A 137,449-nucleotide genomic window follows, 5' to 3' on the forward strand; every position below is an offset into this window, starting at 1 on the left:
GCTCAAGCCATCTCTAGTGACCATACGCCCAGATAAGCTGCAGGGAACTAGAGAGGAGACCATAAAAACACAGACACTAACAGGACAGAAATATCCCCCTACTTGGTAAGTATTAATCGCTAACTATTCATTTCAAACAAATTAGGTAAATGTGTAATTTTTCTATCACAGGTGGCTAGTCAGAGTAGTGCAGAAGGTGTCACATGCTGAGGCAGTGAAGAAAGGAGAGGAGGATGGGCCAGGATGGGATGAGTTCAGAAGACTTCAGAAGAGTTACAGGGTGTGTTGAGTGATGGTGTCCCATCCTCCCAGTTCTTTGGTTTTGGTTTTATTTTTCCCTTTCGACATTTGGTATCACAAAGTATAATATATTTATATTATTCTCTAGTTCGTTGCGGTAATGCAACATATTTTTATGCCAACTGCCGTTAAACTTCAAAGAAGAAGAAGAATGATGTAGCTGCAGTAAGTAAACAGCATAGTGGGTAAATTTCTGCAACCACTAAGATCGTTGAAGCGCAAGGCTCAGCTTCTCTGCTGTTTTGGTGCCCTGGCTATGAACTATGGCTGTGAACAGCATGAAGCGGACCTGTGTGTTACTATAACCATGTTTCCATCCAACCATTTCATGCGGATGAATTACATGAAAAAAGTCAGGATCGGGCTGATGTAAACAATAAATGCCGACAGAACATTTGTTCATTTGATATGGTGGGATCTTTTTGTGTCTGTAAAATGTATAATGCAAGAAATGGTGATATGTTGTAGGGTCACTATGACTTTGGAAAGCATGCCTTTATTAAAGGAAAACTCAACCCAAAACTATAATTTGGTATTTATTTCATTAGTCCATTGTTGACATAGTCCCAAAATGTTTTGCTTGCCAGCAATCAAGTTTTCAAGATGCGTAACTTTGAACATACAGAAATCATCCCTGTATGATGCATTTTGCATCAGATAATACTGCAAGACTATGTCAACAATGGTCTAATTAAATAAATACCAAAATATAGTTTTTGTGTGAAGTTTTCCTTTAAGCTACAGATTAAACCAATTATGATGACCTCCATAGGGAGATAAATGTGCAAGGTGATGAGTTTGATGCTCCTTTCCAATAAATATTGAGGGTCTTATTCTGGTGACATGATGATCGATGCTTGGCTGCAGTTTGACAAATACAAATAATATCGCTCTTATCCTTAATAATCTCATAATGTAGGTAGCCTACCTGCACTGTACATGCGAGCTGTTGTTTAAAGCGCATGTGCCAAGACCAGAGTGGGCACATTTGCTATATAACGCAACCGTTTTTGTGACAAAACCATCAGTAGATTTGAAAATGTGATGGAAATCCATTTAACTTGTATTTTTCATTCGGTACATGGGAATGTAATGCACTACGTCATCACGCACAGCGTTTTATCTGTTAACCGCAAAAAGTCAGTTGGATGGAAAAACATCTCTGGTGGAAAATGGGCATGTTGTTTTATGCCGATTTTTGAATATTCACATATTCTGTTTCAAATTGGATGGAGACCTAGCTAATGAGAGCGAAGTCTTGCATCTTGCTCATCTCAATATCTGCGGTGCTGCTCGTGGCAACGTAATTCTGCTAAATCTACCTTTAATGACAAGTTGTATTGAATGATAGTGTCCTAGGATCAGAAGGGCCAAAGTAGTGGAATAGTGGTGAGGTTTTAATGGATGTAGGGTTAGTTGGTAGGGATAAAAAAAATATTAATTTTTCCCTACCCTTTTTGTGTCACAAAGTGTAATGAACTAATTCCACACTCCAGAACGGTAGGCGGACACACAGCCCACACAGGTTGGTGACATGCACCTCTAACGTATGCCTGGGGACTGCCATAATATCATAGAACAAGAAGAAGAATTAGGAGCGTTAATGGGAGGCATTCATGTTATGAATAATCGAGAGACAGGGTGTAGTAGTGCAATTCTGACCATAGCGGTGAGTGTAGAGGTGGATCAAATGAAAAGGAATATTCCTAGTGTTTGTGACACCTGCCGTTTGGTGAGATGTAGACCCGGTGGCAATAGCGCAACTGAGAATACCGTCTCTCTTGTTGAGCTTTGACAGAGAGTTTTTACCCGATAAAGTCAGGTTAGGCTATATTTTCTATTCTGTCAGGTCCTATGTTCCGAACTGGCTACGGTGCATTAGGTTCCCACGATGTGAGAAATGTGCAGGAGGGCATAGTTAGAGGAACGTTACAGTTGGAATGAGAAAACACGTGTGTCAACTGTTGGCGTGCCCATGAAGCTGTGGATCCAAAGTACCCTGTGAGAGAGAGACCGGTTGAGATTACCAGAGTTTGAGAGGGTACGTTTCCTATGCTGAGGCAGTGAAGAGAGTAGAGGACTGAAATGTGACCGAAATGTGCAATTCGCACTCTGACCTGCGAAAGACAGCAATATGCAACACAGCGTCTTGTCTGCCGGAAAGCCACAAGAAGAATTTCGCCACAGTTATAAACTGTATATCACAAGTCTCAAAGGAGTCTAAAAACTGGACATTATATTGTGGCTGCTGCAGAAACGTTTTTGGGATTTAAGGATTTTACATTTTGAAGACCGGAAAAACTGCACTCCCAGGTTCCCCTTGAGCCTGTGTAGGTATCCGATCTGTTTTTTTATTTTTTTATTAACAGAAGGGGAATCCTGTTTCCATCCCGCATAGTAGATGGCGGGATGCACATGACATTCTGTGATTGCCAATAATATACCATAGAAGAAGAGAAGGAGCGTTCATGTTTACATCCAAACCAGTTTAGATATTTGTGTTATCATCGCATACTGTACGTTTATTACTGATGATCCAGCAGTTGTATTTTTCTGCAAATGCGAAGAAGTAACGACCACGTCAAAAAGAACGAAGCCTACTTGCCATCTAACGGTAGGTAGGTAAATACGAATGGTTTGTTGTTGTTGCCGGCTAGCTAGACAATTTAGCCTGCTAAGTTAGCTAACATTCGCTAGCTAACGATGGCCTCCGTATGTTTCTACAGTACTACAGGTCCTATATTGCAACAAAAAATACATTGCTAGCTATATTGTAAACTAGCTAGCTAGCATCTGTCTAATTTGCATGTAGCTAACAAGCTTGTGAGTCATGGTGAGCAGAGGAAGAAATTGTTGCTCTTGCTAGCTCACGTTAGGTATCGAAAGGTCTTCATTTGAAGATGATGGGGCCTTATGGTTAGAAGGGAATACATGTACCATATGCTGTCAGGAACGTACAGGAAGCAATCGTCGAAGTGGAGAATCAGGTTTTCTATAGATAACCCAGACAGTGTTCTTTATCAGACTGAAGGTACGCCTGAGGGTGGAGACGATCGTGTTCCTAGAGGTGTACTTTGACACTAGGCCAACCTGGGCAGAACGCATCGAGAGACTGGTGAGAAAGTGTACGAAGGTTCTAAATGTGATACGCCGCCTTACAGGGATAGAGCGTTGGGCGTTCCTCACTTAGGACCATGTATTTATTTGTGGGGAAACCAGTTCAAAAGAGCAATTGAATATATGTGAAAATAATGTGTTAAATTGATTTTGTAATGTCACAAAAAAGACAGTGGCTTTGGTTGATGTTGCTCTGAACAAAAGCCACATTTGTGTGTCCCGGGAAACTGTTTTCACCAAACAATTAGGCCTAACCTATGTCATCTTTCTGGTTTCCAGATGTCCATATGGATTTTCACCCCAACAGCAACGTTCAGCGTTACATAACAATATTAATTGATAAGAGATTGCAGGTGATGAGCTCTGTGCACAGCAGATAGGAGGACTGTTGCACAATTTTTCTCATTATCTACTTTGACACAGTTTCAGATTCCTGCCTGACTGAGGAGAATCAGAACGTCCAAAACGCTGAAGAATCCTGTATTAGGATTTCCAGGTACTGTCACTGTGTCACATCTGAAAAACATCTGACATTTTGGTTTTTGGTATTACAGTTTGTGAAAAGTTTTTTTTAAATGTGTTTGTGCGATAATGAGTTTGTGTGTTTGTCAAGCAGTGTCCAGATGGTGTGGGTGTTCCTCATGAACCGCATGGGGTCTCAGGGCAGCACAGTGGCCCAGCGGAGACGCATGGCCCTGGGGGTGGTCATCCTCCTGCTGGTGGACATCATCTGGGTTGTCTCCTCTGAGCTCACCTCAGTAAGACACTAGTACTTCCTGTAGTCCCCTGGTTCCTCAGGCCTACTTATTCTTGTATTTGCATTTTAGCTTGGAACTGATTGTCAGGGGCACTCCAGCAAACCAGCAACACTGCAGAACTGGATGGCCTGCGTTAGGCAACCCTTATTTTGGCTAATATGCTAAAGCTTAAGACTAGTGCTCAATTATAAGACAATGCTTGACCCCTAACCCCTACTCGATAGATTTAAAAGGATTGAATAAGAATATGGTAGTAGCTTCACCTTGCCTTCCAGTGGGGTCATGGTTTCACTATGTTGCTAATAATATCTGTCCAGCCTTTGCAGAACTACACAAGTAGGGACTAGGTGGCAGTTTTGAGTACTTGGATTAGTCACATCTCATTCGTTTCAAAGTGACCTCTCTCTATTTATTAAAAAAAAATCTGCACTGGATCAGTTTTAAGTTCCAGCCATTCATACAGTAAGTCATGAGTATTTTCTCTATTTCCCCCCCAGTACATATTCAAGCGGCAGGAGTATAACAAGCCCTTCTTCAGCACGTTCACCAAGACCTCCATGTTTGTGCTGTACCTGCTGGGGTTCCTGCTGTGGCGGCCATGGAGGCAGCAGTGCACGGGCAGTCTCCGGGGACGACACGCAGCCTTTGTACGTCTAGCACTGATGTCTCAGGGGGGGGCAACGATACATTGTTGTTTCCATCTAAAGATTAATTGTTGCTTAGTGCAGTATCTTAGTAGTGGTCGTTGATACTATGTTGATTTGCTATGATAAAACAGCCCAGTCTAACCTATAGCGCCTCTCTCCATAGTTTGCTGATGCCGAGGCCTACTTTACCCCCTGTATCAATGACACCAGTTTGAATGACCATACGCTAGTGAGTATAATTGATTTGCTTTTTGTATTCTCTCTTACTCTCAATTTGATTTTACTGTTGGCTGGCTGAAAATACTGTAATGAAAATAAATGGGATGATAAGAAATGCTTTTAGTTGAGTGCATTATTTGAACTCTATATTTATTTCTTCAGAGTGAACCCTTGTATGTTCCAGTGAAGTTTCAGGATCTTCCGGTTGAACAGACAAACTGTGCCATTGGAGATTGTGATTCCAGTGAGTACACTTTTTAAAAATAGAGAAATAACATCTTTAGAAGACTAACCAACAGACTGATCTATAAATAATGCAATGTATTGCCTTTTTCTGCTGGTCAATGAAGCTTTCAACTGATACAGTGCATTCGGAAAGCATTCAACCCCTTTTGCTTTTGTTACAAAGCTGGATTAAAATGGATTTAATTGTCATTTTTTTGTCAACGATATACACAAAATGTCAAAGTGGGAAAAAATAAAAGTAACACTCATATAATTTGATTAGTATTCAGCCCCCAGAGTCAATACATGTTAGAAACACATTTGGCAGCAATTATAGGTGTAAGTCTTTTTTGGTAAGTCTCTCTAAGAGCTTTGGACTAGAGGTGACAACTAGACCCGTTCCGTATAGACCTTGTCAGATCCAGACCTGATCCAAGTGCGGGAAGGAGCAGAAAAGTTATTTTTTTAAGCTCCTTTATGAATAGGAGCTGATAAAGCGCGAGAGGAGGGAGAGAGGTGCCACTCAAGCAGGTGGGGGAGGGGCCGAACTGTGAGTGACACAGGGAGGAGGGAGGGAGAGACAAGAGACAGCAACCAACCAACCAAGCCGATTAGCACTATACTAGACTAATAGCTGCCATAGGTTATTTATAATCAAATATAATTATGTAGTACCTGTCTGTGACTGTAGCCTATTGCTGCTTTATGATTAGCCAACGACAACAACAAGCTACACGCGCCACACTTCACTCTCTTGAAAAGCAAGAGCATCTCTGTCTAGTGCAGCAGTCTTGTTCGGATCTGTACGGGCCCTTCTGGACAAGTCAGTTAAAATTCCACATACCCGATACCCGTGACAATCAGATCCGACACAGACCCGTGACGTTGTTTAGAATTCTGGATCCGTCTTTCAATGTTTTGTATTCGGGATAAAAAGTAACTTTTTTTGCCACATTCTTTGCAGTATTACTTTATTGCCTTGTTGCAAACAGGATGTATGTTTTTGGAATATTTTTATTCTGTGTAGGCTTCCTTATTTTCAGTCTGTCTTTTAGGTTAGTATTGTGGAGTAACTACAATGTTCATGATCCACCCGCAGTTTTGTCCTATCATAGCCATTAAGCGATGTAACTGTTTTACAATTACTTTTGGCGCATCATAAAATCCCTGAGCAGTTTCCTTCCTCTCAGGCAACTGAGTTAGGAATGACACCTGTATCTTTAGTGGCTGGGTCTATTGATACACCATCCAAAGCCCAATTAATAACTTCACCATGCTGAAAGGGATATTCACTGTCTGTTACTTTTTTATTATATTTTTTTACCCGTCTACCAATCGGTGCCCTTCTTCGCGAGGCATTGGAAAACCTCCCTGGTCACTACGTGACTGAGGGACCTTAAAGCACATTTTTACTCCTGAACTTATTTAGGATTGCCATAAGAGGGGTTGAATACTTATTGACTCAAGACATTTCATATTTTCATTTGAATTATTTTGTAAAAATTTGTCAAAACAAAAACCCACTTTGTCATAATTAGATATTGTGTGTAAATTAGTGATATACAATCTCAATTTAATCCATTTTAAATTCAAGCTTTAGAAGTCGTCAAGCCAATGTGGAAAAGGTACTGGGGTTAAACACTTTCTGAAGGCACTTACATTTACCAGATAGAAATAATGAGTGTTGTTGAAAGAAACCCTTCAATAATCAATTTTTTTATCATGTTGGAGAATAGGAATCCTGTGAACTGTCTTGGTATTTGATTTATTTCATAACATTTCAAGCCAGCATAAAAAATTATAGGTTTTCCTAGGAAGAAACATTTAAAGACCTTAGCAAATAATGAAGTTGTAGAATGGAAAATACACTTTGCGGTGTTGACCAACAGAGGGGGCTGTTGAGCTGTTCGATGTCGATAAACAATGTGAAAGGAAAGGTTGTCTCATGAGAACTCTGTCTGACCATTGAGTGACACTGGAGCTTAGTTTTCTATGAGACAATGACAGGATTTCATTTTTCTCTGTCTTTGCTGATCGATATTGGCTGATTACAGTATGTCGCTAGAGGGCTGCCCTGACAGAGATCATTGTGGCGCGGTCATAATTTTTCATGCTGCAGGCGGGACCGGGTTGTCAGACTGACAATTTTAGGATTAACATATTTATAGACCTGCAAACTCTCATCATTCGCTGCTTCAAGTTAAGTAGCCTATCTATCGCAACAGTGGTAGGCCTATTTGAATCATCATTCTTTGCACCTTTTCCTTTTCAATAAATAGCCTATTACCATTTATTTGTCTCTGCCTGCAAATCGTCCCGCTCCTAAAGGTAGGCTATTTGCAAAACGTAGCTCAAGAGAAAGTCAGTGTCCGCTCTCATCATTCTTACTGCTTCAAGTTCAATAGCTTACCTACACTCTCCTAGTTGGACATGCGAGATCAGGTGCTCATGTGGTCTCAATTCAATAGAGTAGACCTATCGGCACTAGGCTATGTATGGGTGGTGAATCACGGGACAGTTATCTTTCCATATACTTCATAAACTTGATTAGGCTAAATCATCCCACTCCTAAAAGATAGGCTATATGCAAAACGTAGCTCAAGAGAAAGTGCAAATGTCCGCTCTCCTCCAACTTTGGCTCTCTTTCGAACTATGTTTAGCCTATTGGCTGATATAGCCCATTATGCCTAATACCGATAGCCTAATACAATGGGCTGAGCGATAATCTCTGGTAATTCTTGTGTTTCTTAAGTTATGTTTGCGCATATAAGGCCCAAAATTGCTGGGACCAAAGCTGCCAAGCGAGCTGAGTCAGATACACCTAAAATAACATATGCAGGACTGTGAAACCTGTTTTTGTGGGTGGGAGTCGGACAAAAAGCCATCGGGAGCGGGCGGGTGATGTATGAAAAGCTGCAGGAAAAAGAAATCAGTCCCGCAAAGACCTCTAGGGGTCTCACACATTCAAGTCAATCAATCAATTCACATTTATTTATAAAGACCTTTTTACATCAGCAGTTGTCGCCAAGTGCTTATACATCAACTGAGCCTAAAACCCCCAAAGAGCAAGCAATGAAGATGTACAGTGCCTTGCGAAAGTATTCGGCCCCCTTGAACTTTGCGACCTTTTGCCACATTTCAGGCTTCAAACATAAAGATATAAAACTGTATTTTTTGTGAAGAATAAACAACAAGTGGGACACAATCATGAAGTGGAATGACATTTATTGGATATTTCAAACTTTTTTAACAAATCAAAAACTGAAAAATTGGGCGTGCAAAATTATTCAGCCCCTTTACTTTCAGTGCAGCAAACTCTATCCAGAAGTTCAGTGAGGATCTCTGAATGATCCAATGTTGACCTAAATGACTAATGATGATAAATACAATCCACCTGTGTGTAATCAAGTCTCCGTATAAATGCACCTGCACTGTGATAGTCTCAGAGGTCCGTTAAAAGCGCAGAGAGCATCATGAAGAACAAGGAACACACCAGGCAGGTCCGAGATACTGTTGTGAAGAAGTTTAAAGCCGGATTTGGATACAAAAAGATTTCCCAAGCTTTAAACATCCCAAGGAGCACTGTGCAAGCGATAATATTGAAATGGAAGGAGTATCAGACCACTGCAAATCTACCAAGACCTGGCCGTTCCTCTAAACTTTCAGCTCTTACAAGGAGAAGACTGATCAGAGATGCAGCCAAGAGGCCCATGATCACTCTGGATGAACTGCAGAGATCTACAGCTGAGGTGGGAGACTCTGTCCATAGGACAACAATCAGTCGTATATTGCACAAATCTGCCCTTTATGGAAAAGTGGCAAGAAGAAAGCCATTTCTTAAAGATATCCATAAAAAGTGTCGTTTAAAGTTTGCCACAAGCCACCTGGGAGACACACCAAACATGTGGAAGAAGGTGCTCTGGTCAGATGAAACCAAAATTGAACTTTTTGGCAACAATGCAAAATGTTATGTTTGGCGTAAAAGCAACACAGCTCATCACCCTGAACACAACATCCCCACTGTCAAGCATGGTGGTGGCAGCATCATGGTTTGGGCCTGCTTTTCTTCAGCAGGGACAGGGAAGATGGTTAAAATTGATGGGAAGATAGATGGAGCCAAATACAGGACCATTCTGGAAGAAAACCTGATGGAGTCTGCAAAAGACCTGAGACTGGGACGGAGATTTGTCTTCCAACAAGACAATGATCCAAAGCATAAAGCAAAATCTACAATGGAATGGTTCAAAAATAAACATATCCAGGTGTTAGAATGGCCAAGTCAAAGTCCAGACCTGAATCCAATCGAGAATCTGTGGAAAGAACTGAAAACTGCTGTTCACAAATGCTCTCCATCCAACCTCACTGAGCTCGAGGTGTTTTGCAAGGAGGAATGGGAAAAAATGTCAGTCTCTCGATGTGCAAAACTGATAGAGACATACCCCAAGCGACTTACAGCTGTAATCGCACCAAAAGGTGGCGCTACAAAGTATTAACTTAAGGGGGCTGAATAATTTTGCACGCCCAATTTTTCAGTTTTTGATTTGTTAAAAAAGTTTGAAATATCCAATAAATGTCGTTCCACTTCATGATTGTGTCCCACTTGTTGTTGATTCTTCACAAAAAAATACAGTTTTATATCTTTATGTTTGAAGCCTGAAATGTGGCAAAAGGTCGCAAAGTTCAAGGGGGCCGAATACTTTCGCAAGGCACTGTAGAAGCACAGTGGCTAGGAAAAACTCCCTAGAAAGGCAGGAACCGAGGATGAAACCGAGAGAGGAACCAGGCTCTGAGGGGTGGTCAGTCCTCTTCTGGGTGTGCTGAGGTGGAGATTATAAGAGTACATGGCCATTAAGGCCAGATCGTTCTTCAAGATCTTCAAACGTACATAGATGACCAGCAGAGGAGGGTCGTAACAGCAGGTCCAGGACAAGGTAGCACGACCGGTGAACTGGTCAGGGTTCCATAGCCACAGGCAGAACAGCAGAAACTGGATCAGCAGCACAACCAGGTGGACTGGGGACAGCCAGGAGTCGTCTGGCCAGGTTGTCCTGAGAAATGGTCCTAGGGCTCAGGATCTCCGGGAGAATTACACCAGATATGACAGTATTAAAACATAGGTACTGGGGACTGAGACCGGGGTGGTCGGAGGACACTGGCCCAATCCAAAGTTAACCCCGGACAGGGTAACCCGGCATGATATAACCCCACCACTTGCCAAAGCACAGCCCCCCACACCACCAAAGGGATCAACACACTAACTTACTACCCTGAGACGAGACAATAGCCCACAAAGATCTCCCCCACCGCACAAGCCTGAGGACAGGAAGTATGGGAGAGCACGAGCAAGCCAGTGACTCTTGTAATAGGGTCAGAGAATCCGAGGGGAGCCGGCCAGGCAGAGACAGCAAGGGTGGTTCGTCACTTTAGTGCCTTGCCGTTCACCTTCACACCCCTGGGCCATACTGCACTCAATCATAGGACCTACTACAAATGTTTATGATGGCGCTGGAGGGGATGGCTGCAGTCTTATCGGCTCTTAACCAACCAACCATGCTATTTTGTTAGTTTTTTCGTGTTGTTCGTAACTTGTTTTGTACATAATGTTGCTGCTACCATCTCTTATGACCTAAAAGAGCTTCTGGTCATCAGAACTGTGATTACTTACTTCAGATTAGACAGTTTTTCTTCAATGAGTCAGACGGGAAGGATATACTACAGACACCCGACCAGGCCCAGAACCCCGTCATTCGCTGGAGGAAGAAATTGAGATTTTGCGTATAAAGATCAGGGTGCCTTGTGAGGATCAGCCAGGGAGTGGCTAATCTGCCTTTCGTCCTGCTAGCCAATGTTCAATCGCTGGACAATGAATAGGACGAACCACACTATCTACCTAGAGAGTTTTCATCTGTATTTTTCGTAGCTGTCTACATACCACTACAAATCGATTCTGGCACTAAAACCACACTCAATGAGCTGTATACTGCCATAAGCAAACAGGAAAACGCCCATCCAGAGGCGGAGCTCCTAGTGGCCGTGGTGAAACTTAAATCAGTTTCACCTCATTTCTATCAGCATGTTAAATGTGCAACCAGAGGTAAAAAAATTCTAGACCACCTTTACTCCACACACAGAGACGCGTACAAAGCTCTCCTTTGCCCTCCATTTGGCAAATCTGACCATAATTGTATCCTCCTGATTCCTGCTTACAAGCAACAATTAAAGCAGGAAGCACCAGTGACTCCGTCTTTAAAAAAGTAGTCAGATGAAGCAGATACTAAGCTACAGGACTGTTTTATTAGTACAGATTGTAATATGTTCTGGGATTCTTCCGTTGGCATTGAGGAGTACACCACATCAGTCACTGGCTTTATCAATAAGTGCATTGAGGACTTCGTCTGTTCCGGACGACTGTGTTATCATGCTCTCTGCAGCCGATCTAAGTAAGACCTTTAGGGGCCAGACGGATTACCAGGATGTTTACTCCGAGCATGTGCTGACCAACTGGCAAGTGTCTTCACTGACATTTTCAACCTCTCTCTGTAATACCAAAATGTTTCAAGCAGACCACCGCCTGTGCCTAAGAACACTAAGGTAACCAGCCTAAACGACTACCGTCCCGTAGCACTCACGTCTGTAGCCATGAAACCCTAGACCCACACTAATTTGCATACCGCACCATCAGATCCACAGATGCAATCTATATTGCACTCCACACTGCCCTTCACACCTGGACAAAAGGAACACCTATGTGAGAATGCTATTCATTGACTACAGCTCAGTGTTCAACACCATAGTGCCCTTTAAAGCTCATCATTAAGCTAAGGCCCCTGTGACTAAACACCTCCCTCTGCAACTGGATCCTTCATTTCCTGACTGGCCGCCCCCAGGTGGTAAGGGTGGGTAACAACACATCTGCCACACTGATCCTCAACACGGGGGCACCTCAGGGGTGCGTGCTCAGTCCCCTCCTGTACTCCCTGTTCACACATGACTGCATTGCCAGACACGACTCCATCACCATCATTAAGTTTTCTGATGACGCAACAGTGGTAGGCTTGATCACCGACAACAATGAGACAGCCTATAGGGAGGAGGTCAGAGACCTGACCGTGTTGTGCAAGGACAACAACCCCCTCATCGTGATCAAGACAAAGGAGATGACTGTGGACTACAGTCACGCCCCCTTTCTCATCGACGGGGCTGTAGTGGAGCAGGTTGAGATCTTTAAGTTCCTTGGTGTCCACATCACCAACAGACTAACATGGTTCAAGCACACCAGACAGACAGTCTTGAAGAGGGCACGATAAAACCCATTAACCCTCGGAGGCTGAAAAATTTGGCATGGGTCCTCAGATCCTCAAAAGGTTTTATAGCTGTGTCATCGAGAGCATCCTGACGGGTTGCATCACTGCCTGGTATGGCAACTACTCTGCCTCCGATCGCATGGCACTACAGAGGGTAGTGCTTACGACCCAGTACATCACCAGGGCCAAGCTTACTGCCATCCAAGACCTCCATACCAGGCAGTGGCAGAGGAAGGCCCTAAAAATAGTCAAAGACTCCAGCCACCCTAGTCATAGACTGTTCTCTCTGCTACCGCATGGCAAGCAGTACCGGAGTGCCAAGTCTAGGTCCAAGAGGCTTCGAAACAGCTTCTACCCCCAAGCCAATAGACCTCTGAACAGCTAATCAAAGGGCTACCCAGACTATTTGCATCCCCCCCCCCCCCCCCTCCCTTCTACACTGCTGCTACTCTGTTATTATCTATGCATAGTCACTTAAATAACTCTACCTACATGTACATATTACCTCAATTACCTTGACACAGGTGCCCCGCACATTGACTCTGTACCGGTACCCCCTGTATATAGCCCCACTATTGTTATTTACTGCTGCTCTTTAATAATTTGTTATTCTTATCTCTTACTTTTTTGGGGTGTATTTTATTAAAGCTGCATTGTTGGTTAAGGGCTTGTAAGTAAGCATTTCACTGTAAGGTATACATACACCTGTTGTATTCGGCATGTGACAAATACAATTATATTTTATTTGACTAAAGAGATGAGTCTTCACTAAATACTTAAAGGTTGAAACCGCGTCTGCATTTCTAACATGGATCGGCAGACCATTCCATAAAAATGTATCTCAATAGGAGAAAGTCCTGCCCCCAGCTGTTTGCGTAGAAATTCTAGGAACAATAATGAGGCTTGCGTCTTGTGACCGTAGCGTACTTGTAGGTATGTACGGCAGAAACAAATTGGCGAGATAGGTAGGAGTAAGTCCATGTAGGTTAGCAGTAAAACCTTGAAATCAGCCCTAACCTTAACAGGAACCCAGTGTAGAGAGGCTAGCACTGGAGTAATATGATCAACTTTTTGGTTACTAGTTAACATTCTAGCAGCCATTTTTAGCACTAACAGGTTTATTTAGTGCCTTATCCAGGTAGCCATGAGTAGAGCATTGACGTAGTCTAATCTTGAAGTGACAAAAGCATGGATTAGCTTTTTCCGCAGTGCTACGAAGATGAAAAAAGGAGAGATCAGGGTCAAGAGTAACTCAGAGGTCCTTCAGTTTTATTTAAGACGACTATACAACCATCGAGATTGATTGTCAGATCCAACAGCAAGATCTCTTTGTTTGGACCTACAACTAGCATCTCTGTTTTGGCTGAGTTTACGTGATGGGTCACATTTTGAGGAAAGTGGTAATTGTGGTTTTAATTCGAAAGCTGCCTTATTCAATCCCAGGCTATTGTGCCTAAAGCACAGTATAGGGTATGAGATGCTTTTCAGAGAATGACTGCATCATTTTCTCATGGTTTTGTTCCTAAAACAATGACATAAGCTAACGCATGCTTTATTTCTACTTAAAGTTTTCATTGTCTGGTTCATTCTATTGGTCATGCTGTGACCCATCTACCACTTTACCCCCTGTCCTTTCCCTCCAACCTCTCAGCCTCTAAAAAGCAACGGGTGCGCTTCAGCAACATCATGGAGGTGCGCCAGCTCCCGTCCACACAGGCCCTGGAGGCCAAGCTATCGCGCATGTCCTACCCCGCCGCCAAGGACCACGAGTCCATGCTCCGCACAGTGGGAAAGCTCACCGTCACCGACGTGGCCAAGATCAGCTTCTTCTTCTGCTTTGTGGTAAGTTAATTCAAATAACTTAATTTTTTATCCATTTGAGGGGAACTTTTTTTGTCAGTGTGTGTAGACATATGACTTGTTAGACTCTCAGACATTCTGATTACTAGCTTGGAACTTACTTATTAAGTTGGAGGAGGGACAAATTATATCTAAAATGAGTCTTTGGAGTACCTGCATTTGGGAGCTTTTTGATGATGTCTCTCATTACTGACATTACTGTCAATTTGCTAGGTAAGTTAACCAAAACCTTCCTGTTATTATCATTGAGTTATTGCTGGTGATACTACTCATTTTGCTGCAGAGTGTGTTTGCTGTACGCTCAACAAGTCATGGCTTTGGACTTCTCCCTTCATGAATAGTGTAAATGAGTATAATTTAACACATTATGCATGTAGAATCTTCAACTCGTTTGTCTTACTAACTTTGGGCTTGTAAACAAATCTTTGTATCATAACTAATTTCCCACATGAGCAATGACCCAGAACTGAGGGTAGACTACACACACAATGAGTAATAGTAAGTAAACTACCATCTTTGGTACAAATCAAGAGGTGTCATGCTGACACTTCTCCCTCGCCTACTTCTCTCCCTCACAGTGGTTCCTAGCAAACCTCTCCTACCAAGAGGCCCTGTCGGACACGCAGGTTGCCATAGTGAACATTCTGTCCTCCACTTCAGGTGAGTCCAAATACTAAATGTGATTTTACTCAGCGAAATGTACATGTAGGATCTTGAATAGAAAAACACTGATGATTATTACTTTTTTATAATACAGTCATTATGGGCCTTTTTAATAACATTGTTGCAAATAAATGTTCCAATGTTGGAAAATCACAGCATGTGTATTTAAACATTTCACCTTGAACAGGTTAAACTCTGTACAGGACGTGTTGTGAACAGTCTCGCTGTTATTGTCCTCCTCACCAGGTCTCTTCACCCTCATCTTGGCGGCCATATTTCCCAGTAATAGCAGCGACCGCTTTACTCTGTCCAAGCTCTTAGCTGTGGCTCTGAGGTAAGCCTTGACATCAGCTGAATTATTGTAGTTACTCTGGGTTGCTACTCTGTAGTTACACTGTTTCTCTGGTCTCTTTCCCTGTAGCATGGGAGGAGTGGTTCTTGTCAGTTTCTCCAGCATGGACAGCCCTGACGGAAAAGGCACTATAGGTAACCAGGGAGATAAAAGTGCTGCAGATGATAAACTTCTTTCCTCAAAATATTTTGTTTTTGTTAGGTTTTTTCCCCCACTATATTCCTTATTCCTGCCTCCTGTTCTCCTGTTACCCTCCTATCCCACTTCATATTGGTTGTATTTGTCATGTCTTGTACTGTACTTGATGTACTACTTTAACATGTCCTTGTGTCATATTAATATGCTATATAAAACAATGTATTATTAAATCTATTCTGAAAGTGCAAGCCATGCCACGATGTCACGTTTGCTTGCATTGCTAGCAGAAAAACCCTTTGGAGTGTAAACATGAGAGTTGTAACTCATGATACAGGGATGTATTAGCGTAAGATAACGTGATGATGAGGTCATGTTGTGTTCAGGCTCTCTGTGGTCATTGGCTGGGGCTGCTCTGTACGCAGTCTACATCGTCATGATCAAGAGGAAGGTGGACCGGGAAGACAAGCTGGACATCCCCATGTTCTTTGGTATGTAGATCATAGTTATATCTATGACCTTTCTTACTAGAGTCAACTGTGGCAGCTTGGTCTGCTGCTGATTTTCAGATGCTCATTTATTTCCTGATATAACTCTTATGTAATGATCCTGAATTGATTATAGGTATATACAGTGCCTTCGGAAAGTATTCAGACCCCATGATTTTTTCAAAATGATATGTTACAGCCTTATTCTAAAACGGATTAAATAAATAAAAGTCCTCAGCAATCTACACACAATACCCCATAATGACAATGCAAAAACAAGTTTTGGGAAATTTTACCAAATCTATTAAAAATAGAAAACAGAAATACCTAAGTATTCAGACCCTTTGCTTTGAGACTCGAAATTGAGCTCAGATGCATCCTGTTTCCATTGATCATCCTTGAGATGTTTCTACAACTTGATTGGATTTTCCACCTGTGGTAAATTCTATTAATTGAACAAGATTTGGAAAGGCAAACAACTGCCTATAAAAGGTCCCACAGTTGATAGTGCATGTCACAGCAAAAACCAAGCCATGAGGTCGAAGGAATTGTCCGTAGAGCTCCAACCCCCGATTGTTTTGAGGCACAGATCTGGGGAACCAAAAAGAAAATGTCTGGACTTGAACCCCATCGAACATCTTTGGAGATACCTGAAAATAGCTGTGTAGTGACGCTCCCCATCCAACCTGACAGAGATTGAGAGGATCTGCAGAGAAGAATGGGAGAAACTCTCCAAATAAATATGTGCCAAGCTTGTAGCGTCATACCCAAGAAGACTCAAGGCTGTAGTCACTGCCAAAGGTGCTTCAACAAAGTACTGAGTAAAGGGTCTGAATACTTATGTAAATGTAATATTTCATTTTTTTATTCTTATAAATTGGCAAAAAACTATTTTTGCTTTGTCAGTATGTGGATTTTTTATAAATATATTTTTTATCAATTTTATAATGAGGCTGTAACGTACCAAAAATGTGTAAGAAGTCTGAATACTTATCAAATGTACTGTTTAAACATAGACAAAAAAGTTGGTGATAAGGTGTCTCCTTGTTTTATACCCGAGGGTGTGGGAAACCAATCTGTATGATATTAATTTACATGCACACAAGCAATTGGTACTTTGTAAAGAGACTGGATTGCGTGATACAATTTCCCATCAACCACTACCTTTAACAAACTCTAGGCTAAAATATCCCTATTTACAAAATCAAAAGCTATTGGGAAATCAATTAAGAATGCAAAAGTAGGCTTCTCTTCATGTAATCTATTTCTGATTATTGTACAGACCGAGAAGATATGATCTATACATACTCTGGATTGACGAAAACCATTTTGTTCTTCCACTAGAATGGGGATCGATGAATATAATTTATAGACCGTACTTAATAATCTTATGCCTCAATTGTTCAGTGTCACTTTAGGGTCATTTTTTTTTTAAAGATTTGGGAATGTGATTCACTATTGACTTATACCAAGTGGATGGCAGTATACTGTACTCAAAACAAATTTGGAGCAAATCATATAGGACGTCATTTAATTCAGGGGATTTTAAAACTTCATTAGGCTGTTCATCAATGCCAATTCCCCAGACCTGAATCCAATTGAGCACATCTGGGAGATCATGTCTCGCTCCATCCACCAACGCCACATACTGTCCAGGAGTTGGCGGATGCTTTAGTCCAGGTCTGGGAGGAGATCCCTCAGGAGACCATCCGCCACCTCTTGTCTTGCATTAGCAGGAACCCAGGGCCAACGAACCCAGGGCCAACCGCACCAGCATATGGTCTCACAAGGGGTCTGAGGATCTCATCTCGGTACCTAATGGCAGTCAGGCTACCTCTGGCGAGCACATGGAGGGCTGTGCGGCCCCCCAAAGAAATGCCACACCATGACTGACCCACCGCCAAACCGGTCATGCTGGAGGATGTTGCAGGCAGCAGAACGTTCTCCACGCCGTCTCCAGACTCTGTCACATGTGTGAACCTGCTTTGATCTGTGAAGAGCACAGGGCGCCTGTGGCGAATTTGCCAATCTTGGCGTTCTCTGGCAAATGCTAAACGTCCTGCACGGTGTTGGGCTGTAAAGCACAACCCCCACCTGTGGACGTCGGGCCCTCATACCACCCTCATGGAGTCTGTTTCTGACCGTTTGAGCAGACACATGCACATTTGTGGCCTGCTGGAGGTCATTTTGCAGGGCTCTGGCAGTGCTCCTCCTTGCACAAAGGCGGAGGTAGCGGTCCTGCTGATGGGTTGTTGCCCTCCTACGGCCTCCTCCACGTCTCCTGATGTACTGGCCTGTCTCCTGGTAGCGCCTCCATGCTCTGGACACTACGCTGACAGACACAGCAAACCTTCTTGCCACAGCTCGCATTGATGTGCCATCCTGGTGAGCTGCACTACCTGAGCCACTTGTGTGGGTTGTAAACTCCGTCTCATGCTACCACTAGAGTGAAAGCACCGCCAGCATTCAAAAGTGAATAAAACAGCCAGGAAGCATAGGAACTGAGAAGTGGTCTGTGGTCACCACCTGCAGAACCACTCCTTTATTGGGGGTGTCTTGCTAATTGCCTATAATTTCCACCTGTTGTCTATTCCATTTGCACAACAGCATGTGAAATGTATTGTCAATCAGTGTTGCTTCCTAAGTGGACAGTTTGATTTCACAGAAGTGTGATTGACTTGGAGTTACATTGTGTTGTTTAAGTGTTCCCTTTATAATTTTGTGCAGTGTATATACTCCACCACAGCTTTCCTTTGCCAGATATGGATGTAAAGTTATCGCTTGGGGGCATATCCTTACATTAATGATACACATTTTAGTGTCCTGAAGGAATTCTATTAGGGTTTGCCCATGATGATTAACAATGTCATCCAAAGTAACACGCAATGGAATATTATCAATATAATTTATAGAGTCAGTTATCCTCCCAATTGGAGTGTTAAGATCCCCATATACGTAAATATCTCTGCTTCTATATGTACAGTACCAATCCGAAGTTTGGACACCTACTCATTCAAGGGTTTTTCTTTATTTTTTACTATTTTCTACATTGTAGAATAATAGTGAAGACGTCACAACTATGAAAGAACACACATGGAATATGTAGTAAACAAAAAAGTGTTAAACAAATCTAAATATATTTATATTTGAGATTCTTCAAAGTAGCCACCTTTTGCCTTGACAGCTTTCGCGTTTATCGTCGAAGGAATGAGCGTTACACCGAGGCTTGTACTCTGGAGCGGGATCGATTTGGAGGTGGAGGGTCCGTCATGGTCTGGGGCGGTCTCTCACAGCATCATCGGACTGAGCTTGTTGTCATTGCAGGAAATCTCAACGCTGTGCGTTACGGGGAAGACATCCTTCTCCCTCATGTGGTACCCTTCCTGCAGGCTCATCCTGACAGACAATGCCACTAGCCATTCTGCTCGTTCTGTGCATGATGTCCTGCAAGACATGAATGTCAGTGTTCTGCCATGGCCATTGAGCACGTCTGTGACCTGTTGGATCGGACAGGTGAGGTCTAGGGCCATTCTCCCCCCCAGAAATGTCAGAGAACTTACAGGTGCCTTGGTGGAAGAGTGGGGTAACATCTCACAGCAAGAACTGGCAAAACTGGTGCAGTCCATGAGGAGGAGATGCATTGCAGTACTTAATGCGCCGAGGAACTTCCACCTTCTCCACTGCTGTCCCGCCGATTTTGATAGGGTGGTTTCCTGAAGTCCACGAACAGCTCCTTTGCTTCGTTGAAGATGAGTAAGGTTATTTTCCTGGCACCACACACCCAGGACCCTCACCGCCTCCCTGTAGGCTGTCTCATCATTGTTGGTAATCAGGCCTACCACTGTTGTTGTCTGCGAACTTGATGATTGAGTTGGAGGTATGCGTGGCCACTCAGCCATGGGTGCACAGGGAGTACAGGAGGGGGCTGAGGACGCACCTTGTGGGGCCCCAGTGTTGAGGATCAGCGAAGTGGAGTTGTTGTTTCCTACCTTCACCACCTGGGGGTGGCCCGTCAGGAAGTCCAAAACCCAGTTGCACAGGGCGGGGTTCAGACCCAGGCCTCAAGCTTAATGATGAGCTTGGAGGGTACTGGCATGACTGTCCTGTGAGGATCACAATTAACAATAACCAGACCTTCTCTCACTCACAGAAAATAGGAAGAGGGAACTGGGCCTGTTTGACAGTTCACACTCTGTTGTAAATCACAGGAGGAGGTGGGCTCTTTCTCCCCCTTCAGTATCAACCAAAGGAATATATTTGTTTCACAGACAGTTTTCCCTCTTAAACTCTAACACGGTCAAATGTGAATACTGGAACAATATTTATAACATTGTGGGGAATGGTCAGTGGGGAGCTATGGAAAATTACTGTAATATTGCTTTTTATTTTATGATTAAAAACTGTATGAATGAAATACCTTAACTTGGAAAGTATATCCCCTTTATCTGTGAAGTTTCCAACCAATACGTTGTGCATATAATATGAAAAATTAAAGTATTTTTGTTAAGATAGGAATGCGATTTTAGGAGGTATGAGAGAATATATCTCCTATAAACTGTACATGAAGTTGAAGTCAGAAGTTTGCATACACCTTAGCCAAATACATTTAAACTCAGTTTTTCACAGTTCCTGACATTTATTCCTAGTAAAAATTCCCTGTCTTAGGTCAGTTAGGATCACCATTTTATTTTAAGAATGTGAAATGTAGCAATGAGACAAGATAGTAACTACTAACAATTGGATACCATGAAATTGAGGAGAAAACGGGTTAAAAAAAAAAAAATTAAAGATGAAAGAAAAAAAAAGTGAAATATCAGAATAATAGTAGAGAATTACTTATTTCAGATTTTATTATCACATTCCCAGTGGGTCAGAAGCTTACATACACTCAATTAGTATTTGGTAGCATTGCCTTTAAATTGTTTAACTTGGTTCAAACGTTTTGGCCCATTCCTCCTGACAGCTGGTGTAACTGAGTCAGGTTTGTCGGCCTCCTTGCTCACACACGCTTTTTCAGTTTTGCCCACAAATGTTCTATAGGATTAAGGTCTTGGCTTTGTGATGGCCTCTCCAATACCTTGACTTTGTTGTCCTCAAGCCATTTTGCCACAACTTTGGAAGTATTGGAAGACCCATTTGCGTCCAGCTTTAACTTCCTTACTGATGTCTTGATGTTGCTTCAATATATCCACATAATTTTCCGTCCTCCTGAAGCCATCTATTTTGTGAAGTGCACTAGTCCCTCCTGCAGCAAAGCACCCCCACAACATGATGCTGCCACCCCTGTGCTTCACGGTTGGTATGGTGCTCTTCGGCTTGCAAGCCTCCCCCTTTTTCCTACAAACGTATTGATGGTCAGTATGGCCAAACAGTTATATTTTTGTTTCATCAGACCAGATTACATTTCTCCAAAAAGTACGAGCTTTGTCCCCATGTGCAGTTGCAAACCGTAGTCTGGCTTTTTTTATGCCGGTTTTTGAGCGGCCTTTCAGGTTATGTCAATATAGGACTTGTTTTACTGTGGATATAGATACTTTTGTACCTGTTTCCTCCAGCTTCTTCACAAGGTCCTTTTACTGTTGTTCCTGGATTGATTTGCACTTTTCACACCAAAGTACGTTCATCTCTAGGAGACAGAATGCGTCTCCTTCCTTAGTGGTATGACGGCTGCGTGGTCTCATGGTGTTTATACTTGTGTACTATTGTTTGTACAGATGAATGTGGTACCTTCAGGCATTTGAAAATTGCTCCAAGGACGAACCAGACTTGTAAATGTCCTAACTGACTTGCCAAAACTATAGTTTGTTGACAAGAATTTTGTGGAGTCGTTGAAAAACGAGTTTTAATGACTCCAACATAAGTGTATGTAAACCTCCGACTTCAACTGTAAGTAAGTAGCCATGCCCTGAGTGAGGTCGGAGACCGTGTCAGACGGACGGAGCTGTCCCCATCGGCCAGAGTGCGTAAAAAGCCTGGGTAACGGAATTAACGTTAAACCAGGAAACGTGAGGGGAGAGCTACGTGTTTGAAATGGTTGGAACTTTGAATCTCAACACGAGGTGAAGAAGTAAACTCACCTTCCTTTAGACCATGAAAGACTGGGAGCTGCAGCCCACGTCTAAAGTGGTTTAAATCCTGACTATCAACATGAGGCGGAAGAGGCAAGAAGCTCACCTCAGACAATCGCTGGTACAGCTGATTAGCTGTCCTAAGTCATATCAAGAAAAGTGAATCTAAGTGAAACTATCCTACTATGCTCATCAACAATGGGAACTGTTGACATGGCTGGCTATCTTCCAGAGTGAACAACCGTAGAAGACGGGAAAGGGGAGACCCCTTTCTGGCAATCAGTGCCATACAGCTTGCCGCTGAAATGCCAACAATCTTCATAAAGAGGGCTGGTTCCGATCTAACATAGGCTCTCGCACGTAAATTCAAAAACATTCATGATTTCTTATTCCAAAAGGACGGCGGTCCGTGTGCAAAGTATATTATTAATGTGAGAATGGTTCTAGAATTTATCCACGATAAGTGTGCCTTTTTCTCCCCCGCTCCCCTTCCTCTTTTTGTATCAAGCCATCATATGGACCTTTGTCTCATGTAAAAGGTGTATGTTTATTCTGTGTTATTATTTAGTTAGCTAGATAAATAATAAATAAATAATAAATAATTCAACCAATTTGTGTACTACTGATTCATGAGTAAGGCTGGGGTTTTTGCAGATGAATGAGGTTATGACTGTTCAGAATTATGATAAGAGGTAATGATTAATAAGATGACTGTTTATCGATTGTAATAGGAAAAGTTTAATTTGGGTGGTGGTAACTCTTTAAACAACCTCTTCTGTGGTGCCCCAAATCCCAAATGAGTTAGTTGTTACATGATTCTTTTAAATTGGATAACAATGGGCCGGTAGCCTTGCGAGGGTTAACACACTTAGATGTCTTACTCACATTGGAGGAGAGCCCACAGTCCTTGATAGCAGGCAGTGTCGGGGGCACTGTGTTCTCCTCAAAGTGGGAGAAGGTGTTTAGCTTGTCCGGGAGCAAGATGTCGGTGTCCGTGACGTGGCTGGTTTTCTTTGTAGTTCGTGTCTGAGCCGTTGAACTGCGACTTCACTTTGTCACTATACTGATGTTTTTTTACCTTTCAGAGGGTACGGTTTGATTGCCTTACAGAGGGAATAACTACACTGTTTGTATTCGGCCATATTCCCAGTCACTTTGTCATGGTTAAATGCGGTGATTCGCGCTTTCAGTTTTGCGCGAATGCTGCCATCTATCCATGGTTTCTGGTTAGGTTAGGTTTTAATATTCACAGTGGGTACAGCATCTCCTATACACTTCCTGATAAACTCAGTCAACATGTTAGTGTATTCGTCAATGTTATTCTCGGAGGATACCCAGAACATATATCAGTCCGCGTGATCAAAACAATCTTGAAGCTTGGATTCTGATTTATCTGACCAGTGTTGACTAGTCCTTAGCACTGGTACTTCCTGTTTGAGTTATTGCCTATAGAAGGGAGTAGTAAAATGGAGTTGTGATCAGATTTGCCGCAGGGAGGGCGGGGGAGGGCCTTAGGCATCTCGGAAGTTGGAGTAGCAGTGATCGAGTGTTTTAGCAGCGCGAGTACTACAGTCAATGTGTTGATAGAACTGTGGTAGCATTTCCCCATTTGCTTTGTTAAAATCTCCAGCTACAATAAATGCGTCCTCAGGATATGTGGTTTCCAATTTGCATAAAGTCAGGTGAAGTTATTTTGAGGGACGTTGTGTTATCTGCTTCAGGGGGAATATACTTGGCTGTGAATATAACCAAAAATAATTATCTTGGGAAGTAATACAGCATTTGATTGTGATGTATTCTAGGGTTCCTGTATGTTATCACAATCACACCATGAGAAGTTAATCATGAAACATACACCCCCACCCTTTTTCCCGGAGAGATATTTTTACCTGTGTGTCGCACTGAACTGAGAACCCAACTGGCTGTACGGACTCAGACAGTATACCCCAAGGGAGTCATGTGTTTGTGAAACTTGAGTATTTTACAATCCTTGATGTCTTTCTGGAAGGAAATCCTCGCCCTGAGCTCGTCAACTTTATTATCCAGAGACTCAACATTAGCGATCAATATACTCTGAAGCGGTTGGTGGTGTGCATGCCTCCTGAGTTGGACTAGAAGTCCACTCAAAATACCTCGTCTCCACCGGCAGAGTTTTGGATCAGCCTCTGGAATCAGTTCAATTGCCCTGGGGGGTGGAAACAAAGGATCTGATTCGGGAAAGTCGTATTCCTGGTCGTAATGCTGGTGAGTTATCGCCTCTTTGATATCTGGCTGTATGTAATAACACAAAAACAATTCTGGTCTAATAATGTAAGAAATAACACATTAAAAATCTAAATGCTGCAAAGTTGCCTAGGGGCTAGAAACACGGCTTCCCTATCTATCGGCGCCATTTTCCCTAAACCCTCAACCCTTGCTCTCTCTCCATGAAGCATGCAAGCATCACATTTATGTGATTAATAGGACCTGACCTATAGCCTATCATATCACATCAATAAATTGGTTATAACAAACTCCGAACACAGTAACGTGAAAGCAAAATGGATGCGGAGGACGTAAAAAATAAACTCAATGGGAGAATGTTTACTGGTTGCTCAGGAGGGTAAGGGTAAGTCATCTGTGGAAGATGTCTGACTTAGTTGTGGAAACTACTGGTAGTCAATAAAAAGGAGGGTACAGGAGCAAGCGTTGTTTGAGTATTATGTGTGCCAAACAGTTGCTGTTAGATTACAATATTATTCTGACATTTTGGAACAGTGTAAACAACACTAAATAAATTAGTGTACCGGAGTCGGTTCTAATGATGAAAAAAAAAGCCTTATTACAGCAGACTAAAAACAGTTGCATGCATTCATGAATTGTGGTTTATTTATTGTTTAGGCTAATTATTCAAAGCTCCCTTTTTGTTATTTAATTTTAAAACTAAAATGCTTGATTACATTTCAAATCATGAATCTCATATGTGTGAGTGAGTAAGATGGCGCCGACAGAGATGGTCACCTCGCTTCGAGTCCTTAGGAAACTATGCAGTATTTCGTTTTTTTATGTATTATTTCTCAAGATTTCCTGAGGTAGCAATGTAAGTGTTTTTACATATAGCCGGTAAGAACTATTGGATATAAGACTGATGTCAACTTACCAACATTACGACCATGAATACGACTTTCCCGAAGCGGATCCTCTGTTTGGACCACCACCCAGGACAATGGACCTAATCCCAGAAGTCGACCCCAAAACAACGGTGCCACAGACAGAGAGGCCTCCTGGTCAGGTTCCATAGACGTGCACATTGCTCACCGCTCCTGAGTATACTACTCGCCAATATCCATTCTCTTGACAACAAGGTAGATGATATTTGAAAAAGGGTTGTCTTCCAGGGAGACATCAGAGATTGTAACATCCTCTGTTTCACGGAAACATGGCTCTTTCGGAATATGTTGTCGAAATCGTTTCAGCTACCGGGCTTCTCCATGCATCGTGCCGACAGAGAGAAACTCTTCTCTGGGAATAGGAAGGGCAGGGGTAAATGCCTCATGATTACAACTCACGGTGTAATCATAACAACACAGGAACTGAAGTCCTTCTGCTCACCTGACCTAGAATTTCTTACAATCAAATGCCGACCATATTATTTTCCAAGGGAATTATCGTCATTTACGTTACAGTGGTCTACATTTCCCCTCAAGCAGACACCAAGGAACTTCACTGGACTCTATGTAAACTGGAAACCATATATCCTGAGGTTGCATTTATTGTAGCTGGGGATTTTAACAAAGCAAAATTGAGAACAAAGCTACCTAAATTTGATCAGTTTATTGATTGCACTACGCGCGTGTTTAATACACTCGATCACTGCTACTCTAACTTCCACGATGCATACACAGCCCTCCCCCACCCTCCCTTTGGCAAATCTGACCACGACGCCATCTTGCTCCTACCGTCTTATAGGCAGAAACTCAAACAGGCTGTACCAGTGACTAGAACCATTCAATGCTGGTCTGACCAAGCGGAATCCACGCTTCAAGTTTGTTTTGATCATGCGGACTGGGATATGTTCCGGTCAGCCTCAGATAACAACATTGATCTATACGCTGACTTCGAGTGAGTTTATAAAGAAGTGCATTGGGGATGTTGTACCCACTGGGACTATTTAACCTACCTTAACCAGAAACCGTGGATGGATGGCGGCATTCGCGCAAAACTGAAAGCGCAAACCACCGCATTTAACCATGGAAAGGGGTCTGGAAATATGGCTGAATATAAACAGTGTAGTTATTCCCTACGCAAGGCAATCAGACAAGCGAAATACCGGTGCAGGAACAAAGTGGAGTCATAATTCAGGGTCTGCAGGAAATGGCAGGGTCAACAGGAAATAACGGACTACACAAAGAACCAGCCACGTCACGGACACCAACGTCATGCTTCCAGACAAACTAAACACCTTCTTTGCCCTACTCTGAGGATAATACAGTGCCACCGTTGTGGCTCACAAACAAGGACTGCGCCCACCCTCCGTGGCCGATGTGAGTAAAACATGTAAACATTTTAAACCTCGCAAGGCTTCTGGCCCAGACAGCAGCCCTTGCCCACATCCTCAGAGCATGTGCAGACCAGCTGGCTGGTGTGTTTACGGACATATTCAATCACTCCTTATCCCAGTCTGCTGCCCCCACATGCTTCAAGATGGCCACCCTTGTTCCTGTACCCAGGAAGGCAAAGATAACTGAACTAACTACACCTGTAGCACTCACTTCTGTCATCATGAAGTGCTTTGAGAGACTAGTCAAGAATCATATCACCTCCACCTTACCGGCCTCCCTAGACCCACTTCAGTTTGCGTACCGCCCCAACAGGTCCACAGACGATGCAATCACCATCACACTGCACACTGCCCTATCCCATCTGGACAAGATGAATACCTACGTAAGAATGCTATTCATTGACAACAGCTCAGCATTCAACATCATATAGTACCCTCCAAGCTCATCAATCTGGAGGCCCTTGGTCTCAACCCCTCCCTGTGCAATTGGGTCCTAGACTTTCTGACGAGCCGCCCCAGGTGTTGAAGGTAGGAAACAACATTTCCACTTCGCTGATCCTCAACACTGGGGCCCCACAAGGGTGCGTGCTCAGCTCTCTCCTGTACTCCCTGTTCACCCACGACTGCGTGGCCATGCCCGCCTCCAACTCAGTCATCAAGTTTGCAGACGACACAACAGTAGTGGGCTTGATTACCAACAATGACGAGACAGCCTACAGAGAGGAGGTGAGGGCACTCAGAGTGTGGTGTCAGGAAGTGTGTCAGTCTCTCACTCAACATCAACAAAACAAAGGAGATTATCATGGACTTCAGGAAATAGCAGAGGGAGCACCTACCTATCCACATCGAAGGGACAGCAGTGGAGAAGTTGGAAAGATTTTAAGTTTCTCGGCATGGAGGGCAGGTAGTTTGCCCCCAGTGATGCGTAGTGCAGACCGCACCACCCTCTGGAGAGCTGTTGCGCCTTCTTCACCACACTGTCTGTGTGGGTGGACCATTTCAGTTTGTCCGTAATGGTCCACTGAAATGGTCCACCCACACAGACAGTGTGGTGAAGAAGGCGCAACAGCTCTCCAGAGGGAGGTGCGGTCTGCACAACGCATCACCAGGGGCAAACTACCTGCCCTCCAAGACACCTACACCACCCGATGTTACAGGAAGGCCAAAAAGATCATCAAGGACAACAACCACCCGAGCCACTGCTTGTTCACACCACTACCATCCAGAAGGCGAGGTCAGTACAGGTGCATCAAAGCTGGGACCGAAAGTCTGAAAAACAGCTATCTCAAGGCCATCAGTCTGCTAAACAGTAATCACTAACTCAGAGAGGCTGCTGCCTACATTGAGACCCATTCACTGGCCTCTTTAATAAATGGATCACTAGTCACTTTAAATAATGCCACTTTAATAATGTTTACATATCTTACATTACTCATATCATATGTATATACTGTATTTTATACAGTCTACTGCACCTTGCCTATGCCGCTCGGCCATTGCTCATCCATATATTTATATGTACATACACCCCTTTTAGATTTGTGTGTATTAGGTAGTTGTTGGGAAATTGTTAGATATTACAACACTGTTGGAACTAGATGCACAACATTTCACTACACTCGCATTAACATCTGCTAACCATGTGTATGTGACCAATACGATTTGATGATTTGGTTGATTCAGTAGCCTATGTATTGAAATATATAAATAAGTAAGTTACGGTACTAAGACTGAACAGGACACGCCTACTGCTCGGTGGTGGTTATACAAAGCTACTATACAAAGCCTACTAATGACAACAACATTACTTATTATAATGATGATCATAATAATAACAATAAGATGGAGATCAAGAAAAAGGAGGTATAAAGGAGGGTATAAGAGCGAGAGCTGCGTGCTTTTATTGTGTGACAAACAGGCAATCTAACATCGTCTATTTGGAACAGTGTAGATAACACTAAATAAGTATTACCAGTTTGTTCTAATGAAAGCCTTTATTACAGCATAGCAAAGAGCAAAAACAGCCAAATCTGTGAAATTGCTTTATTATACATTTTACCGTTGCATGAGGCCTGGGGCGCTCGGAATCAGTAGGCTATTAAACAACCACTCAAACAGGCAACAGGTGCAAGATCTGTCTTATTTTTGTAGATGTATATGGATGGTCATTAAGCCAGGCATATTTACCAGTTAGGCTATTGATTATAGACCTAATTAAGTTTGGTTTTCCTACATTTTCTTAGACAGGCTAAGTTGAGCTGTTTCCTCGCCTGTGCTGCTCTTCCTCCTCCTCACTGTTCTCAATCCCAATATACTGGTTAACTTTGCTATTGTGCACATGGCAACGTAAGGAAAGACACCAATGGATTAGCAGCTGGGTCTGGTCTGCTTAGTTCACCTGCTGTAATGTAACCAGACATGTGATGAGTGGAATATCTCTCTTCCGTCTCTGCTGTGTGCGCTCGGTCTCGGCAACTAACAGCTGCTGTATAGCTGTCAGTTTCTCTTGTGATGCTTAAACATTCACTATGCGTGCAGCTTTGAGCAACAATCTTGAACAAAAACGTACAGAAAGTTCATCCATCAGCACATTCCCAGGCATTTCTTTAGATAACAGCAAAACTTTTGAATTCCTCTTGTTTCAACTCTAAATTTCCCACAATGATTTTAATCAGAATATCCATTCCATTTAGCTACATTTTTTGTTGTAGTTCTCATGTCAAATGATTTAAGCCAATTATCCCAGTTCTAGTAGTATCATCTTGCAACTAGTGCATGTTGAAGAACATGGATAAGTAGGCTAGATCTATTAATAGTTGTATGATATTTTACAAGAACTTAGACCTGATCTGTTGTTATTGTCTTAGAATAGAGTTTATTTGGTGTTTTCTTCCCCTATAATCAAAAGACACAGTGTACAAAACATTAGGAACACCTTTCTAATATTGAGTTGCACCCACTTGCCCTCAGAACAACCTCAATTCGTTGGGGCATGGACTACAAGGTGTCGAAAGCATTCCATAGAGATGCTGGCCCATGTTGACTCCAATGCTTCCTACAGTTGTGTCAAGTTGACTGGTTGTTCTTTGGGTTGTGGACCATTCTTGATACACACAGGAAACTGTTGAGCATGAATAACCCAGCAGTGTTGCAGTTCTTGACACACACAAACCGATATTTTGTCATGCCCATTCACCCTCTGAATGGCACACGTACACAATCCATGTCTGAAAGCTTAAAAATCATTCTTTAACCTGTCTCCTCCCCTTCATCTACGCTGATTTTTGTGGATTTAACAGGTGACATCAGTAAGAGATCATAGCTTTCACCTGGATCTCCACACAATACCCCATAATGACAAAGAAAAAACTGTTTAAATTATTTTTTTGCAAATGTATTAAAAATAAAGAACTGATTTCACATTTACAAAAGTATTCAGAATCTTTACTCAGTACTTTGTTGAAGCACCTTTGGCAGCGATTACAGCCTCAAGTCTTGGGTATGACGTTACAAGCGTGTGTTTGGGGAGTTTCTCCCATTCTTCTCTGCAGATTCTCTCATTCTCTGTCAGGTTGGATGGGGAGAGTCGCTGCACAGCTATTTTCAGGTCTCTCCAGAGATGTTGGATCGGTTTCAAGTCTGAGCTCTGGCTGGGCCACTCAAGGACCTTCAGAGACTTGTCCCGAAGCCACTCCTGTGTTGTCTTGGCTGTGTGCTTAGGGTTGTTGTCCTGTTGGAAGGTGAACCTTCGCCCCGGTTTTGAGGTTCTGAGCGCTCTGGAACAGGTTTTCATCAAGTATCTCTCGAGACTTTGCTCCGTTCATCTTACCCGCTATCCTGACTGTCCCTGCCGCTGAAAAACAATCCCACAGCATGGTGCTGCCACTCAAGCTTCACCTTGGGGATGGTGCCAGGTTTCCTCCAGACATGGCATTCAGGCCAAAGAGTTTAATCTTGGTTTCATCAGACCAGAAAATCATGTTTCTCATGGTCTGAGAGTCCTTTAGGTGTGTTTTGGCAAACATCAAGTGGCCTGTCGTGCCTTTTACTGAGGAGTGGCTACCGTCTGGCCATAAAGGCCTGATTGGTGGAGTGCTGTCCTTCTGGAAGGTTCTCCCATCTCAGCAGAGGAACTCTGGAGCTCTGTCCTTCAATTCTGCAGAATTTTTGGTACCCTTCCCCAGTTCTGTGCTTTGACACTATCCTCTCTTGTTCTATGGACAATTCCTTCAACCTCATGGCTTGATTTTTGCTATGACAGGCACTGTCAACTGTGGGACCTTTTATAGACAGTTGTGTGCCTTTCCAAAAATCGTATCCAATCAATTGAATGTACCACAGGTGGACTCCAATCAAGTTGTAGAAACATCAAGGATGATCAATGGAAACAGGATGCACCTGAGCTCAATTTTGAGTCTAATGGCAAATGGTCTAATTTACTTATTTAAATAAGGTATGTTTTAATTTTTTTTAAATTTGCAAACATTTCAAAAAACTGTTTTCGCTTTGTCATTAAGGGGTATTGTGTCATGCTGCTAGGTGACCTAAACTGTGATGCCCTCAATCTCACACAAATTATCAATGAACCTACCAGGTACAACCCCAAAGCCGTAAACACGGGCACCCTCATAGATATAATCCTAACCAACTTGCCCTCTAAATACACCTCTTCTGTTTTCAACCAAGATCTCAGCGATCACTGCCTCATTGCCTGCATCCTTAATGGGTCAGTGGTCAAACGACCTCCACTCATCACTATCAAACGCTCCCTGAAACACTTCAGCGAGAAGGCCTTTCTAATCGACCATGCCCGGGTATCCTGGAAGGATATCGACCTCATCAAGAAATTTAGAACCAGGAACAGATATAGCCCTTGGTTCTCTCCAGACCTGACTGCCCTTAACCAACACAAAACCATCCTGTGGCGTTCTGCATTAGCATCGAACAGTCCCCGTAAAATGCAACTTTTTAGGGAAGTTAGAAACCAATATACACAGGCAGTAAGAGAAGCCAAGGCTAGCTTTTTCAAGCAGAAATTTGCTTCCTGCAACACAAACTCAAAAACGGTCTGGAACATTGTAAAGTCCATGGAGAATAAGAGCACCTCTTCCCAGCTGCCCACTGCACTGAGGATAGGAAACTCTGTCACCACCGATAAATCCACTATAATTGAGAGTTTCGATAAGCATTTTTCTACGGCTGGCCATGCTTTCCACCTGGCCACCCCTACCCCGGTCAACAGCACTGCCCCCCCACAGCAACTCGCCTAAGCCTTCCCCACTTCTCCTTCTCCCAAATCCAGTCAGCTGATGTTCTGAAAGAGCGGCAAAATCTGGACCCCCACAAATCAGCCGGGCTAGACAATCTGGACCCTTTCTTTCTAAAAAATGATCTGCCGAAATTGTTGCAACCCCCAACAGCCCCCGAAATTGTTTCAACCCCTGCTAATTTGTGTGAGATTGAGGGCATCAAGCTTAGCCTGTTCAACCTCTCGTGACGTCTGAGATTCACAAAGATTGGAAAGCAGCTGCGGTCATCCCCCTCTTCAAAGGGGGGGACACTCTTGGCCCAAACTGCTACAGACCTATATCTATCCTACCCTGCCTTTCTAAGGTCTTCGAAAGCCAAGTTAACAAGCAGATCATCGACCATTTCGAATCCCACCATATCTTCTCCGCTATGCAATCTGGTTTCAGAGCTGGTCATGGGTGCACCTCAGCCACACTCAACGTTCTAAACGATACATTAACCGCCATCGATAAGAAACAATACTGTGCAGCCGTATTCATTGACCTGGCCTAGGCTTTCGACTCTGTCAATCACCACATCCTCATCGGCAGACTCAACACCCTTGGTTTCTCAAATGATTGCCTCGCCTTGTTCACCAACTACTTCTCCAACAGAGTTCAGTGTGTCAAATCTGAGGGCCTGTTGTCCGGGGCCTCTGGCAGTCTCTATGGGGGTGCCACAGGGTTCAATTCTTGGGCCGACTCTCTTCTCTGTATATATCAATGATGTCGCTTTTACTGCTGGTGATCTCTGATCCACCTCTACTTAGACGACACCATTCGGTATACTTCTGGCCCTTTTTTGGACACTGTGTTAACAACCCTCCAGACGAGCTTCAGTGCCATACAACTCTCCTTCCGTGGCCTCCAACTGCTGTTAAATACAAGTAAAACTAAATCCATGCTCTTCAACCTGCCTGCACCTGCCCGCCTGTCCAGCATCACTATTCTGGACGGTTCTGACTTAGAATATGTGGACAACTACAAATACCTAGGTGTCTGGTTAAACTGTAAACTCTCCTTCCAGACTCACATAAAACATCTCCAATTCAAAGTTAAATCTAGAATTGCCTTCCTATTTCCCAACAAAGCATCCTTCACTCATGCTGCCAAACTGACCATCTTACCGATCCTCGACTTTGGCGATGTAATTTACAAAATAGCCTCCAACACCCTACTCAACTTATTGGATGCGGTCTATCACAGTGCCATCTGTTTTGTCACCAAAGCTCCATATACTACCCACCACTGCGACCTGTACGCTCTCGTTGGCTGGCCCTCGCTTCATACTCGTCGCCAAACCCGCTGGCTCCAGGTCATCTACAAGACCCTGCTAGGTAAAGTCCCGTCTTATCTCTGCTCGCTGGTCACCATAGCTGCACCCACCCGTAGCACACGTTCCAGCAGGTACATCTCACTTGTCACCCCCAAAGCCAATTCCTCCTTTGGCCGCCTCTCCTTCCAGTTTTCTGCTGCCAATGACTGGAACGAACTACAAAAATCTCTGAAACTGGAAACACTTATCTCCCTCACTAGCTTTAAGCACCAGCTGTCAGAGCAGCTCACAGATCACTGCACCTGTACATAGCCCATCTATAAATAGCCCAAACAACTACCTCTTCCCCTACTGTATTTATTTACTTTGCTCCTTTGCACCTCAGTATTTCTATTTCTACTTTGTACACTCATCTACTGTCAAATCTACCATTCCAGTGTTTTAATTGCTATATTGTATTTACTTCGCCACCATTGCCTATTTATTGCCTTTTACCTCCCTTATCTCACCTCATTTGCTCACATTGTATATAGACTTATTTTTCTACTGTATTATTGACTGTATGTTTGCTTTACTCCATGTGTAACTCTGTGTTGTTATATGTGTCGAACTGCTTTGCTTTATCTTGGCCAGGTCGCAGTTGTAAATGAGAACTTGTTCTCAACTTGCCTACCTGGTTAAATAAAGGTGAAATAAAAAGTAAATAAAACAATTCTAACATTTATTAAATAGTCAAAGTATGGTAAAAGTCAAGGGGTCTGAATACTTTCCGAATGCAGTGTACCTACAACTCAATGGGATGTTTTTTTTATTTTTTTAAACATCTTTAATTAGGGTCAAATTTGAACAATTTAAAAAAAGAAATTGATGGAGTTAATCGCACAGAAAAGCATGTGATTAACTAGATACTTTAAAAAAAAATCCTATGGCAGCCCTAATTATATTATTGAATGTTAGTAATATGTAACTTGTAACATTTTTACCTGCGAATAGTGCTAAATGTTAATAACATATAAGTAGTAATATAGTTGTTATTTTCTGTTATCTGTGTCTCTTAGGGTTTGTGGGTTTGTTCAACCTGCTCCTCCTGTGGCCAGGGTTCCTTGTGCTTCACTACACAGGCTTCGAGGCCTTTGAGCTGCCCAGCAAGCTAGTGTGGATCTACATCCTCATCAACGGCCTCATCGGTACCGTGCTCTCCGAGTTCCTCTGGCTCTGGTGCGTGTCGGTTGATGGATGGATTGAACGGCCACATATTATGTGTACTACACCTTGTCCGCTCTGCTATTCACACTGTGTGGAAACACACACTGTTCAAAAACCTGTTTCTTTAATCCAAACTTGATATTTGTGTGTTTAAATTGGCCTTGCTTGTAAATCATGCATTGATTTCAATGGGAGAGGCAGGGTAGCCTAGTGGTTAGAGCGTTGGACTAGTAACCGGAAGGTTGCAAGTTCAAACCCCCGAGCTGACAAGGTACAAATCTGTCGTTCTGCCCAGGCAGGCAGTTAACCCACTGTTCCTAGGCTGTCATTGAAAATAAGAATTTGTTCTTAACTGACTTGCCTAGTTAAATAAAGGTAAAATAAAAAATATTCACGAAAATTCGAGTTTCCCGGACAGATCTCGAGTTAAGATTCGGCCCCATGCAGGGGTATTCAACCGGGGGTCTGCGGCCCACAAGAGAGCCCTTGGGGCCCCCAATTGGAGCCTATTACATAATATTTCACATGGGCTTTGTTTAACCAGCTAAACATAGCGAAAATGTGTTCCCTTTCTTGCAAATAGGCAAGAAGTTAGAGTTTCGATTATAATGTGGGGACTGGAGGTCAAAATTATCTACCTAGGTTAAGTTAAGAACAAGAAGTTAAGAACAAATTCTTATTTCCAATGACGGCCTAGGAACTGTGGGTTAACTGCCTGTTCAGTGGCAGAACGACAGATTTGTACCTTGTCAGCTCGGGGGTTTGAACTTGCAACCTTCCGGTTACTAGTCCAACGCTCTAACCACTAGGCTACCCTGCTGCCCCTCTGCTCATTTCATCTCATCTCATAAGACAAGATGCGGGAATGTTTTATTTTTGCTAATGTATGTAGTTCGCCGGTGTGCCTGTTAAGGGGTCCCAGGCCAAGAAAAGGTTGAAGACTGCTATAGGATGTTATGCAGAGTTGTGCCCGAGTGATAAACATTTGATTTATTGCTTAAGGCTAGCATTTGATTGAATTGCTTGTGTTCTTTATAATGTTGTCTGTTACTTCTTTCCATAGGGGCTGCTTTCTCACCTCCTCCCTAATAGGCACACTGGCCCTCAGCCTCACTATCCCACTCTCCATCATAGCAGACATATGCATGCAGAAGGTAAGAGGGGGCACTATTATTGCCGGACACACATGTTGCCGTCACACTCTTTAGCATGACTGGTCTACCAAAGGTGTTGTGTAAAAATGGTTCATTGGTCTAATAGTGGGACTGGGTTGTGATGGATGCTATGTCACATGCCACTTAGCGTAATTCTGTTTTGTGACAGGGTATCATCTAGCAATGTGATGAGAGAGCTTTGTCTGTATATGCTAAGTTTTAAATTAGCATATTTTTGTGTGGCAATAGTTTAAAAAGTTGAGATGTCAAGACAATGCACTACTCTTCTATGAATCAGTCCTGAGATGGTTGGGATTGCTATACCTGTAGCTTTTCTTAAAAGCGTAAGTTCATTGCAAGTATTGGATAATGTTTCTGACCCATTGTTAGGCAACTGGCCCTTCCATCTATAAATGTGCTATTTAAGCAGCTATCACTGCTATGTTTCTGTCCCCAGGTGCGTTTCTCCTGGCTGTTTTTCGCTGGAGCGGTTCCCGTATTCCTCTCCTTCTTCATCGCCACTCTGTTATGTCACTACAACAACTGGGACCCTGTTATGGTGGCGCTACGAAGAGTGTTTGCCTTTATATGCCGCTCGAAACACCGGATTCAAAGGTACTAGGGAAACCACTTGCTACTCTATGTATTGTGCTGTTAACTTGGCCGATGCTTTGCAAGGTTTTACTTTCACAATAATTGTAAACACACACATGCATGTACGCACACACACAGAATCACTCTTATATTATCCAAATCTTTGTTATAAAGTCTCTTCCCTGACATTGAATCAAGGACAATGGATAGCGTTGGTTACTTTTAGGCTTGTGGAGATCGTTCAATTTGTTTGCCTTTATGATGTTAATTTATTTGCATTATTGTGATGGCCCTCAATTTTAAACTGAATGCTAGTTGTTCCCATTCAGGAAGTGATTATGATCATGATAATCCTCTTCCGTCAGATTGCCAGAAGACTGCGAACAGTGTGAAAGCCTTATTCCCTTACACACCGTCTCCCATGACAATGAAAGCTTCTGCTTGTGATGCACCAGCCAATCACAAGGTAAGGAGACATCCAACTTCCTGTATTTTTACATCCTGTTACAATCTGAGGTTACCTGTGAAATAATAATGAATGTTTTTTTTTTGGTTTTTTTAGAACTGTTATTTACAAACTAGTGTTTCCAATCAAGTAGTATACAGAGAATGGTCAATTTACAGTATTGATGAATAGCTGCATAAGAGACACAAACATTATCTATTTTTGTCCAATGCTATTTGCCACATCATCAGGAAAACACTGGATTAACTCGCTTCTTATAATCACAACTTGTTTGTCTTTGAGCATCTGTTATGCATTTATCTAGGCCTACTTTATTAAATGTTTATACATAGTGTCGAGTGAGAGAGGTAGGACATGACGTAGAGGATGTTCATAATGTAAATATTTTAGATTAGACCATCGCCCACCCACTCCAAGGAATCTGGATTTTACCATGAAAAAAAGTATATTATTTGTTTTCCCTGTTATTGGTTTTCGATACATTGTAAATGAAGACATGGTGTCTCATAGATGTGCCATTGGTGAATGCTGTATTAGAGCTACCCAAGGATATTGAGTCTATTCTGAGGTTCCAGGCTTATCCAGGATTTGTCTGATAAGTACCCTCCTAGTGTTCTGCTGGATTTATGCTGATAATGATGTAGCTAGGTTTTTATCAAAGAAACCAGCTGAAGGCTGTCAGTGGTTTCCATAGCAAAAATTATGACTTATGATTATGATCAAAATGTAGGAGTACATCCATTTGTACCCTTCTTGGGGCATCAAACAGCCCAACCACCGGCAAGATGAAAAATGTGATCATTTGAGTGAATAGCGGACACACAAAATGGCTGTCTCTCATCTCGCCCATTTTATAACAGAATAAAGTCCATTACAGAAAAATGTGCGGTGCATGGGTGAGTCTGTTTATATTGGGCTCCAATAGAGAAAACTAGGTATACTCCTCAAATGTGTGTCTTTCTCTCACCAGATGGTGAATACAGCGCAGAGCAGCGCGCGGAAGGTGAAGTGACAATCTCAAAACGACCAAACAGAGACCTTACCCCCAGTGCCTCTCATTCAACCTATATATTCTCTGCAGTGTGGAGATGACCGATCCATCTCTACAAGATGAACTCTTTTTCCTTTGTACAACGTTGACGCGACTCGTCGTCGACTGACGACGACGTGTGTGTTTTGTTATGTCGGATTTCGTTGTGTAAAAAGAAGGACTTTATGGTACTGAAAGTGCCAGCCTTTTATCAATGGCTCATACTGTCATGTGGCCTCTTGAAATGGTACAAGTTTAAATAATGAGACAGAGGCTTCAGTCAGACCATAAGGAGAAAAGCAAAGGTATTGTTTTTGTTGTGAGGGGAAAAGTGCTCTGATTGGCTAATGTAGATGTATCCTCTTGTTGGTTGGCTAATGTAGATGTATCCTCTTTTTGGTTGTCTATAGCCTCACTGCTTGTTCACAGGTGTGGGTTTGGAGCAAGCACAATTCAGACCTGTTAATCTAGAAATAGTATGGGTGGAAAAAGTTGGTCATGTACTTCATTATCAGGCTGTTTAGTTGATTTACGAATCCGATTTACAGATCTGTCCATATTCATAAATGGTCTCGGACTAGGAGTATTGATATAGGATTTGTTTAGCCTTTTAGATCATAATGACTATGATTATATGGACACAGAGGACCTGCACTATATCAGCAATGCTATTGTAGGACACTTTTTTTTAATACAGGCCCATTTGTGCAGTGCCTACTCAGAATCACTGTGAACAAGCAGTATCTGAAGTTTGAGATTAGAAGAGAGCTGAGCACAGCTGTTGACTACCGCCTTTGATTTCTCCCCCATACTCTACATCCCTCTATCTCTGGCCCCTGGCAGCCAGGCAATGCTGGATCATGAAGGAAATCTGTGATGAAGACGTTTGTATGCGTTCTAATGTGAACTAAGACTAACCCCTCAACTAAACTAAGCTGCAATACAAAAGTTATAATGCTGCTGCCTTTTCAACTGAAAACAGATGCCATCTCCAAACAGGTGTAAATACTGTACTACGCCATGAAATGCAAATAAATTGTTACTTTAGTTTGTATTTCACATAATGACCCTTCTATACAAATAATAGCTTAGATGTTCTCAGATGTTTTACACCACTTGTTTTTGTAAATCTTAACTATGTTATGACACTAAAAAAGGTGGCATGGATTTAAGACAGACCAAGTAAATAGATTTTGCAGTATGTTTAACAAAAGCACTATTTACCATCCAATTAAGTTCCCTTGGTCTTAATAGAGACCATTACCTAATAATCGAATAACCTAATAATTTATCTGTTTTTATCATTTCTACCACTCCTCTGTGGGCATTAGGAGCCATGAATGGAGACTTTATCTGATTTGATTCTTTCAACAATTATGTTTAATGGTAAAATTTATGCCATGATAATGTTTGTATGTCCAACAATTGTATTTTAGACACATTTTGTTTGATCAGCACCTACAATGCAAATCAATCACCCACTCACTCTTATTCTGCTGCTGATTTAATTTGATGAGTAAAAGCATATATTTTTAGTTTTTTTGTCTCTGTAACCCTTGATGTACACCATGACAAGGAGCATGTTATCAATATTTTTCCATCAACTGTCAACCTGTGTACAGAACTTTATGGAGTGTTTTCCCAGTGCTCGGTGTGGATAGGACACATTTTATGACTGGCGATAATTGCAGGAAGTAATTACTTGCCCTGTAAAACTGTAAAAAATAAATAAAAAAAAGTTCAGCCCCTTGAGCCATCTTTAACTTTGTCTAACTCAGTTTTTACTTTCACATTGTCAAAACATTTTTTTTATACCTTAGCCAATAGCTTTTGTCAACATCAGCTGTGATTAATGCACAAAGGAAATCAGCTGTGAGATGTATTTGGTTGTTTAATTCATGGGGTTCTTGTAGTCTATTTATATTTGCAAAAACAGGAACTCTGAAACTGTACATCCTATGATAATTGGTAAGCTAAAATGTAGATATGAAACAAATGATCATATCATCCATTTATGGAGTTTCTTATCGATGGGCAGGGTGCCAGATACATAAGTGCATTGTTTGTAATTTTTTCAAAACTCATGTTTTTATAATGTGTGTGTTTTCAAAAATTCAAAAAAACAATCAATGGTGCTTACGGAATGTGCATATATCGTTTTTTTTTTTTTTTCTCAGGTACTTTTACTTTATTTTCCTTTGTCCAATCAGATTTTGTTTTGATAATGTCCCTTCCTTTATTAATGGATCTTTTTTTAAGATGTATGCTGATTTATAAAAGTGTGATTATCATTGTTTACTGTATCATCACAAGCTCTTTTGATGGGAAGATTCACCCATTTTGAATGTTATATCGTTTTTGTGCATCTCTGAGCGATGTTCTATTTATTCTTGGGATCATGCACAAAAACAATGTAAAAAAATAAATAAATAATAATAAATGGGTGAAGGTGAATCTTTCTTTTGTCTTTGTTGTTCCGTAAGTCCCTTTTCAATGTTATGCTGCACTATTAAAACTATGTGAAGATGTATTTTCATTCTTGTCTCTGCCATAATTGTCTTTTCAATGTAGGCATGACTCCAGTGCTATTTTTTTTGTAAGAATGATGTCTTAATAGTGATTTTTGTTCTGGTATCCCCACCTTCTCCCTAAATGAAGATACTTATTTTTGCCATATCATTTACTATTGTGATCTTAAAATGTAAACCTATTTAAATAAAATCACAAAAAATGTTGACTGTTCAAAAGCTGGAAAAGCTAAGAAATTCAAATGAGCATCACATCCTGAAATTCACATATGTACTAGGAAGGTTTTCCAGCAGCTTTGACACCTGCTAAATTACTGTAGTTATATTGGTCTACTGTGCTTCAAACAACATGTACTCACTACATGGCAGGTTGCTTAGGATTTGTTAGCCACAGTTTTGTGTTGTGTGTGTTAGTTCACACTTTTCAATTTTGTGTGTGAGGTGTTCTGTATCTGTTATTGGACACAGGGCGGCCTACAAAAGACCCAAGGCTCAACTCAGGACGAGTGTTGTACACAAGATAGATGAGTCATAGCGAGCTAACTTTGGTCAACTGACTTTAACTCGGGATAGCTGGTGACACGAAAGTGGTTTACCTTTTAGACATTTTTATATGGCAACGAATCCTTCAGAACTAACCTGCTCCGCGGCAGGCTAACTCAGGGCTAACCCCCCATTTACCCTGAAAGAAGAATCTGAGCCATGAGTTGAGGACCAACATTCCCCCTGTCTCGCAATGATTGCGTCATCATTCCCTCCATGAGGAAGACGACTCATCTTGGAATAGCCTGCAGAACTCCTTGCATTTTGATTCCTTGTTGCTGCCAGGGACTAGTATTAGATGTGTTGAATGAGAGCTGCATATGTTTTGACTGAATTAAGAAATTGTGGTTGTAATTTGGGGTGGCAGGTAGCCTAGTGGTTAGAGTGTTGGGCAAGTAACCGAAAGGTTGCTAGAACGAATCCCTTAACAAGGCAGTTAACCCACTGTTCCTAGGCCGTCATTGTAAATAAGAATTTGTTCTTAACTGACTTGCCTAGTTAAATAAAAAATAATGTTGAAAGTTGTAACTTTTGTTTATTTTATCTTCGTTAGAGTCATCATTTTACAGTTGTATTGCTCTGCTTGGGCACCTTTAATAATGAGACCCTAGTCTCTGATTTCTCCTGACTAAATAAATAAAATAAATTTATATGGTATTAATCAAGAACTTAGGCATTTTAATATTACTGTTAACAAAAAAACTATCAAATCCAATCTAATCCACCCACGTGCACTGAATACAACAGGTGTAGCTCATACAGTGAAATGCTTACTTACAGGCTCTAACCAATAGTGCAAAGGGGAACAATAGGTAGGTAAAGAAATAAAACAACAGTAAAAAGACAGGCTATATACTGTAGCGAGGCTACAAACAGACACCGGTTAGTCAGGCTGATTGAGGTAGTATGTACATGAATGTATAGTTAATGTGACTATGCATATATGATAAACAGAGAGTAGCAGCAGTGTAAAAAGAGGGGTTGGGGGGGCACACAATGCAAATAGTCCGGGTAGCCATTTGATTACCTGTTCAGGACTCTTATGGCTTATGGTAAACACTGTTGAGAAAGCCTTCCCAGAAGAGTGGAGGCTGTTAAATCAGTAAAGGGGGGGGGCATCTCAATATTAATGCCAATGATTTTGGAATGAGATGTTCAACAAGCAGGTGGCCACATACTTTTGGTCATGTAGTGTACCTTGAAGAGATCCTGAGGCCCATTTTTTTCCCCCCAGTCATGTGAAATCCATAGATTAGAGCCTAATGAATTTATTTCATTTGACTGATTTACTCATATGAACTGTAACTCAGTAATATCTTTGAATATGTTGCATTTATATATTTTTTCAGTATAGTTTAAATGTATGTAAATAAGCCTAAGAATAATGACATGACCTTAGTTGAGTTGTTCTGGCCCATAGTCTCCTCTACATATAGGCTAAGGCGTATTCACCCAAATGGGAGGTGATAATGTTCGGGTAAGGAACACCTCTGTATGACTAAAGAGATGTGTAGAAACCCTTGGTCCCGCCTACACAAAATCACCCTTTACCTTGAAGTAGAGCCATACTAATCTTGAGTAGTGATAACAGAACAGGGCTGTGATCTATCTCTCCTGCTCTGAAGTTTAATGTTTAACTAGTAGGAGGGAGGAGATCAGTGCCTGCTGTCAGAGTGCAGCTTGAAGCATGGTCCAAGCCATGTAAATCCACTTTCTGGACGAAGAACTGCACGGACGACCTATGGCTGCCTACAAAACTCAAGTCCTGCCACTTTGAGAGCTTATTTACAGGGGTGTTTCTCGGAAAACCTGAAACGAGGAAGAAACTTTCTGGTATGGCTAATGTGATCCTAATATTCTTCTGTGATATAGTTTATCTGGGCAACCAATTGGTCCGTGGTGAGAAATGTGTTGTGTCGCAACAAACGTCCGATAATCTACTTTTGGAATCAATCACAGTTTTAGACGAAGTTGTCTGAAATCTAATGTTTTATCTCTGAAAAATACATTTCTCCCTTGCTGTTTGGATTGGATTTCCTCTTGGAATCCATTACAAAGACTGCCCTGCTGATCTGAAAAGCTTTTTTTTTAAAAGTATATTTTAGGAAATCGAAACTCTAATAGATAAATCTGTTACTATGAATGAGGGTGAAGCCGAGATTTCTAAGGAGAAAGACTGGAAAGATCTGGAGCCCAACTATGCCATTAAAATCTTCCTCACCGTCCTGTACAGCCTCATCCTGCTCACAGGCATTGTGGGTAATGGAGTCACCATCCAGGTGATGCAGGTGCTGCAGCATAATGGCTACATGCAGAAGTACGTGACGGACCACCTGGTGAGCCTGGCTTGCTCCGACCTTCTGGTCCTCCTCATAGGCATGCCCGTGGAGCTCTACAGCGCCACATGGTTCCCTTTCACCTCCACCTCGGGTGACGCTTCCTGCAAGATCTACAATTTCCTGTTCGAAGCCTGCAGTTATGCCACCATCTTGAACGTGGCGACACTCAGCTTTGAACGCTACATGGCCATTTGCCACCCATTCCGCTTTAAGGCCCTGGCAGGAGAGCGAACAGGGGGCCTCATTGCTCTCGCCTGGGTCACGTCTGTGTTCGTGGCTATCCCGCTGCTGTTCACCACGGGAATGGAGGGCCACGTCATAGAGCCAGACGTTGGGCCAGTCCAGAACCTGACATTCTGCACCAACCTGAGGGAGAGGTGGGGGGTGTACAGGGCCAGTATCTTTGTGGCGTTCATCGTGTACATGGTGGTGCTGGTCAGCGTTGGGGTCATGTGTCGGGGCATGATCCTGGTCCTTCAGAAAACCATGAGGCCCATGGGACGAGGGGTCAACGGAGCAGAGGGCACACCAAAACACGAGAGTGCCCGGGTTAAAGCCGCCAAGAAGCAAACCATACTTTTTCTAGGTATGTTAACACTTACAGTATATACTCTACCCAAAATATCTAAAATGTTACCGATTGTAATTTGGAATGGATGTTGATCCATTTTGTTAAGCCAGCTGGTGGCCACAATGTGTGTGTGTGCGTGTGCATGTTTGTGTTACAAAGGGGGTGTACACCATTGCATTCCAACTGGAGTTGTTGAGATATGTCTGTCTGACTTCACCTTTGTTTACCTAACAGTGGAAACACCACTCTGGGCCATAACCTCTGATTGACTCCACAAGACACATGTTGAAACAAACCATTTTGAAATGTTATGACCATTCAAATGATTGATTTCCCACACGTCTTCTGTTTGGGGTGGTCTGTGCCATTACCGTCCACAGATAATCTCAAGGGAACTCACACAAAGAACATTCTTTGTTTTGGTCATGTTATATTGATTTCACATGTGGAAATAAATGTAGTGCATTCGTAAATTATTCAGACCCCTTAAACTTTTTCCACATTTTGTGACGTTACATCCTTAATCTAAAATGGATTAAATATTTTTTCCCCCTCATCAATCTACACACAATACCCCATAATGACTAAGCAAAAACAGGTTTTTAGACATTTTTGCAAATGTATAAAACTAACTCACTGAAATATTAAATTTACATAACTATTCAGAACCTTTACTCAGTACTTCGTTGAAGCACCTTTAGCAGCAATTACAACCTCAAGTCTTCCCGGGTATGAAGCTACAAGCTTGGCACACCTGTATTTGGGGAGTTTCTCTCATTTTCTCTGCAGATCCTCTCAAGCTCTGTCAGGTTGGCTGGGGAGCGTCCCTGCACAACTATTTTCAGGTCTCTCCAGAGATGTTGGATCGGGTTCAAGTCCGGGATCTGGCTGGGCCACTTCAGGACATTGAGATTTGTCCCGAAGCCAGTCCTGCATTGTCTTGGCTGTGTGATTAGGGTTGTTGTCCTGTTGAACCTTTGCCCCAGTCTGAGGTCCTGAGCGCTCTGGAGCAAGTTTTCATAAAGGATTTCTATGTACTTTGCTCCTTCGACCTCATGACTTGGTTTTTGTCCTGACATGCACTGTCAACTGTGAGACCTTATATAGGCAGGTGTGAGCCTTTCCAAATCATGTCCAATCAATTGAATTGACCACAGGTGGACTCCAATCAAGTTGTAGAAACATAACAATGATGATCAATGGAAGCAGGATGCACCTGAGCTCAATTTCGAGTCTCATAGCAAAGGGTCTGAATACTTCTGTAAATAAGGTATTTCAGTTTTTTAGGGTTTAATCCATTTGCAAAAAATTCTAAAAACTTGTTTTTCTTTGTAACAAAATGTGGAAAAAGACATAACAAATAAGACATAACATAACAAATGTGAATTATTGTATTTCCTTGTGTTGAATTGTTGTAAAGTACTCGGGTATTGGTAGAAGGTAGCCTTGTATACATTTGTTCACAAAGACCGAGACATTTGTCTAGAATGGGATATTTGTCCACTTATCTATTATAAATGAATCAACTAAATCTGTGTGCAGGATGTCCAATATTCTAAGAAATCAAATGTAGCCTATGCTTACATGCTAACCATATTGTGTAAGCTTGTAAACCAGCCATGCTAAATCATCATTGTATTCACATTAGAAATTAGTATTCTCTTTAGTTACCTTGTACCTGTTTATCCTAAGGCTTCTCCATTCCTAAATCCCATCACAGCCCTTTCAGGCGACAGCAATCTCCACAATCGGTGGTGCCATCTCGGCTTCCATTCCACTACTAGCCCAGTGATCACTACTTGAAGGTTTAACAGCTCATTGAGTGGTGCCTGAAGAGCTGTGTTTCAACTGATTGCAAGGTATAGATTTAAGTGCCTAGCTGGTCTGCTGCCTCTTGACAAGTGACAGGTCTCACTGTGCATTTGTTTTCAGAGTGGTGCGGTTGTATTCAGCAGCTAGTATTGCAACAGCATCCTTGAGTTTGTATTCCACTCAGAATGTAGTTAGCTTATGTACCAGTCTATGGTCAAAATAAATAAACAGTGTCATGGAGTAAGTGCCATTTTGGGAAAAACTGTAAAACAGTCCCTGGTTGATGGTTGCTGGTCTTGGGTAAAATTCTAGTCTGGGCTTCTGCCCAAATTTGCTATGGGTGTTCATAAAACCCTCATTGTCTCATCTAGTCTTTATTGTGTGGGATGATTTATCCTGTCAGGATTTTTACCATCTGCTCCCTCTTTTCATTAGAAAGGGCTCGACTACATAATGTTCCATTAGCTTGACTGCAATTTAGCCAGTAGCTTCAGTAATTTATCAGCCTCCCAGTAAGTTGGGGAAGGAAGAATTCCTCAGCCAGTCTACAACAGTGTTTCTCACAAACTAGGCTAATGTGAGAGAATAACTAATGCAACCAGCCTGCTGATTTAAGTAGAGGGTGCAATGCTACCATTTCTAGCCATTTTACCTGTAACAAGATGCTGTCGTATCAAACACTTGTGCTTTTACTGTATTAACACAAGACAGACACATTGATGTACAGTAGTACATTGGTTTTAACAGTTGCATCCTCTTTTGAAACCTTATCCTAAACTTGTGCAGGTAATTCAGCAAAAAATATACATTTATTAGCAGCTTCCCCCAAGCTCACTCATTTGTGCACATATCACATGCATTATGCAATATATAATAGTATATTTTATTTTTATTAGATTATTTTTATTTTTTATTTTTCAATTGGGAATGTGTACTTCTGACTATTCTCTTCAAGAGGTGATGATATTAAAACCAAATAGTTATGCGATTTATTTAACCATCCCTTGAAAATGGCACATAGTTGTCAATGGTTTTAATAGCCAAATTGAATGCTATTGTGACTTTTTTATTGATAACGACCTTTTGAAACAGGATGGGGCTTTCTTACCAGTATCTTACTACACTGATCAAAAATATAAACGCAGCATACAACAATTTCAAAGATTTTACTGAGTTACAGTTCATATAAGGAAATCAGTCAATTGATATAAATTCATCAGGCCCTAATGTATGGATTTCACATGACTGTGAATACAGATATGCATCTGTTGGTCACAGATACCTTAAAAAAGGAGAGACGTAGAGATCAGAAAACCAGTCCGTATCTGGTGTGACCAGCATTTGCCTCATGCAGCGAATAACATCTCCAATGCGTAGAGTTGATCAAGCTGTTGATTGTGGCCCGTGGAATGTTGTCCCACTCCTCGTCAATGGCTGTGCGAAGTTGCTGGAAATTGGCAGGAACTGGAATACGCTGTCGTACATGTCAATCCAGAGCATCCCAAACATACTCACCAAACATGTTTGGTGAGTATGCAGGCCATGGAAGAACTGGGACATTTTCAGATTCCAGGAATTGTGTACGGATCCTTGCGACATGGGGCCATGCATTTTCATGCTGAAACATCTCTGTGCATTCACATTGCCATCAATAAAATGTAATTGTGTTCGTTGTCCATTGCTTATGCCTGCCCTTACCATAACCCCACCACCACCACCATAGGGCACTCTGTTCACAACTTTGACATCAGCAAACCGCTCGCCCACACAACACCATACACACTGTTTGCCATCTGCCCAGTATAGTTGAAACCGGGATTCATCCGTGAAGAGCACACTTCTCCAGCTTGCCAGTGGCCATCGAAGGTGAGCATTTGCTCACTGAAGTCGGTTACAACGGCAAACTGCAATCAGGTCAAGACCCTGGTGAGGACTACGAGCACGCAGATGGGCTTCCATGAGACGGTTTCTGACCGTTTGTGAAGAAATTCTTCGATTGTGCAAACCCAATTTCATCAGCTGTCCGGATGCCTGGTCTCAGATGATCCCGCAGGAGATCCTGGGCATTGATGGTCTGCGGTTTTGAGGCCAGTTGGACGTACTGCCAAATTCTATAAAACAACGTTGGAGGCATCTTATGGTAAAGAAATTACCATTAAATTCTCTGGCAACAGCTTTGGTGGACATTCCTGCAGTCAGCATGCCAAATGCATGCTCCCTCAAAACTTGAGACATCTGTGGCAATGTGTTGTGGGACAAAACTGCACATTTTAGAGTGGCTTTTTACTGTCCCCAGCAAAAGGTGCAACTCTGTAATGATCATGCTGTTTAATCAGATTCTTTATATGTCACACCTGTCAGGTGGATGGATGTATGCACAACATTTGAGAGAAATAAGCTTTTTTGCATATGGATAATTTCTGAGATCTTTTATTTCAGCTCTTGAAAAAATGGGACCAACACTTTACATGTTGTGTTTATATTTTTCTTCAGTATATTATCGGTGTTAGTAGAGATAATATTGCTTATCAGTAAGTTACTACACAGACAAGGGTGACAATATAAAATTGACACCAGCTTTAATTTATTCTAAGTATAATAAACCAATCATAAGTTAATAGGCAAATATATCGGAATTTGGATGCACTACGTGAAGTTTCCATAAGATGTAAAATATATAAAATAATATATTCTTAGTAATAATACATAATAATCACAAGGCTGTAAAACATGATCCTAAATATAACCCATCAACTTTCCACAACTTTATTTTACTATGTCAACATAATCTTTGTTGTAAATGTTTTGGGGCCGAACTGGTGGCAGAAAGAATTAAGACATTGTTTTCATTATTTAGGCTTTTTTCTCCTGAACCACATGGTCTATGTATAAGAAACACATGGACAACATGGACACAAATATAAAGATCATGAAAAAAATATGAATACATATTAAAATAAATATGAAATTATAAATGACCAAACTTGTCATCCCTTTTGCATCCCTAGGTATTAATAATGATATCCCTGATACTAAACTATATCTATCAACTATTTCATACAAATGTATTTACATAATGATACATTTCTTGTTTTTACAGTCAAACTGATTGTTATACATTTTAATATTAGCAAATAATGAAAAGGATGAGTAAGAATATTCTCTCAATCTGCTATTGCCTTAAAAGTCATAGCAGCTAACTATGAATTACAAATCCAAATATCCATCCAAACCTGCTACATCTTCGATGGAAGCCAGTGCAGTGCTCTCGCTGTAGAATTTATGACTAGCTGTGCAGTTCATCAGGGTGTTGACGTTGAAGAGCTCTCTCACCAGACCGGAGGCCAGTCCACAGATACTGTAGCTGTGATGAGGAGGCCAATGAATCTGCTCTTCCCCTGCATGGTACCTCGGTTTTATGATGCCCCTTTGTCTTCTTCCTCTCTTACCGTGGGTTTGCCTCCAGCCTCGTCCCTTAAGCAAATCGCCCCTCTGACTCTCTGGTAAATTCTTGGACTCATACTCCTGACGAGTATGTTGGATGGACATGGGGGGAGAAATGACCTGGAACCTATTTTAAGTGAAGATCTGTACATTCGTCATGCTTCTTTGACACAACCAACTTTGTCAATGAGTTCGGTGTAGTCCTGGTAAAATATTTATTTTGGAGTCGTCTTAGATTGGGCATGTTTACTTTGGATTAATCTAGGAGGTCTAATTGTACTGCTTCACTTTTAAGAGAATGGTATTTTATGAGTATAAATTAAATTACAATAGTATACACAATTATTGTTGCCTAATAGTATGTTGCATTAATTTCTGTCTGATCAACTTCACAGGAAATCTAATCTTTGAACAAAACGTCAGTATTTGTTAGGGCTGATGAATTCTGAGATTGTTTGAAAAGCACCACTATTCTCTCAAGTGGAGATCAAAGATGAACAGTTGTTCTCATTCAGATTACAACAGATACTCAATCAGACTAATGTCCCCCACTTGAGAGAGAACAGCAGGCAAATCACAGCTATGTGTGACGTTTGTTTGAGAATATGCAAAACCCCACTTAACCAAATTAGAAAAGGATTTTATGCCACTTTTCAGCAAGTTTTTACAGTGATACTGTAGTTCAGTCGTATAGTTCTATACCTTGAAATGAATGCATGGAAGAGCACTGTTTCTGTCCCATTGTTTCTTTACCTGGCTATATGTTGTAAATGGTTAATGGGGTTAATGTTTGCCTAACTCTTAAATAGCAAGAAAACTGTAAAAATACACACACACACACAAAAAGTCATAGGCCATATTTGCAAAGTCATGACCATGTAATTCCCCCTAAAGTGTGTTGTGTTTTCAGTATATTTGATTTACAGCACCGGAGCAAAACAGTTCTCCATTAGTATTCTCCACTAATACGCTAAATAATTTACTGTATATACTCTGTCAAGCTCATGCGTGGGAAAAAAAATCTTCCAAGTTTTTTATTCTTTACTAGAATTTGTTGCTCTTTTTTGCGTGTCAATTTACCTTGTGCAAAGATGTTGATCCTTGTCTCTCGTTGTAAACTGATCAATCATTCAGAATGCTTTTTTTGTGCTGTATCACTGTGTTTTGTGTTGAGCGGTTGAGGGACTTGCTTTACTCTGCTCCTATAAACTAACATAGTACATTAGTCAATCTCGACTGCTTTTAACCAGAAGATATAATAGATATAATAAACTCCCTATAATAAACTTCAATTGAAAAAATATAAATTGTCTATGCATGTGTAGGCTTATGTATTTGTGTGAATGCTATCAGTAGGTCTTTATCCTTTTCCTAGGCCTACTTTACTAAGATGTAGGCATATATACAGCCCTATGTACTGTATATTAGTTGATAACAGTATATAGTAATTTGTTTAATTTTAAATGGGTGGCACATAGGCCTACAATAGCCTTAATCTGTACCTTTCTTCCCCATGAATCAAAGTACAAAACAATCAAATTATGCATAGCTAATTAGAAAGATACTGAATCCAACAAGTTTTGCTGAAATTCAATTGGATTTACAGCTTAAGTGCAACTAAGCAATATTAAGCAATTGGAATATTACAAGAGCCACTACACAGACCCTCAGTGCAAATGATGGCCATGGGTAAAAAAAAATGGGTGCCATTGCCTCCGGCTTATTTTAGTCAATCTACTTCACCTGGCTTTTCCTCGCTCACCTCAGCATCATATAATTATCATATCACTCTCAGCTACTATAAAATTCATAACAGCTTAATATTGAGAGACAGGAAGTGCAGCAGCAATAAATTCAGAGATGCATTGCACCATTTTCCTCCGTGTTATCGAGTGTTATTGAGTTTATGGCCAACTTTGTGCTTGCGTTGATTTTTTTTTTATAACTCAAAGCGACATCCTTCTACAGGAGACTTACACATTTAAATATGTTTTAGCTTTGTGTATCATAGTATATTTCTCTGCTAGGATTTCAACTAAAGTTAATCAAGCTGACATGACAATATTGTAGTGAATGGTAAAAGCGCAATGCTGCATGCAGGTTCCGAATGCAGTTCTCCCATCTCATAGGCAAACTTGCTTACTACTGGTCCAATATGGTTAAATGCCTTTGGGATGATAGTAGTGAACCTACAGTATACACTGAGTGTACAAAACTTTAAGAACACCTTCCTAACCTTGCTGAAATATTTTGTCTTGCCTTCCCTTCATCTCTACAGTGATTGAAGTGGATTGAAAGAGCAGGTGTTCTTAATGTTTTGTACACTCAGTGTACTGTATAGGCAAGGCCTATAGAAGAGCTCAGATGGTGAGAGTAGTCAAAATGTATCTGTAAGAGGTTATTCGAAGAGCTCACTGAAAAAACCCTGGCTGTGGTGATTACCGTTGTCAATTATCTCTGAAAGGGCGAGTCACGCCCCTGTCACTTTGCCACTTTACCTCCAAAATAACTTTTAATCTCGAGCCGACTGTGACTTTGGAGAGTAATTAAAAGCAGTGTGCCACCTTGTTAAGTTGCCCACAAATCACAGCTAGGACACAAGGTTAATTGCTTTAGATATTTTTTGTCAGTCACAGGCAGCTTGCTTATCTGAAACGAATATAAATTTTGTTTTGCAGGCCTTTAGCCTTTGACACGTGCCCTGATGTGAACATTCTCTTTCTGTGTATTATCGCACACTGGTCGAATAGAGATGTGGAGTGGTGAAAGCTGTTAGTGATTTGAGGCATAGACATACAGAGTGGTCGGTTTGATTCCTTTCTCTCAGTTGGTGGCTTCAATATTATTATTTTTATAGTAGAGGGCAATTCCATGGTAACAAAATTACACGTTGACTCAGATTTTTCCATTTAAATGTATGCTAAACAACAACCCAATGATTTCAAAGTTTAACAAACCATACCAACTATGTACAAGGACTACCTTGAACAATTTACACAGAAAATGTCACAAAAACACATGTACTGGAAGAACTGTGCAGATGCAAATTTGGTAACAGAATTACGATAAAATCTCCCTCCGTTTTTTATGCAACCACATTTTCCAAAAACTCTGTTAAATATCTGCTCTGAATGAGGATTCAAAGATGTCTGCAGAAAGAATGAGGTGTCAGCGATGACATGACACCTTAAGTTAGAAAACATTTATTTTGGTTATTGAACTACAGTAGGGAAAGTGGATTTACATCCGGTAACAGAATTAAGATAATGGAATTGCATCATGGGTCCCTGATCTGTATTATACAGAAATGCATAATTATGGATATGAATGTCATTCTCTTCATGGTGATGTATCCTGAATAGGTACACTAAGGTAGAAATATGCAATATCCATCTTTTGCATATTTGAGTATTGTTCAACACATTGGCAATTATTTTAATGAGTTCAGCCCCCAAACAAGACCACAAGACCAAATCTTAGTCTTAGTACAGGGAAGTAGATATGTACAGTACAGTACAATTATTATCTATCTTGTTGCCTAGTCACTTTCAGATATTTTTAAAGATATGTGGGTTTTTGGTAACGGACTATCATGGCAACGTTTCTTAGGCAAATAATTTCCCCAAAACTAAATGTGTAGATATTAGTTGGCAGGGGTCTTTACTACAACATTATTGTGTTTCGATTTACGGTACCAGTAAAAAGTTTGGACACACCTACTCATTCAAGGGTTTTTCTTTATTTTTTACTATTTTCTACATTGTAGAATAATAGAGAAGACATCAAAACTATGAAATAACACATAAAAGAAAGTGTTAAACAAATCAAAACTTATTTCATATTTGAGATTCTCTAAAGCACCCTTTGCCTTGATGACAGCTTTGCACACCCTTTAGTAGTGGTTTCTTTGCAGCAATTTGACCATGAAGGCCTGATTCACGCCGTCTCCTCTGAACAGTTGATGTTGAGATGTGTCTGTTACCTGAACTCTGTGAAGCATTTATTTGGGCAGCGATTTCTGAAGCTGGTGACTCTAATGAACTTATCCTCTGCAGCAGAAGTAACTCCGGGTCTTTCCTGTGGTGGTCCTCATGAGAGCTAGTTTCATCATTGAACTTAATGGTTCTTGCAGCTGCACTTGAGGTCTGTTTTTGAAAAATAAGGCCTGTTTTTCTTTTGAAGCCAAAAGGAGGCTAGTATTAGGTACATTTATAACTATTGTAGACTATGGTGATATTTTATATATGAATGTTTCCGCTCAGTGTTTGAGATCAATTGACACCTTTTACCATTTTACCATTTTACCATTTACAAAGCCATATTTGGTTTATTACCATTTTATTTGGGCATTTTTATTCTTCACAAATGTGGTGGGTATTGTCTTTGTTCTCAGGACTTTATCCTGCTAACTGTTTCAAATGTCCAAACTGAATTTGGTAAAAGGGCTTTTATGTACTCTGTGCCATCAGCTTGGAAGCCTTACAAAATACTTTTAAACTGGATGAACTTGTCCCGATTGATGTTTTTAAATCATTGATGAAGGATTTTGAGGCTGATTCCTTGACCGGACAATGTTTTTAATTTGTTGTTTACGTATTTCGTTATGCTCCCTGTGATTTCTATGGTTTTTACTAGATTACTTGTAGTTTTTCATGTTGTCTGTCTGTTTATTTTTATTTATTTTATTTAACCTTTATTTAACCAGGTAGGCCAGTTGAGAATAAGTTCTCATTTACAACTGCGACCTGGCCAAGATAAAGCAAAGCAGTGCGACAAAAACAACAACACAAAGTTGCACATAAACAAACGTACAGTCAATAACACAATAGAACAAATCTATGTACAGTGTGTGCAAATGTAGGAGAGTAGGGAGGTAAAGCAATAAATAGGCCATAGAGGCAAAATAATTACGATTTAGCATTAACACTGGAGTGATAGATGTGCAGATGATGATGTGCAAGTAGAGATACTGGGGTGAAAAAGAGCAAGATAAATAAGAATAATTGTAATTGTGTAATGACTTGGTGCTGCCTATCTTGGCCAGGAAACTCTTGAAAAATATATTTAAAATCTCAATGAGCCCTTCCTGGTTAAATAAAGGCTAAATAAATGAAATAAAAAAATTCATCCGAATTGACTGACCTTCATTTCTTAAAGTAATGATGGACTGTCGTTGATGGAGTAATGATGGACTGTCGTTGATGGAGTAATGATGGACTGTCGTTGATGGAGTAATGATGGACTGTCGTTGATGGAGTAATGATGGACTGTCGTTGATGGAGTAATGATGGACTGTCGTTGATGGAGTGATGATGGACTGTCGTTGATGGAGTAATGATGGACTGTCGTTGATGGAGTAATGATGGACTGTCGTTGATGGAGTGATGATGGACTGTCGTTGATGGAGTAATGATGGACTGTCGTTGATGGAGTGATGATGGACTGTCGTTGATGGAGTAATGATGGACTGTCGTTGATGGAGTAATGATGGACTGTCGTTGATGGAGTAATGATGGACTGTCGTTGATGGAGTAATGATGGACTGTCAAGGAAAAGGGTGGCTACTTTGAAGAATCTCAAATATAACATTTGTTTAACAATTTTTGGGTTACTACATGATTCCATATGTGTTATTTCATACTTTTGATGTCTTCACTATTATTCTACAATGTAGAAAATAGTAAAAAATAAAGAAAAACCCTTGAATGAGTAGTGTCCAAACTTTTGACTGGTACTATATATATTGTACATGTGATAAGGTCACACAGAGGGACAGAGATAATTACAGACACCAGTGAAATTCTGAAGTACCTAAAAAGGTAAGATGTCCTCTAATAAAATTGCATATATTCCTTGAAAGTTACCAACATTCTCGTAGTTTACTTATAAATGTATACAATTTCCAGTAATATACTGTAACCTTCCTTTGCAACCCTACCTCTGCCAGGAAGCTGAAACTTGGTTTCAGAATAACTGGTTATTCCAGCAAAACAATAACTCCAAGCACAAATCAAAATCCACAAAGAAGTTGATAATTGGCCCTCTCAGTATCCGGACTTGAAACCCACTGAAAACCTGTGGTTTGAATTGAAGAGGGCAGTCCATAAGCGCAGACAAAGGATATCACGGATCTGGAAGGATTCTGTATGGAGGAATGGTCTAAAATCCCTCCCAATGTGTCCTCCAACTCATTTGAGAAAAACGCTCAGGGCCGTTATTAGGGCCATTGTAAGGAATTGAAAAGTATTGACATATGGGGTGTCAATAATCTTGACCCCTACCTTTTTGAGAAAAAAAGTATTACTTGTTATTAAAGGCGACACATACACATATGTTAATATTCTCTTTTAACGGAGAGTCCTGTATACCTGCTGTGTTTTTCCTAGAGATGATTCAAGTCTTTTCCTTTGTGGGTAGATTTTTGAGAATATCAATCTCGTCTAGTCAGATATGAAGGAGTAAATAATAGAGACTAAACACATCAATATGGTCAAGAGAGGCAGATGGCCAGCTCCAGTCATGCAACAGGTAACATAGTCTAATTTTCTGCATCATGGAACAGTCCACAGTGTTAGTAGCTTAGCATTGAGCAGTGTTTGCTAATTTTTCTGTTGGCATGTTCAATTAGTCCTAAAGCTTTATAGTTGAGATTTATCATACCTACCAGAGCACTTCTGGAAGTCAAAGCTTTACACAGACAAAAGGTGTGTTGTATGCCTTTAGCTTCCCAGTTGGCATATCAGAAGCGTCTAGCAAGATGTCCGTAAACTTACAAACAACTTTTATCCACACTTTATTTCTTTCCTTCTCTCGCTCCTGACATCCCTTTCGCCTTCAGGCTGTGACTGTGAAATTACCTGGAAATAAGAATCTGTTCCTTATTGCCACTCAGCCGTAAAATGCCTTGAGGACCAGCATGAGTCATGTTGAGAGATGAATGGATGGAGCAAGGGAGGCATTCTTCTTTTTGCTCTGGACTGCAGCAACCCGCAGTCATTGTTTTCCATAAAGCATTGTTATGGGCCTCCTGTTTTAATCAGGGTAAAACCAATGGAAGCCAGGGCCCAGGTTCCCTCTACAGCATTAGCATGATTAATACAGAGCCATACTCCTCTCTGTTCATTTGGAGGTGTGAGGTAGTTAGGTGTCAGTGCCAGTGCCAGTAGCCGTGATTGGTGGTCCTATGACACAGATACTACCGGTACCCCTTCTTTATATAGCTGCACCACCGAATCCACGGAAACTTGATTGGCTTCAGGCAACTTGACAAAACAGCTTTGTGGCATTGTAATGAGACAGTATTGTCATTATACCTTTTATGTAGTCACATCCTGCCTACTATGCCAGTTGTAAACTGGATCAAAAACACTTTAATGTGGTATGACATCTTTTATGACATGACACTACCAGTCTTTTCAGATCCGATTCTGAAATTTTCCAATGCCTAGTGATTCTTCCGAAGAAATCACACAGGCCGTGTCCAAATACCAGTACTTTCGTTCTGAATAGTAGGCATTTTGGGTATGCAAAAATATAACGTTTTGTAGCGTGAAATTTGAAAAATGTAGTATGCTTTAAATGCCAGGATGTCATACTCATTTCGGCTATTCATCAAGTAAAATGGCGGAATCAATGAAATTGCACACTAGATACAAATGATCAGTATGGATGACCGTAGCATGTTGATATTTGTTGCTAGCTGTATTCTTTTTTCTGCTAAGCATTACATTCTAAATAATATGTATCACGATTACTACACAGCACAGTATGCCGTTTTAGTAAGTAGTAGGCAAAACAGATTTTGGACATGGCCAAAGCAAATGTAGAAACTCTGTTTGCCTCTGGACGTTGCAGACCAGTATCATTGCTTGAGTAAGTCTGGAGAAAAGATGCAACATAGAGAGAACAAAAAGTGATGGTCTATCAAAACAAACAGTTGTGTGAGAAAATCTCTTAAAAGATCAGCGCAATATCACTAATATCCTCTTAGGAATGAATGAAGTTGCTCGAGTGGTTTAATGACAGAGGATATTCTACTAGCTAGCAAATTAATTTGTTCACACTCGGTAGCTAGGGCAGCCAGTACATTTGTGACTGACAGACTTGAAAAAGACTGGAGATTTTCCCAGGCTTATAAGTGTCCCTACTGGATCCATGGACTTAGATATAATGAAGACATATTATCTTCCCCACACAGGCAGGCACGCACACATACACACTCACGCACGCACGCACACACGCACGCACGCACACACACACACACACACACACACACACACACACACACACACACACACACACACACACACACACACACACACACACACACACACACACACACACACACACACACTCTGTGAGTTTGCTGTTTTATATCATATTATACTTTTTATTACACTGTGATACTCAAGCACTTACAAACTTTAGGGCCTAAACACAAACCGTTATTTGCATGCATCTCTACACCTCACATTTGCTTACAGGTTTTATAACTTGTTTGCAGTATGTAACAATAGTGGTGTAACCACCACAGAGCGATGTCTGGCCACACAATAGAAACAAAAGGCTCAATCAGAGATTCCAATTACAGAAGAGACATGGAATGAATTGGTTGAATAATCAGCTTTAATTGCTTTCTAATTAGTAGCTTGGCATATTGTCCATATTTACGGGGCTCTGTGGTGTCGTGTGTGTGTGTGCCTGTGTGTGCAGCAGAGGGGGCTGTTGGGAGGAGCTGTAGGAGGATGGACTCATTGTAATGCCTGGAATGGCATGGAACCACGTTTGACTCCGTTCCATTTATTCCATTCCAACCATTACAATGAGCCTGTATTCCTATAGCTCCTCCCACCACCCTCCTCTGGTGTGCAGGGTTGGGCAGGTTACTTTCTAAATGTAATCCCTCACAGTTACTAGTTACTTGTCCAACATTGTAATCAGTAACATAATTTTTGGATTATCCAAACTCAGTAACGTAATCTGATTACTTTACTTTTAGATTACTCTCCCTTTAAGACACTTTAGAAGAAGACAAAAATCTATATTACTAATTGAATGACATCTATTGCAGGACAAATCAATGTTAGAGTTTCATAACTGGCCCTGAATGGATGTTGCATTACTTTTTCTAACCCATTGCTTGTACTACAAATAATAATATGATTAAAAAAACATAATACATAAAAAAACTAAGTCTGTGAGATTTTCATCATTCCAAGTCATGGAATACCCCTTGATCTTCAAGAATAGGATATGGAATATATGTAATTATATATTATCCAAATTGTTTTATCTGAACATAACCCAAAAACAAAGGACTTATACGCTGACTACCATGGAGTGAATTTAGTCAGCAAAGAACTTATTGGCCTGCCCTACTCTGTTGTTTATGATTTTGTTGTCATGGAGATCTGATTGAGATTTATTAATGCCATATGCTGCATTTGCTATCGGCATTTTGTTTACGTTCTTTTGTTAACACTGATAACTTGATCATTTGCAGCTGTTTAAGTGTATCAAAACAGCACAAGTTTTAAGTATGTTCAGCACGAATTAGATTGAGCAATAAAAGCCCCACTCGAGGTTATTTTTGACAGTATGTGGATCACAATACCACTGAGAAGTTTAGAAGCGAGGAAATCCCTCAAACCTTTATTCGATAGCCTGGGATCCGCACTATGCAGCTGTTGCAAGAGCACATTTTTCACTGGCTGTCCAATGGTCTCAAAAACAATGACTGACAGGCATCTTCAACTTCTTCACTTCAACCATTATTGGGTTAAAATACACATATATGACCTCCTGGGCAGCACAGTGGTCTAAGGCACTGCATCGCAGTGCTAGCTGTGCCACCAGAGATTCTGGGTTCGAGCCAAGGCTCTGTCGCAGCCGGCCGCGACCGGGAGTCCCATGGGGCGGCGCACAATTGGCCCAGCATCGTCCGGGTTAGGGAGGGTTTGGCCGGCAGGGATATCCTTGTCTCATCGCGCACTAGCAACTCCTGTGGCGGGCCGGGCGTAGTGCACGCTGACCAGGTTGCCAGGTGTACGGTGTTTCCTCCGACACATTGATGTGGCTGGCTTCCGGGTTGGATGTGCATTGTGTCAAGAAGCAGTGCGGCTTGGTTGAGTTGTGTTTCGGGGGATGCATGGCCTCTCGACCTTCGCCTCTCCCGAGTCCGTACGGGAGTTGCAGCAATGAGACAAGACTGTAACTACTACCAATTGGATACCACGAAATTGGGGATAAAAAGGGGTAAAAAATACATTCATAAAAAAAGAAAATACACATATGCAGTGCATTTGTGAAAGAATTCAGACCCCTTGACTTATTCCACATTTTGTTACATTACAGACATATTCTAAAATATATATTTTTTAAATGCCACATGAATCTACACTCCCCATAAGCAAAAACAGGTTTTTAGAAATTTTTGCAATTGTATAAAATAAAATGTAAATATAATTACTTTATTTACGTAAGTATTCAGACCTGTTGCTATGAGACTCAAAATTGAGCTCAGGTACATTCTGTTTCCGCTGATCATCCTTGAGATGTTTTCTACAACTTGATTGGAGTTCACCTGTGGTAAATTCAATTGGATTGGACATAATTTGGAAAGGCACACACCTGTCTATATAAGGTCCCACAGTTGACAGTGCATGTCAGAGCAAAAACCAAGCCATGAGGTCAAAGGAATTGTCCATAGAGCTCTGACACAGGAATATGTCGAGGCACAGATCTGGGGAAGGTTATCAAAAAATAGACTCTTCCTAGATCTTGGACCCCCGGCCAAACTGAGCAATCGGGGGAGAAGGGCCTTGGTCAGGGAGGTGACCAAGAACCCGATGGCCACTCTGACAGAGCTCCAGAGTTCCTCTGTGGAGATGGGAGAACCTTACAGAAGGACAACCATTACTGCAGCACTCAACCAATCAGGCCTTTATGGTAGAGTGGCCGCTTGGAGTTTACCAAGAGGCACCTAAATTACAAAGATTCAAAGATTCTCTGGTCTGATGAAAGCAAGATTGAACTCTTTGGCCTGAATGCCAATCGTCACGTCTGGAGGAAACCTGGCACCATCTCAACGCTGAAGCATGATGGAAGCAGCATCACACTGTGGGGATGTTTTTTAGAGGCAGGGACTGGTAGACTAGTCAGAATAGAGGGAAAGATGAACGGAGCAAAGTACAGAGAGATCCTTGAAGAAAACCTGCTCCAGAGCGCTCAGAACCTCAGACTGGGCTGAAGGTTCACCTTCCAACAGGACAGGACCCTAAGCACACAGCCAAGACAACGCAGGAGTGGTTTTGAGACAAGTCTCAATGTCCTTGCATGGCCCAGCCAGAGCCCAGGCTTGAACGCACTTGAACCTCTGGACAGACTTAAAAATAACTGTGCAGCGACGCTCTCCATCCAACCTGACAGAGCTTGAGAGGATCTACAGAGAAGAATGGGAGAAACTCTTCAAATACAGGTGTGCCAAGAAGACTCAAGGCTGTAATCGCTGACAATGGAGCTTCAACAAAGTACTGAGTAAATGGTCTGAATACTTATGTAAATGTGAGATTTCATATCTTCTTATCTTTTTTATTTTTATACATTTGCAGAAATTTCTAAAACCTGTTTTTACTTTGTCAATATGGGTTTGGTTGTGTAGATTGATGAGGGGGGGAAACAATTCAATCCATTCTATAATCAGGCTGTAACATAACAAAATGTGGAAAAAGTCAAGGGAATACTTTCCGAATGCACTGTACACTGAGCATACCAAACATTAGGAACACCTTTATAATATTGAGTTGCACCCCTTCCCCCCTTTTGCCCTAATAACAGCCTCAAATCGCCTGGGCATGGAATCCACAAGGTGTCGAAAGCGTTTCACAGGGATGCTGGCCCAGTTTGACTCCAATGCTTCTCACAGTTGTGTCAAGTTGGTTGTATGTCCTTTGGGTGGTGGACCATTCTTGATACACACAGGAAACTGTTGAGCATGAAAAACCCAGCAGAGTTATCATTCCCCGCACCTACTACCATACGCCATTCAAAGGCACTTAAATGTTTGTCTGGCCCATTCACCCTCTGAATTGTACACATACACAATCCGTGTCTCAATTGTCTCAAGGCTTAAAAATCCTTCTTTAGCCTGTCTGCTCCCCTTCATCTACACTGATTGAAGTGGATTTAACAAGTGACATCAATAAGGGATCATAGCTTTCATCTGGATTCACCTGGTCAGTCTGTCATGGAAAGAGCAGGTGTTCTTATTGTTTTGTATACTCAGTGTACATTTGTGAACAGCCATCCACAACAACCACAATTAGTAAGGCGCAAATAGCTAAGGGCTCTATTCAATCTGTCTTCAGCTGTCTTCATCTTCAGCGTTACAGATTAAACAACGGAAATATAAAGGTAATTTTCGATTGAGCCCGACATATGCAGTGTTTACCATGAATGCAGTCTCCGCTAAAATAGAACAGTTGCCTTTAAATTTCAATCACGCTGTAAAGCTGAACTTCCGCGTTGCGAATTCAATAGAGCCCTGAATGAGAGAGCAGCAGTGTAATTCACGTCAATGCGCTATGTAGATATCAATAATAATTTATATCTGTATCCCAGATAGGCTACAACACTGCTGTCATCCTTACCTGCAAGCGTTTATTCAAGTTGGATAATCTTTGGATGCCGACAGCAGTCGCACCATTGGAAGACATAGCTTAGATTTACTCCTGCTCTTTTCCCTCAATTCATCAAACGCATTCGGTGTGTCACCATAGTTGTCTCTGTCTTGTGGTCAGACCGATGATGTAAATAAACCCTGGATTGTTGATCCAATGTATTGGCAATTGAGAGGCTTTGAAGCCACCCAGTAGGAACAGTTCTAGCATATCTGTTTTGTCCGAGTTTAAAAGCAAAACATTAGTCGCCATCCACTTCCTTATGTTTGAACACAGGCTTCCAGGGTAGTCAATTTTGGGGCTTCACCATATCTCATCAAAATATACAGCTGTGTGTTGTCCGCATAGCAGTGGAAATTGACAATGTGTTTCCGAATGACATCACCAAGAGGCATAATATATAGAGAAAACAATAGTGGTCTTAATTCAAACGGAACCTTGAGGAACAACGAAACTTACAATTGATTTGTCAGAGGACAAACCATCCACAGAGACAAACTGATATCTTTCTGACAGATAAGATCAAAACCAGGCAAGAACTTGTCCGCGTAGACCAATTAGGGTTCTCAATCTCTCCAAAATAATAAAGTGATCGATGGTGTCAAAAGCGGCACTAAGGTCTAGGATTACGAGCACAGGTGCAGAGCCTTGGTCTGAAGCCATTAAAAAGTAATTTATCACCGTCGTGAGAGCAGTTTCAGTATTATGATGGGGTCTAAAACCAGACTGGAGCATTTCATATACATGATTTGTCTTCAGGAAGGCAGTAAGTTGCTGCGCTAGGGGTTTTTAATACATCAATGTTTGGCTTTTTCAGTAGAGGCTTTATTACTGCCAAATTTAGTACACATATGGAGGATAGGGAGCCGTTTATTATCGTCAACATAGGAGGGTACAGGAAGTAGCTCTTTCAGTAGTTTAGTTGGAATAGGGTCCAGTAGGCAGCTGGAAGGTTTAGAGGCCATGACTATTTTCATGAATGTGTCGAGAGATACAGGGTTTAAAAACTTGAGTGTCTCCATTGATTCTAGATCCTGGCAGTTCTGTGTAGACTCAGGACAACTAAGTTTTGGATTCCTATGCAGTCCATAACTTTCTAATAATCATGATCTTTTCGTCAAAGAAATTAATGAATTCATCACTGCTGAAGTGAAGGACATCCTATCTTGGGGGATGCAGCTTTTTAGTTAGCTTTGCGACAGTATCAAAAATAAATGTTTTATTGATTTTGTTATGTTTTATTAAGTTGAAAAAGTAGACTGATCGAGCAGCAGTGAGGGCTCGTTGATATTGCACGGTACTGTCTTATCAAGCTAGTGTAATGAACACGACGGGAGACAGAGAGCTGGTTTCAAGCACAGGGCGCAGCAGGTGTATATTGTATAGGACCACAGGGGGCAGGTAGCTGGGTCCAGGGGCAGGCAGAAGGTCATACACAACAAAGCCACAGTACAGGCAGGGAAAGGCTAGTAACGTCATCCGGGAGATTAGGCAATATGTTGATAACAGGAAATCCGATAGGCTAAGGTACAGGCAGGGAATAGGCAAAAGGCGTCATTAGTGAGGAGGCAAAAACTATCATACACAGGAAGATTATATTATGGGGAAATCAGCGCTCTTAACTAGAAGTGTGTCACAAAACAAACAATACCTCACAATGATGGGGTGCAAAGAACTGTGTGTGATAATGACATACAGGTGTGTGAACAGGTGATCAGAATTCAGTTGATTGGGATCTGGAGAGTGAGCTGCATTCAGGAGATCTATGTATTTGAGAGTGTGAGTTAGAAAGTGGGCTGGAAAGCGAGCTGCATTCAGGGGATCTACGTGTTTGAGAGTGTGAGTTGGAAGCAGACGTTACAGCTAGTTTTTCTATTTTTTAGCTGGCTACAGATAATTTTTCAATTTTTTTTTGTATTTTCTGGAAGCTTGCCTCAGCGCTCAGTTATTTTCTATATACCAGGGAGCTAATCTCTTGTGACATATGTTTTTGTTTTTAGAGGTTAGGTGGTTAACTGATTTTTGTATGTGGACGTCCTTGGGTAGGTGGAGGGAGTCTAAGAGGGTATCTTGGAATCTTTAGGTTGTCAAGAATTGGGTTGTCCCAGCTTTTGACAATTCTTGGTTGGATTATTTTTTATTTTAGATCCGATAGTCCAGGATTATGAGAAAAACATTTAAATACACAATATTTATTCCACAGGACAAAACTATAGTAGATGATGGACAAAACCCACTGAATTGATGATGGCTCCAAAACTTTTGGAGTTGGTCTGTGGACTTTCCATGTGAATATTGAAGTCACCAAAATGACTACAAGGTCCATGAAGAAGTGAGGAACGCTGTAGAGGCCTTTGAACAGTAGATATACAAAGTAATTGAGTCGGCTGCATAGATTTTATGACTAGAAGCTCAAAAGACGAAAACCGTCCATAAAAAAAATTACTGTCGTAAATGTTATACTTCCGCCTTTGTGGGATATGGTCACTAGTGTAACCAGGAGGGGAGGCCTCAATTAACACAGTAAATAAATCAGGCTTGAACCAAGTCAGGCCAATCTCATCAGTGATTAATTCATTGACTGACTGCGTTAAAGTGAGGGATCAAAACATTAAGTAGTCCTATTTTGAGACGTGAGATATTGTCACAATCTCTTTAAAAAATGAGGTCTTTATTCCAGTGTGATTCTTAAGGTCGAACACCGCCATGTTTAGTTTTGCCGACCTAGATCGAGGCTTAGGCACGGGGAAAGCTGAGCTGACTACATTGACTGTGCTAGTGGCAGGCTCCACTAAACTGCCTGCTGCCTGGCCTGCACCCTATATCATTGTTGAGCTAGACCCATATAGGAGTTAGACCCATATATATGTTGATAGATAAGATGAGAACACCCCTCCAGCTTCGATTGAGTCTGTCACTCCTCAGGCCAGTTATCTACAAATTCTCTCTTTTGGGAGGGACAGAAAATCAGTTTTCAATCAGCGATTGAGCTGCTGTAGAGCTCACCACTCCCTCTTACTGGGAGGGGGCCAGAACAATTACTCGATGCCAACACAACTTTCTAGCTAAGTTACACGCTGAATGTTGCGCTTGGCTAAAACAAATGTAGACATCAATAAATGCATTTCTATAGCTTCCAAAATATTTTTTTACACTGTTATGGGTTTGCTGAGATGGAGGCATTGTGGCTTCAACACAGCACCTCCCTAACAGTCATCTAGTGTATATATAAACCACACTGGTGGAACAAACTTAAACTTGCACCTTTTTTATGCTGATTTGAATGTCATTGAGAGAAAAAAAATCTTCTGAATTTATAAGTAATCCTAGAAGTAATCATTTAGTTTTTAAAAAGTGTCTGTAATTGGATAACAATATTTTAGCAAATCAGTTACTTACATGTAATCCGTTTCTCCCCAACCCTGTGCATGCCTGTGTGTGTGTCAGGGGACCAGGCTGCCAAACTGTTCTTTCATATGCAGTGTGAGGCAGCAGGAGCGCCCAGCAGGATAGCCAAAGAAAAAACAGACCCTGAGCCAGAATATGAGTGTGTGTTTCGCCAAGTACTCGCTTTTAAAGGGCGATAATGGTGAATGGTGGTGGTGTACAGTGTGTGTGTGTGTGTGTGTGTGTGTGTGTGTGTGTGTGTGTGTGTGTGTGTGTGTGTGTGTGTGTGTGTGTGTGTGTGTGTGTGTGTGTGTGTGCGTTCCTGCGTGTGTATGTGTGTGTAGATGTGCGCCATGTGTGTACCTTTTGTGTGCCTTGACAACCAAATCTTACTACAAATGTTTTGAGGTGTATGTGTGTGTGTTTTTGGCATTATGTGTTATATTGTTATGGCATAAGACAGATACTAGACACTGTATTCAACCAAAGACCCACAACACAAAAATACATAAAAATAAAACATCAATCAACAGTCATTGACAACTACCATTATGGAAGCTATATCATTTTAATGTTTTACAGTTTAATTATATTATGGTTTTACTGCACCAATCCATGCTGGCCCAATGCCAATTTTCCAGGTGACTGGCCACTCTAGAATGAGGAAGCCTTGGGATAGGAAGAACCAAACTCGAATCGATCTCCTCCCCAGGAATTTGGAGCAAATAGCTGTCGGGAATTGTCTTCATGGTTCTCTGCTCAACATTTGGACATGGTATTAGTTAAAAGGTCACGCGAAGGATAGACTTAATAGATTCTACAAGAATGGTAAACCTGTCAGGGAGAACCAGTGTTGACATCCAAGGGGCTCTGTCTGACAATAGTGTGCCAACACCTGGACCTGGCACTGGCAGAGCCATGTTGTTCTGAATAGGCGGCCTTGGTATTTCATAGCCTGTGCAGAACTAACAAAAACAAATATTCCACACAAAGGGGGTTAAATCATTTTCAGACTTCATAGATGTCTCCACAATCAAATAAATTAATAATTATGTTCCATCAAACATGTACCACAGAGTGGTGAATTTCCATGTCCCAAAACCCACCTCCAGCAGTTTCACTGGGTCTTATGCCAAGTCCCATATGTATGATGAGTAATGCGTGTATGTGTAGGAATAAAGCACAGGAGCAGTGTATACAGTGCTTTAATTCCAGCCCCATTTGTCCTTTTGCTGCATTGTTGGAAGGGTGGCCACTGATGGCATTTGGTAGCTGTCTGCATGTTGTGTGTTGACTAGCTCAGGACCTTGCTGTTAGGTATAAGTCAAGTAGTGGCTTTTATGAGCAGATTAGACTCGTTCCAGTTCAGGCATTGTTCTCTAATTTCATTACTTGTCTGTAAAAATTATATGGCTCAAACCACATGACAGTTGAATGAGAGGAATGAAAAACACCTCTCGGGATTATAAAGCTAATTTAAAATTTTGAAGTAAAGGCCAACTTCCACAAGAACAACTTGGTCTGTGGAAAACAAATAGCCAGATCTATTATTGATCGTCAAATTACCACAAAACCCTTGGATATAATGTAACATAATGTTTGTTATAATAATGTCAAGATATCTCTTAAATATTAATGCACAGCCGTACACACTGAAAAACTTGACACATTTTGACAAAACTGTCTTACATTAGGACTCATAACAGCATTCATATCCATTCATTAATAATGTGTATATTAGATTCAAAATGTAAAAAAGTTTCTAACACCATTGGAGTCTTTTTGATGAAATAAGCAAATCCTGCTTTGAAAGTTTTGATATTCATATGTTCCCGCTGTCGTGGCGTTGTATTAGTTAATGTGACGACTGTTGCTCATCGAATGATTAAAGGTTTCTAATTGCGTGATTAACTGAATCAAGCAATTATTAACTCATTAACATGGGGCACCATGGGAAAATTAGTTTTATTGAGTTTCTATTTCCCAAATTAACTCAAAGAAAATCAGAATATCGATTTTACAACAGTCGCTAATTAATCAGTTTCCTCTACAGTCTCATTCTGAACGTTGCATAATCCGGGAATCTGCACGGACCCGGGTCTCACCAATGAGTTCGTACCACACCAATCTTAGTTGAGTATTTATTTACTAGAAAGCTAAAATGATGATCACATATATACAAAAACACATTCTAGGCTATTGATTAGAACTTAGTATAACGGGCAGACACACTATGGCGCGTGTTACCCAAAATGGGGATATAAAAGAGAGAGAAAAAGAGAAAGTACACGAGAGAAATATACATTTGGGTGCATTTGTCAGCTATGCTTATTTTAGCCCTAACCTTGCCCCAAACTGCCGCTCTTATGGGTCAGAATATAATGATGTAATTACGTGTGGGAGGTCTCAGATGGGAAGCTCCGCGTGGGCCGTTTAGGCTTCTCAATGACGCACTTCTCCGACGCAACTCTCTGGTCGTCCTCACAATGTCAGTGTTCTTTTGGTCTGATTCCTCACCCTTGCTCCGGGAGGGCTCTTCTGAAGACAGACAGCTCTGTAGCTCAGGGCTCACAGCATAGGAATGAAACAGTGTAGATACCACGATTCGATGGATAGTGAAGGTTAGGTGGTCTGGCTTGAATTCACTCGCTTAGACACAGCTACTCATCAGTAGCATGGGTAGAAAAATATTTCTTTTTCTTCAATCTTGGGTTGAGTTTTGGGTTCATTGAGTTTTTAGACCTCGGCTGCAGTCTTATACCCTCGGGTCAGAAGTGGGCGTAACCGCCTTTAGGGCAATTCTCTGGGTGTACCAAGTTAAGAGGCAAGGTCTAGATTTTACTCAAATCCAATTTTAGACAACTAACTTCACATTTCATCTTTACCAAAACATTCACTTTGATTTGGACATTTTACACACAACGTACAATGTATAAACATCAAGCATATCCTAGGAAAACTCTTACAGTTACAATGTTTTTGCAATAAAGTCATCTATTAACCTTTAATAACAAAACAAAAATGACATACATTGTCATATTCCATCTATCATCACGACCACCATTGTGGCTGACGGAAACCATTGTTCCAAAGTCCCTTTATTGCATGTTTAATGTTCTGAGGTTGGTTCTCCATAGTGAGAGGACACAGGAATGTTGTCTGTGGCCTAAGATTACCATGGCTGTGATGGGTCATAAAACCCCCACATCTTCAGAACCCTAGATCTCGCCTCCTCTGTTGGGGTTGAGAGATAATCTGTAGGGTTGTGGTCTCCTGTAACCTGACCTGATCAGGACAGTCATGACATTGCTAAATATTCTGTGAGAAGTTTCCATTTGACTTATAGTATCTCTATGAGTTTTCTGTTTACCCCGTTAGGCATGTATTGTCTTGAGACATGTTTGAGAAATTAATAAAATATTATTATTTTTTTCCTCCGATGTAACTTGACTAGCCAATTTCTATTTCCTTAACTTGATTTCAGTTGGGAAATTGAAGCCCATCGACCTGTTACATTTGAGTTTGTGATGCAGTGGATCATTGCTCTCAGGAATGTGTCTCTTCAGGAGGCATTTGTTGATGTGGAACTAAGCATTATTCATTTAGCATTAGAAATATGGTTGAGTGTGGATATTGTATCTTCAACACAATTCCGGCATGTTTGTAGGTAATAGAATAGCTTAGCTATAAGAGTCCAATCTCACTACCACCAAGGGTTGGAGTTTAATCTCCACATACTTTACTGTCAGCTTAGTCTACTTTAGCATGAGGCTTAAAGCATATGATAAATATGTGCTGAGACCATGCTTCATGGTTTATGCACCTGCTATAGCATACACATGACATAACAGGCTGATGCACTAAGCCTACTTTCCAGTCATAAATAGAATACTGTACATTTCACATTTAAAGTTTCTCTGTCTTGAGTTTTCTGAGACCCATTCCTGACACTTGCTACTGTATGACTTTGCCTCATGGTGCATTCACACTTTGGAAGAATTCTGTAAGATCAACCTGCATTCAAGTCTGCACAAGAAAAAAATATGTATAAGCCAAAGGGACCCATATGCAGTGAGATTTGACCAATTTGCATGTGAATTTTTAAATAAGCAGCATAGTATGTACTGGAAATAAGAACAGTGCAGATATGTATGTCTAGAATCAACAACTTCATGTACATGTTGGTAAGCAAACTAAACAGTTTAAATGATTTCAACACTTAAAAAGTGTTAGTTAAACAGTGTTAAACATGTATTGTAACACCTAAAAATAGTTAGACTACAGTATGTTTAATACTTATTTAATTTAAACACTAACAAATCAATTACGAAGATAGGTAACTGTGTGTGCGGGAGTTATTCTACCACTTTTTCATGCCGAGTATAACCTATTCATCAGTGTTTTCCCCAAAGAGTACATACAACATTAGCCAGGGAGGAATGTTTCTAGAACCTGAACCTCATCATCACAGAGAACTTATACACTCAATTAATGTTTTTTTTTTTCATTCTTATTAAAACCCCATTTTATTTATTTTGGCAAGGATAATGTTCAAACAATGTTTTTCAGCAGTTACCTTTATTCTGGGGTTTTCTTTTAAAATAATTGTTACACTTTAAATAACACCCCCATAAATGAAAACATAAATTGGATAAAAAGACATTTCCTTGTTTTTTCTTTAGATGTTGTATAATTTTTACCATTAGAATGGGTACTGTTGTAGTCTTGAGATTCACTAAAACAATCAAGGAGTTAGTAAGAATGTGTAATTACCCTCTCTAATGGACTACTCACTGCCGACTTATAATGCACCTCTTCTACTCTCAACTCCACTTCACTGTGACACAGGGCTGAATAAAATATTTACGTAGCTCATAATTTATTTTCGGTATTTCACAGCATTTCAAGCCCTCAATTCATAATCAGTGGACCATTTAGTAGTATGCCAATATGAATATAAATACAACTAAATTATTGAAATGTAATTTGATATCAACGCAATCTTCTAAGAACTAACTGGCTGTTTTTTGTACACCAGCACAGACCTCCATGCACTGACATTTATTAGCATTATTCATTAGTCTACTTCCCTATTCTTAATTACTTACTCTCCCTCTCTCTTCTTCCCCCTCTCTCACTCCCTGTCTCCATCCCTCTTTTCTCAGGTTTAATAGTGGGCTCCCTCACCGTCTGCTGGCTTCCCAACCAGGTGCGTCGCCTGATGACCGCTGCCGTGCCCAAGTCCAGCTGGACCATGCCCTACTTCCGCAGCTATGTGGCGCTGCACCCTGTGGCCGACACCTTCTTTTACCTTAGCTCCGTGCTCAACCCCTTCCTGTACAACCTCTCCTCCAGCCAATTCCAACAGGTCTTTGTCCAGGTGCTGCGCTGCCGCCTCACCATTGAGCATGTCAACAAACGGACTCTGAGGAGCTCAGAGGAAAACTCGACCCGCTCGTTGCGGCCCCTGCTAAAGTCGCTGCGTTATGGTCATGGCGGCAGGTCTACTCAGACTCAGAGCATGGAGTTCAAGATGCCTACGTTCACTACCTTACATATTCCAAAGGACACTCCAGCTCCCAGCCCTGAGGAGGCCCTTCCCACAACCGATGAATCACTCTCGATTTCGGTGCGAAAGGGAAATGAGCCTGATGAGACTGAAATATAAGGGGACGCATTCGGTGCTTTGAAGATTATTCAAATCCGAACGAGATGATCCGATCACTATCTGATTGAGATTGGTTCCCTCCCTGTATGCAAATTAATCCAACCTGCCGATATGACACAAACTGTACAAATCGACAAAACAGCGCACTTTTATAGTCAATAGTTTTATACTCTCATCATTACAGCCTAATTTTGTTATCCACAGTTCAAGACTGAGCGTAATAGCCCACTGGGCATACCACGTAATTTCTACGTGGATAATTGGGTAATATTTGGTTGAGACGTTGATCAATGAGATTGCAACCTTTATTCATCCACTCCAAAGACAGTCAAAAGTTAGTTGAATTTCCAGTGTGTTATCACTATGCTTTCAACCATCTGCAATCGGGTTCATGTTATCAATCAACCAACCAGAGTTCCAAAGCCTGGGCCTAAAATTGTGTAGAAATTATCATTTTGCAATGACATCGAAGATGTGAAAAATATTTGTTAGTCTGATGAGTGTAATGAGGAACATCCTGAATTTGCACTTGAAGCATTTATGAAACTACTTCTTCCGGTTAATAATAGGCATGCACCCATCAAGAAACACTGTTAGAACTGATAAATCCCCATGGCTAGATGATTAAATGAAAAACTGTATGGCTGAGCGGGATGAGGCAAAGGGAATAGCAAATAAGTTTGACAACACACCAGACTGGCAAACATACAGTAAATTGAGAAATCACATAACTAAACCGAAAGACGAATAAACTATACTATGGAACAAAGATAAATGATATAAAGAATGATAGTAAAAAGTTCTGGAGAACTTAAAATGAAATTCTAGGCAAAATAGCAAACTCGGCTCCATACTTCATTGAGGCAGGTGGTTTGTTCATAGCAAAACCTTTTGATATTACCTACCAGTAAGAACTTTTTTTTTAAAGATTGCATGTCATGCCTATGTTTTCTAAACAACAAATGCTAAGCCTTCATATTCATGCATAATGGACCAAATAATGAAAGATGAACCCTGTAGTTTTGAGTTCCACAATTTGGGTGAGGAAGAGGGGGGAAATTTTTTTCCTATCTATAAATAAGGACAAACCACCTGGTACCGACAACCTGGATGGTAAATTGCTGAGGTTGGTAGCGAAATAACTCCTGTTTGCCACATCTTCAATTTAAGCCAAGAAGACTCAGACATGGAGGGAGGAAAAGGTCACTCATCTACTCAAGAAGAGCAGAACACCCTTTAATGGTTCAAACAGCTGACCAATTAGCCTGTTACAAGTGCTTAGCACACTGACACAAATTACTGATGATTCGCTGAATTAAAATTGTGATTCATTTCAGAAAACTAGGCATATGTCATTACTTCACAGGAGAGCCATTTGAATGTAAACCTTTTTTTTTAAAATCAAAATGCGTTTTTTGGCAGAAATGCCTTCTGGAACATGTGAACTTTTGTGTGCCTTAACAACAAACTGTTATGCCATCTGTAAATGCGAATACAATTGTTAAATTACAAGTTTCAGAAAAAGCCAAGAACCTTCCCGCTAGCCATGAGTTTTGAAATCAGTGGAATTGGAGTATGATAGCTAAGGAGATGGAGAAAATTCTGGCGTTTGATTGCAAATATGCAGAGGGAGTCGAAAATAGAACACATAGAAGGCTGTTGTATAAAACACCTGTTTCCGGATTACATCTTCAAACTAAGGGCAACCATGGCATCGGAGACAGATGGGGAGAAGCATCCACACATGTAAACGGGTAAGATAGTCTAGCTAGCTACATTTTCAGATATGACATATTTTGTCAGAAGGTTGTTTCATTTCAAGTTAAAGCGTACTGTTAGCTAGCTAGATAACGTTAGTTGACTGGCTCGCTAGCTAACGTTTTGTATATGATCTGTGTAGTAATATTATTCTTATCTCAGAGCCATTTGCATTGCTAGTTATAGCTTAATGTTAGATAGCTAGCTATCATTGAACCTGGTTGGTTAGTTACCTGCAGATTCATGCTGGGATCATGGTTCATTGTTTAGCTAGCTAGCAATATTTTTTTACAGACTCCACTATGACAGTAACTATTTCAATAGAATGTTCATGATGTCACTGCGACAACTGTCGATAGACGTAGCTGGTAAATTCACTCTGGCTATCTACTCTAAGAGCAGTCTTGTCTGAGTGTGCCAGAGCACAGAATAACTGACGAATTTATGAACGCACAACACCTGTTGAATATGGCCGGTGTCAGTAAACGTTGGCAAAAAAAAGTGTCATTAAATTGTTGCCAGCAGCACAGTTACAGTCACCAATGCTCTGGATAACATATAAACTGCCTAACCAGCTCTGCTAGGGGAGAGTAAAATGGTCAGCTTGTGCTGTTCTTTCATTTGTGTCTGGAAATAGCTATCAAGCTAGCCAACGTTAGCCAGTTAGCTTGGGTGCTTGACTGCTGTTTGGTCAGAACGCTCAGATCAACCCTACTCCTCGGCCAGAGCATCCAGTGTGTGCTCTGAACACTCCAAGAGTGAAACACTGAGTTTACGAACACCCAGAGCACACTCTGCCTTCTCTGCCTTCTTATGGATTGAGAGTTACCGATCTAATAGAACACAGAGGCTTTTACTGACCTTGAATAAAGCCTGTGTGTCTATGTATGCTGACGACTCAACAGTATACACGTCGGCTGCAAAAGTAAAATAAACAACTTAATAGAGCTCCAGGTAGTTTTAGAATGGGTAACTAACAATCGTCTGGTGTTAAATATCTACAAAACTAGAAGCATAAATCACTTAATTTAGATCTGTTATTGCATAATGTGGCGATTGAGCAAGTTGAAGAGACTAAACTGCTTGGTGTAACCCTAGATAGCAAGCAATCATGGTCAAAACATATAGACTCAATTGTTGCTAAAATGGAAAGAGGTTGGTCCATGATACCCTAGGGCGTAGATAGATGCCTTCTTGACATCTCAGTCGACCAGACAAGTCCTACAGGCCATAGTTTTGTCACCTTGACTACTGCCCAACTGTGCAGAAAAAAAAGAACATAGGTTGGTTCAGATCAAAGCAGCACATATCGCACTTAGATGTACACGAAGGGAAAATGTCAGTCTCTACTTGCTCAAAGTTGTGAAGCGATTGACTGCATCACTATTGGTCTCTGTGCAAGGTTTTGATGTGTTGAAGGTACCGAATTTTCTGTTCAAGCAGTTAGCACACAGTTTGGACACTCATTGGTACAACACATGACATACAACCAGAGGTCTCTTCACAGTCCCCAGGTCCAGAACAGAGGCTGGGAAACGCACAGTATTAAATAGAGACATGACTATATGTAACTTTCTACCACCCCAGGTAACTCAAACTAGCAATAAAACCAGATTTTAAAAACAGATAAAAGAACCTTACTGCACAAAAAGGGGACTGTGAAGAGACTCAACCATTTTATATATTTGTACTGTAATTTGAACTGTATTATGTATTAATATGTAGGCTGTGTTAAATGTTTTAAATGTATGTAGTTCAGTCCTTGACTAATAATATTCTGTACTATGTCATGTTTCATGTGGACACCAGGAAGAGTAGCTGCTGTTTTTGCAGCGGCTAATGGGGATCCTAATAAATACCAAATATCAATCTAAAATCTTGCTCCGGTACCTCCTGCGTTGTGCTAGATGTGTCAATGTGTAGTTCATACATGCATGCCTAATCCATGAGCAGAATTAGTGTTTTATCTCAATTAGCCACAAAAATCCTAGTTTGAAAGAGTATGTTTTCTTGAAGCTGTGCCACGCCATTCTCCCTAAATTTCCCCATACGTGGGCCAGCCCCTAGCAATTCCAGTTCTAGCCAATGGGCTTCAGCACCTCGATTTTGAGTGACAAGTTGGCCTGCCCTGCGTTATCCAATGAGGTTGCAGGGTGGGCCCAACGGCTCAGTGGACACAACAGAGAGAGAGAGAGAGAGCAATGACGTGGTGCACATATGTGACATGGTATGCAGTGTTCACAGCCAAATTCATATTTATTTTTTGTGCTTTCAACCATTCAGCACATCAAAGTTCAAATGGGAATACAATGTCATGTTTTGTTTATTTATGGGATAAATGCCTACATTACCTTGGAAATAATGGATGATGACTGCCTCGTCCCTTTGCGGAGTTCTAAAGTAATGTACAGAATGGTGGCATTTATCACGCTTGTACCACAGTTGCCAAATAAAACAATATGAAAGCACACATTTACTGGTAGAAATACTTTATTTATTTATATAAGCGAATTCATAACTTTGGTTGCTAGAGATGCGACCCAGTCATTCGATCTTTATGTTCCATTGCCATGCTCAGTGGCAATGTTCATATCCCTTGCTTGCTGCTAGCTATCTACAGCTACACAACTTCTTCAGCCAGAACAGCAGTATATTTTATTCTGTTGCGTTTGTCCCGCTTATAACACAGTTGCCAAAGAAAACAATATTATAAGCATACATTTACCAATACAAATAAAAACATTCCGTTGATATTTTCATATTTTGGTTGCTTGAGACGTGACCCAGTCGTTTGTTCTAAATATATCTAAATAGATACAATGTCTCTGCAAAAACGAAATCTATGTTAGCTAGCTAAATTTTTTAGTCGTTGGTTGCGTCATGATTGCAAGGTGTCCCAATATGTCCCAATATCTCTTCGAACTGTCCTGTTTTCTTGCTTTAATGTACATTCTAGATTGCCCTTCTAGCCAATCAGAAACGAGTATTCAACAAAGCGGTCATCAAATAGCAGAACCATGATTGCAGTTGAGATTAAATTAAAATGACATAGTACAAGTGATCATTGTCCTTTGAGATTCTCTACAGATTATTACAGCAATTGTGAAGATCTCCACAGACCTGCGATGACCTATGCATGCTATCGTGAACACGCACGCTTTATGAAGAAATGAATAGTTTTGAGTGACCTCAAAATGTGTCCATGGATGTGTTACTCATTTTAAGGTTGAATGTTACATTAGTCTTAACTTGAAACTATTTTCTGTATTACAAAAGTAATATTGAATTGTGTTTGGTTAACACAACCAACTATCAACATTTAAAGAAGATGTATCTACTGCTTAGATGGTACCATCTGAGCCACTGGCTTAATCCCATTCTTTAACCTTTGTTTTTGGCTAAATTGGAGACGTTAATTCAACAAATAATTGGTCAACAAGTTAGTAGGCTATTTATTGAATTTCATAAGTTATATTGAATTGTGTTTTAATGTCAATTTAACCAAATATCAAAATTTAAAGGAGCTGCATCTTCTGCTTGGATAGTACCATCTGTGCCACCGACTTAGTCTGGCTTTAATTCCAGTTTGTCTACAAATGTATAATTGATAAATTGAATTCATGTCTCCATCTCAACCAAAAATCTAAGTTAAAGAATAGGACTAAGTCAAATCAAACTTGAAATGCAATTTAAATAAAAGGTTGATTTGATTTTGTGCTATTCTTTAACTGTTGATATTTGGTTGCAGTGATAAATATTCAGAGTATCTCTCCCATCCATAAAACAATTCACCACACAGATGAGCTGAGTATCTTGTGTGTGTACAAAGTACAATTACTGCACAGTATAAATAAAAATGACACTTAGGACCTAATGCACAGAGTAGAATAGGCTACAAAGTGTATCTCCAAATGACGCAATGCATTATCCAAACAGGTCTGGACAGGTTTGTTCTTTACCCATGTATGTTTACATACACTACTGTTCAAAAGTTTGGGGTCACTTAGAAAGGTCCTTGTTTTTGAAAGAAAAGCACATGTTTTGTCCATTAAAATGACATCAAATTGATCAGAAATACAGTGTAAACATTGTTAATGTTGTAAATGACCATTGTAAATGGAAACTGCAGATTTTTAATGGAATATCTACATTATCAGCAACCATCACTCCTGTGGCACATTGTGTTAGCTAATCCAAGTTTATCATTTTAAAAGTCTAATTGATTATTAGAAAACCATTTTGCAATTATGTTAGCACAGCTGAAAATTGCTGTGCTCATTAAAGAAGCAATAAAACTGGCCTTCTTTAGACTAGTTGATTATCCGGAGCATCAGCATTTTTGAGTTCGATTACAGGCTCAAAATTCCAGAAACAAAGAACTTTCTTCTGAAACTCAGTCTATTCTTGTTCTGAGAAATTATCGTATAGCGCTGTGTACTACTCCCTTCATAGAACAGAGCAAACTGGCTCTAAGCAGAATAGAAAGAGGAGTGGGAGGCCTCAGGTGCACAACTGAGCAAGAGGACAAGTACACTAGAGTGTCTAGTTTAAGAAACTCACAATTCCTCAACTGGCAGCTTCATTAAATAGTACCAGCAAAACACCAGTCTCAACGTCAACAGTGAAGAGGCAACTCTGCGATGCTGGCCTTCTAGGCAGAGTTGCAAAGAAAAAGCCATAGCTCAGACTGGCCAATAAAAATAAAATATTATGATTGACAAAAGAATGCTGGACAGAGGAACTCTGCCTAGAAGGCCAGCATCCAGGAGTCGCCTCTTCACCGGTTGCTGATAATGGGCCTCTGTACGCCTACGTAGATATTCCATTTAAACAATTCTGCTGTTTCCAGCTACAATAGTAATTTACAACATTAATTAACAATGTATCAATTTGATGTTATTTTGATGGACAAAAAAAATTGCTTTTCTTTCAAAAACAAGGACATTTCTAAGTGACCCCAAACTTTTGAACAGTAGTGTACGTTGTCTTTATATTATTGTAATCTTGTCTTGAGAATAAACTTTAGTATATACTGTACCTAAAGAGTAAAAACAAGAAAAAAAAAGTGACATGTTGGGAGAACGACGTGGTTTACTTTCCTCCAAATCATTGATAATTCACTAACGGAACCTTAATATGATAACCTACTGTCGGCATGTGGTCACATTAGGAAAATGCATGGAAAGTAGCGTCAAATCGATAAAAAGTGCAAAGGAGCAGGCATGCAATGCAAATGGATTTATAAAAGGAATAAAGTGTAAATCTAAAAGTCATCTAAAGTTTCCTTTATATTGAAGCCTACATTAGCGTATATTAGACAGCTTTTTGTGAGCATGAGTGCGGCCACTATTTGCTTTTACGCATTAGTTTGGACAATTTCTGCACTTTATTGATAGCTGCAAAATACCCCCAAGCCATTAGACTGCTGAACAATTAATCAAAAGGCTACACGGACAATTTGCATTGATCCCCCCCCCGTATTACCTCCACTAACCTGTACCCCCCCCCCCCAGTACCGGTACCCCCTGTACATAGCCTCGTTATTGTTCTTTTATTTTAACTTTTTCTAAACTTTAGTTTATTCAGTAAATATTTTCTTAACTCTTATTTTCTACAAAATTGCATTATTGGTTAAGGGCTTGTAAGTAAGCATTTCATGTTGTATTTGGCGCATGTGACAAATACAATTTGATTTGATAAAAACGTGACAAAATATGCTTCTTGGCTTCGGTTATGAAGTAGAATTGATGTGGTGAGTCAAACACAGTCAAGAATGACTTCTAGGTGACCATGAAAATTGAACCCAAGGAGAGCCACTAAGCTGTCTTCTCTATTACAGTATTCAATCAATCAATCGGAGAGGAATACAGCATATCCTCCAACAAAGACTGCAACAATCTGTCACAAGCTGATAAGTGTGGTGCCTCTACAGACTTGAGGAGTCTAACATATTACATGCAGTCAAAGCACAGTAAGGATAATTTTTACCAATTTCATCTCATACTGTACATTTTAAAAGTTGGAGCATTGAAAAAGGTTCGTATTGGAAGTGTTGATTACAGTGATTTGTTTCCTTGACAAGAGATGAACACTTCTCCATACTGTAACTCATATTATCACATTCACAAAATGTTCTCAACACTGTTCATCGTGACCTGGTGACTGCATTGTACATTGTGTCCAAAGTATTATTTTCCATTGATTTGCATGGCATCCATAACTGACCACTGACAGAGTTGACGACTTCCTAAAATGGATGTCGTAATACAAAAAAAGGTCAGTTACTCTTTGTTGGTTTATTTGTGTTTTTGTTCATTTTGTGTCTGTAGTCCAGTTCAGCTTTAAAGCATGATTCACAGAGACAACGTTCCCGCTGTCGCAGAGACTCAATCAGAAATGAACATTTGTACAGTAGCACGCAAAATTTAGCGCTTCAGCTATACTGATTGAATAGAGCCCTTGCTGTACAAATATACCTCTTCCAGCTCATCTTCAAATATACAGTTGAAGTCGGAAGTTTACATACACTTAGCTTGGAGTCATTAAAACTCGTTTTTCAACCACTCCACAAATTTCTTGTTAACAAACTATAGTTTTGGCAAGTCGGTTAGGACATCTACTTTCTGCATGACACAAGTAATTTTTCCAACAATTTTTTAAACAGATTATTTCACTTAATCAAAATTCCAGTGGGTCAGAAGTTTACATACACTAAGTTGACTGTGCCTTTAAACAGCTTGGAACATTCCAGAAATTATGTCATGGCTTTAGAAGCTTCTGATAGGCTAATTGACACCATTTGAGTCAATAGGAAGTGTACCTGTGGATGTATTTCAAGGCCTACCTTCAAACTCAGTGCCTCTTTGTTTGACATCATGGGAAAATCTAAAGAAATCAGCCAACACCTCAGAATTTTTTTTGTAGACCTCCACAAGTCTGGTTCATCCTTGGGAGCAATTTCCAAATGCCTGAAGGTACCACGTTCATCTGTACAAACAATAGTACGCAAGTATAAACACCATGGGTCCACGCAGCAGTCATGCCTCTCAGGAAGGAGATGTGTTCTGTCTCCTAGAGATGAACGTACTTTGGTGCGAAAAGTGAAAATCAATCCCAGAACAACAGCAAAAGACCTTGTGAAGATGCTTGAGGAAACAGGTACAAAAGTATCTATATCCACAGTAAAACGAGTCCTGTATTGATATAGCCTGAAAGGCCGGACAGCAAGGAAGAAGCCACTGCTTCAAAACTGCCATAAAAAAGCCAGACTACAGTTTGCAACTGCACATGGGGACAAATGATCCTTATTAAGACATCATCTAAATACAGTGTCTATGTTAGGACAGCGTCATATATCCATTGACGATATGGACACCGTATCAAGCCTCAAATTTTAACCACAGTCTTGATGAGACCAAACCAGCCAATCATAGGCTCTCAGCTGAATATGGAGGGTGGGCGCAGGAGGAAGGGAAGAAAAAGGATGGAGAGGCTGTGTAGTGGGCTTAGGGACGAGGCGGCAGAGGGAACTCTGTTTCTGGAACTCTGTTTCTTCTGACGGGGTCCATTACAGAGGGGAGTGTTGCAGCAGCTGATGCACACTGAGTAGAGCTTCCCTGTGCAGAACTGCTGGTAGCCAGAGGAGGCGATGAGGCAGGCCCCAGACGATGCGCAGGACTTGCGGTAGTGCTTCCCTGGAACAAGAACAGAAACGTAGCCATTAGATGCTGTTTGCGCAGCACGGGTGTAGTGCTGCCAGAGCGCGGGGGAGTGGCACTCCATCACTTTTTTAAATTTGAGGATACACAGAGCTAGTAAAACTAATAAATACTATTTAAAGGGAAACTTCACTCTGGCTCAGCCACGGCATATAGTCATTACTATATTAACATTATTACGTTATCATAAACATAAAAATTATCGTAACCACAACCTAGAACGAACACATTATCATTTCATTGCAAGATTCGAGACGTTTCGACTTCCTAGGTATTTGGCTGCTCATAGTGAACCACAAAGTCCGGCATTTGTAACGAATGCAGATACCACTCCTAGATGGGACGTGCCCGCAAACTTGGATGATGGCATTGTTCACTTTTACAACACAATAATCTCATTACTTCTCTAGGCAATTTTTGGGGAAAATTTCTCTAAATTTTGTCAAATGCCCATGTTATGTTCTGTGTCTGGCTATGCTAATTACAAACAAGCGCAACATGACTTATGTTTCAGCATTCTACATTCCAGAGATTTACCCCGATGCTGCCAGTGGCTTGCGGCTATCAAGAATGATGTTGCAATGTTCATGATATCGGGCTCTTGAGAATGATTTAGTAAAACATTTTGTCAGGATTAATTTGCTACACATAGTCAGTTGTAGTATAATCATTTTGTGAGAGGACAATGCTTATCTTTTAGACCTCAATGTACATGTAGGCCTGTGGCATACAATGTAGGAAAGACAATTTGCCATATCAGACTGATACTTATGGGGGAATAACCAGTGTTAACAGTACATGCAAAGCATGAAATGCAGTAATCGGTAGATGCCTAATACGCAGGGGCAACCCGTCGTTCAGGGTCGCCACTGTTTTGAGCCCCAACTGTTTAGCTAAAAATAAATACATATTTTACATGTTTTGCATGTTATTTTGGCATTAATACGTGTCACATATCAGTTTGCAAGCAATGAAGAAAAACATTTTTGTTAAAAAAGCCACATACAAACATGCTTATTTGCTTTCTTGAATAAGGCAGCTCCAAAATGCAGGTGTTTCAGCCTAGCTCAGTGCTTTCTGTAGTGGTGGGGCAGCCAGCAGAAAATACGGAGCATAGGGGTTAGTAATGTTCTCTAATTGCACTGTGTTCAAATCACGTTATATCTACAGTAGCTTTGATTGGACTGGACTCAACATTATACTTCCAAAATCTTAGCTAGCAAGCATCATCATGAATCAAGTCGACAATCTACTGGCAAATCCTTTTCAATCCTTGTCATATGAAGACAAATTATGATATGAAGACAAATGATGAAGATAAATAATATATAAAACGTATCGGTGCTCATCGGCCATTGGACATAAACATTACACAACAAGTTGGAAATCGCAAATTCAACAATGACTGATTTGGAATAAACTCAGCAAAAAAAGAAAATGTTTGCTAAATTGTAATTACTTTGCTACTATGGCCTATTTATTGCCATACCTCCTCATGCCATTTGCACCTACTGTATATAGACTTTCTTTTTTTTCTATTGTGTTATTGACTGTACGCTTGTTTATTCCATGTTCCTGTGTTGTTGTTTCTGTCCCACTGCTTTGCTTTATCTTGGCCAGGTCGCAGTTGTACATGAGAAGTAGCTTACCTGGTTAAATAAAGGTTAAATAAAAAATGTACAGCTATGTTTTTTTTACTATTTCACTGCCAGACAAAGCTCCGCTGATAGCCAGGTGTAACAGTGGTAAGGTGTTGGGACTGCCGTTTGCCACCGTTATAGTGCAATTAATACATTGTTTAGTGTTGTGTTCTGGCTTTGCTGACATGCATCTAAAAACTTTTTTTTATTTTTTAGATTGCCCCACGAAGATTTACATGCTAAAATCGCCACTGCTAAAATGCAAAACAATGTCATAAAGAAATGGTTCACAGTTGGCAGCTGTATTTAAAGATACCAGTTGGGGATAGAAGTGGATTTACAATAGTATCAAACATTCAATTCTGAACAGATGAAGTATAGCCTACAACATTATGGCTTTGTGGGCTAAAAACAAGGGGATATCCTACGACACCACAAAGACACTGGGTCATCAAACCTGACTCACATCTTAACAGGATGAACACATCAGTGTAAGTTACATGCAGAGCTGTCAGGTGGTGGAACGCTGTGCTTAAATGCAAGACAATAGCGTTCTCCTTTTAGAAAGTGGCGATTTTAGCATGTAAATCTTTGTGGGGCAATCTAAAAAAAAAATGGTTTTAGATGCATGCCAGCAAAGCCACAACACTAAACAATATATTAATTGCACTATAACGGTGGCAAAGTCAGTCAAGTAAACAAGGCATCGGAAAATTGACTTGAAAGAGGCAACAATATATATTTCTTATTCCAGTACACACATTCTTTAAAGAAGCATTTTACTAAAAAAAAAAAGTTTTTAATTCCTGTCAGTTCACTATATCCCCTTATTGTCTCAACATAGCATTATTTTGCCAATACGAATATCATTACAGCTACCTATCATTATAGCAGACCTGTTTCCACTTCCCAAAAAAGTATGTCAAAACGTATCATAAGACCTTTTGCTCTTATTTGATGGCTATCTATTCTTCTGAATAGAAAGTATCCTGCAGCTACAGACTCCATACCAAAGATGACCCAGTTTATTAAAACCATCTTTTTTAAAAACTTGTTGACTTACCTTTGCATTTAACTCACAGAGAGAAGTTCTGTGGGACTTAGTGGCGGCATATTTCGGACTCCAATTCTGGCAAAAGCAGCTGAGTGGGTGAATTTCTAACATTTGATATGTCTTTTCATTTAAAGTCCTAAGCCCTAAATTGTTATTCTGTCACAAACATTGTTTCCACGTCAATTTCAACAACAAAAAAATTAAATGTGATGTATGAATCAACTTGGAAAAGTGATTGGATTTGCAAAAAGTAATCAACGTAAAAGGAATTTAGTATTTTCTTTCACCCAACTTTTAGCCTAAATCCAATGACATGGTGATATTTTTTGGTTATTTCACGTTGAATTCACGTTAGTTGACAACTCAACCGAATAAAAATCAAAACTAGACGTTGAACTGATGTCTGTGCCTATAGGGAGACTTCATTTCAGATGACAATATGTTAAAAAAGACATAAAAAACACTGTCTCGCAAAATGACAAATGTTTAACTAAGACTTGAAACTATTCCTATTATGATATATTGAATAAACTAAATATGAGAAACAATATATTATAAATAAAAACTTTAGCTGCAGAAAAGGATGCTGGGGAATATGCTCATTTTTGTGCACATACGTTTCTGAAAATATACTTTAAATATATTTAGTGGACATTTAAGTATACTTTCAAAACATTATATTTAAGTATATTTTCTTGGGATATGAAAAAGTATACTCTCAGGAGTGCAATAAACAACCGTTGTCAACTTTCTCTGCACTCCTCTGAACAGGAATTCAGAAAATACAGTGCTTGCCAAAGTATTCATACGCCTTGGATTTATTCAAATGTTGTTAAAAAGTTGGATTAAAATGGATTTAATTGTAATTGTTGTCAACAATGTACACAAAAATACTTGAATGTCAAAGTTGAAGATTTCTATTTATTTTTTAAAAGATTGATGGAAATTAAGTAACTAAAATTGTCATTGCATACATGCTAGAAACACCGTCGGCAGCGATTACATCAGTGAGACTTCTTGGGTAAATCTCTAAGATTTACCCTTTACACACATCTGTGAGAGCCAGAAATCTTGCTTGTTTGTAGGTGACCAAATACTCATTTTCTACCATAATTTGCAAATAAATTCATTAAAAATCCTACAATGTGATTTTCTGGATTTTTTATCTCATTTTGTCTGTCATAGTTGAAGTGTACCTATGATGAAAATTACAGGCCTCTCTCATCTTTTTAAGTGGGAGAACTTGCACAATTGGTGGCTGACTAAATACTTTTTTGCACCACTGTACATGCCTGAATGTCAAAGTATAAATACTACCGGTGCTAGCAAACCTTTGAACATTGTATCAAAACAAACGTTGGTGCCGAAAAAGTGCTCAGCTGACACCTTGTCAGCTAGCACTCCTATTAGTGTGCCATTTCAACCATAGAGTTTACACTGTCACGGTGCCTTTCCATCATAAAAGTGGAAACTGAGGCTGTGACAATTACAATTAAAGTTCTTTGTCCATATATTTGTCATCGCAGTGGCATCCTAAGCAGGTAAACATGACAGTTTTTGAAAAGTTCTGGGAAAAAAGAAGAAGATCTTCGATAAGTAGACCATGACAGCATAGCATCCAGAGAAGTATGCAATAGTTTGTTTTCTATTGCCAGGCTACAACAGTGCAACATGAAAAAAACAAAATTCAATAACTATTCAAACTGTCACCTTGTGTTTGTGTCTGATGTACGTACCCAATGTCCAATAATTGGTACCCCATGAGATCATAGAAATATGCATAAGATATTTTTTAACCTCTTGAAACTCTGGGGGCAGTATTTCATTTTTGGATGAAAAACGTTCACGTTTTAAACAAGATATTTTGTCACGAAAAGATGCTCGACAATGCATATAATTGACAGCTTTGGAAAGAAAACACTCTGACGTTTCCAAATCTGCAAAGATATTATCTGTGAGTGCCACAGGACTGATGCTACAGGCGAAACCAAGATGACATGTCAAACAGGAAATGCCCCAGATTTTGGAGGCGCTGTGTTCCAATGTCTCCTTATGTGGAAGGAAGGAATGAGCCTACACTTTCTGTCGTTTCCCCAAGGTGTTTGCAGCATTGTGACGTATTTGTAGGCATATCATTGGAAAATTGACCATAAGAGACTACATTTACCAGGTGTCCGCCTGGTGTCCTCCGTCGAAATTGGTGCGCAATCTCCAGCTGCATGCATTTTTCCATGTCGTTCAGAGGAGAAACCAAACTTCCACGAACGATATATCATCGAATAGATATGTGAAAAACACCTTGAGGATTGATTCTAAACAACGTTTGCCATGTTTCTGTCGATATTATGGAGTTAATTTGGAAAAAAGTTTGGCGTTATAATGACTGAATTTTCGGGGTTTTTTCTTGGCCAAACGTGATGAACAAAACGGAGCGATTTCTCCTACACAAATAATATTTTGGGAAAAACTGAACATTTGCTATCTAACTGAGAGTCTCCTCATTGAAAACATCCGAAGTTCTTCAAAGGTAAATTATTTTATTTGAATGCTTTTCTTGTTTTTGTGAAAATGTTGCGTGCTGAATGCTAGGCTTAATGCTATGCTAGCTATCAATACTCTTACACAAATGCTTGTTTTGCTATGGTTGAAAAGCATATTTTGAAAATCTGAGATGACAGTGTTGTTAACAAAAGGCTAAGCTTGAGAGCCAATATATTTATTTCATTTCATTTGCGATTTTCATGAATAGTTAACGTTGCGTTATGGTAATGAGCTTGAGGCTATAATTACACTCCCGGATACGGGATTGCTCGTCGCAACAGGTTGCTATTATTTCAATAATATGGATGACTGCATGTATTATCCTGAACTTTGTATACGATTACTGAGGCACTGTTTGCCATCATTTAGATAAGAAGTCAAATAAAATAAAATCACATTTTCAGCAGATGTTATTGCGGGTGTAGAGAAATGGTTGTGTTTAGGCCAACACATGCAGTAATATCTAACAATTTCACAACAATGCACACATATCTAAAGTAAAGGAATGGAATTAAGAATATATAAATATTTGGACGAGTAATGTCGGTGCGGCATAGACTAAAATGCAGTAAAATAAAATAAAGTATAAACATATGAGTAATCCCGTTAGCGGGATCATTTTCATCAACACCTGCTGAATTGCAGTGCACCATATTCAAATAAAATTACTAAACATATTTAATTTTCATGAAATCATAAGTGCAATATAGCAAAACACAGTTTAGCTTGTTGTTAATCCACCTGTCGTGTCAGATTTTGAAAATATGCTTTACAGCGAAAGCAATCCAAGCGTTTGTGTGAGTTTATCGATCACTAGACAAAACAATATGAACACCTAGCATCAAAGTAGTTTGGTCACGAAAATCAGAAAAGCAATCAAATTAATTGCTTACCATTGATGATCTTCAGATGTTTTCACTCACGAGACTCCCAGTTACACAATAAATGCTCCTTTTGTTCCATTAAGTTTATTTTTATATCCAAAATACCTCCATTTGTTTGGCGTATTATGTTCAGAAATCCACAGGCTCGAGCGGTCATGACATCGCAGACGAAAATTCCAAATAGTATCCGTAATGTCCACAGAAACATGTAAAATGTTTTTTATAAATCAATCCTTAGGTTGTTTTTAAAATATATAAATCGGTAATATATCTACACTATCTATCGCTTTTTCAATAGGAGAGAGAGAGAGAGGAGAGGGAGAGACAATGGCTGACCCACTCTGTTGCGCAAGCAAAACTCTTGCGAACACCCAGCTGAGGCAATGTTATCTTTCTCGCTAATTTTTCAAAATAAAATCCTGAAACTATGTCTAAAGACAATAGACAACTTGAGGAAGCGATAGGAAAAGGAATCTGGTTGATATCCCTTTAAATGGAGCAAAGGCAAACTATGGAACATGGAGCTTTCAAAATAGAAGCCACTTCCTGGTTTGATTTTCCTCAGGTTTTCGCCTGCAATATCAGTTCTGTTATACTCACAGACAATATTTGGACAGTTTTGGAAAGTTTAGAGTGTGTTTCATCCTAATCTGACAATTATATGCATATTCTAGTATCTGGGTCTGAGAAATAGGCAGTTTCAAATGGGTACGTTGTTCATTAAAAAAAATCTAAATACTGCCCCCTGCACTCAACAAGTTAATGTGACTAGCGTTCCATTATTAAAGTGTCCAGGGATTTTAAGTCTAAGTATATAGGGCAGCAGCTTCTAAGGTGCTAGTGATGGCTATTTAACCTGTTGGATCTCTAGGGGCGCTATTTCATTTTTGGATAAAAAACGTTCCCGTTTTAAGCTCGATATTTTGTCACGAAAAGATGCTCGACTATGCATATTCTTGACAGTTTTTGAAAGAAAACACTCTGAAGTTTCAGAATCTGCAAAGATATTGTCTGTAAGTGCCCCAGAACTCATTCTACAGGCGAAACCAAGATGATGCGTCAACCAGGAAATGAGCAGAATTTCTGAAGCTCTGTTTTCCATTGTCTCCTTATATGGCTGTGATTGCGCAAGGAATGAGCCTACACTTTCTGTCGTTCCCCCAAGGTGTGAGCAGCATTGTGACGTATTTGTAGGCATATCATTGGAAGATGGACCATAAGAGACTACATTTTCCAAGTGTCCGCCTGGTGTCCTGCGTGGAATTCGGTGCGCAATTGCCAGCTGCTTGTACTTTTCCATTTGATTGAGGGGAGAAACCATGCTTCCAAGAACGATATATCAATGAAGAGATATGTGAAAAACACCTTGAGGATTGATTCTAAACAACGTTTGCCATGTTTTCAGTCGATATTATGGAGTTAATTTGGAAAAAAGTTCGCGTTTTGAGGACTGAATTTTCGGGTTTTTTTGGTAGCCAAATGTGATGTATAAAACGGAGCTAATTCTAATACACAAAGAATCTTTTTGGAAAAACTGAGCATCTGCTATCTAACTGAGAGTATCCTCATTGAAAACATCAGAAGTTCTTCAAAGGTAAATGAATTTATTTGAAGGCTTTTATGTTTTTGTTGAAATGTTGCGTGCTGGATGCTAACCCTAATGCTAACGCTAAATGCTACGCTAGCTAGCTACTTTTACACAAATGATTGTTTTCCTATGGTTGAGAAGCATATTTTGAAAATCTGAGATGACAGTGTTGTTTACAAAAGGCTAAGCTTGAGAGATGGCATATGTATTTAATTTCATTTGCGATTTTCATGAATAGTTAACGTTGCGTTATGGTAATGAGCTTGAGTCTGTATTCCTGATACCGGATCCGGGATGGGGAGATCAGAGAGGTTAACAGTCTGATGACCTTGAGATTGAAAAACAGACTCTGTCTCTCAGTCCCAACTTTAATGCACTTGTACTGACCTCGCCTTCTGGATGATAGCAGGGTGAACAGGCAGTGGTCTTTTTGGCCTTTCTGTGACATCCGGTGCTGTTGGTGTCCTGGAGGGAAGGTAGTTTGCCCCTGGTTATGCGTTGGGCAGACCGCACCACCCTCTGGAGAGGCCTATGGTTGTGGGTGGTGCAGTTGCCGTACCAGGCGGTGATACAGCCCAACAGGATGCTCTCAATTGTGCATCTGTAGAAGTTTGTGAGGGTTTTAGGTGCCAAGCCAAATTTATTCAGCCTCTGAGGTTGAAGAGGTGCTGTTGAGCCTCCTTCACCACACTGTCTGTGTGGGTGGACCATTTCAGTTTGTTAGTGATGTGCACGCCAAGGAACTTGAAGCTTTCCACCTTTTGCACTGCAGTCCTGTCGATGTGGATAGGGGAGTGCAACCTCTGCTGTTTCCTGAAGTCCATGATCAGCTCCTTTGTTTTGTTGACATTGAGTGAGACGTTCATTTCCTGTCACACCCTCCTTGTAGGCTGTTTCATCATTGTTGGTAATCAGGCATGCTACTTTTGTGTCATCTGTAAACTTCATGAGTTGGAGGCGTGCGTGGTCATGCAGTCATGGGTGAACAAGGAGTACAGGAAAGGGCTGAGCACACACCTTTGTGGTGTCCCTGTGTTGAGGATTTGGTTTTAGTTTCCTACCTTCACCACTTGGCGGCGGCTCGTCAGGAAGTCCAGGACCCAGTTGCAGATGGCGGGGATCATACCCAGGGCCCCAAGCTTAATGATGAGTACTATAATTTTGAATGCTGAGCTACATGTATAGTCAATGAACAGCATTCTTACATAGGTATTCCCCTTGTCCAGATGGGATAGGGCAGTGAGATGGCGATTGCATGGTCTGTGGATCTATTGGGGCGGCAAGCAAATTTAAGTGATTCTAGGGTGTCAGGTAAGGTAGAGGTGATATGATCCTGACTCGTCTCTCAAAGCACTTCATGATGACAGTGGTGAGTGCTATGGGGCGATAGTCATTTAGTTCAGTTACTCTTGCTTTCTTGGGTACAGAAATAATGGTGGACATCTTGAAATATGTGGGGACATTGAATATATCCGTAAACACTCCAGCCAGCCGGTCTGCGCATGCTTTGATGACGCGACTAGAGATGCCGCCTGGGCTGGCAGCCTTGCGAGGGTTAACACGCTTTAAAGTCACTACACCTTTATGTATTATGCATTATGATTGTATTCCATACCACCAGTAATGCAGTTGTAACTCAAAAAGTGTGTGTTTGATGAGCCGGGTATGTTTGGTCAATACCATTACAATAAATTTCACAACACAAGGCAACGGTGAAACACTCAATTCATATTGCATGAACGACCATAAAGATTTTAGAAGCAATCGTGTTTAGACCATTTTTCCGCTAGAGGGATTTCATTCAAATTTCAGAGTGGAACTCCAAAGTGTCTGTAGCAATACCCAGTCTAAAATATAAATATAATGTTGAGGTGTTGTGGGCAAAGAGTAAAAAAATGAACCAAGTGCCCCCTAACACTAATGAGAAATGCCATGGTTGGCTGCGCGAACAGCAGCAAACAACCATACATCTCAACCCTTGTGTAGATCGGTAGGATTTAACTTTTACATGAGAGTTCTGCTGTTTCATTAAGGCAGAGAAGCAGACACCCCTACTCAATGGCCAAACTACCCCCCCCCCCCCCCCCCCCAAAAGCATGTGGCTAGAACATCTACTGTGGTTTAATAAAGGCACTGCAATGTATTTCAGCACAAACAATCAATATTCAATAGTTATAGTAACTGTCATCTCTGAGCTGGCTGAGACATCCTTGAAGGACTCACTGTGTAAAAACAAATAAAACATCCTCTCACTGTCAACTGCTTTTTTTTAAGCAAAATTAACATTTGTAAATATTTGTATGAAAATAAGATTCAACAACTGCGACATAAACTGAACAAGTTCCACAGACATGTGACAAACAGAAATTGAATAATGTGTGCCTGAACAAAAGGGGGGGGGGGGTCAAAATCAAACATAACAGTCAGTATCTGGTATGGCCACCAGATGCATTAAGTACTGCAGTGCATGTCCTCCTCATGGACTGCACCAGATTTGCCAGTTCTTGCTGTGAGATGTTACCCCACTCTTCCACCAAGGCACCTGCAAGACATTTCTGGGGGGAATTGCCCTAGCCCTCCGATCCAGCGAGTCCCAGATGTGCTCAATGGGATTGAGATCCGGGCTCTTCGCTGGCCATGGCAGCACACCGACATTCTTGTCTTGCAGGAAATCAATCATACTGCTCGTTCTGTGCGTGGTGGCATTGTCATGCTGGAGGGTCATGTCAGAATGAGCCCGCAGGAAGGGTACCACATGAGGGAGGAGGATGTCTTCCCTGTAGCGCACAGCGTTAAGAGTGCCTGCAATGACAAAAAGCTCAGTCCGATGATGCTGTGACACACCGCCCCAGACCATGAGGGACCTTCCACTTCCAAATCGATCCCACTCCTGAGTACAGGCCTCGGTGTAACGCTCATTACTTCGACAATAAACGCAAATACAACCATCCCATCCAACTGGGGCAGTTGTTGTTGCCATCCTGTACCTGTCCCACAGGTGTGATGTTCGGATGTACCGATCCTGTGCAGGTGTTGTTACACATGGTCTGCCACTGCGAGGACGATCAGCTGTCCATCCTGTCTTCCTGTAGAGCTGTCTTAGGCGTCTCACAGTACGGACATTGCAATTTATTGCACTGGCCACAACTGCAGTCCCCATGCCTCCTTGCAGCATGCCTAAGGCAGGTACACAGATGAGCAGGGACCCTTTCAGTAGAAAGGCCTCTTTAGTGTCCTAAGTTTTCACAACTGTCACCTTAATTGCCTACCGTCTGTAAGCTGTTAGTGTCTTAAACACTGTTTCCCATGCTTGTTCAATGAACCATAAACAATTAACGAACATGCACCTGTGCAACGGTTGTTAACCCTCTCTAGGGCAGGCGTTCCATTAGCGGATCCCCTCGACAACATTCCGCTGAAAAGGCAGTGCGCGACATTTAAAAATATTTTTTAGAAATATGTAACTTTCACACATTAACAAGTCCAATACAGCAAATGAAAGATAAACATCTTGTTAATCTACCCATCGTGTCTGATTTCAAAAAGGCTTTACAGCGAAAGCACAACATATGATTATGTTTGTTCATAACCAAATAAAAAAAACACAGCCATTTTTCCGGCAAAATATGGAGTCACAAAAAACAGAAATATAGATAAATTAATTACTAACCTTTGATGATCTTCATCAGATGACACTCATAGGACATCATATTACACAATACATCCATGTTTTCTTTTTCGATAATGTGCATATTTATATCCAGAAATCTCAGTTTACATTGGCAGCTTACGTGCAGTAATGTTTTGATTCCAAAACATACGGTGATTTTGCAGAAATACTCATAATAAACATTGATAAAAGTGTTATTCACAGAATTAAATGTAGACTTCTCCTTAATGCAACCGCTGTGTCAGATTTAAAAAAAACTTTACGGAAAAAGCATAATCTGAGAACGGCGCTCAGAACCCAAAACAGCCAGAGGAATATCCGCCATTTTGGAGTCAACAGAAGTTAAAAATAACATCATAAATATTCACTTACCATTGATGATATTCATCAGAAGGCACTCCCAGGAATCCCAGTTCGACAATAAATGACTGATTTGTCGATAAAGTCCATAATTTATGTCCAAATAGCAACTTTTTGTTAGCGTGTTCAGCTCAGTAATCCATCTTCATGAGGCGCATGCACTTCGTCCAGACAAAAACACAAAAAGTTCCGGTACAGTCCTTTAGAAACATGTCAAACGATGTATGGAATCAATCTTTAGGATGTTTTTAACATAACACATTAATAATGTTCAAACCGGAGAATGCCTTTGTCTGAAGAAAAGCACTGGAACGAGAGGTAACTCTGTCGGGAGTGCTCGTCATGAGACCAAGGCACTCTGCCAGACCACTGACTCAAAGAGGTCTCATGAGCCCCTCCTTTATAGTAGAATCCTCATTCAAGCTTCTGAAGACGGTTGACATCTAGTGGAAGCCATAGGAAGTGCAACTTCCATATCTCCATATCTCAATGTGTATTCGGTAGGCCAAGCTTTGAAAACTACAAACCTTAGATGTCCCACTTCCTGGTTGGATTTTTCTCAGGTTTTTGCCTGCCATATGAGTTCTGTTATACTCACAGACATCATTCAAACAGTTTTAGAAACTTCACAATGTTTTCTATCCAATACTAATAATGAAATGCATATATTAGCATCTGGGACAGAGTAGGAGGCAGTTCACTCTGGGCACGCTATTCATCCAAAAGTGAAAATGCTGCCCCCTATCACAAAAGAGTTACACCCTTTACAATGAGATCTGTGAAGTTACTTGGATTTTTACGAATTATCTTTGAAAGACAGGGTACTGAAAAAGAGACGTTTCTTTTTTTGCAGAAATTATTTGGAAGGCTATATTTCACACTTTCAAGTGTTTACTATCAGTTTTATGTCAATCTTGACAAAGCATTAAAATGATATTGCATTAATTACATTACATCAATATAAATCTGTAATCTTGACATATACAGTCTGTATGGGAATTAATAAAAGAGGGCGGCACATTCTGTAGTTAGACCAAATTAAGGTTTGTTCACAAATAGGCTGATAAGGCTTCATTGTCTCTGGGACCAGACACTTCACAACCCAACTGCACATTGATCCGCCAATTGTAAATTATACACGATGGACAAGGCTGCAAAGATTTAAGTCTACAAAAAGCAATAAGGACTGAATATACAACAAGCACAGTAGCCAACTCAAACTTTAAAATAAATCATTCATTGACGTTATTAGGGGATTTTTACAAAGGTTTAGGCAGGTATTGAAATAGTCGTTCACTTATGAGCACTGCCTACTCCTGAGACTTGAAGACAGATGGGTCTTCCTCTGGGACAATGGCTGCCTATTAAGACTTGAGGGAAGAACAACCATGTTCAGATCTTCAGAGTTCAGTGTCCATATTAGGACAGTCACATGTCAATGGAAGGTGTGTCAGAGTCACTGAGTTTGGTCAATATTCAAGTAGAGATTAGAGGATTGAAACTTTCAAATGTACATTCCCAGAGTCCAAGAACTTGCATACAGTGTCCCAGTGTCTAAACCTCTACCAAAGTCCTTGAGCAGGCAAGCTGCACGTTCCATGTATAAGAGGTCTAAGTAGTCAATGATCAACAGAATAGCAAGTTGGCTATAATTATATAATAATTATTTTGCCTGAAAGACAACCTAATGATACGAGATGTTAGAAAGTATATTTTCGGTATTCTCGGTATTGACCGAGTAAACATGAAATAAGACAGTAGAAATTCGAGAAAAAAAACCAATTTCGGACAAAACTAAAATGACCTCAGACCAAAATGGGGCTTAAACCCTATTCGGGAAAAGGGGATACCTAGACAGTTGTCCAACAATGTATTCAACTGAAATGTGTCTTCCGCATTTAACCCAACCCCTCTGAATCAGAGAAGTACGGGGCCTGCCTTAATCGACATCCACGTCTTCAGCGCCCGGGGAGGATTAGTTTTACTGGGGGAGATAGGGTTATGTAACTACGGTATGTGCACAAGCACTAATCACCATATCTGTAACTTATATCCTGTCCGAATCTGCCATGACAGTCATTTTTACAAAGCAGGAAAGTAATAATTACAAGGTCCTCTCATAATACTAGTCCCATATGAATCTACATCCTGTGTTTTAAGACAAAATGTCAGTGACAGGTGTTGCTCATGGTTTGAGCAAGAACACAATAACTGATTTGATAAATTGATGCTTAAAACAAAGTGCTGCCCTATACAGTGCCTTCAGAAAGTATTCACACCCTTTGACTTTTTCCACATTTTATTGTTACAGCCTAAATTTAAAATGTATTACATTTAGATTGTGTCACTGGCCTACACACACAATACCCCAGAATGTCAAAGTGGAATTAAGTTTGTAGAAATGTTTACTAACTCTTAAAAAATGTACGTATTCAACCCCTTTGCAAGCCAATATGAGTTCAGAAGTAGGAATTTGCTTAACGAGTCACATAATAAGCTGCATGGACTCACTATGTACAATAATAGTGTTCAACATGATTTTTAATGACTACATCATCTCTGTACCCCACACATACAGATAATTGTCGAGCAGTGAATTTCAAACACAGATTAAACCAAACATCAGGGAGGTTTTCCAATGCCTCGCAAAGAAGGTCACCTATTGGTAGATGGGTAAACAAACAAAAGAGGCATTGAATATCCTGTTGAGCATAGTGAAGTAATTACACTTTGGATGGTGTATCAACACACCCAGTCACTACAAAGATACAGGCGTCCTTCCTAACTCAGTTGCTGGAGAGGAAGGAAACCACTCAGGGATTTCACCATGAGAACAATGGTGACTTTAAAACAGTTATAGTTTAAATGGATGTGATAGGACAAAAACTGAGGATGGATCAACATTGGAGTTACTCCACAATGCTAACCTTAATGACAGAGTGAAAAGGAAGTGTGTACTGAATAAAATGATTCCAAAACATGCATCCTTTTTGCAATAAGGCACTGAAGTCAAACTGCAACGAATGTGGCAAAGAAATTAACTTTGTGTTCTGAATACAAAGCGTTATGTTTGGGGCAAATCCAAGAACACATCACTGAGTACCACTTCATATTTTCAAGCATTGGCTGCATCATGTTATGGGTATGCTTGTCATCGGCAAGATTTTTATAATAAAAAGAAACCGAACAGAGCTAAGCACAGGCAAAATACTAGAGGAAAACCTGGTTCAGTCTGTTTTCCTAACAGACGCTGGGAGACAAATTCACCTTTCAGCAGGACAATAACCTAAAACACAAGGCCAAATATCCACTGGAGTTGCTTACCAAGACAACATTGAATGTTCCTGAGTAGCCTAGTTACAATTTTGACTTAAAATCGTTGTGAAAATCTATGGCAAGACATAAATGTCTGTCTAGCAATGATCAACAGCTTTAAGAATTTAAAAAGGGCAAATATTGTACAATCCAGGTGTGCAAAGCTCTTAGAGACTTACCCAGAAAGAGTTACTGCTGTTATCGTAATTCTAACATATATTTGACTCAGGGGTGTGAATAACATTTACAGTGCATTCAGAAAGTATTCAGACCCCTTGACCTTTTCCACATTTTGTTGTTACGTTACAGCCTTACTCTAAAATGGATTAAATGTTTTAAAAAATCCTACGCCATAATGACAAAGCAAAAAAACTGTTTTTTAGACATGAATTTATTAAAAATAAAAACATAAATACTTTATATACATATTCTATTCAGACCCTTTACTATGAGACTCGAAATTGAGCTCAGGTACAGCCCTTTTCCAATGTCCATCCTTGAGATGTTTCTACAACTTGATTGGTGTCCACCTGTGGTAAATTCAATTGATAGGACATGATTGTAATTGTTTGCCACCCCCAACCTCTCTTTTACGCTGCTGCTACTCTTTGTTTATCATATATGCAGTCACTTTAACTATACATTCATATACATATGTACATACTACCTCAATTGGCATGACCAACCAGTGCTCCCGCACATTAGCTAACCGGGCTATCTACATTGTGTCCCGCCACCCGCCAACCCCTCTTTACGCTACAGCTACTCTCTGTTCATCATATATGCATAGTCACGTTAACCATATCTACATGTACATACTACCTCAAATCAGCCTGACTACCTGGTGTCTGTATGTAGCCTCGCTACTTTATATAGCCTCGCTACTACCCATTGTTTACCTAATACCTTTTTTGCACTATTGGTTAGACCCTGTAAGTCAGCATTTCACTGTAAGGTCTACTACACCTGTTGTAGAGTTCCTCTGTGGAGATGGGAGAACCTTCCAGAAGGACAACCATCTCTGCAGCACTCCACCAATTAGGCCTTTATGGTAGAGTGGCCAGACGGATGCACATGACAGCCTGCTTGGAGTTTGCCAAAAGGGCCAAAAGGCCCAAAACCTGAAGACTCTCAGATCACGAGAAACAAGATTCTCTGGTCTGATGGTCACACCCAAGAAGAATTGAGGCGGTAATCGCTGCCAAAAGAAGCTTCAACAAATACTGAGTAAAGTCTCTGAAAACCTACAGTGGGGCAAAAAAGTATTTAGTCAGCCACCAATTGTGCAAGTTCTCCCACTTAAAAAGATGAGAGAGGCCTGTAATTTTCATCATAGGTACACTTCAACTATGACAGACAAAATGAGAAAGAAAATTCCAGAAAATCACATTGTAGGATTTTTTATGAATTTATTTGCAAATTATGGTGGAAAATGTGTATTTTGTCAATAACAAAAGTTTATCTCAATACTTTGTTATATACCCTTTGTTGGCAATGACAGAGGTCAAACGTTTTCCGTAAATCTTCACAAGGTTTTCACACACTGTTGCTGGTATTTTGGCCCATTCCTCCATGCAGATCTCCTCTAGAGCAGTGATGTTTTGGGGCTGTTGCTGGGCAACACGGACTTTCAACTCCTTCCAAAGATTTTCAATGGGGTTGAGATCTGGAGACTGGCTAGGCCACTCCAGGACCTTGAAATGCTTCTTACGAAGCCACTCCTTCGTTGCCCGGGCGGTGTGTTTGGGATCATTGTCATACTGAAAGACCCAGCCACGTTTCATCTTCAATGCCCTTGCTGATGGAAGGAGGTTTTCACTCAAAACCTCACGATACATGACCCCATTCATTCTTTCCTTTACACGGATAAGTCGTCCTGGTCCCTTTGCAGAAAGGGACCCAAAGCATTATTACCCACAGCCCCAAAGCATTATGTTTCCACCCCCATGCTTCACAGTAGGTATGGTGTTCTTTGGCTGTAACTCAGCATTCTTTGTCCTCCAAACACGACGAGTTGAGTTTTTACCAAAAATATATATTTTGGTTTCATCTGACCATATGACATTCTCCCAATCTTCTTCGTGATCATCCAAATGCTCTCTAACAAACTTCAGACGGGCCTGGACATGTACTGGCTTAAGCAGGGGGACACGTCTGGCACTGCAGGATTTGAGTCCCTGGCGGCGTAGTGTGTTACTGATGGTAGGCTTTGTTACTTTGGTCCCAGCTCTCTGCAAGTCATTCACTAGGTCCCCCTGTGTGGTTCTGGGATTTTTGCTCACCGTTCTTGTGATCATTTTGACCCCACGGGGTGAGATCTTGCGTGGAGCCCCAGATCGAGGGAGATTATCAGTGGTCTTGAAACATGGTGAAGCCCCAAAATTGCCCTTGCTAGAAGCATGCATTTCAGACATAATGAAGTGGATGGCTGCAAACTTTCTACTTTTAAACTCGGACAAAACAGAGATGCTTGTTCTAGGTCCCAAGAAACAAAGAGATCTTCTTTTGAATCTGACAATTAATCTTAATGGTTGTACAGTCGTCTCAAATAAAACTGTGAAGGACCTCGGCGTTACTCTGGACCCTGATCTCTCTTTTGAAGAACATATCAAGACCATTTCAAGGACAGCTTTTTTCCATCTACGTAACATTGCAAAAATCAGAGACTTTCTGTCCAAAAATTATGCAGAAAAATGTATCCATGCTTTTGTCACTTCTAGGTTAGACTACTGCAATGCTCTACTTTCCGGCTAAAAAAGCACTAAATAAACTTCAGTTAGTGCTAAATACGGCTGCTAGAATCCTGACTAGAACCAAAAAAATTGATCATATTACTCCAGTGCTAGCCTCCCTACACTGGCTTCCTGTCAAAGCACGGGCTGATTTCAAGGTTTTATACTGCTAACCTAAGCATTACATGGGCTTGCTCCTTCCTATCTCTCTGATTTGGTCGTGCCGTACATATCTACACGTACGCTACGGTCACAAGACGCAGGCCTCCTAATTGTCCCTAGAATTTCTAAGCAAACAGCTGGAGGCAGGGCTTTCTCCTATAGAGCTCCATTTTTATGGAATGGTCTGCCTACCCATGTCAGAGACGCAAACTCGGTCTCAACCTTTAAGTCTCATCTCTTCAGTGGGTCATATGATTGAGTGTAGTCTGGCCCAGGAGTGCGAAGATGAACGGAAAGGCTCTGGAGCAACGAACCGCCCTTGCTGTCTCTGCCTGGCCGGTTCCCCTCATTTCCACTGGGATTCTCTGCCAGGGGCTGAGTCACTGGCTTACTGGGGCTCTCTCATGCCGACTCTTGAAGGGGTGCGTCACCTGAGTGGGTTGATTCACTGATGTGGTCATCCTGTCTGGGTTGGCACCCCCCCTTGTGTTGTGCCATGGCGGAGATCTTTGTGGGCTATACTCAGCCTTGTCTCAGGATGGTAAGTTGGTGGTTGAAGATATCCTTCTAGTGGTGTGGGGGCTGTGCTTTGGCAAAGTGGTTGGGGTTATATCCTTCCTGTTTGGCCCTGTCCGGGGGTGTCCTCGGATGGGGCCACAGTGTCACCTGACCCCTCCTGTCTCAGCCTCCAGTATTTATGCTGCAGTAGTTTATGTGTTGGGGGGCTAGGGTCAGTTTGTTATATCTGGAGTACTTCTCCTGTCCTATTCGGTGTCCTGTGTGAATCTAAGTGTGCGTTCTCTAATTCTCTCTCCTTCGCTCTTTCTTTCTCTCTCTCGGAGGACCTGAGCCCTAGGACCATGCCCCAGGACTACCTGACATGATGACTCCTTGCTTTCCCCAGTCCACCTGGCCGTGCTGCTGCTCCAGTTTCAACTGTTCTGCCTTATTATTATTCGACCATGCTGGTCATTTATGAACATTTGAACATCTTGGCCATGTTCTGTTATAATCTCCACCCGGCACAGCCAGAAGAGGACTGGCCAGCCCACATATGCTCTCTCTAATTCTCTCTTTCTTTCTCTCTCTCGGAGGACCTGAGCCCTAGGACCATGCCCCAGGACTACCTGACATGATGACTCTTTGCTTTCCCCAGTCCACCTGGCCGTGCTGCTGCTCCAGTTTCAACTGTTCTGCCTTATTATTATTCGACCATGCTGGTCATTTATGAACATTTGAACATCTTGGCCATGTTCTGTTATAATTTCCACCCGGCACAGCCAGAAGAGGACTGGCCACCCCACATAGCCTGGATCCTCTCTAGGTTTCTTCCTAAGTTTTGGCCTTTCTAGGGAGTTTTTCCTAGCCACCGTGCTTCTACACCTGCATTGCTTGCTGTTTGGGGTTTTAGGCTGGGTTTCTGTACAGCACTTTGAGATATCAGCTGATGTACGAAGGGCTATATAAATACATTTTATTTTATTTATTTCCTAATAATTGCTCCCACAGTTGATTTCTTCAAACCAAGCTGCTTACCTATTGCAGATACAGTCTTCCCAGCCTGGTGCAGGTCTACAATTTTGTTTCTGGTGTCCTTTGACAGCTCTTTGGTCTTGGCCATAGTGAAGTTTGGAGTGTGACTGTTTGAGGTTGTGGACAGGTGTCTTTTATACTGATAACAAGCTCAAACAGGTGCCATTAATACAGGTAACAAGTGGAGGATAGATGAGCCTCTTAAAGAAGAAGTTACAGATCTGTGAGAGCCAGAAATCTTGCTTATTTGTAGGTGACCAAATACTTATTTTCCACCATAATATGCAAATAAATTCATAAAAAATCCTACAATGTGATTTTCTGGATTTTTTATCTCATTTTGTCTGTCATAGTTGAAGTGTACCTATGATGAAAATTACAGGCCTCTCTCATCTTTTTAAGTGGGAGAACTTGCACAATTGGTGGCTGACTAAATACTTGTTTGCCCCACTGTAATATCGAATAGATATTTGAAAAACACCTTGAGGATGGATTATAAAAAATAATTGTCGTGACCGCAATTTCCGGTGGATTTCTCAACAAAACATGGACAAGAAACAGAGGTATTTCGGCTATAAAAATAATCTTTATGGAACATTTGCTGTCTAACTGGGAGACTCGTGAGTGAAAACATCCGAAGCTCATCAAAGGTAAACGATTTAATTTGATTGCTTTTCTGATTTTCGTGACCAAGCTTCCTGCTGCTAGCTGGACATAATGCTATGCTGGGCTATCGATAAACTTACACAAACGCTTGTCTTGCTTTGGCTGTAAAGCATCATTTCCAAATCTGAGATGACAGGGTGATTAACAAAAGGCTAAGCTGTGTTTCACTATATTTCACTTGTGATTTCATGAATATGAATATTTTCTAGCAATATTATTTGACTGTTGCGCTATGCCAATTAGTGTAGTTGATGACAATTCTCCCGGATCCGGGATGGGTAGTTCTATTAACTGACTTTGTGGAGTGGTTGACATTTGTGGAGTGGTTGAAAAACAAGTTTTAAAGACTCCAACCTAACTCTATGTAAACTTCCGACTTCAACTGTCGGTCACACACGCTAATAGAACAGGACCGCCAAGTGCTGAAGCGCATTTTGAGTAAAAATAGTCTGTCTTCGATTGCAACACTCACTACCGAGTTCCAAACTGCCTCTGGAAGCAACGTCAGGACAATAACTGTTCATGGGGAGCTTCATGCAATGGGTTTCCATGGCTGTTTCCATGCACAATGCAAAGTCTTGGCTGGAGTGGTGTAAAGCTCGCTGCCATTGAACTCTGGAGCAGTGGAAACGCGTTCTCTGCAGTGATAAATCACGCTTCACATCTGGCAGTCTGATGGACAAATCTGGGATTGGCGGATGCCAGGAGAACGCTACCTGACCCAATGCATAGTTTCACACCAGTCTTCGCTTTGGCTCCCACCCGCCGGCCAGCTCAGGCGTCTCTCACATGCAGAGACCAAAGCCAGGATGCCTACGTCCAGGAGGCGCAGGCCCAAGGATTCATCCGTCCGTCCAACTCTCCTACTGTCTCCAGCTTCTTTGTCATGAAGGAGGGAGGTCTCCGCCCTGTATCAATTACCGGACACTGAATAAGGCTACTGCTAAATTCCCTGCATTTCATAGCATTGTGCATCTGTTCGATCACAGTGGGTAAGTACTTTATTAAATTGGACTTACGCAGTGCCTACAACCTGGAAGCGCAATCAGAGAGGGGGATGAATGGAAGACCGCCTTCAGCACCAGCACCGGGCACTACGAATACAGAGTAATGCCCTACGGCCTGACAAGTACACACTCTGCGTTTCAATCATTAATTAACGAGGTGTTTAGAGACATGTTGGGTAGCTGTGTAGTGGTGTACATATACGACATCTTGGTGTACTTCACTAAATGCGAGCAACATGTCTCATGTCAGGTCCATTTTGGAGAGGCATCACCTCTACGGCAAGGTGGAAAAGTGCCTTTTCTTTTCAGACGTCCTGGTATATCGGATATCCACTGCGGGAGTGGAGATGGAAGAGCAGAGGGTCAGTGCAGTACGGTCTTGGACTGTTCCATCCAACATCAAGGCGGTGCAGCGCTTCCTTGGTTTTGCAAAATATTTCAGGCATTTCATTAGGGGTTTCAGCACAGTGGTGGCCCCTCTCACCTTCCTCCCAAAGGGAGGTCTTCGACAGCTGGGCTGGACTAGGGAGGCCAACGAAACCTTCCGTGTGCTCAAGGAACGTTTTACTAACGCACCTGTTCTGGCTCACCCTGACCCGTCTCTGCCCTTCATCGTGGAGGTGGACGCCTCCGAGGTTGGAGTAGGGGCTGTTCTCTCCCAATGCACTGGATCACCGCCTAAACCCCATCCACGCTCCTTCTACTCAAGGAAGCTGTCTCCTGCGGAGCGGAATTACGACGTGGTGGATTGTGAGTTGTTGGCCGTCAAGAAGGCGCAGGAAGCATGGCGGCACTGGCTGGAGGGTGCTAAACACCCATACATTGTCTGGACGGACCACAGAAACTTGGAGTACATTTGAGCAGCGAAGAGGCTGAACCCGTGTCAGGCCAGTTGGGCCCTATTCAAATTTTACTGTACCCTCTTCTACCGGCCGGGATCAAAGAATGTTAAGGCCGATGTATTGTCCCGGGTGCATGACACAGAGGATCGGAGGGAGAAAGTCATTCCCATTATTCCACTGTCCCGCATTGTGGCTCCTATTGTGTGGAATGTGGACGTGGACATCCGTCAAGCCCTGCGACAGGAGCCCTCACCTGACTACTGTCCCAAGGGGCGTATCTATGTGCCCTCTGATGTGCGGGACCGTCTCCTGGCCTGGGCACACACAGCACCTGTGTCGGGGCACCCGGGTATAGCCCATGCTATCGACGGTCTCTCCACCAAATACTGGTGGCCCACCTTGGCCCGGGATATCCGGGTTTGTCACAGACCTTCCCCCCTTGGAGGGGCACACCACAATGTCGTTGTGGATCGGTTTTTCCAAACCCTGACGTTTGATTCCTCTGCCTGGTATCCTTATGCCCCCTGCAGAATGCGGAGGTTCTCTTCTCTCACATCTTCCGACACTACAGGATCCCGGAGGACATCCCGTCTGACCGTGGTCCTCAGTTCACTTCATGGAATGATTGGGGATCATGGTCAGCCTCACCTCTGGGTACCGTCCCCAATCAAATGGGCAGGTGGAAAGGGTACATTAAGAACTGGGTAGGTACCTTCGTAGTTACTGTCAGGACCGGCTGAGGGAGTGGGCTGCATTTCTACCTTGGGCAGAATAAGCACAAATCTCCCGAAGAGTGGTGCGGAGTTCCCGAGCGGGACATCCTGGATCGTCATATTACAAACACCTGGTTTCAATCCCCACTCTATCACTTTATATGTACTCCCTCTGCCATTTGTCTTTGTAAATGTTACTTGTTTTCCTGAGAGGAATCTCTCCTACTATGTCCTGAATATTTTATAATATGCACTCTGCATTCGCCCTGAGCCTTTTTGTTTATGAAGATATATTTTGAGCACAACAGAGTTTGGGTTTCGTCCCGCTTTGATCTATGGTGCTTAAATAAATTCAGTAGTTCTAAACGTGCGACTGCCTTTTGCCTTCTCCTTTCCACACCAGTGACACATAGTGCCAACTGTAAAGTTTGGTGGAGGAGGAATAATGGTCTGGGGCTGGTTTTCATGGTTCGGGCTAGGCCCCTTAGTTCCAGTGAAATTAAACTTAACACTACAGCAACTCCGTATTAATTCCCATGATTTTGGAATGAGATGTTCGCCGAGCATGTGTCCACATACTTTTGGTCATGTAGTGTAAATTCATTTAAAGTTATGCAATTTGGTTTATGTAGATACAACATTTCAATGTTGTTAACACACAGTAAACAAAAACCAGATTTTGTTGGCAAATTCATACTGCGTTTGCAGCAAACAGAATGTTCGCCACAAATTTCCCAGAATTGTTTGCCAAGTTCACAAGTTGCCGCAACAGTTTGCCACAAAACTAATTTGCATGCGAAAATATGAGCTTGCCGCAAATTGGCCAAAGGTTTGCCACAACTGTTTGCCAGAAGCATGTTTTTTTCGGTAAGGGCGGGCATTCAATTTGCAGTTTATACCGTTTCCACAGTAACATGTATTTACATGACGTGATGAAACATTGAAACTAAGTTGCAAATTACTTTTGTAGCAAGGTGTTGTAGAACGAGTGTCTTATGAATGTTATAACGGTTTGACAGATATCAGCTAGTTAGGATAGCCAGATGCAGCTATCACCAAGCTATGCTAGCTAGCTGAAGTCAACTTGGCGAAACAAGATCAGCGCATGCTTTTAGCCTTCATAGAATTGAATTAGCTGACCATCTTGAGGTGGCGAGTCAGGAGGAGAAAGTCCTCAAACTTCAAAACTGAATTCTCTCCATAGCAAAGATAGCTTAGCGAGCTGTACTTACTACTTTTGTTGAGATTGAATGGCAAAGTTACACCCTAGAAAAACCCACATCAAAACACATTCAAGACAACTCTGGTTTGTAGTCAGTCGTGGCTTCTAGCATTTCTTAGTGAGCATTGATGAAAAAGAAGGCCAAATCAGGAAGTAAAGTCGCCCTTTAAAAAGGTATTTGTATTATCTATGACTCTATTCAAACAAAGTACCCCAGCGAATTAGTTGAATAATCAAATATACCAAACATCTTATCAACAACCTTCACAAGGACATAGGATTCTGAATCTCAACCAGACTAAATTACAAAGTACTGTGCTCACATTACCACAGGGTGAACTTCAATAATCATTTCAGGTCTTTACAACCTAAGTAAACAGTGGATTTGACACCTTGTGACTAACTGCATTCTAATTTGACTTATACGGTAAATTAATACTTATGAATAGTAATTCCTAATTTAGATAAACTGCAAAATAAGGTGGGGTATTTCTGCTGAGAAGCTAGTCCGTGCTCTGTCCAGGAGTCTACGATTTCACAATGGCACAAACTACAACATTTTCTGAGTGCATAGTAAATTGTATTAACACAAAGAGGATGTATGCTTCCCCAAATACATAACTATCAACAAGGTGACCTTCGCTTCTGTGCATTACTCTTTACTTGGATCGGATTACAGGACCAACACAAAATATACAGAAGCTTTTCTCACATCATATGGTATTTTGAACCAAAATGCCTCCTTTTAGGTAAGCCTATAGCTGATTATTGACAGAACAATCTATGTCATAATAGCTATCATTTTAATTGAAAACGTATTGAATGGAGCAAATGTTTATAAGCACCCCCAATACATGTTTTTTTTTCTGCTCGGCTGTTGGCACGGTACTTCTCTATGGATACCGGTACCACCTGGAAAGCCTCAAAGCACAAGTGATTCACTGCTATTGCTTGGTATTCAGATTGTCCTTCAGCCAAATCGAAAGGGAATCATTACACTTATTTGTCTTGTCATCAAAGCCGCGCTTAGCACACTGCCTCTCCCAGTTAATATTCACAAGTGACAATAGAATGAACAGATCCCTTAGAATAGACAAGCTGAACAAGTGACATACTATATACACAGCAAATAAGGCAGACTAATTGTAAGCATATCACTGGTCTGTATGTCATAAAACATGTATATGAAACAGTCGTAATTGATGTTACTGCTGCTTACCATGTACATTAAATCACATTGTATGAATTAAGGAGTTGACACGTTAATGTTCATATGTTATGCTACCTTTACTGCATGTGGAGTACATACATAGCAAGATCTACCATATAAAAGTAATTAATGGACCACATCAGTAAACCTGTAGCCTACAGCTCCGAATGGTTATCAGGAATGTTTACCTTGTAGTAAGGCAATCAAATTATCTTTCAGTAATGTCGTATACTGTCCAAAAATAATACATACATGTCCCACTATATGAGCATTCTGCGTTGAACCACTATTAACAATATGCCCACTCAGAGAGAGGCAGGCAGCATCCATCAATTTTACATTTATGCCTTGATTTCCCATCCTGTTTGTATGATTATACTGAATTATTTACAAACTATTGTAAAGATGGCTGCCAACATACTGTATGATGGGTGGCCATTTCTCCTAAATAGAAATTCCAATTAAATTAACCCAAGAAGTGGAAAATGTTGAATACAATAAAAATGTCAATAATATTCAAGTTATGGAATTTAAGTTATATTTTTTCCAATTCAAACAAATCTGTATTTTTGGAATTCAATTTTTGCACATTTCAGAGTGCATTTCCCAAAATATTAAATTTTTAGCCATTTGAAGCTGGGTTACAAAACCAAAAGACGCATAAACAAAACTTAAACACAGGAAACTTAGAAAGAGAGCACATAAAACATCTTCTAAGACTTACATTTCAATGAGAATTTCTCAGCCACTGGAGTCCTCAAGTAGTTCACACTTGTTTGGCTGAAGCGCTCCACAAAAGAACAAGCAGCCATTGAAATTAACTGCTACCAAGCAGAGACAAGCAATCATCATCCCAGCCAGGAGAGTTGAGAAAGCACTCCAGGCCAAGTGAAGCAGTCGCACACCCTGTGATTTCTCAAGACCTAATCAGAGGTGGGCAAGGAGGGAGCATGGCTGAATATGACCATCCTTTGAATATGAAGTGTTGATTTTTTCCTCAGATGGATTTTCTTCATAGATGGCTCTTCTGGGCGATGTCCAATATTCTACCATCAGCCACTTGGCAGAGAAGAATTGGGATTGTTCATGGAAGTAGACAGCTTAAGGACTAGATCCCAAGCCAGGTACTCAATCTATGTTAGAACACACACTTCAGACACTTCCATCTTTCTATGAAGCCCTTTCTAGGAAGCCAATGAAATGCTGGAGCTAAGTCAACTTACCTAACTCAAACAGACTGATTGTGGTTTTTAATTAATGTTGCCCCAGAGAGTCCTACAAAATTGGAAATGTATGTGTTACATTTCAAACAGTGATAAGGCTTAAGCTGGTCAGAGGAATTCCCGAACCTTGTGGCACAGCAGAGCCGATAATGATAAAAGCGTAAATATACATGAGCATTCATGTGGACATTTTCTTATTAAAAGAGCTGTCAACTCCGCAGTACAATGTTCATGTCCTTTGGATCTGGAATCACATCATATAGATGTAGGATCTTAATTTGAGCCAGTTTGCTACAGCAGAAAAATAATCCTGCAGCAACAGCAAATGTGAATTATTATGTAGATTATAATTAATGGACATTTTCAGTAGGGGTTGACACATTTTTCATTAGGACAAATCAAGTCTGACATTTTCAGCACCAAAAAGAGTGATCAAATTAAGATCCTACATCTGTACATTCAAAGACAGGCGCTTATTGCTTTTGTTCGTCTGGAGGGGAAAATGCCCCCTAACAAAATTACCCAATTTCAAGGAGTGTGATAACAAAGCAGACCCAGGGCTAAGAAACAGATGATAGATCAAACACCAGGGAGAAACAAACAACCCAAAAGAACAACATACCAATAGGTTAGATAACAGCAAAAAAAATTGTTTGGAGTCATCTTGGAATCTGGTTTAGGTCTTTTTGTCCTCAGTACTATTTCATTTATTTTTCTCTATTTAATAGGTTCTTACTTCTTCTATCCCCCTTTTCCTTTATTTTGTTATGTGGCTGAAGAGGAAGGAAACCGCTCAGGGATTTCACCATGACGCTAATGGAGACTTTAAAAACAGTTAGAGTATAATGACTGATAGGAGAAAACTGAGGATGGATAGACAACATAGTTACTCAACCATAATAACCCAATTGACAGAGTGAAAAGAAGGAAGTTTTTACAGAATGAAAATATTCCGGAACACGCATCTTAACGTAGAACTGCACAAAATGTGGCAAAGCAATTCACTTTTTGTCCTGAATACAAAGTGTTGTATTGGATTAGCCCCAAACATATTACTTAGTATCACTCTCCATATTTTCAACATAGTGGTGGCTGCATTATGTTGTTGGTATGCTTTTAATCGTTAAGGACTGAGGAGTTTTTCAGGATAAAAAAAGAAAAATGCAATAGAGCTTAGCACAGGCAAAATCCTAGAGGAAAACATTGGATAAGAAATGACCTTTCAGCAGGACAATAACCTAAAACACAATGCCAAATCTACACTGGAGTTGCTTTCCAAGAAAACAGTGTTCCTGATTGGCAGAGTTACAGTTTTGACTTAAATCTGCTTGAAAATCTATGGCAAGACTTGAAAATGGCTGTCTACGAATGATCAACAACCAACTTGACAGACATTTTTCAATAATGTGCAAATATTGTACAATCCAGGTGTGCAAAGCTCTTAGAGATTTACCCAGAAAGACGGCTGTAATTGTTGCCAAAGGTGATTCTTACATTTTGAATTTCATTTTCAATACATTTGCAAACAATTCTACATTGTCATTATAGGTTATTGTGTGTAGATGGGGGGGAAAAAAGAAGATTCAACCCATTTTGAATGTAGGCTGTAATACAACAAAATGTGGAATAAGTCAAGGGGTATGAATACTTTCTGAAGGCACTGTAACTTATTGACTCAGGGGTGTGAATACGTATGCAAATAGAATGTTTCTGCATTTAATTTTCAATACATTTGCAAACAATTCTACATTGTCATTATAGGTTATTGTGTGTAGATGGGGGGAAAAAAAGAAGATTCAACCCATTTTGAATGTAGGCTGTACTACAACAAAATGTGGAATAAGTCAAGGGGTATGAATACTTTCTGAAGGCACTGTAACTGTTATTGAATTTCCACATGGGTAGTGAAATTGAATTTTATCAAAGCCTACTAGATGACAAGCAGCACTTAATTAAACAAGACAAAATAATTTATGAACTGGTTTTTCCTTGCAGTGGATTTCCGCACGTTGGCTGCCGAGAGTGCCTGCTACCAAGAATCCCTGTTCAACATGATCCTTAAAACGGATTGTCGGTGGAAGTTAAGAACGTGCTCGCAGCCCGGGAACTGCCGACGGAAGAGATCCGATTCCTTTCCCCCTCGCCCACCCAAGTATTCCACCTCACCTCAGAGGCATCCCGGAAGTCCCCGATGTCTACGTTTCCGAGAGAATCCGAGGCTACCCGAGTTACCCCGAGAGTCTCCGGAGTACCTCTTCCTGAGCCGATGCAACTAGACAGAGCTAGACTGTCCACAGCCGAATGGCTATACAGGCGTCACACGAAGAGTTGCCTGTATTGCGGGACTACTGGTCATTGTGGCCACAATCCAGTTCCTGTTTATTAAGTCTCCTCAGGTTCCCGTGGTATTGGGATTTTCCAGGAACTCGGAGGTGTTTAGTAAGGCCCGGGCCACTTCGCTTCTGCCGCACCGACCCTATGACTGCAGGATCAACCTTCTCCCAGGCACCACTCCACCCCGGGGACGACTGTACTCTCTGTCGGGTCCGGAGACCAAGGCTATGGAGAACTACACTGAGGACTCCCTAGTTGCAGGGTTCATTGTTCATTGTTCTTCTGCCTCCCCCGCCGGCTAAGGGTTCTTCTTTGTGGAAAAGAACAAAACCCTGCGCCCATGCATCGACTACCAGGACCTCAACGACATCACGGTGAACAACCGCTACTCTCTCCCACTCTTCTCCTCTGCCTTCGAGCCGCTCCAGGGGGCCACCGTGTTCTCCAAGCTGGACCTACGGAACGCCTACCCCTAGTGTGAACACGGGAAGGGGATGAGTGGAAGACTTCCTTCAACATGGCCAGTGGTCACTACAAGTATCTCGTCATGCAATTTGACCCGGTTTGTTTTTGTCTACCTCGACGACATCCTCGTTTTCTCCGAAAACACATGCTCCACATCCGACAGGTTCTCCAACGCCTCCTGGTGAACCAGCTTTTTGTGAAAGCAGAGGAGTGCAAATTCCATTGCTCATCATCCCCTTCCTGGGTTCCTGGGTGGTAGATTTTGCCCCAGCCTACATCCAGAGTACAACTGCACTGTCACGCCGCTTATAGCGGGGTGGGGCGTAGGGAAGCATGTTCGTGAGACGCAGCATTCCCAGCCAAACCCCGGGGGGTGGGGGGCCTATTAACCGGATGTTTGTTCCTGACGCTGTGCGCTCCTCGGTTCTGGAGTGGGCCCACTCCTCCAAGCTTGCTGCCACTCGGGCTCCCGTCGAACCCTGGACCCTGTGCGACAACGCTTTTGGTGGCCTACCAGAATCCTGACGCGTCAGCGTTCGTCGCGGCATGCACGATCTGTGCGCAGAACAAGACTCCCCGGCTGGTCTCCTTCAACCTCTCCCTGTTCCTCACAGTCCCTGGTATCACATATCCATGGACTTTGTCACGGGTATTCCCCCGTCTGATGGCAACATCCCCATCCTGACAGTAGTGGACCTGTTTTCCAAAGCCGTCCACTTCATTTCTCTCTCCAAGCTACCCTCTGCCAAAAGGATGGCCCAGCTCATGGTGCACCACATCTTCCAGATCCATGGACTCCCAGTGGACATGGTCTCCAACCGGGGTCCTCAGTTCCTCAATGATGTCACCATTGCTCTTGATTCTAAGCAATGTTGCCCTGCTATTTTTATTGACTTGGCCAAAGCTTGTCGGCCGGCTAAGGAGTATTGGTGTCTTTGGCCTGGTTCGCTAACTAGCTCTCTCAAAGAGTGCAGTGTATAAAGTCAGAACATCTGCTGTCTCAGCCACTGCCTGTCACCACTGCCTGTCACTATCAACAACATAGTTCAGGCAGTAGGAAGCTCTCACCCATTTATATGCAGATGATAGGGTCCTCCCTGAATTTTGTGTTAAATGCTCTACAACAAAGCTTTCTTCGTGTCCAACAAGCTTTCTCTGCCCTTAACCTTGTTCTGAACACCTCCAAAACAAAAGTCATGTGGTTTGGTAAGAATAAGGCCCCTCTACCCACAGATGTGATTACTACCTCTGAGGGTTTAGAGCTTGAGGTAATCACCTGATACAAGTACTTGGGAGTATGGCTAGATGGTACACTGTCCTGCTCTCAGCACATATCAAAGCTGCAGGATAAATTTAGAGGAAACCAAGTCTAGATTTATCATAAATCGCTCCTCTTTCACCCCAGCTGTCAAACTAACCCAGACTCAGATGACCATTCTACCCATGCTAGATTACGAAGACTTAATTTATAGATTGGTAGGTAAGGGTGCTCTCGAACGGCTAGATGTTCTTTACCATTCGGCCATCAGATTGTCCACCAATGCCTTATAGGACACATCACTGCACTCTATACTCCTCTGTAAACTGGTCATCTCTGTATACCCGTCGCAAGTCCCACTGGTTGATGCTCCCCCATATTTGAGATATCTACTGCAGCCCTCATCCTACACATACAACACCCGTTCTGCCAGTAACATTATGTTAAAGGTCCCCAAAGCACACACATTCCTGGGCCGCTCCTCTTTTGAGTTCACTCAAGCTAGCGACTGAAACGAGCTGCAAACACTCAAACTGGACAGTTCTATCTCAATCTCTTCATTCAAAGACTCAATCATGGACACTTACTGACAGTTGCGGCTGCTTCACGTGATGTATTGTTGTCTCTACCTTCTTACCCTTTGTGCTGTGGTCTGTGCCCAATAATGTTTGTACCATGTTGTGCTGCTGCCATATTGATGTTGTGTTGCTAACATGCTGTGTTATTGTCGTCTTAGGTCTCTATGTAGTGTTGTGGTTTCTCTTGTCGTAGTGGGTTTTGTCAAAAAAAAGAATTGCCCGGCCCCTGTCCCCGCAGAAGGCCTTTTGGTAGGCCATCATTGTAAATAAGAATTTGTTTAACGGACTTAGTTAAATAAATATGAACATTTTAAAAAGCACACAGTCAAAAGTTGACACCTACCCAAGTTTTGTTTTGTTTATTTGTACATTGTAGAAGACATCAAAATTATGAAATAACATACTGTATGGAATCATGTAGTAACCAAAAAGTGTTTTATATTTGTTTATTTCAAAATATTTTTTATTTGAGATTCTTCAAACGTAGCCACTCTTAGCCTTGACAGCTTTGCACACTCTTGGCATTCTCTCAACCAGCTTCATGAGGTAGTCACCTGGAAGGAATTTCAATTAACAGGTGTGCCTTGTTAAAAGTTAATTTGTGGAATTTCTTTCATTCTTAATGCCTTTGAGCTAATCAGTTGTGTTGTGACAAGGTAGGGGTGGTATACAGAAGATAGTCCTATTTGGTAAAAGACCAAGTCCATATTATGCCAAGAACAGCTCAAATAAGCAAAGAGAAACAGCCCACCATTGTTTAACACTTTTTTGGTTACTACCTGATTCCATGTGTTATTTCATAGTTTTGAAATCTTCACTACAAAGTAGAAAATAGTGAAAATAAAATACATTGAGTAAGTGGCCAAACCTTTGACTTGTACTGCATATTTTTTATCAAATAAAATTAACTCTCAAGGTGGCTCAGAAGACTTATGTTCTACAGTAAGACTTTGTACACAGATAGGTGGTGGCAAAATTAGTTCAAGGGGGCAAACAACAAAACAATAAAACATTGGAAGTCCTTGAATAAAAATACCATTTGTTTTGCATTGCATGAAGATAATGTTTTCTTAACACATTGGGTGACCTGTAACCAGTTCTTTGGTCTCTGTGGTTTAAATTTTGAATACTGTAACATGGTTCCGTTTTAACTTCAACAAATATTTTTACTTGAAAAATATATATATATATTTTACACTTGCCAGGGTTTATTATACTGCATTGGAACCACCTGATGCACAAATGAGATGTTCTAGTTGCAACAGCTACGCAAAAAACGGAAACTGAGGGCCAAGCACGCCTCCATTCACATTGACGGGGCTGTAATGGAGCGGAAGCTTCAAGTTCCTCTGTGTCCATATCACATCACTCTCTCATGGTCCACACACACACCAAACACAGTCTTGAAGACCTCTTCCCCCTCAGGAGGATTAAAAGATTTGGCATGGGCCCGCAGATCCTCAAAAAGTTAAACACCGGCACCATTGAGAGCATCTTGACAGGCTGCATCAACAGCAACTGCTTGGCATCCGGCCACAAAGCATGTTGGGGTCCGTTTCCTTGTTCGTTGTCAATCATTGGCTCATTGGTGAAATTAGCATTATGACAATATCTTTAATTAAATCATTCAAAAACCTTTAATGGAATTGCAGACATAAGTTGACAACAGGAACATAACGCATGTTTCCGAGTAAGTTCTGCATCAAAGAAAAGGTCAAGTTATTTTAATTATACCCGAAGTCCAGCCCTAGTGATGTCACTGCCTACGTCATTATCTTCTACTTATGAGACCAAAACCATGCCTACTCAACACTAAAACACTTGTTTATATAGCTATCTAAAAGGTTAGCAGTAAGTGTCCAAGTTGATTTATAGTGGAATGTCTGACTAATCTCTTACACTCCCCTGCAGAGTTCTGTCTTCAGTCACATTTCTCAGACAGTTTCATCATAGTCAGAGAGTAGAACAGTACTGTGGAACAATATTAAACCTCTATAAGAGATATAGAGATATATATATATATATATTTTATAACCCCTCCCCTTCTATAAATACAACATAAGCATAATCAAATTATTATAATACATCAAACATTTGGTACAGCCCCTATCCTGACCCCTAGGTGAACCCATTTCAAGCGCCACAGAGGGTAGAGCGCACGGCTCAGTACGTTACTGGGGCCGAGCTCCCTGCCGTCCTGGACCTCTATACCAGAGATAATGACGTAACAGTTTCAGAGGAAGGCCCTAGAAATTGCCAAAGACTCCAGCCACAAATGGGTCTCTATGCTACGCACGGCAATCGGTACCGATGCACCAAGTCTGAAACCAACAGGACCCTGAACAGCTTCTACCCCCAAGCCATAAGACTGCTGCTAAATAGTTAGTCTGTATAGCTATTTGGTTATCTGCACTGAACCTTGTTTACTCACCACATACACTGCTGGTACTGTTTATCATCTACCCTGTTGCCTAGTCACTTTATTCCTATTTATATGTACATATCTACCTCAATACCTCATACACCTGCACAGCGACTTGGTACTGGTATCCCGTGTCTATAGCAGAGTTAGTCATTGTGTATTACTACTTGTTTTAGAAAGGGTTATTACTTATTACTCTATTTTATTTCACTCTGCATTGTTGGGACTGGCTGGTAAGTTTCCCTGTTAGTCTACACATGTGTATACGAATTAAAAAAAATTCTTCACTGTTAACCCTTTGACGCATACGATCACATATTTGTGGTCACTGTTGAGTGGTCCCTGTAGCGTACGATCACAATTATGCAATTGGAACAGTAGCAACAGAACGTACGATGCAACAAACACATCAAAACAACATTGTTGTCTGAAAAGCATCGAAAACTGATGGGAAAAAAAATAAAAAAGGTCTTCACAACTTTGTCCTCAAGTTCACCTTTTATTGTATGAGAAAAATGCGAACTTCATAATCCCAACATCACACATCCACAGCTAAATTCATTCCATAAACCAGTCGAAATAACAGGTTGTGCTGACAAAAAAAAAAAAAAAAAAAAACATTTAGCGACCTAACAGCTAGACTTGTTTACAATGTACCGCATCTCTGGTGAGCACAAGGGGAAAATATTTTATTGTTTAGAAAAGAGATGCGTCAGCTAAGCTAACAGGACATACATTCTTTGATGGCAGCCACGTTTTTTTATGTTGGCGAAAACTCGCTAATCCCAGAATTCACTTTAAGACGCAAATAAAAAGTCAAAAGATGGCTGTGCCCATTGCCTGAACAACGTGAACTTAGTTTAGACACTTTTCTGCATAATACAAATCTTAAATGTACTTGTTACAGTGTATTCAAGAACCAGAGCACATGACTTGACAAGTCATTTAACATTGGCAAATCACAAAGCAAATAAAACCTTACCTCGGAACATCAGACCAAATACAAGCCTACTGCCTAACCGTAGCGCAAAAGCTAAAACAGGGATGAAACCATTTTAGGGGGGATTCATTTTATATGTGGGGGTTGTTCAAGTCCATGGGGGAAGGTATTGTGGAGGGATATGATGCAGGAAATATTACTATCATAAATCCTCTATCAATAAATGGGGGGCAAACACAGAAATGTGTATGCTAAATAAAATAAAGGAGGGTCTAAGCTGGTAACTCTGAGGTGCCAAAGTTAGACTGATGGCACGTTCAGAACTGGGAACTTGGTAATCTGACTTCAGTGGGTTCAAGACAACTGGGAAATCTGAAAACTAGCTCCGACTGGGAAAGGTTGTATTGAACAGTCATCCAACTCGGGCCACTATCTAGAGCTCTGACTTTCCGACCTGAAGATCACGGACGTCATGATTTGACCTAGTATTTTTCTGAGTTCCCAGTTGTCTTGAAAGCACCATGTCAGTCGAGTGAACTATCCCTTGTTATAACATCTTTGGTCTGACCGATGCTTACGTGACAACCAGAATGCATTGTATAATGTCAACAAACATGGCGCCACACATAGCCGGCAAAAAGCTTAGCATTAGCTCATCATAATCAGTACAACTTTCAAAAAAGTTTCACTCACACACACACACACACACACACACACACGTGTCCATTACAATATATGCAAGAATTGGAATGCATGCTGTGTCACCAGTACTTGAAAACACATGAATTAAACAGCAAATACATTATGATCCATACATACATTTGGTGTGCTACTGTAGAAACGACAACACTATATACAGAAAATAAGCATCTTACTTTGATAGAACCACACGGCCAAAGTCCAGTTTGTAAGGAAAACAATGAAAGCAATGTGGGCGCCATCCAGAAAATGTGCAGGTGGAAAAAGTTTGTGCGAGGCCTGTTTTGACTGGAGATGCGCATTGTCTTCATACTTGATCTTTGGAAACACTGGGGAAGTGCTTGGGCAATATGTATGTATGTATGCATGTCTGTCAATGCACTCACTGTTCCAAAATGTGATTGTTATACAATAGGACAGTTAACCCGCACTGCCCTCAAACCAAGGTATGAGGCCTGCTAAATATCTATGTTTCAACTTGTCAATTTCAAATAATTTTCTAACAGTTTGAATTGAGGTGTGTTCCGCCTCATTAATTCACATAAGTAGCCCATTTCACTGTTGTGGACCATTTATTTGATGGTTTACTGAGCCGGACAAACTTCTCTCATCAAATTGACCAAATACTTATTTTCCACCATAATTTGCAAATAAATTCATTAAAAATCCTACAATGTGATTTTTTTTCTAATTTTGTCGGTCATAGTTGAAGTGTACCTATGATTAAAATTACAGGCCTCTCGTCTTTTTAAGTGGGAGAACTTGCACAATTGGTGGCTGACTAAATACTTTTTTGCCCCACTGTATATATATTTTTTAAAAACTAGCGCTGGGGTGACCGTTAGAGTAATTTGGAACTCACACGTGAAAAGGTTACACATGATTTATCTTATACTCACTACTTAGTTTTTGTGAATGTTTCTTTGTTCAAAGCTATAAAAACATAAATTAAAGAATACAAAGGGTCATGTGTATTAGTTGAGATTTACAACTCTGACTTGGCCATAATGGCTCTGACGAATGTTTTAATATTATAATTTTCACATTCATCACAGTCATAATGATTAATAACTGACTATGATTTTGAATACTGATTTAATGCTGCACTGTAATCATTTTGCCTTTCATCAAAACCATTGACTGCCGTGGGCTAATTCAAACTCTGCTGATCCTGGGTCTGTGAACCCAGTAGACGATAGAAGTTGGCTATCTAGCAGCAGGTGGATAGGTTGAGGTCGGACAGTCCTTCATGTTCTTGCATTTGGATGCATTCATTTCTTATTCAAGACAGAGCATATATCCACCTATACACGTTACAGATAGAAGGCACCTTGCGGAAAGATCAACACATTCGTCAGCAAGAACAAACCACCAAAACAACTCTTTCTCAGCTAGGAAGACCTATTGTATGTTCCTCACAGAGTAGAAGGGTTTAAGTCAAGTAAATTCATATCACATTTGGCTTACCGTCTTCTGTCACTAATACCTCCTTCTGGCACATGTCCTGAACGTTGACAGTGCAGTTGACGATGAACTCAGGTGTGGAGCAGTCATTTTGAGTGACCTCTTCACAGTGATAACACTGGATCTGCAGAGCCAGCCCTACAACATACAGGAGTAACACAGGTTGTCATTCCAAATCTGTTCTTAATTGACTTACCGGCATGAATTGCAAAGTACAATACAAAAGTATAAAGTGAGACACTGGTATACCTATTGTTACATTCTCCAGCAAGAAAAGCAAAAACTGTCACTCAAACAGATGAATGATCTAAAGGTCAGTGGACCAACAACCAAAACTAAACAGATAGGGTGTAACGATTCTCGTAGGTGGAAGAAGGAGAGGCCCAAGGTGCAGCGTGGTAAGTGTTCGTCATATTTATTACACTGAACACAGGAAACAAACGAACAAGCGAATGAATAAAAACCTTAACAGTCCCGAATGGTGAAAAACACTGAAATGGAAAATAACCACCCTCAAACAAGAGTGGGAAAACAGGCTACCTAAGTATGGTTCTCAATCAGAGACAACGATTGACAGCTGCCTCTGATTGGGAACCATACCAGGCCAAACACATAGAAATATAAACACAAGAACAAAACATAGAATGCCCACCCCAACTCACACCCTGACCAACCTAAAATAGAAACATACAAAAGGAACTAAGGTCAGGACATGACGTGGGGGTTTAGAAGGGGATCTGAAAGACACTCATGGGGTGTCCACTGAAAGTTGACTAGCAACAACAACTGGACCCTAAAAATTAAAAATAAAAAAATAAATTAAATTTTAAGAAAGAGACCCACCATGAGCACCCACTAAATTTGCCCAAGATCAGGTAAACAAAAGAAAAACACAGGCCTAACTTAAATACAGGGAGCAAACCAAAAAGGTAGAGCAAAACTAAGTCAGAGAAATCAGATAACAGATTGTTTGTCTAGGAATCTAATTAGGGAGCACCAACTAAAGGTGTTAACCCAATGAATCTATCAAGATACCTGGAGTACTGGGCCAGCCACTCTTTAAAAAGCACCTGGGCCACACAGGTGAAACACCTTTCTACTAACGAGATGGACAAGCCAGCACTGGTGTAACACATACTGACTAATCGGTGTGACTAATCGGTGTACAGTACGTGCTAAAATCCAACCTCAAAACATAAATTGGAAAAACCAAAGCCTGTTACACCATGGACAATGAAATATACTGTAAAGGACATATGGCATGGTAATACTATCAAACAGTTCACAAATGTGTTGATATGTCCAAACTCTACTACACTCTTAGAAAAAAGGGTTCCAAAAGGTTATTCGGCTGTTCAAAAAAGATAACCCTTTTTGGTTCCAGGTAGAACTATTTTGGGTTCAATGTAGAACCCTCTGGGAAAAGGTTTCTACATCAAATCAAAATGTATTTGTCACATGCTCTGAATACAACATTACAGTGAAATGCTTACCTACAAGCCCTTAACCAACAATGCTTTAAGTTAAGAAACATGTTTTAAGTGCTAAGTAAAAAATAGATAAGTAAAAAAATAAAAATAAATAATTAAACAGCAGCAGTAAAATAACAAGCATGGCTATATACAGGGGGTACCGGTACAGAGTCAATGTGTGGGGGCACCGGTTAGTTGAGGTAATATGTACATGTAGGTAGAGATAAAGTGACTATACATAGATTATAAACAGAGAGTAGCAGCAGCGTAAAAGAGGGGTCTGTGAAGCACTTTGATCAGTGGTTTAGGAGTCTTACGGCTTTTTTTTTTTGGGGGGGGGGGGGGGGTAGAAGCTATTAAGAAGCAATTTTGGACCTCGACTTGGCGCTCCGGTACCGCTTGCCGTTACTTCTATGCTCGCTTTGAGGCAAGTAGCACTGAAACATGTATATTTTATTATCGATTGATTGTACATTGGCTAATAAGACCAATGGTAAAGGTAGATTATCCTCTCTGTGATGGATCCTTACAAGGCACCCGGACCGTCGTCCACGATATCTTCATCTCTTCCTCCTGCAAATGACAGGGATGAGGGCCTTTTTGGGTGTCTGGTGTAAATCCTTCCCGTCCGACTCGTTGAAGAAGAAGAATTCCTCCAGTACAGGGTGAGTAATCGCTGTCCTGATATCAAGAAGCTCTTTTTGGTCAAAGACATGGTGGCAGAAACATTATGTTCAAAATAAACATACACAATAGGTTACGGGATTGTAAAGTGGCGGCCATCTCCTTCGGCGCCATTAAATACCAGAACCCATTAAACAGGGTTCTAATTGAAACCAAAAAGGGTTCTAATTGGAACCAAAAAGGGTTCTAATTGGAACCAAAAAGGGTTCTTCAAAGGGTTCTCCCATGGGGACAGCAGAAGAACCCTTTTAGGTGAAAGCATGTAGGCATACCTTTTCATAATATGATTCATAGCTGATGAAGAAATGAAGGGACAATCTTATTGATGAACAGTGGTGGAAAAAGTACACAACTGTCATACTTGAGTAAAAGTACAGATACCTCAATAGAAAATGACTCAAGTAAAAGTCACCCAGTAAAATTCTACTTGAGTAAAAAAGTATTTGGTTTAAAATGTACTTTTGATACATAAGTATTAATAATTTCAGATAGCACCATTTTTTTATTTATGGAAAGCAACGGGCACACTCCAACATTTAGACATAATTTACAATCGAAGCATGTGTTTAGGCAATACGGATGACCAGGGATGTTCGGTTGATAAGTACGTGCATTTAAATATTTTCCTGTCCAGCCAAACATTCAAAATGTAACAAGTACTTTGGGTGTCATGTAAAAAGTACAATATTTTCTTAAGTAATGTAGTGAAGTAAAAGTAAAAGTAGTCAAAAATATAAATAGTAAAGTAAAGTACAGATACCCCAAAAACAACTTAAGTAGTACTTAAGTACTTTACACCACTGTTGATGGTGATAATGTCCAAGTGGCTTATTAGAGTTGACAAGATTCCTGAATGACTTAACTGTGGCTGCAATTACTGTGGTTAAGTCATATAATCATAAAGTATCCGTTTTAATTCACCAAAACCATATACCTTGACACTGACAGACATGGAAAGAAACATTTACCTGATGCACTGTGCATGTTGAAGAATGTGCTCCCCTGACAGATCATCAGATATTACAACATGGTAGATGCAAATACAATTTTCTTCGAGAGAAAGAAAGCCTTGTCAGACCTTATTCAACTTGAAAATGGACCTGAATAAAATATAAATGCAGACTATTCACTTTCTACCAACTATGACACAGCAAGCAACTAAATCCATCAACAGTTGAGTAGTGACTCACAGAAAAAGAATGACTGCACAATCAGTACTGCTCTGTTCCCTGGGTGCCGAAGACATGAATGTCGATTATGGCAGCCCCCCGCAACTCTCTGACTAAGAGGAGTTGGGTTAAATGCGCAAGACACATTTCAGTTGAATGCATTCAGTTGTACAACTGACTAGGTATCCTCCTTTCCATCATCCAGTGTGCAACAGTAGCCAAAACACAATCCAAATGTCACACATATTCTGGAGCTCTGCTTGGGTAAACATACATCTTAAAAATTGTTAGTAAATGGCAGACAGTAGGCAAAATGTCACTGTACATGGGGATTCCTCAACTAAATCAGTCAAACCAGCTTCCAGGGATAAATCAAACATTATTGCCAGGCAGACAGAACTATTTCATATGTAGCACAGCGCAGTTCTATTAGCATTAAACTCCTTCTGTATTTGTGAGAAAAACACATTCATATGTTGAACTCCCCATAATCTATTCTCAAACAAAACAAAAAACAGATATACCATAATGTACACATCAATAAACACCACGTTCAATCTACGGGTAGCTTACCCTTATTTGTGAAACATTTTCGAACAATGTTTCCATCTGAAATCAAGCCCGCATGGTTCTCTTCACATCCACAAGCTCGTGTGAAAAAATAATTTTGCGTTCACACATCAACCGTTCCAAACCGTGCGTAAAGACGCAGTAGGAAATGTCACAAAATAGTACCGAAAAGTTTGCTATTATAACGGTTTCAACTGATGACCCCGAAATGTCTAAACAAATAACCAAGTATCATTGCCTGCCCTGCATGGTAGCCTACTGGCCATCAATAACCCACCCTGAGCTTCTCTTCCTCTCCAAATATTGTTAGATCGTTAAACAAACAATTAGTACATTGATGTTATTACAAATAATTTAGGTAGGCTAGCTATTGTGTTCCAAAACTGCAAGAGACGCGCTTGTCATTGCAATTAACACATCCCGGGGGTAACATACCTGACTTGAACATAAACCAGAACAAACTTGCATAAGTAAGCAGCCGCATTCTCTCGCTGGTGTCACTTGGTCAGGAAACATTAGACCTGGCAAAGTTGCGAGGAGCTCAGAGTTAGAGTTCATACATGGATCCGAAGAACGTCCACGGTAGCCTTCTATACACGTCCAGCGCTGGAAACCTCTGATTTTAAGGGGACACACTCTTTTCACTCCATTTCATGCGGTGCCACACGTCACGATGGGCGTGGGTTTCAAAGTGCAATGACTGTCCGATGCGCGTCCACGTTAAACCGAGAACCCTCTGACTGTGCGGTCATTCCTAACTTCTTCACCAGCATCATTATGGTGGGTTCATGCTATATAGTTTACTGTTGCACTTTTAATATTAGTACACAATTCAGCTTTATTTGAACTAACGATAGCTACCAAGTGGCTGGACCCGTTTTCCCAAAAGTGAACGATGTGTAAACATCAAGTTTTGCATGCGAGCCAACCAACAACGTCAATGCTGCTATCAAGCCAATCTACTAAATTTACCCGAATGAAATACATGAAACTGACCATGACTATATTTAATCTAATTTTACTGTAATTGGTTAGTCAACATGCAGTAATATACTGAACAAAAATAAACGCTACATGAAACAATGTCAAAGATTTTACTGAGTAACAGTTTGTATAAGGAAATTCAATGAAAGAAAGACATTAGGCCCTAATCTATGGATTTCACATGACTGGGTATACAGATATGCATCTGTTGGTCACATATACCTTTAAAAAAGATAAGGGCGTGGATCAGAAATTCAGTCAGTATCTGGTGTGTCCACCCTTACCCAAATGCAGTGCAACATATCTCCTTTGCATAGAGTTGATCTGGCTGTTGATTGTGGCCGGTGGAATGTTGTCCCACTCCTCTAACATGACAGTGCAAAGTTGCTGGATATTGGCGGGAACTGAAACACGCTGAAACACTCTGGACTACGCATGTAGTCCAGAGCATCCTAAACATTCTCAATGGGTGACATGTCTGGTGAGTATACAGATCCCTGCGAAATGGAGCTGTGGATTATCATGCTGAAACATGAGGTGATGGCGGCAGATGAATGGCACGACAATGGGCACCCCAAAAAAATACATTTGCCCACACTACAGATGGCTACGTCGTTCTGCTAATACAGGCCCAGTGCACATTTGTGGAAATATTTATTTTTTAATATACAGTATATACATTTTTTCTGATTCATATTTTCAAGGGGTGGTGCAGCACCCTCAGCATCCTTATTGTCCGTGGTGGCTATGCACATGTAACCGATGTGAAATGGCTAGCTAGTTAGCGGGGTGCGCGCTAATAGCATTTCAATCGGTGACGTCACTCGCTCTGAGACCTTGAAGTAGTTGTTCTTTTTGCTCTGCAAAGGCCTCCCACGAGAGAGGTCAGGCAGGCGGGCTCAGAGTCAGGAAAGGCAAGGGTGAAAACCAGGAGGGCAAGAAAAAGAGAGACTGTGGAAAAGCATGACCTGAGACAAAACGCTGGTTGACTTGACAAACAAGACGAACTGGCAACAGACAAACAGAGAACACGGGTGTATGTACCCAGGGGATAATGGGGAAGATGGGTGCCACCTGGACGTGGGTGAAGACAAGCACAAGGACAGGTGAAACAGATCAGGGCTTGACAAAAATGTTTATATCCAGCCGTCTTTAATATGACGTTCAGGAACAAAATGTTTCCAATAGTTGTTTTTAATTCATTAAAAAAATATTAATTGGAACAGAATATTGGAATAGAATATAACTAATAGCATTAAATTACATTGGAATACCATTTAATAACAATAACTTAACTAATTAACTCAGTGTAACATTGATGTGGCAACTCTCTTATTCTCTGCTATTGCACGATGCTCATTTGTACATAGGTTACAAATAAAGCTATCCCCAGTAAATCTTCATCCCAACTCATGAGTCCACCACTGCACCGCTCACACCTAATCCAGTCCATTACCTTCAACAGTGTTATGTTGTAATCAAGCCATCAACGTTTTGTGATTATTGGTCCGTTAAAATGTTAGCCAACGGGTTAGCAATTAGCATGTTTAACATTTCAGTGTAAATACTATATTTTTGTCCACAAACTGTGATGACACAGAGGACCTTTTTGTTGAGCAAGAGCAGTGGCAGCCAGGGAAAGTGTTGGGAAAATAAATTTGTGACATCTTGTGGTCGTAATGTTAATCATTGTCATGTGTTTAATCAGAAAAATCAGATTTTTTTCAACTAGGCAAGTCAATTAACAACAAATTCTTATTTACAATGACAGCCTAGGAACAGTGGGTTAACTGTCTTGTTCAAGGGCAGATCGACAGATGTCAGCTCAGGGATTTGATCTAGCAACCTTTTGGTTATTGGCCCAACGCTTTAACCACCTGCCGCCCCATTTTGTATTACAGCCTGAATTAAAATGATCAAAATCTCAAAGTTAAAAGTAAACTTTTGCTAGATCATCAACCTCTGCCATATTGACACAACGTGGTAAATTGCCGGCCATTGCTCTTTCACACCGAGGATGGTTGATTGTCGAAGGGGAGATTGTTGGAAAGATGTTTCAAATAGCTTACTAGGGACGCAGTCCCTCAACATTATCAGGACAGAGAAACAAGACATATGCTCATTGCTCACATGCACTCGAAACAAAAGACAATGAAAGCATTTACAAATCTCGTAAATGATGGGTATGAAATAAACCAAGAATTGTTTTGTTGTGAACTCTGAAACCAATGTTTCCATTCCAAGAATGAGAACGGTAAATGACTAAGTAATACATGCATTAACAGAAATTCATGTAACCAAACAACTGGGATTAACAGTATTTACAGTGCCTTCAGAAAGTATTCACACCCCTTGTGTTTTTCCACATTTTGTGTTACAGCCTGAATTTAAAATGGATTACGTTTAGATTTTGTGGCCTACACACAATACCCCATAATGTCAAAATGGAATTATGGTTTTTGAAAGTTCTACAAATTAATAAAAAATCAAAAGCTGAAATATCTTGAGCCAATAAGCATTTAGTCCCTTTGTTATGGCAAGCTTAAGTAAATGTAGGAGTAAGAATTTGCTTAACAAGTTACATAATAAGTTGCATAGACTCACTCTGTGGGCAATAATAGTGTTTAACATGCGTTTTAAATGACTACCTCCTGTACCCCACATACAATCTGTAAGATCCCTCAGTTGAGCAGCGAATTTTAAACAGATTCAACCACAAAGACCATGGAGGTTTTCCAATTCCTTGCAAAGAAGGGCACCAATTGGTAGATGAGTAAAAATTAAAAAGCAGCCATTGAATATCCCTTTCAGCTTGGTGAAGTTATTCATGACACTTTGGATGGTGTATTAATACACCCAGTCACTAAAAAGATACAGATGTCCTTCCTAACTCAGTTGCCAGAGAGGAAGGAAACCGCTCAGGGATTTTCACCAGGCCAATGATGGTTTTAAAACAGTTAGAGTTTAATGGCTGTGATAGGAGAAAACTGAGGATGGATCAACAAAAGTGTAGTTACTCCACAATACTAACCTAAATGACAGAGTGAAAAGAAGCCTGTACAGAATAAAACATGTTTGGAAACATGCATCCTGTTTGCAATAAGGCACTAAAGTAAAACTTCCAAAAATGTGCCAAAGAAATTCACTTTATGTCCTGAATAAAGTAAAGTAAATAGAGTAAAAACTGGTTTAGTCTGCCTTTCACCAGACACGGGGAGATGAATTTTACCTTTCAGCAGGATAACCTAAAACAGAAGGAATTCAGTCTGTAACACAGTGGAATGTGGAATTAGTCAATGGGCATGAATACTTTCTGAAGGCACTGTAATACTGGTGAAATACAGTGCATTCGGAAAGTATTCAGACCCCTTGACTTTTTCCAAATTTTTATACATTACAGCCTTATTCTAAAATTGATTAAATAATTCCCCCCCTCATCAATCTACACACAATACCCCATAATGACAAAGCAAAAAAAGTTAAGACTTTTATGCTAATTTATAAAAAATACAAAAATGAAATCTAATTTACATAAGTACTCAGTACCTTGTTGGAGGACCTTTGGCAGTGAATACAGCCTTGAGTCTTCTTGGGTATGACGCTCCAAGCTTGGCACAACTGTATTTGGTCTGTTTCTCCCATTCTTCTCTGAAGATCCTCTCAAGCTCTATCAGGTTGTATGGGAACATCACAGCACATCTATTTTCAGTTCTCTCCAGAGACCTGAACCTGTTCAATCGGGTTCGAGTCTGGGCTCTGGATGGGCCACTCAAGGAAATTCAGAGACTTGTCCCGAAGTCAATCCTGTGTTGTTTTGGTTGTGTGCTCAGGGTCGTTGTCCTGTTGGAAGTTGAACCATTGCCCAGTCTGAGGTCCTGAGTGCTCCGGAGCAGGTTTTCAGCCAGGATCTCTCTGAACTTTGCTCCGTTCATATTTCCCTCAATCGTGACTATTCTCCCAGTCCCTGCCGTTGAAAAACATCCCCACTGCATGATGCTGTCACCACCATGCTTCAACATAGGGATGGTGCCAGGTTTCCTCCAGACATGGCGCTTGGCATTCGAAGAGTTCAATCTTGTTTGCATCAGACCAGGGAATCTTGAAACTCTGGAGCTCTGTCAGAGTGACCATCGCGTTCTCCCCCGATTGCTCAATTTGGCCAGGCGGCCAGCTCTAGGAAGAGTCTTGGTGGTTCCAAACTTCTTCCATTTAATAATGATGGAGGCCACTGTGTTCAAGGGGACCTTCTATGCTACAGAATTTTTTTCCCCCAGATCTGTGCCTCGACACAATCCTGTCTCGGAGCTCTATGGACAATTCCTTCGGCATCATGGCTTGGTTTTTGCTCTGACATGCACTGTCAACTGTAGGACCTTAAATAGACAGGTTTGTGCCTGTCCAAATCATGTCCAATCAATTGAATTTACCACAAGTGGACTCCACCTGTTTTCAATTTGTTAATATGGGGTATTGTGCGTAGATTAATGAGAATGTATTAGTATTTCATTGATTTTAGAATAAGGCTGTAATGTAACAAAATGTGGAAAAAGTCAATGGGTCTGAATACTTTCTGAATGCACTGTATATATATAATGGTGTGAAATAGACAGTATATGAATATAAAAGGTGTGTACAGCAGTAGTTATATAAGATGAACATTGACTAGAAAACAGTATATACGTGGGTAAAACAGTATGTAAAAATTGACCAGTGTTGAATGACTATGTACATAGGACAGCAGTCTCTGTTGGCTAGTATCAGTGATTAAGGTTCAGGGCAGGGTACACTAGGCTAATGTTGACTATTTAGGGTGGCAAGTAGCCTAGTGGTTACATTATTGGACTAGTAACTGAAAGGTTGCAAGATCGAATCCCTGAGCTGACAAGGTGAAAGTCTGTTGTCCTGGCCCTGAACAAGGCAGTTAACCCACTGTTCCTAGGCCGTCATTGAAAATTAGAATTTGTTATTAACTGACTTGCCTAGTTAAATAAAGAAAAAATACATTTAACAATCTGATGGCCTCGGGATAGTCTTTTTTCCAGCAATAGTCATTTAGTTCAGCTACCTTTGCTTTCTTGGGTACAGGAACAATGGGGGACATCTTGAAGTGGGGACAACAGACTGGGATAGGGAGAGTGAATATATCCGTAAACACACGCCAGCTTGTCTGCACGTGCTATGCGGACACGGCTCTGGAGTCCCTGCCACATACATCTTATGTCTGAGATGTTGAATTGCAACTCCACTTTGTCCGCATTCTGTTGTTTTGGCTTCAAGATGTCCACCATTGTTTCTGTTTGTATACGTCCATGTTCCCAGTCAACTTATCGTGTTTAAATACGTTGGTTCAGACTTTCAGTTTTGTGCGAATGCTGCCATCTACACGTTTTTTGGTTTGGATAAGTTCTAATCGTCACAGTGAGAACAACATCCTCTACTCACTTCCTGATGAACTCAGTGACAGAGTCAGTATATACGTCTATACTATTTTCAGAGACAAACCAGAACATTTCGATTGGTCAGACCAACGTTGAACAGTCCTTACCACGGGTACTTCCTGTTTAAGGTTCTGGCTGTAGGAGGGGAGTAAAGAAATGGAGGTGTGATCTGATGAGGGCGGGGAGCAATGGTCAAGAGTGCTCGATGCGTCAGTAGAACATGAGATGGGTTGATAGAACTTCGGTAGATTTTTCCTCAGATTTCCTTTATTAAACTGTATTAATTTATCTACACAATAACTTCAACTATCAAAAACATACTTTTATCCAGCTGAAGAAATCTATGATGTGTATGATATGGTGTGAGTTTTATAGTAGACCCATCTACATAAGCTGTATGGTGTCCCTTTTGCCCTCAGAACAGCCTCGATTCGTCAGAGTATGGACTACAAAGGGTCGAAAGCTTTCCAGAGGGATGCTGGCCCATGTTGACGCCAATGTATCAAATGCCGAATGCGCCAAATACCGTGAAATGCTTACTTACAAGCCCTTAACCAACAATGCAATTCAAGAAATAGAGTTAAGATAATATTTACAAAATAAACTAAAGTCAAAAATAAAAAGTAACACAATAAAATAACAATAATGAGAATATATATAAGGGGTACCGGTACCGGTTAGTCGAGGTAGTTAGTCCCACAGTTCAATCGAGTACAGGCTTAACTGAATGACAAGAGAATGACAAGAGACAGTATATAATAAGAAATTGTATTGAATAGTTTGGGGTAGGCTTCGTCTTTGAGGAATGCTCCTCAGAGTCAGATGCTGATGACAGGTTGCCCCATGCTGGGCAGCTGGAATCGAAACCCCCTCGCTGGGGGAAAGGTGTTCCAATGTCAGGCCTTAAGGTTATTATGCTGGTGGTAGTGGGGAAGTGGAAGGTCATTGGAAGACTGTTGCTGCAAAACAACAAGTGGGAGATAAGGTTTGAGTTGACATATAAATACTCCTCTAGATTCATGCCCATTGGTTGAAAGAAAGGATAGTGATTATTGCACGAGTGAGCCAATTGGTTAATCAGCAACCATGGTAGAATTGCATTAGTGTGCCATTCTCATAGGCTGCAGTTTTTTATATGTTTACCTTGTGCTGGGGACAATAAAAGGCCACACTAAAATGTGCAGTTTTGTCACACAACCCAATGCCACAGATGTCTCAAGTTGAGGTAATGTGCAATTGGCATGCTGACTGCAAGAATGTTCACTAATAATGTTGCCAGAGAATTGAATGTCAATTTCTCTACCATAAGCCGCCTTCACCGTTGTTTTAGAGAATTTGGTAGTACGTCTAAACAGCCTCTCAACCGCAGACCATGTGTATGGTGTTGTGTGGGCGAGCGGTTTGCTGATGTCAACATTGTGAACAAAGTGCCCCATAGTGGCGGTGGGGTTATGGTATGGGCAGGTATAAGCTTTGGACAATAAACTCAATTGCATTTTATCGATGGCAATTTGAATGCACAGAAATACCATGATGTGATCCAGAGGCCCATTGCGAGGCCCATTTTTTTTTTAGGAATCTGTGACCTGCAGTTGCTTATCTGTATTCCCAGCCATGTGAAATCCATAGATTAGGGCCTAATTAATTTATTGAAATTTACTGATTTCCTTTGAACTGTGCCTCAGTAAAATCTTTGACATTTTTGCATGTTGCATTTATATTTTTGTTCAGTATAAAGTACCAACTATACAGTACCAACAATTTTTATGGGTAATTACCAACGTTTCAGCATCAGGATCTGAGGAAGGCACAGTGATGCCAAAACGTTGGTAAATACCCATTAAAATTGTTGGTACTGTATAGTTGGTACTTTATACAGAACAAAAATATTGTTACACATCTGTGGCATTGGGTTGTGTGACAAAACTGCACATTTTAGTGTGGCCTTTTATTGTCCCCAGCACAAGGTGCACCTGTGTAACATGTGGTAATTTAATGGGTATTTACCAACATTTCAGCATCACTGTGCCTTCCTCAGGATCTGAGGAAGGCACAGTGATGCCAAAACATTAGTAAATACCCATTAAATTGCTGGGAGATTATACATGGAGTGAGTGACTTTATTTTGATAGTTTATAGTTTATTCACCGTTAGTCTGCACCTTCAACACAAACTATTATTCTGGGTGTGCGTCAGCTCATGTTTTTTAAGTTATTCAAAAGTCTACATTGTAGAATAATAGTGAAGACATCAAAACTATGAAATAACACATATGGAATCATGTAGAAAGCAAAAAAGTGTTAATCAAATTCTTCAAAGTACCCACCATTTGCCTTAAAATTGTTCTGTTGCAATGAACAGTCGTTCTGATTGGATATAAATGGTAAAATAAAATAAATGGGAACGAGACGACGCGACTAGACATAGTGCCTGACTAATGTGATTCGCCTAGTGTGTGATATGCTGACACTGGGCCTATGAGTCAGGACCCCTAAAGATGAACCAGTTATCCGTAACCTAAAACCGATTAACTGCAGACTACTAGTCTAAAAATTCCCACAAATGTACATTGATGGGAAGCGTCTGTAGTAAAACCGTACTCAGAGCCAAACTAGGGATGTCAAACTCATTCCACGAAGGGCCGAGTATCTGCGGGTTTTTACTTTCACTTAAGACCTATCAATCAAATGTATTTATAAAGCCCTTTTTACATCAGCAGAAGTCAAAGTGTTATACAGAAACCCAGTCTACAACCCCAAACAGCAAGCAAAGCAGATGTAGAAGCACGGTGGCTAGGAAAAACTCGCTAGAAAGGCAGGAAGCTAGGATGTAACCTAGAGAGGGACCAGGCTCTGAGGGGTGGCCACGCCTCTTCTGGCTGAGTCGAGAAGAGATTATAAGAGTACATGGCCATTAAGGCCAGATCGTTCTTCAAGATGTTCAAACGTTCATAGATGACCAACAGGGTCAAATAATAATCACAGTGGTTGCCGAGGGTGAAACAGGTCAGCACCTCAAGAGTAATTGTCAGTTTGGCACATGTGGTCTAACCCATAATGAGATCTGAAATCAGGCGATATTGCAACATGATCATAGAAACTGTGGGACCAGCCTTAAAAAAGGCACTTGAGTAAAGGTGATATAAAAAACTGAGTGCTACCCAAACCCGTGCAGGTGCCAGATGAGCGGTAGCAGTATAGGAAACAGAGTGGTGAACCCATTGCTACTTAGCCTTAATTTGCAAGGTGGCGGCTATGGGACCAAACCGTTGTTAGTAGGGCAGGATGTTTGAAGCTTGCATAAAGAAGCATTTCCCCCTGATCAGTTCGGCAAGGTGTCACCTGTTCTTACGGGACTGAAGCTCCACCTGTAACAAATTGTTAGAATAATGACAAAACCGTGAAATTGAAATAGTAAGCTACACGCAACATAACTGAAGCTGTAAGCCACCGTTCTTAATTGACATATTACTGTCGATGACCACCCCTGCCACATACAGTGGGGCAAAAAAGTATTTAGTCAGCCACTAATTGTGCAAGTTCTCCCACTTAAAAAGATGAGAGAGGCCTGTAATTTTCATCATAGGTACACTTCAACTATGACAGACAAAATGAGAAAAAAAATCCAGAAAATCAAATTGTAGGATTTTTTATGAATTTATTTGCAAATTATGGTGGAAAATAAGTATTTGGTCAATAACAAAAGTTTATCTCAATACTTTGTCATTGCCAACAAAGGGTATATAGGGTATATATCACACTTGGTATCTTAAATAAAATGCACAGATAATCTGGCAAACTGGAAATGTTGGAAATCCATTTTACAGGTATTACACAATGCATTTACATGCAAAGAGAGCACATCATGCGAATATTGTGATAACCATATCCATGCATGTATGGCTCCACCCACAAGTGGAAGTAGCACAGCAGGATGGTGCCCTTGGAGTGGGTGATGAGGAAAATTATGAACACCAGGAACAGGAACCCAAACCAGATACTATTGAGGATGAAGATGTAGCCGAAGGGATGGATGTCTCCATGACGCTACTGGGCACGGGCTTGGTAAAGAAATAATGTTCATGGACCTGCCAAGGGATCTCCTTGGTTCTCAATGGCTGCTCAATTGTCTTGAACACAGGGAGTAGCATAGAAACACATTAGACGCTTGTTAGTGTGCCATGTTTTCTCTGTTATGCCAGTTTGAAAGAGGTTGCAAACACGAGGGAAATGCACATGATGTAAGATGACCTTATTCATACAGACTGATTAATAGGTGAAACTCACAGGCCTCTTGATGCCAAAGTAGGCTAGCGGCCCACAAAGGTAAAGGGCACGGAGATGCCAAACCACAAAGTCAAGATGGCCTCCAGCGTGCCGAAGGGAATGGCTGCCTTGAAGGCCTCCACCCACAAGATCAGGTTAACCAGGAAGAAGTCTGCAAACAAGATTCTGAGAGGGAAAGAAAATGGTTGGGATAGGGGTGGGACAGTCAACATCTCTCTGAAAAAATGGGCAACCACGTCACCCTCAAAGTCTAGACATGTTTCAAGATTTTTCAGTCAAGCATATTGCCATGATGTCTAGAAACTGTTATTGACGAAAGGGAATATGAATCATAAATACATGGAAAACTTTATTGTTCCATTTACAATAGATTGAGGTCTATTTATTAGAAAAGGGGTGGTGGACTACATGTGCATGGTTAGTCATATATAGTGGTGATAGTCATCCTAGAGCAGTGGTCGCCAATCGGTCGATCGTGATCAACTGGTCAATCTTTAAGGAATTCCTCGTCGATCACCAAATATTTCTGTATTAAAGCCAATGAACGATAAAGGCTTGTGCTCCTTTTTTAAAATCGTGTTGAGCTGTTTCCGGTAGGTGCACTTTAATATTATTATTTAACTTTCTCTGGTCATAGGAACAACATGAATTTGTGCATGAGGCAGATGCGGTGCGAGTTGAGTTTCGCCATCAGGTGGAAGACGGTGTCCCCTCTCTCTGGTCAGTCTCAGCGGAGGAAAGGAAGGAGAGCAGGGACCGCAAGAGGCAGTTGGGATTTTTTTGGGGAATGGTCATCCAACTCGGAAACTCAGCATCTTTCTAGAGCTCCGACTTTTTGACCTGATAATCACTGACGTCGTGATTTGATCTTGTTGACCATCAGATGCAGGTACCATCAGTCCAGTAAAATGAAAAAGCTAATTATTTCAATTCATGCTCCACAGTGCTAAACCAACTGATCTATTTTGTTATCAAAGATTGAGTTTTGAAATATACTATGGTATGATTAACAATAGTGGCATGCCAATCATATAACCAACATGCTGTGATAATGTATTAGGCCTACTGCACAAACCTCATTCCTACAAAACTGTTTGTGTGAGGTTCATGTAAAACAAAAAATCTGAGCAGTAGATTTCAGCTTACTTTTTGAATGCGAAAGTGATCTTGACCACCTTGACAACAAAAGGATGTTGACCACTGTCCTAGAGAATCATTTAAATTGAAATGTAGTCCACTGCAGATCAGCTAAACATCCACATTTGCAAAATAAGGATGTTCAACTCCAACACAACACTCAATGTTCTTGTTACAAATGCTTGACTATTGTCTCACATTAATCAGGACAGCCTACATCTGATTCTAGATCTGCATTCGGTCCAGATTTGACAAGCTGATACTAGCCCTCCCTGACACATAAGCAATTGCAGAATAATTACTGGGGACTGAGACCGGGGGGTTGGGAGACACTCTGTTCCCGTCCAATGTCACCCCTGGACAGGGCCAGCCAGGAAGGAGATACCCTACCACCGAGGCAGTGGTTGTGTGACTAGCAGAGGCAGAGTTGTGCTTGGCAGATCTAAAAGAGAGGCACAACATTATTTGAATGAGAATTCAGTCCACTTGACAAATTAAACAGAATTCATTATTCTTCATGCTGATGATTGGTACAACTCGAGACAGATAGCAATACAGTACAAGTAGATTTTAACATAATATGGAATGTAACTGATACAGATGATTGAATGTCTACAGAGATAGCCTGTTCTCCGCAAAACACCGCTAGCAAGCTAACTAACGTTAGCATAACTGCTACAAAGTTGATGCTAGCTATGTAGAAACATTAATTCTTTCAATTCATCTTCCTCACCAATGTCTTGCTGTAGCTTTCAAATTCTGTGAATATCATTTAGTAATTTCAACAAATTTGATCCACATTTAGCATAGTGGAAAGCATGCTTTGAAGGTGAGCCCTGTCCCCCTGTTTGAAACAATGTTCCAGAATAACACCTCACCTGGTTGATCGGAAGAAAAAGCCCAACCACCAGAGCTCTCATGTTTTTCACTATTTGTTGTTGACAACTACAAAACCTTTGGCCCAGGTTAGTCGCTAAATTTGTGCCAAAACAGATCTGCAGAGAAGAATGGGAGAAACTCCCCAAATACAGGTGTGCCAAGCTTGTAGTGTCATACCCAAGAAGATGAGGCTGTTATCGCTGCGAAGGTACTTGAGTAAAGGGTCTGAATGCTTTTTCTATTTTTTCTATTTGTTAAAAAAAAAATATATATTTGTCATTATAGGGTATTGTGCATAGATTGATGAGGAAAAACAAAACAATTTAATACATTTTTGAATAAGGCTGTAATGTTGCAAAATATGGAAAGAGTCAAGGGGTCTGAATACTTTCCGAATGCACTCACCCATTGAAGTTTAAATTTAAAATGGGTAAGGCAAGGTTTAAGGTTAGGTTATGGTTTAGGGTAGGGACGTCCCAAGGATTTCCAATAGCACTAACCCTTGAGTGAGTGCTCGGCTTGTTCTTGAAGCTGTGGGCACCCGTGTGCGCATTGAAATCTACGCCCACCGTGAGGTATAGTGTCCCCTGACTTAACTTTGAGCATGGCAACCGCACTCTTGCCATAGTGATGTGGGGGAGGAGTGTGGAGGCAGGGACGGACTACAGCGTACTCCCAACATTCCTCCATCTAAACCTCTTGACATAGAGGATCAGAGGGCTATCAAGGATTCACTCTTGACATAGGCTACGGAGATTAGTTAATTACCTTTATTTATTCCTCCACAATTGCCCACCGAGAGACTGTTAATTGTTATGAGTACACTGCTTCAGCAGAGCTCAAAATCTGTTAATTAGCCCCAGTAAGCCAGAACAAAAGTTAAGGTATTTTGGGGGATTCAGATTACTTTTTGAAATAAACCCCTTAGGGCATTACAAAAATAAGATTGTTTTATTAAGTTTAAAATAACCTCATCTCTAACTCAAGTGTGTAACCTGTACAAGTGTGTGGTGTGAAATGGGAAATGTGTTTTTTGCATATCCCACTCACTTTCGGAGAGTGGGGTCACAGCCAGGGATCAGCCATTATTTAGACCCGGGAGCAATTAGGGTTAAGTGCCTTGCTCAAGGGCAGATCAACATATTTTTTCACCTAGTCAGTTCGGGGATTTGAACCTTTCGGTTCATATTTAACATTTTGTGAAATGTAGAGATGTTGTCCTTTGACTTATTATCCCTATTATTAATGTTGCAGAGTTGATACTAAGGCCGAGATTCAATCCGATCAGTTTTAGATCCACTTAATAACACGTTGGACAGCTCTCACTGCTCAAGGTTAAAGGCACCTTTACTTTTAGAGGATTAGTTGGAAGTGCAGTAGATCCACATTCAGAGACAGAGTTGGGAGAAAAGACAGGTTGTTTTTGCAAAGGTGAGGTTCGGGTCACTTGTGGCCTTAGGTGATCAATGATTATTTGACCCATGGACTTAACGCTCAACAATGATTTTAAGGCAATGTGACAGCTTTGTAAGTCTTATGTACAGTATACACACAGTTTACACAGTACGTACAGTATATCACAATTGTATCTACTAATGCCCTCACAAACCAGATTGACTCTTCACACACAGACATAAATACTTTACACAACACACAAATGTTCTTTGGTCAATATAACACTATAACAATGTCCTATGGTTGTAGCAACACCATAAGTGCTGAAGTAGTTTATTTCACCCTGATAATAGTTTAGCATGGAACAGAAGATATTACTGTCAAACATTGGAGAAATTATCACATGTGGGAACATAACTGGCATTGGGTTCATAGAAAAACAGGCAGCTGAGAATAAATGGTGAAGAACACTAATCATAATACATAGTACCGCATACAAATACTGGGTATTAAGACAGGAATGCTAGAAAAATACAATAGTCCTTTGAAATTGACTCTCCATAAATATCAAAACACAGACTCTATACTCGCTCTACTAGTACCACATCGGAAGACTTGATTGACACTTTAGAATGGTTTAAATTGCTAGTATACATTACACATGTACAGGCAACTGCCAAAATAAAGGAAACACTTGAGTAAACTAGGGATTTAAAGTATATTGAAAGCAGGTGCTTCCACACAGGTGTGGTTCCTGAGTTAATTAATAAGCAATTAACATACCATCATTTGTATTTGTATTTATTAGGGATCCCCATTAGCTGCTGCCAAGGCATCAGTTACTCTTCCTGGGGTCCAAACACACCAAAGCAAAATTATATATGAAACAAAAGATAAAACAGTGAACTATGTTTGTATAACATAGCACCATCACATATCCTCAACACAAAATGTTCAATACCACCATACAACAATATCACAATGTATGCATGTCTCTTCACAGTCCCTGTTGTTCCAAGGTGACATTTTTATCTGTTTGTTTTAATATGATTCTACAGCTTGCATCAGTTACTTGATGTGGAATAGAGTTCCATGTAGTCATGGCTCGATGTAGTACTGTGCGCCTCCCATAGTCTGGTCTGGACTTGGGGACTGTGAAGAGACCTCTGGTGGCATGTCTTGTGGGGTATGCATGGGTTTCTGAGCTGTGTGTTGCCTATTATTTTGGCTACCATGGCTCGAAGATATCTCAGTGACTTTGAAATAGGGGTCTCAAAGGAGCATAGGGGTTTTAAAGTGTGAAGTTCTGGCAGTTCCTGGTGGCCCAACGTCCTTTATTTTTGCTGTTACCTGTATATTGCGATACTCAAAACAACAATGGACAGTTACTCCTATTTTCTTACATATAAATGAAATATTGCAATAATTAAAGGGTTATAATGAATGTAAACACTGATATGCACGTGTTAGTGTGTATTAGGGGAAAGCAGAACATTTTAAGTGGCATCTAGTCAAATTACTTATTTGTTTGAAATTGCATTACAATCTGTTGACAAACATTTCATTGTCGTCAATTAATGTTACACAATAGTTTAAAGGGGCAATCTGTGGTTGTATCCATTTTGGGACTTTTAAATGAATGATATATACCCATTATGTTTAAAGAGTTTAACTTACAAATGGCCCATTAGCTTAGCTGTCATACCCCTTCAGAACCCAAAATATAAGCTTGTTTTACTCCATTGTTTGTCACAATGTAATTGTAAACAAACACTCTACATCCTAAAAACATGGTTAAAACTATAATTGTGATATCATGGATGGTCAGTCCTTGCATCTGTATCCCTGTCTATGAATTTGAGAGTGGTTACATTTCTCAAGACCCACCAGCTTTTTACCAAAACGGTGGAGGGGGATGTACTTTGTAATTGTTTGAACTGCAGATTTCCCTTTGTTTGTTTATAGGGAGTATACATAGAGTAGTCATATTGAAAATGTACCTGATATGTATCCCAATAGTTTTAGGCATTTTTTGGCTTGATTCTCAGAAAGCCCAAAGGCTTTTTCTGTCATAATACATTTACCCATTTTGTCATGAGTGATGATGTAGGCTGGACTATGGTCAGTTGGGAATATGGGGGCAATACAATAGGTAACATATATGGGTATTTTTCTTTTATAAACTAGGGCACCAGTGAGGATTCACTGGACAACTTGTTACAGCTGTTGATAATAATCTGCAATTTTTTCCCATCCCATTACATTAAGATATAAGGGGGAATCATAGCTATATTCAATACAATTAATGAGTTGATTTAAAACCAATGTTTAACCCTTTATGGTTGGTGTCTTGACAGATTTGTCCAAAATCGTGTGACATAAAACATTACTTTTCTGGCCTTGCATTTACGGCTGTGTTATCGTTGTATCATATATTGAGAATTAATCAGTTAAGTGGAACTTTGAACTTGAATCCTGGATCCAGCTCTGACAGTTTCTTCTATAAGGATTTCAGAAATGCAGTGTAACTATGTAACATTTTGTGTCTCTTTATGTTAGGGGGTGAACAGTTTATGGGCACATAAATCCAAAATAAAGTATGCATTGCAAAATCAAATGCTTCTAACCAAAAGTATCCCCTTACCTTGATACATAAAACCTAAATCGATACTGTGATTAATGTGATTATTCAATAATTATGCATAATATTTATTGGATGCACATTTGGTGTCCAGCTGAATAGTTACCCCATGATATTTTCACACATCATCTGATCCA

General features: G+C 40.8%; 3 protein-coding genes across 8 annotated transcripts; 2 read left to right on the plus strand and 1 right to left on the minus strand.

The window, feature by feature from the left end:
* The first annotated feature begins 1,849 nt into the window (after positions 1 to 1,849).
* Positions 1,850 to 40,220, plus strand: LOC139380517 (solute carrier family 35 member F5-like). Of its 5 annotated transcripts, XM_071123239.1 has the most exons (17): positions 1,850 to 2,914; positions 3,325 to 3,415; positions 3,841 to 3,913; positions 4,034 to 4,175; positions 4,673 to 4,822; positions 4,986 to 5,051; positions 5,204 to 5,276; positions 14,222 to 14,412; positions 15,009 to 15,090; positions 15,340 to 15,427; positions 15,515 to 15,579; positions 15,967 to 16,071; positions 34,299 to 34,458; positions 35,510 to 35,600; positions 36,058 to 36,215; positions 36,560 to 36,660; positions 37,631 to 40,220. In XM_071123239.1, the coding sequence occupies exons 4-16, from the start codon at positions 4,041 to 4,043 to the stop codon at positions 36,639 to 36,641; spliced, it is 1,446 nt and encodes a 481-aa protein (XP_070979340.1). In that variant the 5' UTR covers positions 1,850 to 2,914; positions 3,325 to 3,415; positions 3,841 to 3,913; positions 4,034 to 4,040; the 3' UTR covers positions 36,642 to 36,660; positions 37,631 to 40,220. The 5 variants fall into 5 exon arrangements, with proteins under 5 accessions (XP_070979340.1, XP_070979338.1, XP_070979339.1 ...); XM_071123237.1 differs by lacking the exon at positions 3,325 to 3,415 and having other exon boundaries at positions 1,913 to 2,914; XM_071123238.1 differs by lacking the exon at positions 3,325 to 3,415 and having other exon boundaries at positions 1,922 to 2,918; positions 5,204 to 5,285.
* Positions 40,221 to 42,489: 2,269 nt separating this feature from the next.
* On the plus strand, positions 42,490 to 74,887 carry LOC139380249 (G-protein coupled receptor 39-like). Of its 2 annotated transcripts, XM_071122787.1 has the most exons (3): positions 42,490 to 42,594; positions 42,995 to 43,686; positions 70,157 to 74,887. In XM_071122787.1, exons 2-3 carry the CDS (start codon positions 43,044 to 43,046, stop codon positions 70,657 to 70,659), a joined length of 1,146 nt encoding a protein of 381 aa, XP_070978888.1. In that variant the 5' UTR covers positions 42,490 to 42,594; positions 42,995 to 43,043; the 3' UTR covers positions 70,660 to 74,887. The 2 variants fall into 2 exon arrangements, with proteins under 2 accessions (XP_070978888.1, XP_070978887.1); XM_071122786.1 differs by having other exon boundaries at positions 42,497 to 43,686.
* A 3,079-nt stretch (positions 74,888 to 77,966) lies between these two features.
* Positions 77,967 to 121,176, minus strand: LOC139380265 (ly6/PLAUR domain-containing protein 1-like). The gene is made up of 3 exons (XM_071122812.1): positions 120,988 to 121,176; positions 116,661 to 116,795; positions 77,967 to 80,111 (listed from the first exon to the last, which is right to left on the minus strand). The coding sequence occupies exons 1-3, from the start codon at positions 121,034 to 121,036 to the stop codon at positions 79,855 to 79,857; spliced, it is 441 nt and encodes a 146-aa protein (XP_070978913.1). The 5' UTR covers positions 121,037 to 121,176; the 3' UTR covers positions 77,967 to 79,854.
* Between the last annotated feature and the right edge of the window lie 16,273 nt (positions 121,177 to 137,449).

Source organism: Oncorhynchus clarkii, chromosome 22 (genome assembly GCF_045791955.1).
Source record: "Oncorhynchus clarkii lewisi isolate Uvic-CL-2024 chromosome 22, UVic_Ocla_1.0, whole genome shotgun sequence".
Classification (NCBI taxonomy): Eukaryota; Metazoa; Chordata; class Actinopteri; order Salmoniformes; family Salmonidae; genus Oncorhynchus; species Oncorhynchus clarkii.

What these genes read in the sequence shown, in the direction of transcription:
- LOC139380265 (XM_071122812.1), bottom strand. Translation starts at nt 121,036, where the DNA reads ATGCGGCTGCTTACTTATGCAAGTTTGTTCTGGTTTATGTTCAAGTCA. An exon ending in CTGGTTTATGTTCAAGTCAG is followed by an intron (nt 116,796 to 120,987) that starts GTATGTTACCCC and finishes TGTATGTTGTAG; the next exon opens with GGCTGGCTCTGCAGATCCAG. An exon ending in GGTATTAGTGACAGAAGACG is followed by an intron (nt 80,112 to 116,660) that starts GTAAGCCAAATG and finishes TTCTTGTTCCAG; the next exon opens with GGAAGCACTACCGCAAGTCC.
- LOC139380517 (XM_071123236.1), top strand. Translation starts at nt 2,860, where the DNA reads ATGCGAAGAAGTAACGACCACGTCAAAAAGAACGAAGCCTACTTGCCA. An exon ending in TCCTGTATTAGGATTTCCAG is followed by an intron (nt 3,914 to 4,033) that starts GTACTGTCACTG and finishes TTTGTCAAGCAG; the next exon opens with TGTCCAGATGGTGTGGGTGT. An exon ending in CATTGGAGATTGTGATTCCA is followed by an intron (nt 5,286 to 14,221) that starts GTGAGTACACTT and finishes CCAACCTCTCAG; the next exon opens with CCTCTAAAAAGCAACGGGTG.
- LOC139380249 (XM_071122786.1), top strand. Translation starts at nt 42,900, where the DNA reads ATGAATGAGGGTGAAGCCGAGATTTCTAAGGAGAAAGACTGGAAAGAT. An exon ending in GCAAACCATACTTTTTCTAG is followed by an intron (nt 43,687 to 70,156) that starts GTATGTTAACAC and finishes CTCTTTTCTCAG; the next exon opens with GTTTAATAGTGGGCTCCCTC.